The sequence below is a fragment of the Oncorhynchus clarkii genome, chromosome 12 (assembly GCF_045791955.1).
Source record: "Oncorhynchus clarkii lewisi isolate Uvic-CL-2024 chromosome 12, UVic_Ocla_1.0, whole genome shotgun sequence".
Taxonomy (NCBI): Eukaryota; Metazoa; Chordata; class Actinopteri; order Salmoniformes; family Salmonidae; genus Oncorhynchus; species Oncorhynchus clarkii.
In genome coordinates, this window is record NC_092158.1 from 20,046,324 (window position 1) to 20,190,502 (window position 144,179).

Genomic DNA, 144,179 nt, shown 5'->3' on the forward strand with positions numbered 1-144,179 from the left:
ATTGCAACTTAAACATATTGCGCATTTAAGCGTCATCCTGGGTCAATCCCAGAGATAAGCAAGATATAGCCTCAAGATTATATTGCTAAGCACTGCCGGTCAAAAAATAAACCATCCGCAACCGACAGTCAGCCGTACCTTTACATACTGTGGGTCAGGAGATCGGAACAAGCATTTGTTAAATTAAACGTTCCCCCCATTAAAAAAAAAAGTTTAATAAAAAATAAATACATATATATATATATAAATATACAGTGCCTTGCGAAAGTATTCGGCCCCCTTGAACTTTGCGACCTTTTGCCACGTTTCAGGCTTCAAACATAAAGATATAAAACTGTATTTTTTTGTGAAGAATCAACAACAAGTGGGACACAATCATGAAGTGGAACGACATTTATTGGATATTTCAAACTTTTTTAACAAATCAAAAACTGAAAAATTGGGCGTGCAAAATTATTCAGCCCCCTTAAGTTAATACTTTGTAGCGCCACCTTTTGCTGCGATTACAGCTGTAAGTCGCTTGGGGTATGTCTCTATCAGTTTTGCACATCGAGAGACTGAAATGTTTTCCCATTCCTCCTTGCAAAACAGCTCGAGCTCAGTGAGGTTGGATGGAGAGCATTTGTGAACAGCAGTTTTCAGTTCTTTCCACAGATTCTCGATTGGATTCAGGTCTGAACATTGACTTGGCCATTCTAACACCTGGATATGTTTATTTTTGAACCATTCCATTGTAGATTTTGCTTTATGTTTTGGATCATTGTCTTGTTGGAAGACAAATCTCCGTCCCAGTCTCAGGTCTTTTGCAGACTCCATCAGGTTTTCTTCCAGAATGGTCCTGTATTTGGCTCCATCCATCTTCCCATCAATTTTAACCATCTTCCCTGTCCCTGCTGAAGAAAAGCAGGCCCAAACCATGATGCTGCCACCACCATGTTTGACAGTGGGGATGGTGTGTTCAGCTGTGTTGCTTTTACGCCAAACATAACGTTTTGCATTGTTGCCAAAAAGTTCAATTTTGGTTTCATCTGACCAGAGCACCTTCTTCCACATGTTTGGTGTGTCTCCCAGGTGGCTTGTGGCAAACTTTAAACGACACTTTTATGGATATCTTTAAGAAATTGCTTTCTTCTTGCCACTCTTCCATAAAGGCCAGATTTGTGCAATATACGACTGATTGTTGTCCTATGGACAGAGTCTCCCACCTCAGCTGTATATCTCTGCAGTTCATCCAGAGTGATCATGGGCCTCTTGGCTGCATCTCTGATCAGTCTTCTCCTTGTATGAGCTGAAAGTTTAGAGGGACGGCCAGGTCTTGGTAGATTTGCAGTGGTCTGATACTCCTTCCATTTCAATATTATCGCTTGCACAGTGCTCCTTGGGATGTTTAAAGCTTGGGAAATCTTTTTGTATCCAAATACGGCTTTAAACTTCTTCACAACAGTATCTCGGACCTGCCTGATGTGTTCCTTGTTCTTCATGATGCTCTCTGCGCTTTTAACGGACCTCTGAGAGGTGCGGGTGCATTTATACGGAGACTTGATTACACACAGGTGGATTGTATTTATCATCATTAGTCATTTAGGTCAACATTGGATCATTCACTGAACTTGTGGAGAGAGTTTGCTGCACTGAAAGTAAAGGGGCTGAATAATTTTGCACGCCCAATTTGTCAGTTTTTGATTTGTTAAAAAAGTTTGAAATATCCAATAAATGTCGTTCCACTTCATGATTGTGTCCCACTTGTTGTTGATTCTTCACAAAAAAATACAGTTTTATATCTTTATGTTTGAAGCATGAAATGTGGCAAAAGGTCGCAAAGTTCAAGGGGGCCGAATACTTTCGCAAGGCACTGTATATATATACACACACACACACACACACACACACACACACACACACACACACACACACACATACCTATATATACATATATATACATACACATACACACACACATACACATATACATATATATATATATACATGGGTATGTATACCCACACAAAAAATCATATATAAAAATATATATTTAAAGAATATGTATATACATCCATATGCACATATACACAAACATTCATACCCCAGAATAACAATCTACACTGATTTAAAATATACACATACATAATACTAAAATGCTAAGAGAAAATAGTAATAAAGTACAAATAGTAATTATATGTACGCACACCTGCACAGACATAAGCACTACAGAGGGCTGGTGGGACTCTAGTCGGGAGAGAGGCCCACGGCTAGACAAAGGCAGAACGGCACAAAACATCAACTTGCTAACCAGGTGTCTGCCCCCTCCCAACCATCACCCCCAGTCCCCTGCAAGCAATAAATAAATGGTATGGTAGTAAGAATAATGTAAGGATTGTAAAATAAATAACGAAACAAAACAAAAGTGGGGGAAAATAAGTATATCCGTCCGAAGGTGTCAGTGATCAAACCTGGAAGTAAAAAATATGCATCGCTGAGCACAGCCGGGATGAAAGTGAATTTAACGTTAAATGAGAGCTCTGACCGCCATCCATTGGTCGGCTCAGCGTCTTACATGTTCGGTATCCCTTGTTGAGCCCATTTAATACGTTTTCACCCAATATGGTATAGTATGGATTCGAGTCCATGAGCAGACCCTAACACGGAATGACAAGGCACTCTAACCTGTACGGGGGATTGGTGTATATCCCCAGATAAACTTCTCTGCGTCCAAAACCGAGGAGAGCCAAATCTTCTCACCGGAAGGCGGGGTAATTCTTAGTCTTGCAGGGCTGGGCGAAGATGGAGTTTGTAGAGTTTGGTCATGACATCTCTGTAGTCGGCGCGATGCTTTGCCACATCGGGCGCATAATCCTCATATACACGGAATGGATGCCCTTTATGTGACAGGTTGCCCCTCATTCGAGCTTCACGCAGGATAAGATCCTTGGTCTTGAAACTGTGACAACAGATGATTACTGGGCGAGGACGTTGGCCCGGTCCAGGCACTGGGACAAGGGAGCGATGTGCGCAGTCCAGCTGGGGATCCGAATCCAAAACATCCGATCCCATTGCATCCTTCAATAGCTTGGCGAAGAAGTCGGTGGGGCGAGAGCCCGCCTCTACCCCCTCTGCCAGACCAACAACGCAAAGGTTATTAAGTCTGGATCGGCCCTCCAGGTCCACCACTTTCACAGAAAGCCTCTGCACACTATCCTGCAATGACGCGCATAGCTTCTCTAACTCGTCGATCCTACCAGCATTGAATTCAGAAGCTTTCTCAAGATCCACAATACTCTGGCCATGCGAAGCGACCGTTCGAATGATGCTCTCGATTTTGGTGTCCAGTTCAGCAATAGTGGCCTTAAGATCCTCAGCTATAGCAACACGTAGCTCCCCCAAAGCCTGGGTAAGTTCTGTAAGTGCCACGTTGTTGCATGTGCCTCCCGCCATGTCTGTCTCGTTGTTTAGTGGGGAGTAGGCCTCCGCTGTGGGTTTATTGTCCTTTGGTCGCTTATTACTCTGCATTTTCATATAAAAAGTTACAATATTGAATTAGAAAGAAACGTTTGTTGTAAAAAGTGCCATAAAGTAGGTTAAATTAGATTATTTCGCAAAAAAGTTGCAGGAGCCTCTCACGCACAGCCGTTCACTCCAACATGCTAGCTCCGCCCCCCAAGAACACCGTTTTCATGCCTTTCTTGTAGCATATCAGACATTTCAGACAATCCATGCTTTGTGTTTTCCTTCTACAATTCCATTGAAATGACGGGGGGGGAAACATTGATTCAACCAGTGTGTGCCCAGTGGGAAGATCCTATACTGCAGAGTGTTGCACTCAATATTACTGTTACGCCCTGGTCTTAGTATTTTGTGTTTTCTTTATTATTTTGGTCAGGCCAGGGTGTGACATGGGTTATTTATGTGGTGTGTTTTGTCTTGGTTTTTTTTGTGGGTTATGGGATTGTGGTATAGTATAGTAGTCTAGGAAAGTCTATGGTTGCTTGGAGTGGTTCTCAATCAGAGGCAGGTGTTTATCATTGTCTCTGATTGGGAACCATATTTAGGCAGCCATATTCTTTGAGTGTTTCGTGGGTGATTGTTCCTGTCTCTGTGTTTGTTTGCGTGCACCAGATAGGGCTGGTTTGGTTTTTCACGTTACGTTTATTGTTTTTGTATTGTTCGTTATTATCTTTATTAAAGATGTATCAAGATAACCACACTGCATTTTGGTCCACTTCTCTTTCACAGGAAGAAAACCTTAACAATTACGTAGTGTTTTATTTCAATGTTACATTTTGTAAAATGGTCGGTTCATTTGTGTTTCTTAATTACTGACCCTGAAGGCCTAATCCCCCTGAGTTCAATTTTGTTGCAATAATTTTAATATACCCAGCTAACACAATGGTCTGGGAACCATATGTTCCTTAAAGCTTGGTGAGAGCATGGTTGTCCTATGTTTTTTTTTGCATAGAACCTTCCAATAATGTTTCCTCATGGTTCATTTTAAAAGAATGTTCTCAAATTGTTCAGAGAACATTTAAAAAATAAATGTTCTGAAGGAATTTCTGAATTTCAGCATAACGTGCAGGGTTCCTCATAGTTCTATTTACAGTCATGTTCTCAGAACATTAAGGAAACTTTCCATAAAAAACATGAACGTTCAAACATTCTAGGAATGCTACACTGAATAAAAATATGTACTCAACATTAAACAATTTCAAAGATTTTACTGAGTTAGTTCAAAAGGTAATCAGTCAATGTAAATACATTATTTTGGCCCAATCTATGGATTTCACATGACTGACTACAGATATGCATCTGTTGATCGCAGATACCATAAAACATTTTTTTTTAAAGGTAGGGGAGTGGATTAGAAAACCAGTCAGTATCTGGCTCATGCCGCACAACACATCTTCTTCGCATAGAGTTGATCAGGCTGTTTGTTGACTGTGGCATGTTGTCCCACTCTTCAATGGCTGTGCGAAGTTGCTGGACATTGGCGGGAACTGGAGCATGTTGTACACGTTGATCCAGAGCATCCCAAACAGGCTCAATGGGTGACATGTCTGGTGAGTATGCAGGCCATGGAAGAACTGGGAAATGTCCAGCTTCCAGGAATTGTGTATAGATTCTTACAACATGGGGCTGTGCATTATCATGCTGAAACATGAGCTGATGGCAGTGGATGAATGGCACAACAATGGGCCTTAGGATCTCGTGACAGTATCTCTGTACATTCAAAACACCATCGATAAAATACAATTGTATTTGTTGTCCGTAGCTTCTGCCTGCCCATACCATAACCCCAGCATGCACACTTTGTTCACAACATTGACAGTCTGCCATCTGTCCGGTATACTTCAAACTGGGATTCATCTGTGAAGAGTAGACTTCTCCAGCATGCCAGTGGTCATCTAAAGTGAGCATTTGCCCACTCAAATGAGTTACAACGCTGAACTGCAGTCAGGTCAAGACCCTGGTGAGGACGACAAGCACACAGATGTGCTTCCCTGACATGGTTTGACAGTTGGTGCAAAATTATTCAGTTGTTCAAACCCACAGTTTCATCAGCTGTCAAGGTGGCTGGTCTAGTCGATTCCGCAAGTGAAGAAGCCTGATGTGGAGGTCCCGGGCTGGCGTGGTTACACGTGATATGCAGTTGAGGCTGGTTGGTCGTACTGCCAAAATCTCTAAAATGACGTTGGAGGCAGCTTATGGTAGACACATTAACATTAAATTATCTGGCAACAGCTCTGGTGATATTCCTGCAATCAGCATGCCGATTGCATGCTCCCTCAAAACTGGAGACATCTGTAGCATCGTGTTGCGTGAAAAAAATGGCATATTTTAGAATGGCCTTTTGTTGTCTCCAGCACAAGGTGCACCTGTGTAATGATCATGCTGTATAATCAGCTTCTTGACATGCCACACTTGTCAGCTGGATGGATTATCTTGGCAAAGGATAAATGCTCACTAACAGGGATGCAAACATTTGTGCACAGCATTTGAGAGAAATAAGCTTGTTGTGCATATGGAGCATATCTTATGTTTCAGCTCATGAAACATGGGAGCAACACTTTACATGTTGCGTTTATATTTCTGTTCAGTATATTTAAAAACATACATTCCATTCTCAGCATCAACAAATCTCTCTATCCTTTATCGTGTTAAGTGTGTTCAGGTGTGTGGGCCGCACCCACTAACTGGCCTCATCTGATCTTAATGATTGCTTGTTTCATTTGAAATAGGGTCCGTTTCAGTAGACTAAAATAAACAGCTTTGTTTGAGTTAAAACCATCTTTGCTAGCTCCAACCTGGTGGCGCAGTGGACTAATTCCATGGATAGAGAGCTCATTCTATAGATTCAAATCTAACTGAAGCCATGCCACAAAAGAGGTGTTTTTCATGATTAATGCCAAAACAAATTCATTTCCATGTATTCTGTCTGTGGTTGGATTTCAAAACAGTTAATTTAAGCTATCAGTGTTACTAAAAGTTTTACTGAAACATGTTCTCAGAACATCATTTAATTACCTTCAAATAACAATCATTTTGGTTCTCAGAACATTAATAATGCCTCCCAGGGAAACTTTCAGGGAACCATAGAAAAACATTCTCAGAAGCTTTGCAAACTTAAAAATGTACATTCCCAGAACAGGTGAAATTTTCACTTCCATTTTAACTGCCAGGAAACATATGGCTTTGTTCACAGAACCAATGGTCAACCAAAACGTAAATTCCCAAAACTTCTAAGGAGTCAAATGTGCTAGCTGGGTATTCAAACTATTTAATTAAGCTACATCAGAATATATTTCAAGATTGACCCAGTGTTATAAAAAATTGCAGACTTCAGTTTATTCCTATGTTGATGTTTTGTAGACTGCCATTCTTAATTGGGGTCAATGACTGAGGGATGCGTTTGAACAGATGAACAGAAACTCCTGGAACCGTCGCAAATTCACTTTTTGTCCTCCAACTCTCCCTTATGACAAACATATTCCCATCACAGGTTGGCACCTTAAGACTGGAATGGAATCAAATATGGTACATCAAACACATGGTTTCCAGGTGTTTGATGCCATTCTCTGTTTAATATATATGCACAGTCACTTTAACCATATGTACATACTACCTCAATCAGCCTGACTAACCGGTGTCTGTATGTAGCCTCGCTACTTTTATAGCCTCACTAGTGTATATAGCCTCACTACTGTTTTTCAGTGTCTTTTTACTGTTGTTTTTATTTGTTTACTTACCTATTGTTCACCTAATAACTTTTTTTACACTGTTGGTTAGAGCCTGTAAGTAAGCATTTCACTGTAAGGTCAACACCTGTTGTATTCGACGCACGTGACAAATAAACTTCGATTTGATTTGATTTCACTTGAGCCATTCCGGCCATTATTATGAGCCATTCTCCGCTCAGCAGCCTCCACTGATACCCATGTCACAAGGAGGAAACTGGTTCGCCATGACAACATATTATATTGTTATTAAGCAGACAATTTAAGGAAACTTGTGTTTTAATGTAGACATAATCTCTCCCTCGTGTTAAAACCTGAATTTAAAAACAAATTACATTTACATTTTGTGTTACCGGCCTAACCCCAATATCCCATAATAAGAAAGCGGCATTTTTACAAATGAATATAAAACTTAAATGTTTCAGGCAATCGGTATTAAACTCCTTTGTTATGGAAAGCCTAAATTAGTTTAGGAGTAAAAGTGCTTAACAAGTGCATGGACTCACTCTGTGCAATAGTCTTTAACATGATTTTTGAATGCCTACTTCATCTCTGTACCCCATACAATTACCTGTAAGGTCCCTCAGTCGAACAGTGTATTTCCAACAAAGACCAGGGAGGCTTTCCAATGCCACGCAAAGGGCACCTACAGTGGCTTGCGAAAGTATTCACCCCCTTGGCATTTTTCCTATTTTGTTGGGGGGGGGGGGGGGGGGTTTGTATCATTTGATTTACACAACATGCCTACCACTTTGAAGATGTAAAACAATTTTATGGTGAAACAAAACTAAAAAAGAGAACTTCAGCATGCATATCTATTCATCCCCTCCCCCAAGTCAATACTTTGTAGAGCCACCGTTGTCATCAATTACAGCTGTACGTCTCTTGGTGGTATGTCTCTATAAGCTAGGCACATCTAGCCACTGGGATTTTTGCACATTCTTCAAGGCAACACTGCTCCAGCTCCTTCAAGTTGAATGGGTTCTGCTGGTGTACAGCAATATTTAAGTCATACCACAGATTCTCAATTGAATTGAGGTCTGGGCTTTGACTAGGCCATCCCAAGACATTTAAATGTTTCCCCTTAAACCACTCGAGTGTTGCTTTAGCAGTATGCTTAGGGTTATTGTCCTGCTGGAAGGTGAGCCTCCATCCCAGTCTTAAATCTTTGGAAGACTGAAACAGGTTTACCTCAAGAATTTCCCTGTATTTAACGCCATCCATCATTCCTTAAATTCTGACCAGTTTCCTAGTCCATGCCAATGAAAAACATCCCCACAGCATGATGCTGCCACCACCATGCTTCACTGTGGGGATGGTGTTCGAGGTGATGAGAGGCATTGGGTTTGCGCCATACATAGCGAAGGTAATTAGTTGCACCAGATCTTATTCAGGGGCTTCATAGCAAATGGGGTGAAAACATATGCACGCACCACTTTTCCGTTTTTTTTTTAATTTTTAATTTTTAAACAATTTCACTTCACCAATTTGGACTATTTTGTGTATGTCCATTACATGAAATCCAAATAAAAATCTATTTAAATTACAGGTTGTAATGCAACAAAATAGGGAAAAAACAACAAGAGGGATGAATACTTTTGCAAGGCACTGTATAGGTAGTTACAGTTTATTTAACCAAGTAGGCTAGTTGAGAACAAGTTCTCATTTGCAACTGAGACCTGGCCAAGATAAAGCATAGCAATTCGACACATACAACAACACAGAGTTACACATGGAAAAAACAAAACATACAGTGAATAATACATTATATATATATTTTTTTAAGTATATATACAGTGAGTGCAAATGAGGTAAGATAGGGGAGTTTAAGCAATAAATAGGCAAAGTAATTACAATATAGCAATTGAACATTGAAATGGTAGATGTGCAGAAGATGAATGTGCAAGTAGAGATACTGGGGTGCAAAGGAGCAAGATAAATAAATAAATACAGTATGGGGATGAGGGAAGATATATGGGCTGTTTACAGATGGGCTATGTACAGGTGCAGTGATCTGTGACCTGCTCTGACAGCTGGTGATTCAAGTTAATGAGGGAGATATGAGTCTCCAGCTTCAGTGATTTTTGCAGAGAAGTGGAAGGAAAGGCGACCAAAGGTAGGAATTGGCTTTGGGGGTGACCAGTGAGATATAGACCTGCTGGAGCACGTGCTACGAGTGGGTGCGGCTACTGTGACCAGTGAGCTGAGATAAGGCGGGGCTTTACCTTGCAGAGACTTGTAGATAACCTGTAGCCAGTGGGTTTGGCGACGAGTATGAAGTGAGGGCCAACCAACGAGAGCATACAGGTCGCAGTGGTGGGTAGTGTATGGGGCTTTGGTGACAAAACGGACGGCACTGTGATAGACTGCATCCAATTTGTTGAGTAGAGTGCCGTAGGCTATTTTACAGATGACATCGCCGAAGTCGAGGATCGGTAGGATGGTCAGTTTTAGGAGGGTGTGTTTGGCAGCATGAGTGAAGGACGCTTTGTTGTGATATAGGGAGCTGATTCTAGATTTAATTTTGGATTGGAGATGCTTAATGTGAGTCTGGAAGGAGAGTTTACAGTCTAACCAGACACCTAGTTATTTGTAGTTGTCCACGTATTCTAAGTCAGAACCGTCCAGAGCAGTGATGCTGGACCGGCGGGCAGGTGAGGGCAGTGATCGATTGAATAGCTGTATTTAGTTTTACTTGGATTTAAGAGCAGTTGGAGGCCACGGAAGGAGAGTTGTATGGCATTGAAGCTTGTCTGGAGGTTAGTTAACACAATGTCCAAAGAGGGGCCAGAAGTATACAGAATGGTGTCGTCTGCGTAGAGGTGGATCAGAGAATCACCAGCATCAAGAGCGACATCATTGATGTATACAGAGAAGAGAGTCGGCCCGAGAATTGAACCCTGTGGCACCCCCATAGAGACTGCCAGATGTCCGGACAACAGGCCCTCCGATTTGACACACTGAACTCTATCAGAGAAGTAGTTGGTGAACCAGGCGAGGCAATCATTTGAGAAACCAAGGCTGTCGAGTCTGCCAATAAGAATGTGGTGATTCACAGAGTCGAAAGCCTTAGCCAGGTCAATGAATACGGCTGCACAGTAATGTCTCTTATCGATGGCGGTTATGATATTGTTTAGGACCTTGAGCGTGGCTGAGGTGCACCCATGACCAGCTCTGAAACCAGATTGCATAGCGGAGAAGGTACAGTGGGATTCGAAATGGTCGGTTATCTGTTTGTTAACTTGGCTTTCGAAGACCTTAGAAAGGCAGGGTAGGATAAATATAGGTCTGTAGCAGTTTGGGTCTAGAGTGTCACCCCCTTTGAAGAGGGGGATGACCGCGGCAGCTTTCCAATCTTTCGGAATCTCAGACGATATGATAGAGAGGTTGAACAGGTTAGTAATAGGGGTTGCAACAATTTCGGCAGATTATTTTTGAAAGAGAGGGTCCAGATTGTCTAGCCCAGCTGATTCATAGGGGTCCAGATTTTGCAGCTCTTTCAGAACATCAGCTATCTGGATTTGGGTGAAGGAGAAATGGTGGGGGCTTGGGCGGGTTGCTGTGGAGGGTGCCGGGCAGTTGACCGGGGTAGGGGTTAGCCAGGTGGAAAGCATGGCCAGCCGTAGAGAAATGCTTATTGAAATTCTCAATTGTAGTGGATTTATCGGTAGTAACAGTGTTTCCTAGCCTCAGAGCAGTGGACAGCTGGGAGGAGGTGCTCTTATTCTCCATGGACTTTACAGTGTCCCAGAACTTTTTTGAGTTTGTACTACAGGATACAAATTTCTGTTTGAAAAAGTTAGCCTTACACAGCTGCCTGTGTATATTGGTTCCTTACTTCCCTGAAAAGTTGTATATCACAGGGTTTATTTGATGCTAATGCAGAACACCACAGGATGTTTTTGTGCTGGTCAAGGGCAGACAGGTCTGGAGTGAACCAAGGACTATATCTATTCCTGGTTCTACATTTTTTGAATGGAGCATGCTTGTTTAAGATGGTGAGGAAGGCACTTTTAAAGAATAACCAGGCATCCTCTACTGACGGGATGAGGCCAATGTTATTCCAGGATACCCGGCCAGGTCGATTAGAAAGGCCTGTTCGCTGAAGTGTTTTAGGGAGCGTTTGACAGTGATGAGGGGTGGTCGTTTCATCGCAGACCCATTACGGATACAGGCAATGGGGCAGTGATCGCTGAGATCTTGATTGAAAACAGCAGAGGTTTATTTGGAGGGTGAGTTAGTTAGGATGATAACTATGAGGTTGCCTGGTTATTCTATATAGCAGACATTGAATATATCCCTTTGAGCAGGATGAAGTTATTAATTTCACTTTGGATGGTGTATCAATACACCCAGTAACTACAAATATACAGGCATCCTTCCTAACTCAGTTGCCAGAAAGGAAGGAAACCACTCAGGGATTTCACCAAGAGGCCAATATAACTTTAAAGCAGTTACAGTTTAATGGCTGAGAAAACTGAGAATGGATCAACAATATTGTAGTTAATACTTAAGTAAATTAGATATTTCTGTATTACATTTTTTTAAATACATTTACAAAAATGTCAAAAAACATGTTTTCAATTTGTCATTATGAGGTACAGTATTGTGTGCAAATGAGAAAAAAAATATATTGAATACATTTTTATTAAGCTGTAACACAATAAAATGTGCAATAAGTAAAGGAGTATGAATGCTTTCTGAAGGCACTGTATATTAAATGAAGTGCCCTTTAATATAGAACACAGGGAAAATTCAATAAATCAGATTTTAGCCCACTTAGCCCAAACATGTAATTTCACCATCGTTGTAAAGACCTAGTTACTTTGTTGCCTTCACAGTCATTTCTGAAAATTGTTATTTATTTCACAGTGGTTGAATAATTAAAGTGGTATGATTACTTTCTGAAGGCACTGTCAACAAACAGTTATTTATATAATAAACTGCTTTTGTGCATGTGCCCTGTAGTTTAGATACTCTGTAATTGTGAAGTTAAGCAGCATCAAACCTTCATATTATATTATGTTACATGTCAAGTGATTTGATGTTTTCCTCTGTGCTCTCACAGCAACAATGGGAAATCCAGTCAATCATTTAAAATAGTGTTCACCTCTGATCTCACTGTGCTTTACTGCCTGGATGAGATAAAATGCAATGAATAAACATGATGATTGATGTCATTTTGGTACTATTAGTGGTAATGAAGGGCTTTTAAAGCATCGCAGAGGCCTGGGTGAAAGTAGATTTAATTTCCAATTTTTTTTATACTACAAAAATGACAGTGTAGACTACTCTGCTGACACTGACAAACAGATCAATAAAAACAATGTTGCCTGATCCATATAATCGGCCTACGAAAAGGGGCAACAAATACAATATGACGTCAGTGGCGAATTCAGAATGTAAATCTTGGTGGGGCAAAAACAAAACAAGTGGGATGGATGCCAACTAAGCCACTACACAACACTAAACAATACATGAATTGCACTATAGCGGTGACAAACGATGCCCACCAACTGTTAGGGCCTACATAAAGCTGTCCCAAAATCTTACCACTGCTACACCTGGCTACACCTGGCTATCAGCTGAGCCTTGTCTGGCAGCGAAACAGTTCATTCAGACTAATTTACTGCATAAAAAAAAACATAGCTGGTATGGCTGACTTGCTTAACTTAAGTCTACCCCCTCCTTTTTCGAACATTCTGTTAAAAATCGCGCAACTTTTCAGCGTCCTGCTACTCATGCCAGGAATATAGTATATGCATATGATTAGTTTGTGTAGATAGAAAACACTCTGAAGTTTCTAAAACTGGTTAAATCACGGCTGTGACTATAACAGATTGTGTGTTTAATTGAAATTCCATGCGTCACTTTCATGGGTTGTTAAAAGGGCACAAAATTAATTATCGACCTGCATGCAATTCATACAGATTCCACACGATGTCGCCATTGTCGTCATTTTCAATTGAGTTTTTTCTTGGTAAATCCAACTAACTGGATTCCGTTTCTTCCGGTCTCCACCAGGATGTTTTGAATGTGCACATTGGCAGCCATTGATTTGCAGACGAGGAGCTATTGAATATACATCGCCCTGTAATCATTTTGATAGATTATAAACGTTTACTAATACCTAAAGTTGGATTACAAAAGTATTTCGAAGTGTTTTGTGAAAGTTTATCGTCGACTTTTTTAATTTTAAAAAATGACGCAGCGTTTAAAAACGATGTTTTTTTCTGAATGACACAGCTTCCATAGAAAGCTATTTTGGGTATATATGGACCGATTTAAACGAAAAAAAGACCCAATAGTGATGTTTATGGGGCATATAGGAGTGCCAAGAAAGAAGCTTGTCAAAGGTAATGAATGTTTTATATTTTATTTCTGCGTTTTGTGTAGCGCCGGATAAGCAAAGTCTTTGTTTACGTCGCATTCAGGCATTTTGAGGTGTTGCATGCTATCAGATAATAGCTTCTCATGCTTTCGCCGAAAAGCATTTTCAAAATCTGACTTGTTGGCTAGGTTCACAACGAGTGTAGCTTTATTTCAATACCATGCATGTGCATTTTGATGAACGTTTGAGTTTCAACGAGTACATTTAGCATTTAGCGTAGCGCATTTGCATTTCCAGGTGTCTACTTGAGACATCTGCGTCTCAAGTAGGAGCAAGAAGTTAAACGAATGTGGTTTCTACTGACAATTGAGATGTACAAACTATGGCATAATGTAATGTGTACGTCGGGACCCAAGTACAGGGAGTGAATCATTTAATTAATAAATTAACATAGACCAAAACAAGAAAAGCATACAGACATGAAACACGAACGAGGTCAATAACACCTGGGGAAAGAACCTAAGGGAGTGACAGATATAGAGAAGGTAATCAGGAAGGTGATGGAGTCCAGGTGAGTCTGATGAGGCGCTGGTGCGCGTAACGATGGTGACAGGTGTGCGTAGTAATCAGCAGACTGGCGACTTCGAGCGCTGGAGAGGGACGTTACGTGACACACAAGGTGACGACAAGCGGATTAGAGTCAAACCGTAATTTCGATTAAGACATTAATAAGTGAGCTAGGACGGACATAGTCAATATAACTATTTGATTAGCACTTTTGAAATGTACAGCGACAGAATTCAGAACATGGGCTGTTCTTACAGTGCTCTCCCTGTACACAAAGTTAGAACCGTAGGATAAATAAAGGGGGCATATAAGCAAACAGTGAAAGATCTTACAATATTCAATGATTACAATTCTCTAAAACAGGTTATAGGCTACATGTGCACCACCAAGTCAGAACAGTAGGCGAAATAAAGAGGGGTAAATAGACCAAATTATTAGGGTGAGGCACATGGGCTACTAACATCTTACACTTAGTATTACTTTCTTAGCTACAGTATATATATCTCCCTGGCATATTACATAATTTGTGCAGCAACATACAATACATTTTTGGACTCACCTTGTTGTGCTGAGCTCACTTGAACAGGAAGATGGCGTCGGTCCTTCATGGGAAAATTTTGTTAAAACAACTGAGAACTCTGGTCAAATCATGATGACGTCATTGATCTTCAGGTCATAGCTCTAGAAAGAGGCCAGATTTACAATTCCGAGTTGGATGACCATTCAAAACATATTTTCCCATTTATTCCCGTCTTCCCAGGTGTTTTGAACTTACTGAAGTCAAGTTTTTCGCAGTTCCCATTTAACAGTTGTTTTGAGCCTGGCACAAATCATGCTTCATTGACAGCATTGCCAATGTTGAATGTTTATAATTTTGGTTTCTGACGGTTTTACCACGGGGCAGGGGTTTCCAGTACCTGGTTGACTGGGAGGGTTATGGCCCAGAGGAGAGGTGCTGGGTCCCCGCTAGAGACATCCACCATTGGCACCCCGGTCAACCAGGTATGCGCCCAGGTAGGACGCCAGGTGGCGTGGGCAGGGGGGGGGGGGGGGGGGTACTATCACACCCTGATCTGTTTCACCTCTTTGTGACCCCCCTCCAAGTGTCGCCCATCAACCCCATTATCCCCTGTGTATTTATACCTGTGTTCTATGTTTGTATGTTGCCAGTTCATCTTGTTTGTTAAGCTAACCAGCATTTTTTGTGTCAGCTCCTGCTTTTCCCCAGTCTGTTTTTTCTCGTCCTCCTGGTTTTGACACTTGTCTGTCCTGACCCTGTACCCACCCGCCTGACCACTGTCTGCTCCTGACCCTAAGCCTGCCTGCCATCCTGTACCTTTGCTCCACCTCTGGATACCCAACCTCTGCCTGACCTGACCCTGAGCCTGCCTGCCATACTGTTCCTATGCCCCTGTTTCTGTAATAAACATTGTTACTTCGACGCGGTCTGCATCTGGGTCTTACCTTGATTCCTGATAGGATCCGCGCAGGAGGGAGTGAAACGGAACCTCAAGGTTTCTAAAGACATGCACTACTGCAGGGATGTAACTTAATTCAAAGACCAACCCAGTGTCATAACTTGAGAGTGAAATGTATACATGCTGTGGATACACGTGACAGCTTCCCAATTTGTTTCCATTTGTTATATAGATTATGTGCTTGTGTACATCAGTCATTTGTAACCCGTTTTCATCAAGAATCTCTCTGTAATTTGCTCCGTTCATCTTTCCCTCAACCCTGACTAGTCCTCTAGTCCCTGCCGTTGAAAAACATCCCCACAGCATGATACTGCCACCACCATGCTTCACCGTAGGAATGGTGCCAGGTTTCCTCCAGACGTGACGCTTGGCATTGAAGCCAAAGAGTAAAATCTTGGCTTCATCAGACCAGAGCTTGGAGATTTTGGCAAACTCCAAGCAGGCTGTCATGTGCCTTTTACTGAGGACTGGCTTCCGTTTGGCCACTACTATAAAGGCCTGCTTGGTGGAGTGCTGCAGAGATGGTTGTCCTTCTGGAAAGAATTCTGGAGCTCTGTTAGCGTCACCTCCCTGACCAAGGCCCTTCTCCCCGATTGCACAGTTTAGCTGGGTGGTAAGCTCAAGGAAGAGTCTTGGGGGTTCAAAACGTCTTCCATTTAAGATTGATGGAGGACACTGTGTTCTTGGGAGCCTTCAATGCTGCAGAAATTTGTTGGTATCCCTCCCCAGATCTGTGCCTCGACACAATCCTGTCTCGGAGCTCTATGTACAATTCATTCGACCTCCTGGTTTGGTTTTTGCTCTGACATGCACTGTCAACAGTGGGACCTTTATATAGAATGGTATGTGCCTTTTCAAATCATGTCCAATCAATTTAATTTACCACAGGTGGACTCCAATCAAGTTGTAGAAACATCTCAAGGATGATCAATGGATACAGAACGCACCTTAGCTCAATTTTGAGTCTCATAGCAAAGGTTCTGAATACTTATGTTAATATAATATTTCTGTTTTATGTTAATGCATTTGCAAACATTTTTAAAAAGCTTTTTTTGTTTTGTCATGATGGGGTATTGTGTGTGATGATGAGGATTTAGTTTTATTTAATCCATTTAAGAATAAAGCTGTAACACAACAAAATGTGGAAAAAGTCAATGGGTCTGAATGCCTTCGGAAAGTGTTCAGACCCCTTGAATTGTCTATATAAGGTCCCACAGTTGACAATGTATGTCAGAGCAAAAACCCATCCATGAGGTTGATTGAGGGAATAGTCTGTAGATCATTATGGGGTATTATGTGTAGATTGATGAGGGGAAAAACTATTTAATACATTTTTGAAAAAGGCTTTTAGGTAACAAAACATGGAAAGAGTCAAGAGGTCTGAATACTTTCCGAATGCACGGTACAATATACTGTATATACACATGTCAAATATATTTGCCCACTACATACTCACCTAATTATATCTTTACAATAGTGTTTATTTGAAGCACTGGGAATCGTTACATGATTTTTTTTTTATTCCTGAAAGGACAGCTCTGATTTTCTGTTCCACAATTTGAGTTGTCATTTCCCAAATAATCCATCTAAATCTTTCATAAAACCCCCTCTCTATCTATCACTGGTTTAAAAAATCGGACATTTCAGTCCATTGGTATATTTGCTCCAGAACTCGATAAGTCCAGGTTGTAGCCATAAGCATAAAGCAGCTGTCAAATGCTTTCATTGAGTCCTCAGGTCCCCTAACCATTACCCAAAGCAACAAAATAGAGTGGCTTAAAACAACAGGTGAATAAATCGGACTTGTTGTTGATACTAGACCATAATATAAAATAATATAACTTGAATTCAATCAAAATCAAGGTATTGGATTCAATCAAATGTGTGGAGCATGAAAAATCCTGAATTGTTGGATTTATAAAGGCAAACCTTTCACTTGCATTTATAGAATCATACAGTGACAGTCATTGCAGAGACAGACCTGCTGTGACAGACCTGCTGTTATTCAATCAAACTTACACTGAGTATACAAAACATTATGAACACCTGCTCTTTCCATGACATTGACTGACCAGGTGAATCCAGGTGAAAAGTTCAACATGGGACAGCATCCCAGTGGAAGACCTTTGTAGAGTCCATGCCCAGACGAATTGAGGCTGTTCTGAGGGCAAAAGGGGGTGTAACTGAATACTAGGTAGGTGTTCTTAATATTTTGTACACTCAATGTATATACAGTGCCTTGCAAAACTATTTACCCCCTTGGCGTTTTTCCTATTTTATTTGGACTTGTACAGTGCCTTGCGAAAGTATTCGGCCCCCTTGAACTTTGCGACCTTTTGCCACATTTCAGGCTTCAAACATAAAGATATAAAACTGTATTTTTTTGTGAAGAATCAACAACAAGTGGAACACAATCATGAAGTGGAACGACATTTATTGGATATTTCAAACTTTTTTAACAAATCAAAAACTGAAAAATTGGGCGTGCAAAATTATTCAGCCCCTTTACTTTCAGTGCAGCAAACTCTTTCCAGAAGTTCAGTGAGGATCTCTGAATGATCCAATGTTGACCTAAATGACTAATGATGATAAATACAATCCACCTGTGTGTAATCAAGTCTCCGTATAAATGCACCTGCACTGTGATAGTCTCAGAGGTCCGTTGAAAGCGCAGAGAGCATCATGAAGAACAAGGAACACACCAGGCAGGTCCGAGATACTGTTGTGAAGAAGTTTAAAGCCGGATTTGGATACAAAAAGATTTCCCAAGCTTTAAACATCCCAAGGAGCACTCTGCAAGCGATAATATTGAAATGGAAGGAGTATCAGACCACTGCAAATCTACCAAGACCTGGCCGTCCCTCTAAACTTTCAGCTCATACAAGGAGAAGACTGATCAGAGATGCAGCCAAGAGGCCCATGATCACTCTGGATGAACTGCAGAGATCTAGAGCTGAGGTGGGAGACTCTGTCCATAGGACAACAATCAGTCGTATATTGCACAAATCTGGCCTTTATGGAAGAGTGGCAAGAAGAAAGCCATTTCTTAAAGATATCCATAAAAAGTGTTGGTTAAAGTTTGCCACAAGCCACCTGGGAGACACACCAAACATGTGGAAGAAGGTGCTCTGGTCAGATGAAACCAAAATTGAACTTTTTGGCAACAATGCAAAACGTTATGTTTGGCGTAAAAGCAATACAGCTCATCACCCTGAACACACCATCCCCACTGTCAAACATGGTGGTGGCAGCATCATGGTTTGGGCCTGCTTTTCTTCAGCAGGGACAGGGAAGATGGTTAAAATTGATGGGAAGATGGATGGAGCCAAATACAGGACCATTCTGGAAGAAAACCTGATGGAGTCTGCAAAAGACCTGAGACTGGGACGGAGATTTGTCTTCCAACAAGACAATGATCCAAAACATAAAGCAAAATCTACAATGGAATGGTTCAAAAATAAACATATCCAGGTGTTAGAATGGCCAAGTCAAAGTCCAGACCTGAATCAAATCGAGAATCTGTGGAAATAACTGAAAACTGCTGTTCACAAATGCTCTCCATCCAACCTCACTGAGCTCGAGCTGTTTTGCAAGGAGGAATGGGAAAAAATGTCGGTCTCTCGATGTGCAAAAGTGATAGAGACATACCCCAAGCGACTTACAGCTGTAATCGCAGCAAAAGGTGGCGCTACAAAGTATTAACTTAAGGGGGCTGAATAATTTTGCACGCCCAATTTTTCAGTTTTTGATTTGTTAAAAAAGTTTGAAATATCCAATAAATGTCGTTCCACTTCATGATTGTGTCCCACTTGTTGTTGATTCTTTACAAAAAAATACAGTTTTATATCTTTATGTTTGAAGCCTGAAATGTGGCAAAAGGTCGCAAAGTTCAAGGGGGCCGAATACTTTCGCAAGGCACTGTAATAGACATACACTAAACAGTCCAAATTGGTGAAGTGAAATGAAAAAAATTACTTGTTTAATATATATATTTTTTAAATAACAGAAAAGTGGTGTGTGCACATGTATTCACCCCATTTGCTATGAAGCCCCTAAAAAAGGATCTCAGGAGCACATATAACTTGGTGCGTATCCAGGAGGGAGATGAGTGGAAGACAGCGTTTATTACCACATCCGGCCATTATGAGTACCTCGTCATGCCGTACGTCATGCCGTACGTCATGCCGTACGGGTTGAAGAATGCTCCAGCAGTCTTCCAATCTTTTGTAGATGAGATTCTCAGGGACCTGCACGGGCTGGGTGTGGTGGTTTATATCGATGATATTCTGGTCTATTCCGCTACACGCGCCGCGCATGTGTCTCTGGTGCGCAAGTTACTTGGGCGACTGTTGGAGTATGACCTGTACGTCAAGGCTGAGAAATGCTTGTTCTTCAAACAGGCCGTCTCCTTCCTTGGGTATGGCATTTCCACATCAAGGTTGGTGATGGAGTGTGACCGCATTGCAGCCGTGCGTAATTGGCCGACTCCAACCACGGTAAAGGGGGTGCAGTGTTTAGGGTTTGCCAATTACTACCGGAGTTTCGTCTGGGGTTTTGTTCAGGTGGCTGCTCCCATTACGTCACTGCTGAAGGGGGGGCCGGTGTGTCTGGGGTGGTCGGCTTAGGAGGACAGGGCTTTTGGTCGCCTGAAGGCTCTTTTCACCTCGGCTCCCGTGCTAGCGCATCCGAATCCCTCTTTGACATTTATGGTGGAGGTGGAGGCGTCCGAGGCTGGGATTGGAGCTGGGATTGGACCCGTGCTCTCATAGCGCTCGGGTACTCCACCAAAGTTCCGCCCCTGTGGTTTCTTTTTGCAGAAGTTCAGCCCGGCGGAGCAAAACTATGACGTGGGGGATTGGGATTTGCTGGCTGTCGTCAGGGCCCTGAAGGTGTGGAGACATTGGCTTGACACCCTTTTCTCATCTGGACTGACCACAGTAATCTAGAGTACATTCCGGCAGCGAGGAGACTGAACCCTCGGCAGGCAAGGTGGGCCATGTTTTTCACCCGATTTAGGTTCACCATCTCCTATAGACCAGGCTCCCAGAACACTAAGGCAGACGCTCTGTCCCGACGATATGATACGGAGGAGCGGGCTATCGATCCTACTCCCATCCTCCCGGCCTCTTGTCTGGTGGCACCGGTGAGGTGGGAGGTGGATGCAGACATTGAGTGAGCATCGCGTGTAGAGCCTACTCCACCACAGTGTCCAGCTGGACGGGTGTACGTTCCGCTGGAGGTTCGAGACAGGCTGATTTGGTGGGCTTTACACGTCCCTCTACTCTGGTCATCCGGGGATCAGTAGGATGGTGCGATGTCTTAGTGGGAAGTACTGGTGGTCCACTTTAGCCAAGGACGTGAGTGTTTATGTGTCCTCCTGCTTGGTGTGCACTCAGTACAAGGCTCCTAGGCACCTGCCCAGAGGCAGGCACAACCCCTTCCCGTTCCACAGGGGCCTTGGTCACACCTGTCGGTTGACTTCCTGACCGATCTGCCTCTGTCACAGGGCAACATCACGATCCTGGTCGTTGTGGATCGGTTTTCTAAGTCCTGTCGTCTCCTCCCTTTGCCCGGTCTCCCTACGGCCCTACAGACTGCGGAAGCCCTTTTTTTCTCACGTCTTCCGGCACTACGGGGTGCCTGAGGATATTGTTTCTGATCGAGTTCCCCAGTTCACGTCCAGGGTGTGGAAGGCGTTCGTGGAACGTTTGGGGGTCTCGGTCAGAGTGTATTGGCAAAGTGGAGAGAGTGAACCAGGATGTGGGTAGGTTTCTGCAGTCGTATTGCCAGGACCGGCCAGGGGAGTGGGAGAAGTATATCCCCTGGGCAGAGATGGCCCAGAACTCACTCCGCCACTCCTCTACAAATCTATCGCCCTTCCAGTGCGTGTTGGGCTATCAGCCAGTTCTGGTACCATGGCATCAGAGCCAGACCGAGGCTCCTGTGGTGGAAGATTGGGTGAGGCGCTCAAGGGTGACCTGAGAGGCCGCCCACGGGTACCTTAAACGGGCCGAGGGGCGGCAGAAGGCAGGTGCTGACCGCCACCACAGCGAGGACCCGGTGTTCTCACCGGGGGACCGGGTCTGGCTCTCGACCCGAAACGTGCCCCTCCGCCTGCCCTGCCGGAAGCTGGGTCCGCGGTTTGTGGGGGCGTTTAGAGTCCTGAGGAGAATAAACGAGGTGTGTTATAGGTTACATCTCCCCCTTATTCCCGTATTAACCCCTCGTTTCATGTGTCTCTCCTCAGGCCGGTGGTGGCTGGTCCGCTTCAAGAAGCTGAGGTGCGGGAGGTCCCTCCGCCCCCCCTGGACATCGAGGGGGCGCCGGCCAATGCAGTTCGGTCCATACTGGACTCGAGGCGTCGGGTGGGGGGCCTTCAGTACCTCGTGGATTGGGAGGGGTACGGTCCGGAGGAGAGAGGACGTATTGGAACCACCTATGCTGAGGGAGTTTCACCGCCTCCATCCGGATCGCCCTGTGCGGTCAAAAATTAAGTACAAACCATTTTCCATATTTTTGTAACTAAAGGGCTCCCTCCAGTCCCCATTCACAATATCACAATATTTAAGTTGACAGTTTCCAGCCCAGGAGAGGATTCTTTACCCTGAATTTCAAGGTTGTGTGTGGTGCTGCAGCTGGCTTATCTTTGCTGTAGAGGTCTTAGATAATGCTACAAAGTCCTGCGCTCTCCACAAGGAGAGCGCAGGACTTTGAAGAAATCACATGCTACTGTATATCAGAAGGGTTTTTAGCACCCTCAACAACTCATTTCCCACAAAGAATTGGGCCTGAAATAGTGTGCAGTGATGCATTCTGATTATGGTAAGCTTTTCAGATATTGCCATGGGCTGTCGAAAACGAGTGCTGATTTAGATTAATTTCTGTGGAAATCTGAGCCATACGGATACATAAACAGCATCCATAATTTGATTTTGTTTTTTTAGATGTACAGTGTAAACAAACTCCTCCAAAAAGCACTCAGCCCCATAGTGCAGGTTCTTCAATGTATGGAAAGGGGCATTACATGTGGGTGACATGAACAAAGAAAACCAACTATTTCTAGGCCATGGTCTGACGTACCTTTCTGTATTTTTGTATAATGGAGGTTGTTAACATTTAATTTTGGTTAAAGGTGGTTGGATCCACTTGTTGGATGGGGATGCCTTTTACTGACGACTGGCTTCGGTCTGGCCACTAACATAAAGGCTTGATTGGTGGAGTGCTGCAGAGATGGTTGTCATTCTGGAAGGTTCTCCCATCTCCACAGAGGAACTCTGGACCTCTGTCAGAGTGACCATCGGGTTCTTGGTCACATCCCTGACCAAGTCCCTTCTCCCCTGATTGCTCAGTTTTGCCAGGCGGTGAGCTCTAGGAAGAGTCTTGGTAGTTCCAAACTTCCATTGAAGAATAATGGAGGCCACTGCGTTCTTGGGAACCTTCAATGCTGCAGATATTTGTTGGTACACCTTCCCTAGATGTGTGCCTCGACACAATCTTGTCTCGGAGCTCTATGGACAATTCCTTCGACCTCTTGGTGTAGTTTTTGCTCTGACATGCACTCTCAACTGTGGGACCTTACATAGACAAGTGTGTGCCTTTTCAAATCATGTCCAATCAATTGAATTTACCACAAGTGGACTCTAATCAAGTTGTAGAAACTTCTCAAGGATGATCGATGGAAACAGGATGCACTCAAGATCATTTTTGAGTCTCATCGCAGTGTCTGTATACTTATGTAAATTCGTTGTTTGTTTTTTTTATCTAAGAAAGTTTTTTCACTTTGTCATTTTGGGGTGTAGATTGATGAGGAAAAGGTTTTATTTGATCAATTTTAGAATAAGGCTTTAATGTAACAAAATGTGGAAAAAGTCAAGGGGTTTATTATTGTTGTATTATTTATTTCTCTGCATTGTTTGTAATGGCCCTTAAGTAAGCATTTCACTGTTAGTCCACACCTGTTTACGAAGCATGTGACAAATAAAATGTTATTTGATTTAATAAATAAAAAAATCTCCCTCACGGGGATCATGTCTCAAAGAATAGTTTGACATTAGTCTGTGGTCACAATGGCTATACAGAGTAGATGGAAATATGTGGTTTTGTAGCTACCTGGCCACTAAACAAGATCAGTAAATGCAGGGCAAGCCCAACAAATATGCTGGATGATGTGTTATCAGTTATCAGTGAAGTTTCTTATCTGCTTCTTCAACAGACACCCATCATTGCCCAGAAAGTGTTCCACATTACGCAGCTGCATTTTCACAGAGCCCTTTGAACAATGCCGTAATTTTAGGAGATAAAGTTCATTATGGGTTCGTAACAACCAAACAATGGGAGAGGTGTTTTGTCCATTAAAGAAGAGTACTGTAGACCACTTAAGGCTTTTACATTTAATCAAATCAAATTTTATTGGTCACATACATGTGCTTCTAGCTCCGACAGTGCAGTAATATCTAACAAAATACACAACATATACCCAATACACACAAATCTAGGTTGGAATGAATTAAGACTATACACATATGGATGAGCGATGTCAGAGCAGAACGGACTAAGATACAGTAGAATAGTATAGAATACAGTATATACATATGAGATGAGTAATGCAAGATAAGTAAACATTATTAAGTGAATAAGATACTATAAAATAGTATAGAAAACAGTATATCCATATGAGATGAGTAATGCCAGATATGTAAACATTATTAAAGTGGCAGTGTTCCATTCCTTAAAATGGCCAGGGATTTCTAGTCTATGCCTATAGGCAGCAGCCTCTAATGTGCTAGTGATGGCTGTTAAATAGTCTGATAGCCTTGAGATATAATATGTTTTTCAGTCCCTTGGTTCCAGCTTTGATGCACCTGTACTGACCTCACCTTCTGGATGATAGTGGGTGGAACAGGCAGTGGCTCTGGTGGTTGATGTCCTTGATGATCTTTTTGGCCTTCCTGTGACATCGGGTGCTGTAGGTGTCCTGGAGGGCGGATAGTTTGCCCATGGTAATGCGTTGGGCAGACCACACCACCCTCTGGAGAGCCTTGCAGTTGCGGGCGGTGCAGTTGCCGTACGAGGCAGTGATACAGCCCGACAGGATGCTTTCAATTGTGCATCTGTAAAAGTTTGTGAGGGTTTTAGGTGACAAGCCAAAACCATTTATCCACAGTTTCTGGTTAGGGTAGGTATTAATAGTCACAGTGGGTACTACATCTCCTATACACTTCCTTATAAACTCAGTCACCGTATCCGTGTATGTGTCTAGATTATTTTTGTAAGCTACCCGGAACATATCCCAGTCCACATGATCAAAACAATCCTGATGTGTGGATTCCGATTGGTCAGTCCAAAGTTGAATAGTTCTTAGCACGGGTACTTCCTGTTTGAGTTTCTGCCTATAGGAAGGTAGGAGCAAGGTGGAGCCGTTGTCAGATTTGCTGAGAGGGCGGGGGAGGGCCTTGTTAGCATTCCAAAAGTTTGAATAGCGATTGTTGAGAGTCTTAGCAGCGTGAGTGGTACAGTCGATATGTTGATAATACTTCGGCAGCCTAGTCCTCAAATTTGCTTTGTTAAAATCCCCAGCTACAATCAATGCAGCTTCAGGATATGTGGTTTCCAGTTTGCATAAAGTCCAGTGAAGTTCTTTCAGGGCCGTCGTGGTATCGGCTTGAGGTGGGATGTAAACAGCCGTGGCAATGACAGGAGAATTCTCTTGAAAGATAATATGGTCGGCATTTGATCGTGAGGTGTTCTAGGTCGGGTGAACAAAAGACTTGAGTTCCTGTGTGTTCCTAGAATTACACCATGAGTTGTTAATCATGAAACACACCCCTCCGCCCTTCTGCTTCACGTAGAGATATTTATTCCTGTCTGTGCGATGTCCTGAGAATCCTGCTGGCTTCACCAACACCGACAGATTATCCCGAGAGAGCCATGTTTCCGTCAAACAAAGTATGTTGCAGGCCCCGATGTTTCGCTGGAAAGAAATCCTTGCCTTAAGCTTATCAACTTCGTTATCCAAAGACTGAACATTAGCGAGTAATATACTCGGAAATGGTAGATGGTGTGAGCGCCTCCTAAGTCGAACCAAAAGGTCACCTCGAGTGCCTCTCCTCCGCAGACAATGTTTTGGGTCAGCCTCTGGAATGAGTTGCTCTGGGGAGAGTGAACAAAGGATCTGCTCCAGGGAAGTCACATTCCTGGTCGTAATGCTGGTAGTTCTGGTGAGTTACCGCCGCTCTAATATCCAATAGTTCTTCCCGGCTTTATGTAATGACACACAACATTTCCTGAGAAAATTATGTAAAAAATAGAACATAAAAAAACAAAATACTGAAAAGTTTCCTAAGAGCTAGTCACGATGCTGCCATCGCCATCGGCGCCATCTTACATTAGAACACGGCTGGCAGCACTAGATTATAACTTCGTCAGGCAGAATGCAGATGGCACCAAGATGTAAATCCCCACTCTATTTGAAGTCAATAGGTTAGAGAAGGACGTTTTGAACAATAGAACTTCTCAAGTCTGCTCCACACACCTGTTCACACTCACACAAGGCCAGCATCCCAGAGTCGCCTCTTCACTGTTGACTTTGAGACTGGTGTTTTGCGGGTACAATTTAATGAAGCTGCCAGGTGAGGACTTGTGAGGCATCTGTTTCTCAAACTAGACACTAATGCACTTGTCCTCTTGCTCAGTTGTACACCGGGGCCTCTCACTCCTATTTCTCTTCTGGTTAGAGCCAGTTTGCTCTGTTCTGTGAGGGGAGTAGTACACAGCGTTGTACGAGATCTTCAGTTTCTTGGCAATTTCTTGCATGGAATAGCCTTCATTTCTCAGAACAAGAATAGACCGATGAGTTTCAGAAGAAAGGTCTTTGTTTCTGGCCTTTTTGAGCCTGTAATCGAACCCACAAATGCTGATGCTCCAGATACTCAACTAGTCTAAAGAAGGCCAGTTTTATTGCTTCTTTAATCAGAACAACCGTTTTCAGCTGTGCTAACGTAATTGCAAAAGGGTTTTCTAATGATCAATTAGCCTTTTAAAATGATAAACTTGGATTAGCTAACACAACATGCCATTGGAACACAGGAGTGATGGTTGCTGATCAATGGCCTCTGTACGCCTATGTACATATTCCAGTAAAAATCAGCCGTTTCCAACTACAATAGTCATTTACAACATTAACAATGTCTAAAATGTATTTCTGATCAATTTTATGTTATTTTAATGGACACATTTTTTTGCTTTTCTTTCAAAAACAAGGACATTTCAAAGTGACCGCAAACGTTTGAACAGTAGTGTAGGTAGGGGTAAAGTGAGTATACATAGATAATAAACAGCGAGTAGCAGCAGAGTTTAAAAAAAAGGGGGGGGGGGGGGGGCGTCAGTGCATTTGATTAGCTGTTCAGCAGTTTTATGGCTCGGGGGTAGAAGCTGTTAAGAAGCCTTTTGGACCTAGACTTGGTGCTCAGGTACCTCTTGCCACAGTCTTTGACTTGGGTGACTGGAGTCTGACAATTTTTTGGGCCTTCCTCTGACACTGCCTGGTATAGAGCAGTGGTGTGAAGTACTTAAGTAAAATTACTTTAAAGTACTACTTAAGTAGTTTTTGGGGGTTTACTTTACTTTATTCATATTTTTTAACAAAGTTTACTTTTACTTCACTACATTACAAAATAAAATATTGTACCTTTTACATTTTCCCTGACACTGAAAAGTACTTAGAATGCTTAGCAGCACAGGAAAATGGTCCAATTCACACACTTATCAACAGAATATGGTTTTTCATCCCTACTGCCTCTGATCTGGCGGACTCATTAAACACACATGCTTTGTTTGTAAATTATGTCTAAATGTTGGAGTTTGCCGTGGCTATCAGTAAACTTAAAAAACAAGAAAATGGTGCCATCTGGTTTGCTTAATAAGGAATTTGAAATGATTTATACTTTTACTTTTGATACTTAAATACATTTTAGCGATTACATTTACTTTTGATACTAAAGTATATTTAAAACCAAATACTTTTAGAATTTTACTCAAGTAGTATTTTACTGGGTGTCTTTCACTTTTACTTGAGTCATTTTCTATTAAAGTATCTTTACTTTCGCTCAAGTATGATAATTGGGTACTTTTTCCACCGCTGGTTGTGATGCACAAAAGACGCTGCTGAATGTGGTAGCAAGGTGGCCTGGCGGAAAGCACAACCTGTTCATTCTGCAGAACAGAAATGTTGTCCTGTAAGCCTCCAGGCTGTTGAGGATGAATGGCTTATTGGTGAGTGTTGCTTACTCATTTTAAGTATATTTGCCATTGCTAAAGGACAGATCGAAATTGACTGAGTGGTTCAAAATAGGGGAGGGTGGTGAAACTTTTTTTTATTTGCTTTGGGGAGGGTTGTGTGGATTTTTGGGGGGCACAGGGGATGGTAGTGCATTTTCTCCCTTGTTTGCATTTGCTCTTCTGCTTGTATTTTCACTATAAACAATGGCTTACTTATGATCTTGATCAAGGCACAAGGCGAGACCCAGATGCAGACACAGGAGGCAGATGGTTGGAGTCTTACTGTCACGACTTCCGCCGAATTTGGTCCCTCTCCTTGTTCGGCCGGCGTTCGGCGGTCGAAGTCGCCGACCTTCTAGCCATCGCTGATCCTCTTTTCATTTTCCTTTGGTCTTGTCTTGTATCACACCTGGTTTCAATCGCATTCATTATATGTTGTGTATTTAACCCTCTGTTCCCCCTCATTGTCCTTGTCAGTGATTGTTTTGTTTGTAAGCATTGTGCAAGATATGTTCTGGTGTGCGACGGGTTTTGTATCCACTTGTTTTATTTTGTATATTTTGGTTGTCAGAGTTTTTGAGCACTTATTAAACTGCTCCGTTTATACCAAGTTCGATCTCCTGCGCCTGAGTTCACACACCCTTACAGAATCACCGACCCAACAATGGAGTCAGCAGGAGCAGGTACCCCGGTTATAGGGGTGGAGGAGCGCGTCCGGGAGCATGCAGCAATGCTTCACCATCTTGGCACCACCATGGACCACGTTGTCTGGACAATGGTCCGCTGGGAGAGACAGGGAGTTCTTCCAGCTCCTCCACCAGCACAACCGGGGTCTTCTCTGAGCGCCCCTTTTCCACCTGGTTCCAGTGGGATTCGTCTCTCCCTGCCCCAGGAGTATGACGGAGAGGCTGCAAGCTGCCGGAGGTTCCTGCTTCAACTGGAGCTCCACCTGGCCACCTTCCACCCGGCTCCATCGGGCAGTGAGAGGGTGTCCGCCCTCGTCTCGTGCCTCACCGGGAAAGCCCTGGAGTGGGCCAACGCCGTGTGGAAAGAGGGAGATGCGGCGTTGGACCAGTTTGAGGAGTTCACCCGCCGTTTCCGGGCAGTCTTCGACCACCCGCCCGAGGGTAGAGCGGCGGGTGAGCGCCTCTTCCATCTGGGGCAGGGGACGAGGAGCGCCCAGGAGTTTGCCCTGGAATTTTGGACCTGCTGGCTACTCACGGACGTCACGCACCCCCTCTCTGATGCCAATGGAGCTGGGTGGGGCAGTGCGCAGGGAGACCGGAGGGGGTTCCAGCTTGTGCACCATCTGTGGCCGCAGAGGTCACACTGCCAGTCGGTGTCGGGTTGGTTCCTCTAGGTATCGAGGCAGCAGGCAGGGCGCTCTGGTGTCACCCCAGGTGAGCCGGCATCATTCTCTCCCAGAGTTCTCTGTTGCACATATGTTTGTGTCTGTCACTTTCCCTGAGTTTTCCCCACATTCCCAGCATAAGGCGCTCGTCGATTCAGGCGCGGATGTGAATTTTATTGATGGAGCTTTAGCCCATAGTTTAGGGATCCCCATCGTTCCTGTGGATGTGCCTTTCCCCGTTCACAGAGAGAATTAGTCTCTCTCTCTCCTTATTGACTATCCTGCGTTTCCCGTGGTGCTGGGCCTACCCTGGTTAGCTTGTCATAACCCCACTGTTTCTTGGCCACAGAGGGCTCTCACGGGGTGGTTGGGAGAGTGCTCACGTAGGTGTTTAGGGGTTTCCGTTGGTGCTACTACGGTGGAGAGTCCAGACCAAGTCTCCACCGTGCGTATTCCCCCTGAATATGCTGATTTGGCTCTCGCCTTCTCCAAAAAGAAGGCGACTCAATTACCACCTCATCGACGGGGCGATTACCGCTGGGTCACTGCGTATTTGGTCATGCCAAAGCCCCTGCTGTTTTCCAGAACCTAGTCAATGATGTGCTGAGGGATGTGATGGGACACTTCATTTTTGTCTATTTAGATGACATCCTGATTTTTTTTCCAAGGACTCTTGAAAAGTCTCACCAGCAACATGTCTCACCAGCAACATGTTCTTCTGGCTGTTGGAGAATATTGGTTTTTGTTAAAGCTGAAAAATGTGAGTTCCATGCTGCCTCAATGTCTTTCCTGGGTTATATTATTTCACAGGGACAGTTACGTATGGACCCCGCCAAGGTCATGACAGTCAGTGGCCTGAAGCAACTATAGCGTTTCCTGGGGCTTGCACATTTTTTACAGACTCCGCAACTACAGCCATCTGACTGCACCTCTCACCACCGCCTCCACTCTGTTCCACTGGATTCCTAAGGCAGAGGCAGCATTCCTGGAACTCAAGCGTCGCTTCACCTCCGCTCCAGTCCTTACTCAGCCCGACCCAGGACTCAAATCAAATCAATTTTTTTTGTCACATTTGTCACATACACATGGTTAGCAGATGTTAATGCGAGTGTAGCGAAATGCTTGTGCTTCTAGTTCCGACAATGCAGTAATAACCAACAAGTAATCTAACTAACAATTCCAAAACTACTGTCTTGTACACAGTGTAAGGGGATAAAGAATATGTACATAAGGATATATGAATGAGTGATGGTACAGAGCAGCATAGGCAAGATACAGTAGATGGTATCGAGTACAGTATATAAATATGAGATGAGTATGTAAACAAAGTGGCATAGTTAAAGTGGCTAGTGATACATGTATTACATAAGGAAGGATACAGTCGATGATATAGAGTACAGTATATACGTATGCATATGAGATGAATAATGTAGGGTAAGTAACATTATATAAGGTTGCATTGTTTAAAGTGGCTAGTGATATATTTACATCATTTCCCATCAATTCCCATTATTAAAGTGGCTGGAGTTGAGTCAGTGTCAGTGTGTTGGCAGCAGCTAGTGGTGTTAGTGGTGGCTGTTTAACAGTCTGATGGCCTTGAGATAGAAGCTGTTTTTCAGTCTCTCGGTCCCAGCTTTGATGCACCTGTACTGACCTCGCCTTCTGGATGATAGCGGGGTGAACAGGCAGTGGCTCGGGTGGTTGATGTCCTTGATGATCTTTATGGCCTTCCTGTGACATCGGGTGGTGTAGGTGGGACTCCAGTTCATCGTGGAGGTGGACACCTCTGACACCGGGGTAGATGCTGTTCTGTCTCAACATTTTTCCCATCTGATCAGAAGGTCCACCCGTGTGCATTATTTTCTCGTCAGCTCTCACTTGCAGAGGAATTTTGACATCGGGAACTCCTGGCAGTTAAGCTAGATCTTGAGGAATGGCGTCACTGGCTGGAGGGCTTTGTCCCCCCTTCATCGTGTGGACTGACCATAAAAACCTGTCCTACATCCAGATCGCCAAACTTCTGAACTCTGAATATGCCCACAAAATCCTCACCCTCAGGTATGTCACCTTTCAAGGTTGCTCCCCCCCCCCCCCCCCTTTATTCCCCGCCCAAGAGGTTGAGGTTGCGCCGTTGTCTTCTTACCTGGAGGAAGGCTCAGGCTGCCCTTCTTTGTGCCTCCAACAGGACCCAGTCCCAAGCCAACCGTCGCCGGGTCTCAGCCCAAGTCTACACCCAAGGTCAAAAGATATGGCTCTCATCAAAAGACCTGCCATTGAAGGTGGCATCGAATAAACTTTCCCCCTGATTCATTGGTCCCCTTGAAATTGACCCTGTCATTAACCCCTCTGCTGTGCACTTTAAACTCCCTGCCTCTCTCAGGATCCATCCTACCTTCCATGTATCCCTGATTAAACCTGTCTGTTCCGGTCCCCTGTCTCCTCCTGCAGCAGCTCCTCCACCCCCTTGGCTGGCAGTACCTAGTGGACTGGGAAGGATACTGGGAAGGGGGGTGTGCTGTTACATCTGCTCCTGCCTCGCCCTCTACTGCTCATCCTGTTTCTCCTTGACCTGCCGCCACTTCCCCAGTGCTCTCTCCCTTTCCCTCTCTCTCGCTCTTTCTGTGGTTGTGTGGGCAGAGACAGGTGTGCTGGAGTCAGAGCAGATCCCCACCAGCTGCAACCTGTTCCATATCAAGACCTCTACAAATACTCAGTCCTGCCACTTCCACACTGCCAGATCGTAATCTCTGCTCAGTCAGTCTACCTTTCTAACCGTTTGTTACTACCTAGATCCTGTTGTGCCTGTTTTCCTTGCCTAACAAGGTTTTCCTCTCCGCTACAGTTCTGCCTGCTCTGACTCTGGTCCCTGTCTCCAGTCCCACGTCTCCTCATCATGCTACTCTGCCCTGGATTCCTCACTCTACTGATCCCTTTGATTCCCCTCCGGACCGGCTTACCCTGTCCCAACCCCTCTCGCTCCAGCCTCAGCCTCCGCACCTGCTTTCCTGCAACCCGCCAGAGCTTCCCCTGGCCTGCACTCCATCTTCCCCCTGTTTCAATAAATACATTGGGTTCTTCATCCCAGTCTCCTCTTCTGATTCTGCTCTTGGGTTTCCCTGTTCCACTCCGCGTAACAGCCACAACTTTGGTTGTACTCAATCTCTGAAACTAGCACCTCTAATTCAGTCTTGGAAAAAAACATGTTTTTGGTTGCACTGTTGTATATCATTACTGCGTTGTATATTCCCCACAGGTTTTAAAGAGCTGATTTTGACCATATGGTTAATTAGGGGTGTTTCGAAATGCAAATAGCCAAGGTTATGCACAAGCACTGAGGATTAGAACAATTGGTATTTATCAATGGTTAACTCCTACCGGTGTGCGTATGACGCTGGTAGGATTGTTTGATAAATCACACCTTTTCAAGTGTACGAACAGTATGTTATATCATTTACCAGTATTAGACCTAGTATAATCTGTCCCACATAGCGGCCTACATGGCATGAGTCCTCATTATGACACGTATCACATCCAGGAGTAAACATACCTGGACTTTTAGCTTGAATACATGTTAATCATTTAATCCATGCCCAAATAAGAGTAGGTTACATTACACAACAGTTCATAAAAAGGCCTACTCCTTCAGAGCCCATCAAACTATCTTCTAAATTATGGTTTTTACTGTTATTGTGATTTGATGACCTTGTATATTTTGCTTACACAAATGAGTCTGAGAAAAACTATCACATTTTCCAAATGCACAGAGTTGTTGCTGTTCTATTGATCCATCTACATGGTGACCATAAAGGTTGTATGAGTTCCAAAGGAGCTGGTCCAGTCTTGTGTTCTCCTACATTTCTGCACAGCACAGTCCATACTGTAGACTGTGGTTGGCAGTGAGAAGCAGCTGAAGAGTATATATCCAGTGTTGTTAGAGCGCACTCTCTCTTCCCAACAGGCACTTACAACCAAGGCCCGCATCCCGTCCGGCAGGAGAATACCATTTATAGTCCCCGTCGCTGGAAGATAGAAGCAACGGCTGTTACTATACAAATGAAATTTGTTTTTACCACACAATTAGAGCAGCTTTTGAATAGCCACCAAATAAGCAGTGAAAGGGAGATAGCCCATGTTTAAAATGATCGCACATCCCCGGTCATATCCAGCCTCTGAACACTACCTTAACAGTGCCACATCCATCATAATGCCTTGAGTCTTGTTAGGTCTGTCTGTTTTCGTGATCCCTTTTTTTAGAGAAAGCCAGGCAGGCTGAGGGACCTGCTGCACCTCTGCTTTGATCTGACGGTTACAGTCAAATTCAGACAGTAAGACACCATGCAACCAGCCTGGCCAACACAGAAAATGGGCTATGTAGGCTGTCTGATATATATATCAATGTGTTCAAAGATTGGCTTAGGCAGTGCCAAGCACTAGGTTTTACTCCCATTCAGGGCCTTTCTTCAGATGTGCAGAAATATAATGGGATGCTTGGCTTGATCCAACTGGGGAATATCACCTTCCAGCAGCAACAAAAGAGGACTAGTCTGTTTTTCCATTGTATTTTACAATACCACTGTAGTTAGAACAGGCTGTGTGTATTGACACAATGGCAAAGGTCATAAGTCAGAAAAATGTCAAATACCTCTGTACATACATATAGTACATACCTAGTCATACTGCATTGGTGTCTGAGGTTTCTATGTGAATCTGATGAAGCAACATGCATTCCATTTGTGTTCATCATCATAATCATATTGAGCTTCTCTGTTCCATTCTTCGTCTCCTCTTTCCTTCTCTTCCGTCTGCAAAGTTTATGTTGACTGAGACAGAAAAATAACATTAGAAAGTAGATTTGTGATTTTAAAATGCATCGTTAGAATAAATATCATTCATGTGAGTATGGTATCATCGGTGTTGAATCTCACTTGAGTTATTCACCAATACATTCTCCCAGTATCACAGAGGTTAAGCATCTAATGTATTTTTGAGCACAGAAGACTCTTTTGTTAAACTGACGCTTAGCACTCTTGTCTCACTTTTGGGTAAAAATGAGAAGGGAGAGCAGGGCAGATACAGTACATACAACCCGATGAAAACCAAAGATAACGTGGCCACAAGCGTTACATTTATTTTCCATTCACGGGACACACATAGATTCCTTACATCCCATCCCAGGGTTAGTATGACACTCTCACAAACACACAAACACACAAAAATTCAAACACACACACACACACATGGAAGGTTACAACATAAAGTAAATCTGGCTGTTTGATGCTTTAAGAATGTGTATTTTACTCACTGTACACAGATGCAGATGGATGAGATGAGCAGTATGAGGAAGACCAATACTGCTATCACACAGACTACGATGATCTGCCTCTTGTCACCTAGACGCGAGGCCAGATCAACATACTCACACCTGGACCCAATGTACCCTCTCTCGCATCTAAAACAGAGCAAATATACCATACACCCACTGTGATAAAAAATATGCACAACAAGTTTGTTTATTGGTTCTATCTCTTGTTGCCAAAAGAAAAACAAAGAAGTAACTTGAAGTGCATGGGCTATGAGTTAACAAGCAGATGCTGAGCTATCAGATCTGCTATTCTAGCTGTTCCAAAACTAGCTGTCCCAAATGAGCTTGTCTTGCTGATTGTGATTCTATGATGCTTGTGAGGCTTGATGAAATGCAGTAAGACCATGTTAAACCAATCATTTATCTGCCTTGTTGTTTTGATTTAAGTATAATCCGGGGGTCACAGTGAACAAGGTTAGTACAATCATTAGGATCAACAAGTGATTTGTCTTAAAGTGTTTTTTAAAAGTGTTTTACTTTTATTAGGAACTTGAACTTCATACTTGTAATAATGATGTGTAATAATTCTGCTACAATTATCAAAATAGACACACAAAGATGTTTTTTAATACATTTTTACGGCAGAGATTGTTGAGTATGTAGCATGTCCTTGGCTTGAGACCTTCTGCCATGGATATATACAGATAAAGTATTGGGGCCCACAGTAAAGATCGGGTTGGGTGAGATGATTTACCTGCATGAAGGAGTATTCTGTTCCTTTACAAAGCGGCACGACCCATGGATACAGTATTGCCTTAACTCCTTTGGACATTTGGTGAAATGGCCGCTCTTTTTGGCTTGAGTTGCAGTTTCTATTGAGTCTATGGAGAGTGTAAATAGAAAAATATGGGGGAAAGGGGGATTATAGAGTAACTATTTTGCCATAGTTGCAAAGGTGATGTAGAATAAGATATGAGTTTGAAGTGAGAAGCTCCGGTTTTCCCTTAGTAATCCGACTCAGGGTGGCCAGTATCACCTGTCATATAAATAAGCTCCTGGCAATATGATCTGAGGAAGGACTAGAAACTGAACTGTCACCACGAGGACAGGACTGGTGTGGGATAATAATGTGTCAATTATATGTAATGAAATACTGTCAGAGTAAAAGAAAAGTGAGTAAAAAAAACAACCTTCTCAGCCAAATTTGGTTGTTGTGTAGAAATACACAAACATAACATTCAAACATAAATGATTTGGCCACTGTTAGTAAAGAGAAGGGATACCTAGAGTTGTATTAGATACTCCTCTTTTCCCATCCAGTGAGTCATGGCGAACTTGGGCCGGTAAAATAATAATGAGGCTTCGTTCCCATCACAGAGAGGGAGAAAGCCCCAATTGTAGTGTGAAACATTAGAGCACGCCTTTAAAATTAAAATGACCCATATTGAATAGTAGCCAAACTGGTTACAAACTAGCATCAGGTGTAAATTGATCGAGGTATTTAGTTAAATAGCTGTATGTGCAGCCAGTGATCCCACTATACTTCACCGGGATAAGTGAGCAGCTGGGAAATGCTGCTGCTGTTTGATCAACAGAACATAAGAGGTATATGGCAGAGGGAACCAGGAACTACTTCACCGTAATAAAATGCACATCACTGCATCACTCTTCTACTCCATGTGGGTAAATACAATAGTATGATCAGTAGTTGATTAGCCCTTTTAGGTGTGAGGGTTGTCACCAAACAGCAACTGACAACTCCTGAACAGTGGAGGCCTCAACTAAGGTGGCTTCAACTGACACATGATGTCAGACTGACGTCCATAAAAGGCACGTCTAAATTGCATCAGAGGAACCTAACCCAGGGCACATAACAAGCTGGTGGTACACTTCACAATAACACTCACAGGGGAGGTAATGACTGCATGGTCACTGGTGGCAAGAAGGCTTTAATGTGCACTACGGTCTCTTTTGGGGCTGGTAGGTGACACCACCTCCTGTTACTTCAGGGCCGGGTGGAGATTGAGAAGCATTTGATATTCCAACTGTTTGAATGAATGACTGTGAATGACGTACTCCTGACGCATGGCCTTCAAATTAACAACAGAGCACGAATACATATAAGAATAGTATAAGAATGTTTTTGAAGGACTTTTTACAAACGTCACAAACACATTACTTTTCTAATCCAACAGGTTTCTTCTAAACCTGGCTAATTCTAAAGTCAAAATGACACAAATGTTAACACGTGCATGTCAGATGATTAAAAAATCTTAAAACAAACTTTTATGACATGAGTATCCCTCCATAAATTTATGTTTCTCTGGGGGGAAAAAATCTACCTTTGAAGTTGTTTGTGTTGCCTTGGTGATGGAGGGACACAGTGTTGTTCACCAGCTGCTCAGTTGTATTCCATTCAGCCAGAGAGTATTTACACAGGGCCAAAGCTATGACCAGAAAACAAACAGAGCTGGTCACACAATGCACAAACATCAAGTCAAATCCTTACAATTCCACCAACATTGGTTTTAGAATCTGAAAGGAAAAGCACAGAGCAGTGCAATAGATTATGGAGCTAAATGTGATTGACGATTTGACAGTAATACCTCCTAGCTCAGGCTTTGGATGTCTGGGATTTCGAACACCATGATAACCTTTCTAAAGATAGTCTTTGCATTCAATCCAACAACACTGTCAGTTTTTCATAATATTCAAAACAACACCCAGCCATGATACAAATGTGGTGAATGGGATAAGTGATCTATAAAAACAACAGATGTGGTTATTAATAGTCTATTCTATTGGTTTGGGTGATCTTGGCATGTGTTTGGGGAACTCTATTTGTAAATAGAGAGAGGGTTATGGGGTGGTGGATCATTTGCTGATCATCTGACACCAGCATGCATGCTAATTGTTGCTATCAATCACAGTATAGGCAGGTACATAGGAGTATTAAGTTAACAGTACACTACACTCCAGCATCTAAAGTCAGTGTTGCAGACTCCTTTAAAGCACAGATAGATTAATCAAAGTAGCTAGACAGGGGAAATCATTTCAAAATTGGGCAGTCCTGTAAGGTTCTGCTTTTCTTTTCTTTGTCAACCTTGTGATCTTTTTCTTTGTGTTCTGGAACGTAGCCCTGTCTTTGTGTTCTGGAACGTAGCCCTGTTTCTTTGTGTTCTGGAACGTAGCCCTGTCTTTCATTTTTGTTCATTGATTTCACCTGTGTTCATTTCTCACCTGGTCTCATCAGCTCCCTATTTAGTTCAGTTCTTTCTGTTTGTATGATTGTGAGGTATTGTTTGCTTTTTGACTGCCTACCTGTCTTTGACCATTGCCTGCCTGTAACCACGATTCCTGCCGCGCGTGAATCTACACATTTTTTCCCTGAGTATTCATTACAAGTCCATTCATTTTTGTTGGCATATATTTTGTTATAAAAACCATACAACTTTCTACTTCACTGAGTTGCACAAATAAATATAATATAAATGGTTTGTATTGTCTCTTCTGGTGAAAAGAGGCCAACAGAGACCTGAGCCATGTACCCAATTGCAATGAAACTGTAAGCCCACACAGGCCTCCTATCCAATTTTAACATTACAGTAGGCCTATTATACGTACAGAATATTTTGAATAAAGGAAAACTAGTAAAGTTAAGAAAGAACATGTTAATAATACCTGAAATATATTCATATAAAATTAAATACAATGTTATTTGTTAATCAAACAGTACTAATTCAGTTAATAACCAGTCTATATGCAATTCTATTTAGATACAGTGAGTAAATCAGCGTTTCCCAAACTAGGTTCCCGGGACCCCAAGGGGTACACGTTTGAGTTTTTTGCCTGAGCACTACACAGCTGATTCAAATAATCAACTATCATCAAGCTTTGATTATTTGAATCAGTTGTGTAGTACTAGGGCAAATACCAAAATGTGCACCCATTGGGGTCCCCGGGACCAAGTTTGGGAAATGCTGGAGTAAATAAAGTGAGGCTGAAGAGTTCAACTTAATCATAGAACGGTGTCTCTTACCTGTTACCATTCCTACATACAGACTGTATGCCTTTGCCATGTCCGTGGGCAAGTTATGTACTTTTCCAGGTGGATAAATATAGTTTTAAGCGCACATTGAGTTCATTTTATCCAATCCTCTTAAAAGTTCACCAAAATATCTTCTTAGTAGGACACTCTGCGTCCCAACTAATGTAGTCCAGCAAAATCGCGCACTTGTGAACTACAGTAGGCTAGAGATTGCGCAGTCTAGAGGTTTGAATGGGTGAAATGGAATCTGAACCCATTGCTGCCACACCCATCTATGTATGTGTGAGTGCACTTGACCATTGCAGTTTATTATGGCATGCAGCTTAAACTGGAAAATGGCTACTAGGCTATTAAATGTGTAATCCATAGATGTGCACATAGCCTAATGCAATAAGTTCTTAATATTATTCTAACATATGACAGAAGATTAATCTCCTTCAGAACATCATTTGAACATCATTCACATTGTTACAGAGTTGGCCTGTAAACAAAAATTTAAACAATTAAAGAATATTTCAAGGATCATCCCATGATATTTGCATATACAAATATAGCAAATATGGATTTCACTAAAATATACATAGTTTTACCTGCATCAGCACATTTTAGTGACCTCTACTCTGAACTGTTGGTAAACGGCAGACGGTGCAGGCTAATGAGACCATGGGCCAGTCTAGAGCTGTGACCAGAGAGTTGGTTTGTGTTCATTGGCAAGCATGCCTCACTATTCCCCAGGAGGAAGAGGTGATGCGAGTCTGGCCAGGTCTACCTGTGTGCTCTTTCATTTCTCACCTTCAGACTACTCTCTATTGAGGCCTACTCAGTGCACAATGAGCCCTCTGCTAAAATATTAACTCAAGTATAGGTAGTCTATGGACATCAATGCTGCAAGGCCAGGCAATAATTGGAAATCATATGCAGGGGTAGAGTCATCCCTCGAAGGTACAATTCCAGGTGGTTCCTTGATATATGTTTGATATATGTAACCCTGCCAATATGTCCGTAAACATGTGCAGACCAGCTGGCTGAAGTGTTTACGGACAAATTCAATCTCTCCATATCCCAGTCTGTTGTCCCCACTTGCTTCAAGATATACACAATTGTTTCTCTACCCAGGAAAGCGAAGGTAACTGAAGTAAATGACTATCGCTCTCAAAGCACTGCATCATGAAGAGCTTTGAGAGGCTAGTTAAGGACCATATCACCTCCACCTTACCTGACACCCAAGAGATCCACGGACGCAATAGCCATTGCACTGCCCTATCCCACCTGGACAAGAGAAATACCTATGTAAAAATGCTGTTCATCGACTACAACTCAGCCTTCATCACTATAGTGTCCTCCAAGCTCATCACTAAGCTCAGGGCCCTGGGTCTGAACACCGCCCTATGCAACTGTGTCCTGGACATCCTGTCAGGCCGACCCCAAGTTGTGAAGGTAGGCAACAACACCTCCACCACACTGATCCTCATCACGGGGGCATGCTCAGCCCCTCCTGTACTCTCTGATATGATTGCTTGGCCATGCACCTTTTATTTGTATTTTTTTTAATTGTGACGGCGCCGGAGGGGAAGGCTGCCGTCTTATCGGCTCTTAACCAACCAGGATATTTTTTTTTTTTTGCTTTGTTCGTAACTTGTTTTGTACATAATGTGGCTGCTACAGTCACTTACGACCGAAAATAGCTTCTGGACATCAGAACTGCGATTGCTCACCTCAAACTGGATGAAGAGTTCTTCTTTAATGAGTCGGATGGGAGGGATATAATACAGACACCCGACCAGACCCAGATCCCTGTTCATTCTACCCCCTCCTTTTTCGAACATTCTGTTAAAAATCGCGCAACATTTCAGTGTCCTGCTACTCATGCCAGGAATATAGTATATGCATATGATTAGTATGTGTGGATAGAAAACACTCTGAAGTTTCTAAAACTGGTTAAATCACGGCTGTGACTATAACAGAGCGTGTGTTTCATCGAAAAGCGCAAGAAAAACTGGTCACTGAAAGCTGAAAAAAGTATCCATGCGCCACTTTCATGTATTGTTTAAAGGACACCAAATTAAATATGGACACGGATGCAATTCCTACAGCTTCCACACGATGTCGCCAAAAACATTTTCATTGACAAAAATCCTTTGAGACATGACCAATAGATCCGTCATTCCATCCAGCCTACAACAATCGATTTTGGAAGATTGAAAAATGGACATTGTTTTCTTGAGTAGCTGCTATTGAATACAGATCGCCCAGTGATCAATTTGATCGCTTATTAACGTTTACAAATACCTAAAGTTGGGTTACAAAAGTAGGTTGAAGTGTTTTGTCAAAGAATATAGGCAACTTATATAATTTTTTAAAATTACGTTGCGTGTTGGAAGAGAGCTTTTTTCCTGAACCAGACAGGCTATACAAATGGATATTTTGGGCATACATGGACGGATTTAATCGGGAAAAATACAAATTTGTGATGTTTATGGAACATATAGGAGTGCCAACAAAGAATATCATCAAAGGTAATGAATGTTTTATATTTTATTTCTGCGTTTTTGTGTAGCGCCGGCTACGCTAATTCTTTTGTTTACGTCCCCTTCAGGTATATTGGGGTGTTGCATGCTATCAGATAATAGCTTCTCATGCTTTTGCCGAAAAGCATTTTAAAAATCTGACTTGTTGGCTAGATTCACAACGAGCGTAGCTTTAATTCAATACCCTGCATGTGTATTTTAATGAACGTTTGAGTTTTAATGAGTACATTTAGCATGTAGCGTAGCGCATTTGCATTTCCAGGTGCCTAGTTGAGACGTCTGCGTCTCAAGTAGGATCAAGATTAACAACGACATTAAAAACATACAGCTGGCGGGTTATACACTCTATCGGCAGGACAGAACAGCAGCCTCTTTATTGCAATAATTATTCAATATTAAATAAAGATAATTGTTTGAAGAAAATGACCAAATCTCTCTCAGTACTGAATTTCCACGACAACATACCACCACAGACTGATGCTGGCGTTAAAAAAAACACACTCAATGAGCTGCATACCGCCATAAGCAAACAGGAAATTGCTCATCCAGAGGCGGCGCTCCTAGTGCCTGGGGACTTTAATGCAGGGAAACGTTAATCAGTTTTACTTCATTTCTATCAGCATGTCAAATATGCAACCAGAGGGACAAAAATTCTAGACCACCTGTACTCCACACACAGAGACACGTACAAAGCTCTCCCTCACTCCCCATTTGACAAATCTGACCATAATTATATCCTCCTGATTCCTGCTTACAAGCAAAAATTAAGGCAGGAAGCACCAGTGACTTGGTCTGTAAAAAAGTGGTCAGATGAAGCAGATGCTAAGTTACAGGACTGTTTTGCTGGCACAGACTGGAATATGTTCCGGGATTCTTCTGATGGCATTGAGGAGTGCACGGAGGACGTTGTCCCCACAGTGACTGTACGTACATACCCCAACCAGAAGCCATGGTTTACAGGCAACACTCGCACTGAGCTAAATTGTAGAGCTGCTGCTTTCAAGGAGCAGGACTCTAACCTGGAAGCTTATAAGAAATCCTGCTATTCCCTCCGACGAACCATCAAACAGGCAAAGCGTCAATACAGAACTAAGATTAAATCCTATTAAACCGTCTCTGACACTCGTCGGATGTGGCAAAGCCTGCAAACTATTACAGACTACAAAGGGAAGCACAGCCGAGAGCTGCCCAGTGACACGAACTTACCAGACGAGCGAAATAACTTCTATGCTAGTGTAGCCGATGCGAAATGGCTAGCTAGTTAGCGATGGTGCGCGCAGGTAGCGTTTCAATCGGTGACGTCACTCGCTCTAAGACCTTGAAGTAGTGGATCCCCTTGCTCTGCAAGGGCTGCATATTTTGTGGAGCGATGGGTAACGATGCTTTGAGGGTGACTGTTGTCTGTGTGCAGAGCGTCCCTGGTTCGTGCCCAGGTCGGGGCGAAGGGACGGACGTCAAGTCTATACTGTTACACTCGCTTCGAGGCAAGTAAGCTGATGTGAATAAGACCTTTAAACTGTCTTGGTGTGCTTGGACCATGTTAGTTTGTTGGTGATGTGGACGCCAAGGAACTTGAAGCTCTCAACCTGCTCCACTGCAGCCCTACCAATGAGAATGGGGGCGTGCTCTTGTCCTCCTTTTCCTGTAGTCCATAGTCATCTCCTTTGTCACAAGGCCGCAGGGCCAGACGGATTACCAGGAGGTCTAGTCCAAACATGTGCTGACTGACAAGTGTCTTCACTGACATTTTCAACCTCTCCCTGTCTGAGTCTGTAATACCAACATGTTTCAAGCATACCACCATAGTCCCTGTGCCCAAGAACACTAAGGTAACCTGCCTAAATGACTACCGACCTGTAGCACTCACGTCTGTAGCCATGAAATGCATTGAAAGGCTAGTCATGGCTCAAATCAACACAATTATCCCATAAACCCTAGACCCACTCCAATTTGCATACCGCACCAACAGATCCACAGATGATGCAATCTCTATTGCACTCCACACTGCCCTTTCACACTTGGACAAAAGGAACACCTATGTGAGAATACAATTAATTGACTACAGCTCAGCGTTCAACACCATAGTGCCCTCAAAGCTCATCGCTAAGTTAAGGGCCTGGGACAAAACACCTCCCTCTGCAACTGCATCCTGGACTTCATGACGGGCCGCCCACAGGTGGTAAGGGTAGGTAACAACACATCCGCCACGCTGATCATCAACACGTGGGCCCCCAGTGGTGTGTGCTCAGTCCCCTCCTGTACTCCCTGTTCACTCATGACTGCATGGCCAGGCACAACTCCAACACCATCATTCAGTTTGCTGATGACACAACAGTGGTAGGTAGACCTGATCACCGACAATGATGAGACAGCCTATAGAGAGGTCAGAGACCTGACCGTGTGGTGCAAGACAACATCCTCTCCCACAAACATCATCAAGACAAAGGAGATGATTATGAACTACAGGAAAAGGAGGACTGAGCACGCTCCCATCGGTAGGGCTGTAGTGGAGCAGGTTGAGAGCTCCAAGTTCCTTGGCGTCCACATCACCAATAAACTAACATGGTCCATGCACACCAAGACAGTCATGAAGAGGGCACGACAAAACCTATTCCCCCTCAGGAGACTGAAAAGATTTGGAATGGGTCCTCAAAAGGTCTTACAGCTGCACCATTGAGAGCATCCTGAAGGGTCACTGACTGGTATGGCAACTGCTCGGCCTCCAACTGCAAGGCAGCAGGTAGCCTAGTGGTTAGAGTGTTGGACTAGTAACCGAAAGGTTGCAAGGTCAAATCCTTGAGCTGATTAGGTAAAAATCTGTCGTTCTGCCCCTGAACAAGGCAGTTAACCCACTGTTCCTAGGCCGTCATTGAAAATAAGAATTGTTCTTAACTGACTTGCCTAGTTAAATAAATGTTTTAAAAAAGGCACTGCAGAGGGTAGTGCGTACGGCACAGTACATCACCGGGGCCAAGCTTCCTGACATCCAGGACCTATATACCAGGCGGTGTCAGGCCCTAAAAATGTTCAAAGACTCCAGCCACCCTAGTCCTAGACTGTTCTCTCTGCTACCGCACAGCAAGCGGTACCGGAGCACCACGTCTAGGTCCAAGAGGCTCCTATATAGCCTCTAAGACTCCTGAACAGCTAATCAAATGACTACCCAGACTAATAAAATGGCTACCCCCCGGGAACGCTATTGCTGCTCTCTGTTATTATCTATGCATAGCCACTTTAATAACTCTACCTACATGTACATATTTCCTCAATTACCTCAACACCGGTGCCCCGGTACACCGGTACTCCCTGTATATAGTCCCACTTTTGTAATGTACTGCTGCTCTTTAATAATTTGTTATCTCTTACTTTTTTTGAGGTATTTTCTTAAAACTGCATCGTAAGTTAAGGGTTGTAAGTAAGCATTTCACTGTTGTATTTGGCGCATGTGACAAATAGAATTTGATTTGAAATCATTACTTTTGCTGACGACACAACAGTAGTAGGCCTGATTACCAACAACAATGAGACTACAGGGAGCAAGTGAGAGCCCCGGTGGAGTGGTGCCAGGAAAATAACCTCTCCCTCAACGTCAACAAAACAAAGGAGCTGATCGTGGACTACAGGAGACAGCAGAGAGAGAACGTCCCCATCCACATCGACAAGTTCCTTGGCGTGCACATCACTGACAACCTGAAATGGTCCCTTCACACAGACAGCATGGTGAAGAAGGCGCAATAGCGCTTCTTCAACCTCAGGATAATAAATTTGGCATAGGCCCTCTGAGACCATCACAAACTTCTACAGATGCACCACTGAGAGCCTCCTGTCGGGCTGTATCACCACCTGGAACATAAATTAAGAGAGACTGAGAAACAGCTTCTATCTCCAGGCCAACAGACTGTTAAATAGTCACCACTAGCCAGCCTTCGCCCAGTACCCTGCCCTGAAACTTAGTCACCATTCTAGCCGGCTGCCACCCAGTACTTTGCCCTGCAACTTGAGACTGCTGCCCTATGTACATAGAGTCATTAAACACTGGTCACTTTAAATACTGTTTACATACTGTATTCTAGTCATGGCTCATCCTCATATATAACTTTGTATTTTATTCTTCTGGATTATGTGTGTAATGTTTTTTATTGCTAGGTATTACTGCACTGAGCTAGAAATACAAGTATTTCGCAGGCCTGCAATAACATCTGCAAACCTGTGTATGCGACCAATAAACTTTGATTTGATAACTACACAGAGGTGGCACCACAGGTCCCAGAGTGGTCAGGACATTTTTGTCTCCTGATGGCAACTAGGTATAACTCTGGAACACAAAAACCATATAACACATAAATACCCCTAGCCTACCAACCATGCTTCTCTCAATCCCTAACACTAAAACTGAAACTAAATCATATATACATATTTTAAATGTAACCTTTATTTAACTAGGCAAGTCAGTTAAGAACAAATTCTTATTTACAATGATGGTCTACCGCGGCCAAACCAGGATGACGCTGGGCCAATTCTGTATCCAGGCTGTATCACATCTGGCCGTGATTTGGAGTCCCATAGGGTGGGACATACAGTGCCTTGCTAAAGTATTCGGCCCCCTTGAACTTTGTGACCTTTTGCCACATTTCAGGCTTCAGACATAAAGATATAAAACTGTATTTTTTTGTGAAGAATCAACAACAAGTGGGACACAATCATGAAGTGGAACGACATTTATTGGATATTTCAAACTTTTTTAACAAATCAAAAACTGAAAAATTGGGCGTGCAAAATTATTCAGCCCCCTTAAGTTAATACTTTGTAGCGCCACCTTTTGCTGCGATTACAGCTGTAAGTCGCTTGGGATATGTCTCTATCAGTTTTGCACATCGAGAGACTGACATTTTTTCCCATTCCTCCTTGCAAAACAGCTCAAGCTCAGTGAGGTTGGATGGAGAGCATTTGTGAACAGCAGTTTTCAGTTCTTTCCACAGATTCTCGATTGGATTCAGGTCTGGACTTTGACTTGGCCCTTCTAACACCTGGATATGTTTATTTTTGAACCATTCCATTGTAGATTTTGCTTTATGTTTTGGATCATTGTCTTGTTGGAAGACAAATCTCCGTCCCAGTCTCAGGTCTTTTGCAGACTCCATCAGGTTTTCTTCCAGAATGGTCCTGTATTTGGCTCCATCCATCTTCCCATCAAATAAACCATCTTCCCTGTCCCTGCTGAAGAAAATCAGGCCCAAACCATGATGCTGCCACCACCATGTTTGACAGTGGGGATGGTGTGTTCAGCTGTGTTGCTTTTACGCCAAACATAACGTTTTGCATTGTTGCCAAAAAGTTACATTTTGGTTTCATCTGACCAGAGCACCTTCTTCCACATGTTTGGTGTGTCTCCCAGGTGGCTTGTGGAAAACTTTAACCGACACTTTTTATGGATATCTTTAAGAAATGGCTTTCTTCTTGCCACTCTTCCATAAAGGCCAGATTTGTGCAATATACGACTGATTGTTGTCCTATGGACAGAGTCTCCCACCTCAGCTGTAGATCTCTGCAGTTCATCCAGAGTGATCATGGGCCTCTTGGCTGCATCTCTGATCAGTCTTCTCCTTGTCTGAGCTGAAAGTTTAGAGGGACGGCCAGGTCTTGGTAGATTTGCAGTGGTCTGATACTCCTTCCATTTCAATATTATCGCTTGCACAGTGCTCCTTGGGATGTTCAAAGCTTGGGAAATCTTTTTGTATCCAAATACGGCTTTAAACTTCTTCACAACAGTATCTCGGACCTGCCTGGTGTGTTCCTTGTTCTTCATGATGCTCTCTGCGCTTTTAACGGACCTCTGAGACTATCACAGTGCAGGTGCATTTATACGGAGACTTGATTACACACAGGTAGATTGTATTTATCATCATTAGTCATTTAGGTCAACATTGGATCATTCAGAGATCCTCACTGAACTTCTGGAGAGAGTTTGCTGCACTGAAAGTAAAGGGGCTGAATAATTTTGCACGCCCAATTTTTCAGTTTTTGATTTGTTAAAAAAGTTTGAAATATCCAATAAATGTCGTTCCACTTCATGATTGTGTCCAACATGTTGTTGATTCTTCACAAAAAAATACAGTTTTATATCTTTATGTTTGAAGCCTGAAATGTGGTAAAAGGTCGCAAAGTTCAAGGGGGCCGAATACTTTCGCAAGGCACTGTATTTATTAAAGTGAACCTTCAAAAAACAACAAAGAATAAACAAACGTGCAGTTCGTAGTGAACATAGCACTAAACCAGCGGCTCCAGTGCGGGACGTAGCCCACGCTCAGACCAGGTATCTGTCCCTGAAGCCGGGCTGAACGCCATGCCCGGACTGAGCATCGGAGCAGAGGAAGGCTCCGGCCATGGAGCAGGACTGGACGCCGTGCCTGGACTGGGCACCGGCGCAGAGGAAGGCTCCGTCCATGGAGCAGGACTGGACGCCATGCCTGGACTGAGCGCCGGCGCAGAGGAAGGCTCCGGCCATGGAGCGGGACTGGACGGCGTGCATCGACTGGGCACCGGCACAGAGGAAGGCTCCGGCCATAGAGCGGGACTGGACGCCGTGCCTGGACTGGGCACCGGCACAGAGGAAGGCTCCGGCCATAGAGCGGGACTGGACGCCGTGCCTGGACTGGGCACCGGAGCAGAGGAAGGCTCCGGCCATGGAGCGGGACTGGACGCCGTGCCTGGTCTGGGCACCGGCGCAGGGGAAATCTGGACCGTCACTGGAGGCTCCGGGCCGTGGACCGTCACTGGAAGCTCCAGACCGTTGACGGTAACTGGAGGCTCCCGGACCGTTGACCATCACTGGAGGCTCCAAGCCGTTGACCGTCACTTGAAGCTCCAGACCGTTGACCGTCACTGAAAGCTCCGGACCGTTGACCGTCACTTGAAGCTCCAGACCATTGACCGTCACTGAAAGCTCCAGACCGTTGACCGTCACTGAAAGCTCCAGACCGTTGACCGTCACTTGAAGCTCCGGACCATTGACCGTCACTTGAAACTCCGGACCATTGACCATCGCTGGAAGCTCTGGACTGTGAACCGTTGCTGGAATCTCTGGACTGTGAACCATCGCTGGAGGTTCCGAGCTGTAGACCGTCACTGGAGTCTCCGGACCGTGGACCTTCACTGGAGGCTCTGGACTGTGAACTGTCGCTGGAGGTTCTGGGCTGTAGACCATCGTTGGAGACTCCGGACTGTACACGCACTGGTGGACGAGTGCGGGGAGCCGGCACAGGACGTACCGGGCTGGGGAGGCGTACTGGAGGCCTGGTGCGTGGAGCTGGCACAGGTTGCACCGGACTGATAACACGCTCTTCAGGGCGAGTGCTAGGATCCGGCACAGGATGTACCGGACTGGGTAGGCGCACTGGAGGCCTGGTGCGTGGAGCTGGCACAGGTTGCACCGGACTGATAACACGCTCTTCAGGGCGAGTGCGGGGAGCCGGCACAGGACGTACCGGGCTGGGGAAGCGCACTGGAGGCCTGGTGCGTGGAGCTGGCACAGGTTTCACCGGACTGATGACACGCTCTTCAGGGCGAGTGCGGGGAGCCGGCACAGGACATACCAGGCTGAGGAAGCACACTGAAGGCCTGGTGCGTGGAGCCAGCACAGGTTTCACCGGACTGATGACACGCTCTTCAGGGCGAGTGCGGGGAGCCGGCACAGGACATACCAGGCTGAGGAAGCACACTGAAGGCCTGGTGCGTGGAGCCAGCACAGGTTTCACCGGACTGATGACACACTTTTCAGGGCGAGTACGGGGAGCCGACACAGGACGTACCGGGCTGGGGAAGCCTGCGCTGCAGCATACTCCTAGCCAACACCTCTCTCCGATATCCTTCCCTAAACTGCTCCACCGACTCCCAGACGGTCTCTGGCTCTCTCCTCAGCTCAGCCGACAGCTCCTTGTGCCACCCGACAAATAACTGCGTCGTCGCTGTCCTCCTATACTCCTTGGCGACTACCGCCAAGGAAGGGTCTCGCATCCACCCATTATTTCCTCCCATGTCCAGCTCTCCTTTACCTCCATGGTACGATGCTTGGTCCTGTAGTGGTGGGATATTCTGTCACATTCGTCGTATACATAATGAGCGGACCAAGGCGAGTAGAGTTCCACATATTTATTAAAGTGAACCTTCAATAAACAACAAAGAATAAACGAACGTGCAGTTTGTAGCGCACATAGCACTAAACCAAAACAAAACAACATAGAAATTCTTGACTAGAACACCCCCTAGTCACACTCTGACCTATTGCACCATAGAGAACCCCAAGGACAAAAAAATGAGCAAATCAGATCTGAAAACTTACTGAAACTGTGCCGAATTTCAAACAAAAATCTTAAAACTAATAGAAATAAAAACTAATATAAAAACATCAAATTATTTTGGCCTTGGATAAGACTGATACAGCATGTCAGTTCACTAATGTTTATTAGTATTCTGCTACAACATTTCTGTAGAGTTTTTTTCTTGTGTCTGTCGAGAGTTATTTTCCCATTTGATAAAATAATACCAGAAGAAAGTGGAGAGCACGCTGCTTTCAGTTGATGCCAGAGATACAATCACGACATGGTCTTGTCTCCTGCCTAACAATGGGAGTCGTTGTCCATTTGGAAGACCCATTTGCGACCAAGCTTTAACTTCCTGACTGATGTCTTGAGATGTTGCCTCAATATATCCACATAATTTTGCTTTCTCACGATGCCATCTATTTTGTGAAGTGCACCAGTCCCTCCTGCAGCAAAGCACCCCCACAATATGATGCTGCCACCCCCGTGCTTCATGGTTTCTGAGGTCTTGGCTGATTTCTTTTGATTTTCCCATGATGTCAAGCAAAGAGGCACTGAGTTTGAAGGTAGGCCTTGAAATACATCCACAGGCACACCTCCGATTGACTCAAATTATGTTAATTAGCCTATCAGACTAAGCCATGACATAATTTTCTGGAATTTTCCAAGCTGTTTAAAGGCACAGTCAACTTAGTGTATGTATGTAAACTTTTGACCCCACTGGAATTGTGATACAGTGAATTATAAGTGAAATAACCTGTCTGTAAACAATTGTTGGAAAAATCACTTGTGTCATTCACAAAGTAGATGTCCTAACCGACTTGCCAAAACTATAGTTTGTTAACAAGACATTTGTGGAGTGGTTGAAAAACGAGTGTATGTAAACTTCCGACTTCAACTGTATGCAAGAGGTTAATAAAATGAGTGTCAATTCACATCTACCTGTTTTTACTCATAATAATGGTATGTTGTTAACTAGATCATCTGAAATGGCTGTAGGCAAAAGGATCAGCACTGCAGCAGTCACACAATGCAGTGACTGTCAGACTCCTGACAGTTGGCCTGCTTTGGAGTAGCAGCCTATTCCCAGAAAGGGTTATAGCACCACAAGGTGGCCACATTGTGCTGTTGCTGCTTCTTTTCACGAGGAAAGTATTTTTGGCAATTTTTTTTGTAAAGGGGCAAGATAATTTTTTTTATCTCTGTGCTAATACAGAAGTAGTAATGGCCCAGTGCATTACTCTTGTGAAAAGAAAAAAAGTCCAGTGCTGCAGACGGCTATATTGTTCCACTAATACAGAAGTTGTAAAGGCCCAGTGCACTATTTTTGTCAAATAAAAATATATACAGTACCAGTCAAAAGTTTGGACACACCTACTCATTCCAAGCTTTTTCTTTATTTTCTACATTGTATAATAATAGGGAAGGCAGCAAAACTATATGGAATCATGTAGTAACCAAGAAAGTGTTAAACAAATCTAAATATATTATATATATATATATGAGATTCTTTAAAGTAGCCACTCTTTGTCTTGATTACAGCTTGATTGATTAAAGCTTTGCACACTCTTGGCATTCTCTCAACAAGCTATATATATATATATATATATATATATACACACACACACAAACAATATTGAAAAATCATATCCTATTTACTTTTCATACGTTCTTTGAGTGGGGCAGAAGCGATTGATGCATGCACCTGGCAACAGTCAGTTTAACTTTCTTTTCTCACCTAGCATACAGTGATGGATCAAATGTCACGTGTTGCTGTTTTGACTTTGACACACAAACACTGAACAAACACAGGGTTAGTTTATTAGTGTAGTGGTAAGGTTGGGCACGTGGGCTTGTCACAAGGGGAAAAAGGAACTGTTTGTAAAGGCTTGCACTAACCAGACTTCACATGAGTCTGTCAGATGAGGGATGTACTTTTCAGTCTGAACACCGTAGAATATGTCAATTTGTTTTATTTTCATTCTTCAATCACAAACATTTTAATAATACATACACTACCGGTCAAAAGTTTAAGTACACCTACTCATTCAAGGGTTTTTCTTTATTTGTACTATTTTCCGCACATTGGCTAACCGGGCTATCTGCATTGTGTCCCGCCACCCACCACCCGTCAACCCTTCCTTTACGCTACTGCTGCTCTCTGTTCATCATATATGCAGTCATTTTAACCATATCTACATGTACATACTACCTCAATCAGCCCGACTAACCGGTGTCTGTACGTAGCCTCGCTACTTTTAGAGCCTCACTACTGTATATACCCTCGCTACTGTTATTTTTCACTGTCATTTTTATTTCTTTACTTACCTATTGTTCAACTAATACCTTTTTTGCACAATTGATTAGAGCCTGTAAGTAAGCATTTCACTGTTGTATTCGGCGCACGTGAAAAATAAACTTTGATTTGATATCTACATTGTAGAATAATAGTGAAGATATTAAAACTATGAAATAACACATATGGAATCATGTAGTAACCAAATAAGTGTTCAAAAATATCAAAATATCTTTTATATTTGAGATTCTTCAAATATCCACCCTTTGCCTTGATGACAGCTTTGCGCACTCTAGGCATTCTCTCAACCAGTTTCATGAGGTAATCACCTGGAATGCATTTCAATTAATAGAAATACCTTATTTACATAAGTATTCAGACCTTTTGCTAGGAGACCCAACTCGAATTTGAGCTCAGGTGCATCCTGTTTCTATTGATCATCCTTGAGATGTTTCTACAACTTGGAGTCCACCTGTGGTAAATTCAATTGATTGGACATGATTTGGAAAGGCACACACCTGTCTATATACAGTTCACAGTGCATGACAGAACAAAAACCAAGCCATGAGGTCGAAAGAATTGTCCGTAGAGGTCTGAGACATGATTGTGTCAAGGCACAGATCTGGGGAAGGGTACCAAAAGATCTCTGCAGCATTGAAGGTCACCAAGAACACAGTGTCATCCATCATTCTTAAATGGAAGAAGTTTGGAACCACCAAGACTCTTTCAAGAGTTCGACGCCTGGCCAAACTGAGCAATTGGGTGAGAAGAGCCTTGGACAGGGAGGTGACCAAGAACCCAATGGTCACTCTGAAAGAGCATTAGAGTTCCTCTGTGGATTTGGGAGAAACTTCCAGAAGGACAACCATATCTGCAGCACTCCACCAATCAGGCCTTTACGGTAGATTGGCCAGACAGAAGCTACTCCTCAGTAAAAGGCAAGTGACAGCCCGCTTGGAGTTTGCCAAAGGCACCAAAATAATCAGATCATGAGAAACAAGATTCTCTGGTCTGAAACCAAGATTGAAATTTCTGGCCTGAATGCCAAGCGTCATGTCTGGAGGTAACCTGGCACCATCTCTGCGGTGTAGCATGGTGGTGGCAGCATCATGCGTTGGGGATGTTTTCAGCTGCAGGGACTGGGAGACTAGTCAGGATCGAAGCGAAGATGAACAGAGCAAAGTACATAGAGCATGAAGACATTCTCCAGAGCACTTTGGACCTCAAATTGGAGCGAAGGTTCACCTTCCAGCAGGAGAACAACCCTAAGCTCACAGCCAAGACAACACAGAGGTGGCTTTGTAAGTATCTGAATGTCTTTGAGTGGCCCAGCAAGGGCCCAGACTTGAACCCGATCGAACATCTCAGGAGAGACCTGAAAATAGCTGTGCAGCAACGCTCCCCATCCAACCCTACTGAGCTTGAGAGGATCTGCAGAGAAGAATGGGAGAAACTCCCCAAATACAGGTTTGCCAAGCACGTAGAGTCATACCCAAGAGGACTCAATGTTATAATCGCTGCCAAATGTGCTTCAACAAAGTACTGATTAACTTGTTGAGTGTAGGAGGCAGTATTTTCGTTTTTGGCAACAAAAAAAACGTACCCATTTGAAGCGGCCTATTTCTCAGGCCCAGAAACTAGAATATACATATAATTGTCAGATTAGGATAGAAAACACTATAGTTTCCTAAATTGTCAAAATATTGTCTGTGAGTATAACAGAACTGATATTGCAGGCAAAAACCTGAGGAAAATCCAAAAAGGAAGTGCTGTTTTTCCTGAAAGCTCTCTGTTCCATTGGATGCCTTGCCTCCATTTAAAGGGATATCAACCAAATCCTTTTCCTATGGGTTCGTCAAGGTGTAAACAGTCTTTAGACATAGTTTCAGGCTTTTATTTTGAAAAATGAGCGAGAAAGAACCCATCACGTCAGTGGATGGCTGGGTGCCAGCAGAGTTTTTCATGCGCAACAGCCATTTTCTCTCTCTCTCCTATGGAAGAAGCTACATTCCGGTTGACATATTATCGATTATATATTGTAAAAACAACCTGAGGATTGATTATAAAAAACGTTTGACATGTTTGTAAGACCATTACGGATACTATTTGGAATTTTCATCTGCGATGTCGTGACCGCTCGAGCCTGTGGATTTCTGAACATAACGCGCCAAACAAATGGAGGTATTTTGGATATAAAAATAATCTTTATGGAACAAAAGGAAGATTTATTGTGTAACTGGGAGTCTCGTGAGTGCAAACATCCGAAGATCATCAAATGTATTGCTTTTCTGACTTTCGTGACCAATCTACTTGGCTGCTAGCTGTTTGTAATATTTTGTCTACTGAGAGAGATGTTCTTACATAAACGCTTGGTATGCTTTCGCCGAAAAGCTTTATTGAAATCTGACACGCCAGGTGGATTAACAACAAGCTAGGCTGTGTTCTGCTATATTGCACTTGTGATTTCATGAAAAATAAATATTCCTAGTAATTTAATTTGAATTTGGCGCGCTGCAATTCAGCAGATGTTGATGAAAATGATCCCGCTAACGGGTCTGAATACTTATGTAAATGTAATTTTTTTAACTGACAAACATTTATAAAAACCTGTTTTTGTTTTGTCATTATGGGGTATTTTCTGTAGATTTGAGGGACAAAAAAACATTTAATCAAGTTCAGAATAAGTTTGTAAAATAACAAAATGTGGAAAAAGTCAAGGTGTCTGAGTACTTTCCGAAGGCAATGTAGCTACTATAACTAATGCGTTAGTAAACCCGCTATATTCAGTGTACAGTCAGCAGCAAGTAGTTTAGCAGGATTGTCCCGGTGGCAATAAATTAATAAAACCAAAAGCATACCTTGACTTGGAAGAGTTCCAGTGTTGGACAGCCATAGCCAGCTAGGTAACATAGCATCCCTTTCTGTTTTAGCTGGGTGTTTGAATAGGCTAAACTACCTAGCAGCATTTCCTAGTTAAGTATGTTTAAGTGAAAAACAATACAACATCTATGTCTCTTGATTATCCTTCATTTTTGAATAAATTCATTTGTTAAACTATTGTCTTTTCTCTCTTCGAGACAACTATCCATCCTGCCATGCCTTTCTAAAATCTTTGAAAGCCAAGTTAATAAACAGATCATCAACCAGTTCGAATCCCACCGTACCCTCTCCACTATGCAATCTGGTTTCCGCGCTGGTCATGAGTGCACCTCAGCCATGCTCAAGGTCCTAAACGATATCATAACCGCCATCGATAAAATACAGTACTGTGCAGCTGTCTTCATCGATCTGGCCAAGGCTTTCGACTTGTCAATCACCTCATTCTTATCGGCAGACTCAATAGCCTTGGCTTCTCAATTGACTGCCTCATCTGGTTCACCAAATACTTTTCAGATAGAGTTCAGTGTGTTAAATCGGAGCGCCTGTTGTCCGGACCTCTGGCAGTCTCTATGGGGGTGCCACAGGGTTCAATTGTTGGACCGACTCTTTTCTCTGTACATATCAATGATGTCGCTCTTGCTGCTGGTGATTCTCTGATCCACCTCTACGCAGACGACACCATTCTGTATACTTCTGGCCCTTCTTTGGACACTGTGTTAGCAAACCTCCAGACGAGTTTCATTGCCATATAACTGTCCTTCCGTGGCCTCCAACTGCTTTTAAATGCAAGTAAAACTAAATGCATGCTCTTCAACCGATCACTGCCCGCACCTGCCCGCCTGTCTAGCATCACTTCCCTGGATGGTTCTGACTTAGAATATGTGGACAACTACAAATACCTAGTTGTCTTGTTAGACTGTAAACTCTCCTTCCAGACTCATATTAAGCATCTCCAATCCAAAATTAAATCTAGAATCATCTTCCTATTTCGCAACAAAGCATCCTTCACTCATGCTGTCAAACACACCCTCGTGAAACTGACTATCCTACCGATCCTTGACTTCGGTGATATCATTTACAAAATAGCCTACAACACTCTACTCAGCAGACTGGATGCAGTCTATCACAGTGCCATCCGTTTTGTCACCAAAGCACCATTTACTACCCACAACTGCGACCTGTATGCTCTCGTTGGCTGGCCCTCGCTTCATATTCGTCGCCAAACCCACTGGCTCCAGGTCATCTATAAGTCTTTGCTAGGTAAAGCCCCGCCTTATCTTAGCTCACTGGTCACCATAGCAGCACCCACCCATAGCATGCGCTCCAGCAGGTACATTTCATTGGTCACCCGCAAAGCCAATTCCTCCTATGGCCACCTTTCCTTCCAGTTCTCTGCTGCCAATGACTAGAATGAATTGCAAAAATCACTGAAGCTGGAGACTCATATCTCCCTCACTAACTTTAAGCATCAGCTGTCAGAGCAGCTTACAGATCATTGCACCTGTACATAGCCCACTTGTAAATAGGCCATCCAACTACCTCATCCCCATATCGTTATGCATTTCTATTTTGCTTCTTTGCACCCCAGTGTCTCTACTTGCACATTCATGTTCTGCACATCTTTCATTCCATTGTTTAATTGCTAAATTGTAATTACTTCGCCACTACGGCCTATTTATTGCCTTAACTCCCTAATCTTACCTCATTTGCACACACTGTATATAGACTTTTCTATTGTGTTATTAACTGTACGTTTGTTTATTCCATGTGTAACTCTGTGTTGTTGTTTGTGTCGCACTGCTTTGCTTAATCTTGGCCAGGTCGCAGTTGTAAATGAGAACTTGTTCTCAACTGGCCTACCTGGTTAAATAAAGGTGAAATAATAAAATAAAACTACTCGCCACATTTTATGCACTAGAGTGCTAGCTATCTGTAGATTCATGCTCTGATCCTTTGATTGGGTGGACATGCTGCAAGTACTCCGATAGGTTGGAGGACGTCCTCCGGAAGTTGTCATAATTACTGTGTAAGTCTATGGAAGGGAGTGAGAACCACGCGCCTCCTTGGTTATGTAATGAAGTCAATGTAACCAGAGGATGACAGAAACTAGCTGTCCTCTGTCTACACCATGGTGCTACCCTACAGAGTGCTGTTGAGGCTACTGTAGACCTTCATTGCAAAACGTTGTGTTTAAATAAATTATTTGGTGACATGAATATATTTTGTATAGTTTTATGTGAAAAGGTTAACTTTAATGCTTTACTATTTTTATGAAAATCACTGACGATGGTCCTCCTCTTGCTTCTCTGAGGAACCTCCACTGCTACAAGCGCGTACTGATGACACAAGCAAACAAGTTTACAGCCGAGGTGGTAAGAGGCAGATAACTTTTAATACTGTAAACCTTTTTAAATGTACGATATAAAGATGACTTTTGTGGACAATTTGGAGCATCCGCAGGTCAGGTGTACAGCAGGCTAGATAAACCCAGTACCACACTTACAGGCTGTGTGCTACCCTCTGTTTATTGTTTGACAATAAGTAACGTGAATACCCCTAATACTTAATGTCTGTGATTCATTTTAGGTGAAATAGATGTTGCAGTCATCTCCCCTTGACTCAGCAGGATACATGGACTATAAAATACCTGTTACATTATCACACACACAAGGAGGAACAGGAGGAGTAAAGGATCTGTCAGCGACATATCAACGTCCATGTTAGTGTTGTCAGACAGGAGCTGGTGGTTCTACTGCCTGTTCTGTGTATAAAGTCTGCATTAATGACACTCACTAATTCAAATTAAGTTCAATAATGGTATTAAGAGAATATTAAACAAAGAATATGAACTTTATAGCATGACACGCTTTGAATTCATTAATGCATTTATTTTCTCTTCAAAAATAATTTTGTACAAAGATATTAAAAACAAAACGTTTATAATAGAGTTGTATCCCAGTGTACCAAAATAGAAAATTGCAACAAAAAAATTCAACTATTAAGTGTAAACAGAATGTAAACAAGTTGTGTTTAGTATCAGGGTTTTGGGATCAAATATGAAACATAATTGTACATTAATTAAGTATTGCCTAAACAACATTGGAATATATATGTCACGTTCTGACCATCGTTCGTGTGTGTTTTCCTTGTTTTAGTGTTGGTCAGGACGTGAGCTGGGTGGGCATTCTATGTTGTGTGTCTGGTTTGTCTATTTCTATGTTTGGCCTGATATGGTTCTCAATCAGAGGCAGGTGTTAGTCATTGTCTATGATTGGGAACCATATTTAGGTAGCCTGTTTGGTGTTGGGTTTTGTGGGTGATTGTTCCTGTCTCTGTGTTTGCACCAGATAGGACTGTTTAGGTTTTCACATTTCATTATTTTGTAGTTTATTCATGTATAGTTTTTCCTTCATTAAAAAACCATGAATAACAACCACGCTGCACTTTGGTCCGACACTCCTTCACCGCAAGAAAACCGTAACAATATATATACAGTTGAAGTCAGAAGTTTACATACATTTAAACTCAGTTTTTCACAATTCCTGACATATAATCCTAGTAAAGATTCCCGGTTTTAGGTCAGTTAGGATCACCACTTTAGTTTAAGAATGTGAAATGTAAGAATAATAGTAGAGTGACTGATTTATTTCAGCTTTTATTTCTTTCATCACATTCCCAGTGGGTCAGAAGTTTACATACACTCAATCAGTACTTGGTAGCATTGCCTTTAAATTGTTGAACTTGGGTCAAACGTTTCAGGTAGCCTTCCACAAGCTTCCCACAATAAGTTGGGTGAATGTTTGTCCATTCCTCCTGACAGAGCTGGTGTAACTGAGTCAGGTTTGTAGGCCTCCTTGCTCACACATGCTTTTTCAGTTCTGTCCACAATTTTTCTATGGGATTGAGGTCAGGGCTTTGTGATGGCCACTCCAATACCTTGACTTTGTTGTTCGTAAGCCATTTTGCCACAACTTTGGAAGTATGCTTGGGGTCATTGTCCATTTGGAAGACCCATTTTCGAACAAACTTTAACTTCCTGACTGTCTTGAGCTGTTGCTTCAATATATCCACATCATTTTCCTTCCTTCAATGCCATCTAGTTTGAAGTGCACCAGTCCCTCCTGCAGCAAAGCACCCCCACAACATGCTGCTGCCACCCCCGTGCTTCACGGTTGTGATGGTGTTATTCGGCTTGCGAGCCTCCCCCTTTTTTGACCAAACAGTTCTATTTTTGTTTCATCAGACCAGAGGACAGTTTTCCAAAAAGTACGATCTTTGTCCTCATGTGCAGTTACAAACTGTAGTCTGGCTTTTTTATGGCAGGTTTTGTAGCAGTTGCTTCTTCCTTATTGATTGGCCTTTAAGGTTATGTCGATATGGGACTTGTTTTACAGTGGATAGAGATACTTTTACCCTTTTACTCCAGCATCTTCACAAGGTCCTTTGCTGTTGTTCTGGGATTGATTTGCACTTTTTGCACAAAAATACATGAATGTCTAGGAGACAGAACGTGTCTCCTTCCTGAGCGGTATGACGGCTGCGTGGTCCCATGGTGTTTATACTTGCATACTATTGTTTGTACAGATGAACGTGGTACCTTCAGGTGTTTCAGGAATAACCAGGGAGTCTGAGATGTTCTCCTGCAGCAAGAGGAGTTCCCTGGAGTGATGGAAGAGTTCGATCATCCACCATCTTCAACACCTCTCCGTTGAGTTTCACAGAACTGGAGATCACAGCACACGGTCTCCTTTATAGTTTTTTAGCACGGTATTGTTTACACTGACAATGTTACAAGGCAAAACAAAAGCAGAAACAGGTAACACTTCCTTGTACAGGGTTTCTGAGTGTCGCAGTGGTCTAAGGCACTGCATCTCAGTGCAAGAGGCATTGCTAAAGTCCCTGGTTCGATTCCAGACTATCACATCCGGCCATGATTGGCAGTCCCATAGGGCGGCACATAATTGGCCCAGCATTGTCCGGGTTTGGCCAGGGTGGGCCGTCATTGTAAATAAGAATTTGTTCTTAACTGACTTGCCTAAATAAATAAAGGTAAAATAAAAATAAAAATTACAATAATAATAATAAAAAGACAGCAAAAAGGTTCAAGCAACAAACTTAAGGTTAGTGGCCCCATTGATGGGAATAAAGATGAATGGTAGCCTACTTCGAGTAGAGTCCCTCCTCGCCAGGCTGTTCAGACTGAAGAACGAAGGCCTCTACAGTGATGTTAGAGACCATGGCAGGCACAGCGATCCTCGCAGGGCTCTTACTCAGGTTCAGAGCAAACAATGTGACTGCTCCACTTTTGTAGCTTGTACTGGAGAAGAGAGGAAGAGAAAATTGAGGGACAGGCAGGATGGTTGTCTCACAAACACAAGTTGTTGTCTCGCATCTTAAAGCTGGAATGCATAATTGGTGAAACTCCCACGTCCGTTTGAGATACTACAACAAGGAAGTTACTGCAAACAGCGAACACTTTCTGTCACATTGCACGCGTTATAGAACAGCAGAATGTGCTGGAATTTTTTTTAACATGCTGCCTGAGGTTCTTCACCTGTTTCGTCTAATGCGGATTCCATCTTTAATACAGATAGATTGTGAAATACCTTATCTTGTTAGTGCAGTGTAGGTAGACCCGTACTCTTTTCTTCTTTCCCAAAGTGGAAAAGGCTTCTATACTCAGCACCTCTGGTCCAACAAGCCTCTTGTACAGAACTGATAGCCAGTAATCCTGCCAAAGTGATACAAATATAAACCAGATAATAACTATATATAGAAAAATTGAATATTCCTAGAATAGACAAACTCTTTTTTTCAATTTAAAAAAGACTTAATTGGATCATTGGCGTTTTTCAGGAATTCAAAAGACACGAGGAGAATAAACAAGAATTTATCTTACAGGAAGTGGATCGAGGTTATCATCTACCAGGTGGTAAGTCCCAGATCCAATCAAAACCTGCCTGATTACAACATCTAAACCAAGCTTTGCACCAAGGCCCAGTTTATCCAGCCACCTGTAATCATTAAAGAGTTATTTTACACCACAAATACAGTACTGCAGGGGTAGGCCACCCTGGTCCTGGAGTGCCGCAGGCACTTCATGTTTTTGATTTAACCAACCAGGAGGACCAGGTGTGTTGAATTTAGAAAATCACTGAACTGATCAATTAGCTCAGTTGGTCAGGTGTGGTGCCTAGTTGAAACAAAATCCTGCAGTACCTGCAGCATTCCAGGAACAGGGTTGCCTACCCCTGCAGTACTGTTTCAAGACACTATAACATTTGGGACAATAATGAGATTCAGCCACATATCATCTGATCTAGAAACAATCAACCGTATTCATGCTCAATGAGAATTACATTAGATGTAATCCCTTGTAAGAAAATACTTCCCTCACACTGGATTAAGTCTATGTTGGATACATCATGGGACATGCATTTTTGTGGCATTCCTTTAAAATATTTTGGCACGCGAGACTACTATTGTAAGTCTTCCTGGAACAGGGCATGGTTGAAAGATTGATCATGAGATGCAGGCTGACAGGTGACCTGTAAATTCAATGAAATCAACATTCCCAAATAGCAGAGATTCCCTTCCATGAGAGTAGACTAAAAACATAATTGACTCAACTGCTGCTAGTGCACTGAGCGTGCAAAGCTAGGCTGTCTATAGTCTCTCTTCCCACAGTGGAGCGCGATGAGTCTGGCCAGCATGAGTAGGCTGCCTGTTACAACATCCAGACTAAGTCAGACTAAAATTATCACTCCGGCTCACGTGGTATCAGGGTATGATTCTGAATGGGTCTATCTTTCTGTCCTCACAGACACACACACTCACATGAATCCAGCGACAAATGTGTCAGACAGCCCCTTAGCCCCGCCTCCATAGGCAGAACTAGTCTCTCCAAGCCACACCTTCTTCCCAGGGGATGCCAGATCAACTATCTGAGGATACAAGACACCGGACAACCAGTTAATTGCCTTTACTGAAATGTAAAACATACACATTTTTATTTCCTGTGAAATTGCTGTGCACTGGCACTCATCTATAAAATGAAAAATATCTTATATACTATGATTAGACACGTACTTCCACATCTTTTCATTACCTCCATGACTTCATGTGTTTTCAGGGCTAAAGTGTTTAGCACCTCAGGGTCTAGGAAATCTTTTAAAGATGTGTATCTTCTGTTGACATAGTAACTAATAAAAATACAGAGTAGTCGATTAAAGATCAGTTCTTCAAATTTGGGGCGGCAGGGTAGCCTAGTGGTTAGAGCATTGGATTGGAAAGTTGCAAGTTCAAACCCCCGAGCTGACAAGGTACAAAACTGTCGTTCTGCCCCTGAACAAGCAGTTAACCCACTATTCCTAGGCAGTCATTGAAAATAAGAATTTGTTCTTAACTGACTTGCCTAGTTAAATAAACAATCAAAGTGACATGACAGAAACATACAGTACCAGTCCAAAATTTGGACACACGTACATTCAAGGGTTTTTCTTTATTTTTTATACATTGTAGAATAATAGTGAAGACATCAAAACTATTAAATAACACACATGGAATCAAGTAGCAACCAAAAAAAAAGTGTAAAACCAATCAAAATACATTTTATATTTGAGATTCTTCATAGCAGCCAACCTTTGCCTTGACAGCTTTGCACACTCTTGGTATTCTCTCAACCAGCTTTATGAGGTAGTCACCTGGAATGCATTTCAATGAACGTGTGCCTTGTTAACATTTACTTTGTGGAATTCCTTTCCTTCTTAATGCGTTTGAGCCGATCTTTTGTGTTGTGACAAGGTAGGGGTGGTATACCGAAGATAGCCCTATTTGGTAAAAGACCAAGTCCATATTATGGCAAAAACAGCTCAAAGGAGCAAAGAGAAATTACAGTCAAATCAAATCAAATTTTATTTGTCACTTACACATGGTTAGCAGATGTTAATGCGAGTGTAGTAAGTAATCTAATCTAGTAAGTAATCTAATCTAACAATTTCACAACAACTACCTTATACACACAAGTGTAAAGGAAGGAATAAGAATATATACACAAAAATATATGAATGAGCGATGGCCGAAAGGCATAGGCAAGATGCAGTAGATGGTATAGAGTACAGTATATACAGTGCCTTGCGAAAGTATTCGGCCCCCTTGAACTTTGCGACCTTTTGCCACATTTCAGGCTTCAAACATAAAGATATAAAACTGTATTTTTTTGTGAAGAATCAACAACAAGTGGGACACAATCATGAAGTGGAACGACATTTATTGGATATTTCAAACTTTTTAAACAAATCAAAAACTGAAAAATTGGGCGTGCAAAATTATTCTAAAAATAGTAAAAAATTAAGAAAAACCCTTGAATATGAAGGTGTGTTCAGACTTTTGACTGGTGCTGTATATGTATCATTAAAATGTCTGGAATTAAACAATGGAAGAAAAAAAAAGTTACATATTCTATGGTGTTCCGACTGAAAAGTACACCCCTCATCTGACAGACTCATGTGAAGTCTGGTTAGTGCAAGCCTTTACAAACAGTTCCTCTTTCCCCTTGTGACAAGCCCACGTGCCCAACCTTACCACTACACTAATAAACTAACCCTGTGTTTGTTCAGTGTCTGTGTCAAAGTGAAAAGCAGCAACATGTGACATCTGATCCATCACTGTGTGCCAGGTGAGGACAGACAGTTCAATTTACTGGTGCCAGGTGCATGCGTCAATTGCTTCTGCCCCACTTTCCAAGAACCTATGAAAAGTAAATAGGATATGATTGTTCAATATTTTTTATATACAGCTCTGGAAAAAATTAAGAGGCCACTGCAAAAGTATCAGTTTCTCTGGTTTTATTATTTATAGGTATGTGTTTGGGTAAAATTAACATAATTTTTTATTCTATAAACTAGTGACATCATTTGTCCCAAATAAAAATGGTCATTTAGAGCATTGCTGTTATTTTGACCAGTTGCCATTTTCTGCAAATAAATGCTCTAAATGACAATATTTTTATTCGGAATTTGGGTGAAATGTTGTCAGTAGTTTATAGAAAAAAACAAAAAATAATAATTTTACCCAAACAAATACCTATAAATAGTAAAACCAGAGAAACTGATAATTTTGATATATCAGTCAAATTTTTGAACACACCTACTTATTCAAGGGTTTTCTTATTTGTTTACTAGTTTCTACATTGTAGAATAATAGTGAAGCCATAAAAACTATGAAATAACACATATGGAAACATGTAGAAACCAAAAAAGTGTTAAACAAATCAAAATATATTTCTAGCCACCCTTTGTTTTGATTACACCTTTGCACACTCTTGGCATTATCTCAACCAGATTCCCCTGGAATGCTATTTCAACAGTCTTGAAGGAGTCCCCAAATATGCTGAGCACTTGTTGGCTGCTTTTCCTTGACTGCAGTACAACTCATCCCAAACCATCTCAATTAGGTTGAGGTCGGTTGATTGTGGAGGCCAGGTCATCTGATGCAGCATTCCATCACTCTCCTTCTTGGTCAAATAGCCTTTGCAAAGCCTGGAGGTGTGTTGTCAGAGATCATCCGTTCACATACTCTGCGTCACAAAGACACGGCGGTTGGAACCAAAAATATCAAATTTGGACTCATCAGACCAAAGGACAGATTGCCACCGGTCTAATGTTCATTGCTCATGATTCTTGGCCCAAGCAAGTCTTCTTCTTATTGGGGTCCTTTAGTTGTGGTTTCTTTGCAGCAATTTTACATTGAGGCCTGATTCACGCAGTCTCCTCTGAACAGTTGATGTTGAGATCTGTCTGTTACTTGAACTCTGTGAAGCATTTATTTGGGCTGCAATCTGAGGTGCAGTTAACTCTACTGAACTTGTCCTCTGCAGCAGAGGTAACTCTGGGTCTTCCTTTCCTGTGGTGGTCTTTATGAGAGCCAGTTTCATCATAGCACTTCATGGTATTTGCGACTGCACTTGAAGAAACTTTCAAAGTTCTTGAAATTGTCTGTATTGACTGACCTTCATTTCTTAAAGTAATGATGGACTGTTGTTTCTCTTTGCTTATTTGAGCTGTTCTTGCCATAATATGGACTTGATCTTTTACCAACAAAGTCTATCTTCTGTATGCTCAAAACAACTGATTGGCACAAACACAATAAGAAAGAAAGAAATTCCACAAATCAAATTTTAACAACGGCATTCCAGGTGACTACCTCATGAAACTGGTTGAGAGAATGCCAAGAGTGTGCAAAGCTGTCATCAAGGCAAAGGGTGGCTACTTTGAAGAATCTCAAATATAAAATATATTCTGATTTGTTTAACACTTTTTAGGTTACTACATGATTCTATGTTATTTCATAGTTTTGATGTCTTCACTATTATTCTACAATGTAGAAAAAAGTAAAAATAAAGAAAAAGCTTGGAATGAGTAGGTGTGTTCAAACTTTTTACTGGTACTGTATATATAAATAAATAAATAAAATCCCACATGATTTGTGGTTGTGTGAGAATAATCTAATGACCCAACATTAACCAGCCCTGAGACCACTGGAGAAACAGTGGAGGGGTAATATTTTTTTTATACAATGTATGGGACAAACTATTTATATAAACTGGACAAACCAGTCTAAATCAAGTGGCCTATTATTCAGGGATTAGTCTCCTACTGCATTGGCAGTGATATTCAGTCATGAATATAGACAGGTATGCACGTCATGTCATAATTCAATTGTAGAATATCCTTTTAATTAATAATAATTCATACTTTCTTTGTCTTAGTCGTTTTCCAGTTAGCAACGACATTTCATGTTTGGGAAAATATGTTTCTTACTTTGACCAAGGAGACTTCCAATACTATTGCCTTAGCTAGTACACCAGCATGTCAAATATTACTATATTGGGGCTACTTATGTATAGGCTACATAAAAGGGACAAACTCTCACCCCTCCAGTAAGTCTCTCCGGTGGTCTCGGGGTTGGCTAATGTCTGGTCCATAGAGTCCAGTGTCATGGTAAAGTTTGGATTCCCGCAGAATCCCCCTTGAATGAAGTCTTGGCCCAGCTGGTATCCGTTCACCCGGATCCCTGCCTTCTTCTCATAACTGTTGGGCTCTGATATGAATGGAGACAGGATTTTTAGAGGACCAGAATGGACATAAGTCAGACTTTTTGATGTTATCCTTGAGGAGTTGTAATATGTGTTGCCATTGCATTGGTGTGAAGCTCAGCAAAAAAAGAAACATCCCTTTTTCAGGACCCTGTCTTTCAAAGATAATTTGTAAAAATCCAAATAACTTCACAGATCCTCATTGTAAAGGGTTTAAACACTGCTTCCCATGCTTGCTCAATGAACCATAAACAATTTATGAACATGCACCTGCGGAACGGTCATTAAGACACTAACAGCTTACAGACGGTATGCAATTAAGGTCACAGGTATGAAAACTTAGGACACTAAAGAGGCCTTTCTACTGAATCTGAAAAACACCAAAAGAAAAATGCCCAGGGTCCCTGTTTATCTGCGTGAACGTGCCTTAAGCATGCTGCAAGGAGGCATGAGGACTGCAGATGTGGCCAGGGCAATAAATTGTAATGTCTGTACTGTGAGACGCCTAAGACAGCACTACAGGTAGACAGGACGGACAGCTGATCGTCCTCGCAGTGGCAGACCACGTGTAACAACACCTGCACAGGATCGGTACATCCAAACATCACACCTGCGGGACAGGTACATGATGGCAACAACTGCCCGAGTTACACCAGGAACGCACAATCCCTCCATCAGTGCTAAGACTGTCCTCAATAGGCTGAGAGAGGCTGGACTCGGGGCTTGTAGGCCTGTTGTAAGGCAGGTCCTCACCAGACATCACTGGCAACAACGTCGCCTATGGGTACAAACTCACAGTCGCTGGACCAGACAGGACTGGCAAAAAGTGCTCTTCACTGATGAGTCACGTTTTTTTCTCACCAGGGGTGATGGTCGGATTCGCGTTTATCGAAGGAATGAGCGTTACACCAAGGCCTGTACTCTGGAGTGGGATTGATTTGGAGGTGGAGGGTTTGTCATGGTCTGGGGCGGTGTGTCACAGCATCATCGGACTGAGCTTGTTGTCATTTTAGGCAATCTCAACAATGTGTGTTACATCCCCCTCCCTCATGTGGTACCCTCCTGCAGGCTCATCCTGACAATGCCACCAGCCATACTGCTCGTTCTGCACATGATTTCCTGCAAGACAGGAATGTCACTGTCCAGCCATGGCCAGTGAAGAGCCCGGATCTCAATCCCATTGAGTACGTCTGGGACCTGTTGGATCGGAAGATGAGGGCTAGGGCCATTCCCCCCAGTGTCTGGGAACTTGCAGGTGCCTTGGTGGAAGAGTGGGGTAACATCTCACAGCAAGAACTGGCAAATCTGGTGCAGTCCATGAAGAGGAGATGCACTGCAGTACTTAATGCTGCTGGTGGCCACACCAAATACTGAGTGTTACTTTTGACTTTGACCCGCCTTTGTTCAGGGACACAATAATCAATTTCTGTTAGTAACGTCTGTGGAACTTGTTCAGTTTATGTCTCAGTTGTTGAATCTTATGTTCATACAAATATTTACTTGAAAATAAAAGAGAACAGCACACTCTAGGAGCTCAGATGCAAAAATGTAATTACCAACGTTTCGACAGCCAAGCTGTCTTCATCAGGGTATAATCACAAACACTGTGGGATGACTCACTGTGGGACACTGTGGGATGTAGTGTCAAAAGACACAGGTGTCTGTAATCATGGCCAAGAGTGGCCTAATATCATTGGTTAATTATCAAATATTAAAATGTCATACAAAGAACAGCATACAAACAACAAATGGATAGCATACGATCATAGATTAATTTTACTACACAAGCTTACAAACAATTACAATTAATGGCAAAGTCACAATAATCACAAGACTGGCTTCAGATCAAAGTCGGCGCAGGGGTCTTTAAGTTAAAGATCCAGGCAGCCTCTCGTTTTAACAAATTATCAAGGTTACCCCCTCTCCTAGGGAGGGTGACATGTTCGATGCCAATATAACGCAGAGACGAAATCGAGTGGCCTGCCTCCAAGAAGTGGGCCGCAACTGGATAAGTACAAATATACAAATATTTACACATTAAGTTTGCTGAAAATAAAACGCAGTTGACAGTGAGAGGACGTTAATGTTTTTGCTTAGTTTATTTAATTGTTTAGTCAATTCAATCAATGAACCAAACTGCAATTGTTACCATTGCCCAGCTCCCAGGCCATGCTGTACTGTTTGGATTCACAGTACTGTATGAGGGTCCTGGCATTGCTGCTGTCCCAGGAGTTGCCAGTGGTCCTGAGCAGCTCGTTGAGCCCAAAGATGAGGTCTAATGCAGAGCAGTTTGTAAAAGAGTACAGTAGATCCACTGCATACTCTGCCAGGGAAAAAACGAATATTTTAAATGTTGTTTTCTTCTTCTTTCAGACTATTTGCTCAAGGGAAAATGGGTGGTTAGCTAAACAAGAGTCTATTGTGAGCTAGACTGATGCTCCCTGCATGACAACCATCGCTCAAACAGTACCTGTGAACTTTACACTCCGGTACTTCCTCTGCAAGTCCTCTTTCTGGAGAAGTACTTCCTGTAGAGCCCATTCCTGCTTCAGCCTCTCCTCCAGTATTTGGGGCAGCTCCAGCCTTTCACAGAGATCATCTGACAGCAGAATAGAAAGCAGGAATCAGAAACCAAGCGGCTGTGAGTCACTCAGAAGCTGATGACCTAAGATTTACCTCAAACGCATGATATTGTTTGAGATCTGCCTGGTCTACTGTGTGCATTCAAGCTGACTCTGTGTGAATCAACATACTGTTCCTTCTCAGTGTCATTAATGCAAAACAGGAATTGTGCTGCGGAAGTGAGTGACCACAATCAAACCACACACACATCATAAGAGCTGCTGGTGAAATATATGAAACGACTCTTTGTGGTAATATGACTAGTAAGCAGTTGAAATGTGTGACAATGTGTGCCATATTTACCTGCATCAAAAACATGATACTCATTTGAATGTAAAAATGCAGGGTTGAAGGTCATGAAATCTTGTCTTGTCCCTCCAAATCTTAGAAATGCTGGGGATAAAGCTTGAGCCAATGTCCTCCGTTTTGGAGACCTGGTGGATTTAGTTCAGAATTTATGCAGTTTTGGAAGATTAAGTTGAGCTGGGGTGTATTCATTAGTCAGATTTCAATGCAAAATGGTATCCATTGAAAAACGTTTACTTCAAATGGAAACTTCAAAAGTTTCTCTTGGACACATTCAGCTCGTTCTGTTTGGTGGTTCCTAGAGTAAACTGTTTTGTGTGTTGCGAAACGTTTTAGAACGGAATCTAATGAATACACCCTCGGGGTGTAATCATTAGTCCAAACAGTTGTTTCGCAACTAAAACAAGTTTCTGTTGGAAATTCAGGTAGGTCTCTCCCCATTTCGTTCTGTTTAAAAAACGTTTTACATCATTATAGGCGTAATGAATACGCCAGACGTCTCTCTGAACTGTTTGTTTGTTTCTCCAGAGAGAAATATTTATATAACCTGACTGAGTCTAATCTAGTGGTAGTCTGCTGATTTAAAAAAAAATAGACTGAAGGCAATCGTTTTATAAAACAAATACATGTAAATTGTGCTAAAAGTAGTAATACTCACGTTAAAAGGTACATGAACTTCTCTTCAGCGACGAGACTCGCATCTATGGCCACAGACAAAAAACGTTCGTTCACTCTTTTGAGTACTCGAGAGAGGTCTACATTCAGATTTACAGACTCAAAATTCACCTCATCCCTCGCAGATCTGACACTTGCTCCAACATAATATCTATGAGATAGAATAGATATCACAAATGCCAAGATTAATATGCCTGACATGATAAGGCTAGACGGACACAGTTCAAATATTACATTACCGCAGTGTATTCACTATAAGACAATTGTAACCCAAATCTACTGATGCTCTCTATATTCCCTCACTATCCCAATAAATGCGTCTGTGTAAATCCATCAAAATCGATATGAGTAAATCCATCATCGTCATTAGTGAATTCGTATGCAGTTATGCTTAGACTCAATTGTTGAGAGAAAACTGAGTTTCCTGGTTCACAAAAGAACTTGGTCTATGGAGGGTGATCAGTGTCAGTTTGAAAATGCGATGCTAAATAAGAATGTGAAAATGATAAATGCATTTGTTTTTCTTAACAGTGCGCATGACTCATGCCACAATGAAATTGCAATGTTAAAATAAAAATCTAAAATGCCTTATTGAAAATTCTATATTAGAATAGTAAACAGAAAATGAATGGCAAATTGTTATCGGTGCTCTACACAGACATCACTGCGCCATTTCCTGTATGCAAAAATTAAAATTTTCAGTGTGACAAAACAAGTAAGTATAATGTAGAGAATCCTTGTACCATCTAAACCTCTGTGAACTATATCTAACAATTTCACAACATATACCCAATATGCACAAATGTAAAGTAAAGGAATGGAATTAAGAATATATAAATATTTGGACAAACAATGTCAGAGCGGCATAGACTAAGATACAGTAGAAACATATAGAATGCAGTATATCCATATGAGATGAGTAATGCACGATATGTAAACATTATTTCCATTTATTAAAGTGGCCAATGATTTCAAGTCTCTGTATATAGGCAGCAGCCTCTAGTGATGGCTATTTAAACAGTCTGATGGCCTTGAGATAGAAGCTGTTTTTCAGTCTCTTGGTCCCCGCTTTGATGCACCTGTACTGACCTCGCCTTCTGGATGATAGCGGGGTGAACAGGCAGTGGCTCGGTGGTTGTTGTCCTGATGATCTTTTTGGCCTTCCTGTGACATCGGGTGCTGTAGGTGTTCTGGAGGGCAGGTAGTTTGCCCCCGGTGATGCGTTGTGCAGACCGCACCACCCTCTGGAGAGCCTTGCGGTTGTGGGTGGTGCAATTGCCATACCAGGTGGTGATACAGCCCAGAAGGATGCTCTCAATTGTGCATCTGTAAAAGTTTGTGAGGGTTTTAGCTGACAAGCCACATTTCTTCAGCCTCCGGAGGTTGAAGAGGCACTGTTGCTCCTTCTTCACCACACTGTCTGTGTGGGTGGACCATTTCAGTTTGTCAGTGATGTGTACGCCGATGAACTTAACTTTCCACCTTCTCCACTGCTGTCCCATTGATGTGGATAGGGGGGTGCTCCCTCTGCCGTTTCCTGAAGTCCACGATCATCTCCTTTGTTTTGTTGACGTTGAGTGAGAGGTTGTTTTTCTGGCACCACACTCCCAGAGCCCTCACCTCCTCCGTGTAGGCTGTCTCGTCGTTGTTGGTAATCAAGCCTACTACTGCTGTGTCGTCTGCAAACTTAATAGAACATATCTACCGCTTTTTAGACTTGCTTTCAATGAGAATGACAGATCTATAACTCACATTTCTATGTGAATTTGGTCAGGTCTCCCAAAAAGTTACATACTGCCGCTTTAACCTCTTTCAGCTAGGGGGCACTATTTTTATATTTGGAAAAATAACGTTCCCAATGTAAACGGCCTATTTCTCAGGCCCATATGTAGAATATGCATATAATTGACAGATTAGGATAGAAAACACTCTAAAGTTTCCAAAACTGTCAAAATATTGTCTGTGAGTATAACATAACTGATATTGCAGGCAAAACCTGAGGAAAATCAAACCAGGAAGTGACTTCCATATTCCATAGCCTGCCTTCGTTCCATTTAAAGGGATTTAAACCAGATTCCTTTTCCTATCGCTTCCTTAAGGTGTCAACAGTCTTTAGACATTGTTTCAGGCTTTTATTTTGAAAAATGAGCGAGAAAGATAACATCGCATCAGGTGTTCGCATAAGTTTTGCTTGCGCAACAGAGCTTGGGCAGCCATCGTCTCTCCCTCTCCTACTGAAAAGGACAGTGCCGGTTGATATATTATCGATTATATATTTTAAAAACAACCTGAGGATTGATTATAAAAAACCTTTGACATGTTTCTGTGGACATTACGGATACTATTTGGAATTTGTATGCGTTGTCGTGACCGCTCGAGCCTTTGGATTTCTGAACATAACGCACCAAACAAACGGAGGTATTTTGGATATAAAAATAATCTTTATGGAACAAAAGGAACATTTGTGTAACTGGGAGTCTCGTGAGTGAAAACATCCAAAGATCATCAAAGGTAAGCGCTTAATTTTTATTGCTTTTCTGATTTTCGTGACCAAGCTACTTTAGCGCTAGGTGTTCATAATGTGTTGTCTAGTGATCGATAAACTTACACACACGCTTGGATAGCTTTCGCTGTAAAGCATATTTTCAAAATCTGACACGACAGGTGGATTAACAAAATGCTAAACTGTGTTTTGCTATATTGCACTTGTGATTTTATGAATATAAATATTTTTTGTAATATTATTTGAATGTGGCGCTCTGCAATTAAGCGGTTGTTGATGACAACAGGTAAACTGTGATATAACTAAAGAGTTAATCAGGGTGATTTTTCCACAAATAGACAGGTAAAACACATTATGTTTTAATACACTCTGATAAACAATATGTTACACCAAACAATATTAAAACACAAGGACAAATAAAAGTAATGTTTACTAAATAAATCCACCCCAGCAACATATTTACAAATAGATCAAGAGGCAGCATTAACAAGTCATCCACCTCCTCCTGAAGTGCATCAGCTTTCTCATTCAACAGCATCTGAAACAAAGGAAGACCTCAAAAAAGGACAATGATCATAGAGTAAATGCTCGTCAGGTCTCATCACAATCCCTTTTTCTACGATATTCAATGTTTTTATTTATTCTATATGGATTTAGGATGTAAACAGCGCAATTGTGTGTGTGTGTGTGTGTGTAAGCATTTGACAACAGTCATACTTTTGCAGAAGCAACAATCTGATTGGCTTGTTTCTTGAAGAGGTTCTCCAAAGTCTTGACAAGAACGTTTGGGTCAGCGTTGGCCAGGTCAGCCAGTGTCTTATATCCAGCGTTGTACAGTTGCTTGGCTCTTCCCTGTCAAAAGCAGATAAAGGGTTACAGCATGCAAAAATACTTCTGGAACAATGCCTGCATACCTTGACTAGGACAATTGCTCTTATAACTGGATACCTAAGATGTGGATATGTTTTTTGGGGCGTTTTGTTGACAGGTAAGTAGGACATTGTCACCATTTTGAGGATGATATAATGGCAATAAAATGAATAGAGATTTTTTTAACGTCTGACCTCCATGACTCCCGCTACCTCCATGAAAGGGATGAGCTCGGCCTGGACACAGTAGGTCAGCCTGCGAGCCAGCTCAGTCAGGAGAGCGTTGCAGGGCCAGAACTCCTCCAGCTCCTGATAACAGAGAGAGGACACAGTGAGATCAGTGGGGTCAAAATGGAAGACAAAGAGCTATTCTTAGTACTGAGAAGTGTTTGCAGTAACCCCAAGCCCTGTTACACTGAGGTGAAATCTCAATGTTCTTATGATAATCATGCATATGATATGGATCCATTTTCAGAGTGCCTCTATGAAACACTGACATGAGGGACAAAGATACAGTGCCTTGCGAAAGTATTCGGCCCCCTTGAACTTTGCGACCATTTGCCACATTTCAGGCTTCAAACATAAAGATATAAAACTGTATTTTTTTGTGAAGAATCAACAACAAGTGGGACACAATCATGAAGTGGAACGACATTTATTGGATATTTCCAATTTTTTTAACAAATCAAAAACGGAAAAATTGGGCGTGCAAAATTATTCAGCCCCTTTACTTTCAGTGCAGCAAACTCTCTCCAGAAGTTCAGTGAGGATCTCTGAATGATCCAATGTTGACCTAAATGACTAATGATGATAAATACAATCCACCTGTGTGTAATCAAGTCTCCGTATAAATGCACCTGCACTGTGATAGTCTCAGAGGTCCGTTAAAAGCGCAAAGAGCATCATGAAGAACAAGGAACACACCAGGCAGGTCCGAGATACTGTTGTGAAGAAGTTTAAAGCCGGATTTGGATACAAAAATATTTCCCAAGCTTTAAATATCCCAAGGAGCACTGTGCAAGCGATAATATTGAAATGGAAGGAGTATCAGACCACTGCAAATCTACCAAGACCTGGCCGTCCCTCTAAACTTTCAGCTCATACAAGGAGAAGACTGATCAGAGATGCAGCCAAGAGGCCCATGATCACTCTGGATGAACTGCAGAGATCTACAGCTGAGGTGGGAGACTCTGTCCATAGGACAACAATCAGTCGTATATTGCACAAATCTGGCCTTTATGGAAGAGTGGCAAGAAAGCCGTTTCTTAAAGATATCCATAAAAAGTGTTGTTTAAAGTTTGCCACAAGCCACCTGGGAGACACACCAAACATGTGGAAGAAGGTGCTCTGGTCAGATGAAACCAAAATGTAACTTTTTGGCAACAATGCAAAACGTTATGTTTGGCGTAAAAGCAACACAGCTGAACACACCATCCCCACTGTCAAATATGGTGGTGGCAGCATCATGGTTTGGGCCTGCTTTTCTTCAGCAGGGACAGGGAAGATGGTTAAAATTGATGGGAAGATGGATGGAGCCAAATACAGGACCATTCTGGAAGAAAACCTGATGGAGTCTGCAAAAGACCTGAGACTGGGACGGAGATTTGTCTTCCAACAAGACAATGATCCAAAACATAAAGCAAAATCTACAATGGAATGGTTCAAAAATAAACATATCCAGGTGTTAGAATGGCCAAGTCAAAGTCCAGACCTGAATCCAATCGAGAATCTGTGGAAAGACCTGAAAACTGCTGTTCACAAATGCTCTCCATCCAACCTCACTGAGCTCGAGCTGTTTTGCAAGGAGGAATGGGAAAAAATGTCAGTCTCTCGATGTGCAAAACTGATAGAGACATATCCCAAGCGACTTACAGCTGTAATCGCAGCAAAAGGTGGCGCTACAAAGTATTAACTTAAGGGGGCTGAATAATTTTGCACGCCCAATTTTTCAGTTTTTGATTTGTTAAAAAACTTTGAAATATCCAATAAATGTCGTTCCACTTCATGATTGTGTCCCACTTGTTGTTGATTCTTCACAAAAAAATACAGTTTTATATCTTTATGTTTGAAGCCTGAAATGTGGCAAAAGGTCGCAAAGTTCAAGGGGGCCGAATACTTTCGCAAGGCACTGTAGTTATATTTAGCTTGCCTGGTCCCCAATGACATACTCACTGAGTATACCAAACATCAGAATGGCGCCGGAGGGCATGGCTGCCGTTTTACAGGCTCCTAACCAATTGTGCCATTTTGCCTGTTTTTTCGTGTTTGTTTGTAACTTATTTTGTACATAAATGTTTCTGCCACCGTCTCTTATGAACAATTCTTATGACCAAAAAGATCTACTCGCATCGAACTGGAGAAAGATTTTTTCTTTAATAAGTCAGAAGCGAAGGATTTACTGCTGATACCAGACCAGGCCCAAATTTGTTGTTCGCAAGAAGAAGAGACGCCGATACAGGGGAGACAGATCCGGGTGCCTTGTGAGAATTTGGCGGCAAGTGGGTAACCCGCCTCTACCACCCGTCCTATTTGCCACCGTGCAAATACTGGAGAATAAACTGGACCGTTCAAGACTATCCTGCCAACAGGACATTAAAAATGAATATCTTATGTTTCACCGAGTTGTGGCTGAATGACGACATGGATAATATACAGTTGGATGGGTTTTCTGTGCATCGGCAAGACAAAACAGCTACTTCCGGTAAGACAAGGGGTGGTGGTCTGTCTATTTGTCAATAACAGCTGGTGCGCAAAATCTTATATTAAAAGAAGTCTCAAAGTTTTGCTTGCCTGAGGTAAGAGTATCTCATGATAAGCTGTAGACCACACTAAATACCAAGAGAGTTTTCATCTATATTTTTTCATAGCTGTCCATTTACCATCACAAACCAATGCTGGCACTAAGACCGCACTCAACAAGATGCAAGCACTCCGACGAACCATCAAATAGGCAAAGCGTCAATACAGGACTAAGATTGAATCCTACAACACAGAGTCATACGCTCATCGGATGTGGCATTCAAATGATGTCAATTACCCTATCGGAAGCTTCTAACGCCATGACATACTTTTCTGGAATTTATCAAGTTGTTTAAAGGCATAGTCAACATAGTGTATGTAAACTTCTGACCACTGGAATTGTGATAGTGTGATACGTGAAATAATCTGTCTGTTAACAATTGTTGGAAAAACCACCCCCAGGTGGTAAGGGTAAGCAACAACACATATGCCACGCTGATCCTCAACGGTGCGTGCTTAGTTCTCTCCTGTAATCCCTGATCACCCACGACTGCATGGCAAGGCATGATACCAACACCATCATTAAGTTTACAGTGGTAGGCCTGATCACCACTACGATGACACCGCCTATAGGGAGGAGGTCAGAGACCTGGGAGTGTGGTGCCAGGACAACAACCTCTCCCTCAACGTGATCAAGACAAAGGAGATGATCGTGGACTACAGGAAAAAGAGGCCAAAGCACGCCCCCATTTCATTGACGAGGATGTAGTGGAGCAGATCAAGAGCTTCAAGTTCCAAGTTGTCCACATCAACAAACTATCATGGTCCAAAACACACCAAGACAGTCGTGAAGAGGGCACAACAACACCTATTCCCTGTCAGGAAACTGAAAAGATTTGGCATGGGTCCTCAGATTCTCAAACATTTCTACAGCTGCACCATCGAGTGGTTGCATCACTGCCTGGTATGGCAACTGCTTGGCATCTGACTGAACGGCGCTACAGAGGGTAGTGCGTATTGCCCAGTACATCACTGGGGCCAAGCTTCCTGCCATCCAGGACCTCTATACCAGGCGGTGTCAGAGAAAGGCCCTAAAAATGTCAAAGACTCCAGCCGTTCTAGTCATAGACTGTTCTCTCTGCTACAGCACGGCACCGGTGCCGGAGCACCAAGTCTAGGTCTAAAAGGCTCCTTAACAGCTTCTACCCCCAAGACATAAGACTGCTGAACAGCTAATCAAATGGCTACCCGGACAATTTGCATTGACCCCTTTTTTAACACTGCTGCTACTCACTGTTTATTATCTATGCATAGTCACTTTACCCCTACATACATGTACATATTACATCGACTAACCTGTACCCTCACACATTGACTCAGTACCGGTACACCCTGTATATACAGTGGCTTGCGAAAGTATTCACCCTCCTTGGCATTTTTCCTATTTTGTTGCCTTACAACCTGGTATTAAAATAGATTTTTTTTGGGGGGGGGGGTTGTATCATTTGATTTACACAACATGCCTACCACTTTGAAGATGCAAAATATTTTGTGAAGCAAACAAGAAATAAGACAACAAAAAATAATTTGAGCGTGTATAACTATTCACCCCCCAAAGTCAATACTTTGTAGAGCCCCCTTTTGCAGCAATTACAGCTGCATGTCTCTATAAGCTTGGCACATCTAGCCACTGGGATTTTTGCACATTCTTCAAGGCAAAAGTGCTCCAGCTCCTTCAAGTTGGATGGGTTCCGCTAGTGGACAGCAATCTTTAAGTCCTACCACAGATTCTCAACTGGATTGAGGTCTGGGCTTTGACTAGGCCATTCCAAGCCATTTAAATGTTTCCCCTTAATGTAATCCAAGAAACTGAAGACCTCGTACAACGCTGTGTACTACTCCCTTCACAGAACAACGCACACTGGCTATAACCAGAATAGAAAGAGCAGTGGGAGGCCCCGGTGCACAACTGAGCAAGAGGACAAGTACATTAGAGTGTCTAGTTTGAGAAACAGACGCCTCAAGTCCTCAACTGGCAGCTTCATTAAATAGTACCTGCAAAACACCCGTCTCAACATCAACAGTGAAGAGGCGACTCCGGGATGCTTTTTTTATGTTGTGCAACGTGGCCTCCCACTCCTCTTTCTATTCTGGTTAGAGCCAGTTTGCTCTGCTCTGTGAAGGGAGTAGTACACAGCGTTGTACAAGATCAAAAGTTTCTTGCCAATTTCTCACATGGAATAGCCTTCATTTCTAAGAAGAAGAATAGACTGACGAGTTTCAGAAGAAAGTCCTTTGTTTCTGGCCATTTTGAGCTTGTAATCGAACCCACAAATGCTGACTCTCCAGATACTCAACTAGTCTAAACAAGGCCAGTTTTATTTCTTCTTTAAATCAGAACAACAGTTTTCAGCTGTGCTCATAATTGCAAAAGGGTTTTCTAATGATCAATTAGCCTTTTTAAATGATAAACTTGGATTAGCTAACACAATGTGCCATTGGAACACAGGAGTGATGGTTGCTGATAAATGGTCTCTGTACGCCTATGTAGATATTCCATTTAAAACAAATATACAGTATATATACAGTGGGGCAAAAAAGTATTTAGTCAGCCACCAATTGTGCAAGTTCTCCCACTTAAAAAGATGAGGCCTGTAATTTTCATCATAGGTACACTTCAACTATGACAGACAAAATTAGAAAAAAAATCCAGAAAATCACATTGTAGGATTTTTAATGAATTTATTTGCAAATTATTAAAAGGATTGAAGGATTTCTAAGCATGAAACACACCGAGAATCTCACTGTCAAAAGACTGGGGATAGGAACTTATCACACTGGGAGGCTGTTCCTTCTCTTGCTAAAACAAAAGCGGTACCTGCTGCTTGCCGAGTTAAGAAAATATAATTTCTACTTGTAGAATCGCAATGCTCGTCAGTGGCCAACAACCTAACTTTGAGCAAAAACAAGAGCATGAATCCCCACATGGGGGAGCAAATAGCAGTGACAACAAAAAGGAAAAAGAGGGCATTTTCTCCATACATCCATGGATGAGCCAGTCACACTTCATATGTGATGTAGGCTATGGGATGGTAGCTAGCTAAATGCACACTAAATACTTACTCCAAGCTAGCTAACCAATGTAGCTAGTATTGATATTATAATGATTTAAAAACAGCTGTGGCCATCTGGCTAGTATCAACAAGGGCTTTCTACAAAATAGCAAGATTAGCACAGAAAGCTAGCTAGCTAACTAACAATGGTATGGGAATAGAAATGGAATTAACACCAGCTCTGGAGTGTTTGAGAGTAGTTCACCTTTGTAAGTAGCTCTCCCTAGCTTGGTGACCTGCAGAGTCCTATCATGTGGCTCTGTGGACACAGTGACAAGGCCTTTCTCTGTCAACAGCTCAACACACTCCTGTGCCACCTCCCACAGGCTCCTCTCCAAGCACACCTGTTTCTTCTGGACAGACAACAACGTGCCATCCATGAAGTTCATGACCTGCTCTAAGCTGTTCGTGATCTGAAGGGAGACAAACACAAAAACCATATCATTAATTAATTAATAAAGACCAAGTTCTTTGCTAAAAAGACACATTAAAAAGGGAAACTGGATTTTTCTGGAATTCACTTATGGAAGTTCTTCAAGAAGTGCTCACATTTAATCCAATGACTGATAGGATGAGACTCAGGACACCCTTTCTGTTATCATGCATTAAGTTGCTTTTACAGATCTCCATTGGCGCAGACACAATCTTTTTGACCTGAAAATACAAAAAGGTGGACAGGAACAATGCATTAGATGAGTCTGTCAGAACGTGCAAACATAAGGACCCAATGTCATTACATAGTACTACATGCACATGTTTACGGTTGTTGCTCTTTACCATGACTTTGACTTTGTCCTGTAGGATGAGGATGCTCTCTCCATGAGTGTCTATCCCGGCCCTTCCAGCCCTCCCCACCATCTGCTTGTACTGGCTCCTCTTCAGGAAGTCTACTGCCATGTACGGAGAATGCATAATCACCCTGGTTCAAACACACAATGATGGATCCAATTAAGTCTATAAGAACTGCCATTATCTAACATAGAGATGCAACTTATGTTATGACATGTCGCATGTGAGAACAGCTGTTCCTAGTAGCCTTAGTAGCAGTGAAGTAGTCTGAGACAGGTTAGCTTCTTTGCTTTGGCTTACCTCCGAACAGGTAGGTTGATCCCTGCAGCCAGTGTGGAGGTGCAGGTGAGGAGACAGAGAACCCCAGCAGAGTAAGCCTCTTCCACCAGCTTCCTCTCCTCTCTGGTCATCCCACTGTGGTGATAGGCCAGGCCATACGGCACTGTCTTCTTGAGCACCGGACACAGGGAGCCGTTCCCACTGCTCCTTAGCACCCCCAGCAACACAGCCTTCTCTGCCTGCTTGCACTGGATAAAGTCCCTGGAGAATTCAAGAAGAAGTGGCATGTTGGATCAATCACAATCCACACAATCACAGCCACTGGGCAGGCTTACCATGATTTGGAATACAGAGAGGAGGGATACAAAGATATCTCTTACTTTTTCAGGTATTTGCAGATCATCTCAGCCAAGTTCTCACAATTTTTCTTGGTGGGACAGAAAACAAGGCACGACTGGCTGGCTTGGAATGACCTCAGTTACCAAGGCAACAATATGATCCTGATCAATCTTCTGCATTGCACTGGAGTACTGGAAAACAGAAGGATTAGTCAGGTGTTAAGACTTCAAATACAATGTGTCAGCCTTCAACAGCTGACTGCCTGGTACTGAAGACAAGTATATATTTCATTATAAACCGGGTAGTTAGAGCCCTAAATGATGATTGGCTGAAACCGTGGTATATCAGACCGTAATCAACGGGTAAGACAAAGCATTTATTTTTACTGCTCTAATTATTTTGGTAACCCGTTTATAATAGAGATAAGGAACCTCTGTGTTTGTGGTATATTACCAACATACCACGGCTAAGGGCTGTATCCAGGCACTCCGCGTCATAAGAACAGCCCTTAGCCGTAGTATATTGGCGACATACCACACCCCCCTCGGGCCATATAAAATATGATGACTCTTCAAAATAAAATGGATGAACATGCCTTAAAGTTTAGGAGCCAAGAAAACCTGAAACACTCATCCTCTTCTCCTCTGCTGAACTGAGCCCAGGTTTAGACAGTTCTTCTGCCATTCTGAAATAGAAGAGAGCATTGATTATGATCCTCTGTAATATGAAGCAGGGCAATGAATCCAATTACTCAAGACAACCACACACTTTTAAAAAGTGGTAAAACATGGTAAAATTGACACAGAACTATAGAGGACATGCAATTAGACAGGGAAAAGGGGCAGAAAGCTATTCACCATATACAGTGGGGCAAAAAAAGTATTTAGTCAGCCACCAATTGCGCAAGTTCTCCCACTTAAAAATATGAGAGGCTTGTAATTTTCATCATAGGTACACTTCAACTATGACAGACAAAATGAGAAAAAAAAATCCAGAAAATCACATTGTAGGATTTTTAATGAATTGTATGTTAGCAACACATACCTATTGTAATGAATTCGAGTTGGATCCGTTTAGATTTGTCTAATGCTTTACTAGTAAACATGCGTTTATTTAACGGATTAGCCCATCAGAGACGAGTAAATATATAAATCTAACTTCAAATTGAGTCCAGTGGAGTAAATAGACTGTATTTATTCCGACCTATTGACAGTGATACAATTAGTTTAGTTGCAGTACCATATTTTTATATTTTATATTCATTATCTTTCTTATAAGGAAATATTAAGATGTGTTATATGGAAATTTAACAAACTATCACTTTGAAATCCATTAATTTTGGGAGGAACTACTGATCAGGATGTGACGTCAATGTTATTTTTAACACAGCAGGTTAAAAATGCTCGCTGTCCGATCTTTATAATGAAACATTTCACGGCTTGAAGGCAAATATAAGAATGCAGTTTTATTATTGTGTATACAATTCATTGATAGGGGCAAAAGCACAATCATACTGACGTTTGTAATGATTAAGATAACCTAGTATTAGCTAGCCAAATGGCTAACCTCTAACTGTAGCTATGCCATCCATTGCTAGCTAACGTTAACTAGCCACATGTGTCCTATAAACTAGCTAACTATCTAGCATCCGACCTGTTTACTTACAGCTGCATTGGGTTCGGACATCATTCCTGTGTAGATTAAGAAACCACAGAGCCAGTGCTGTAATATTTGGGATAATGAGACATTTCGGAGTACAAAGCATTTGTCATCCCTGGATTGATGTACATTTCCCAAACCATATATTTTGCCAGTTCCGCGGTGTCTTAATCTACACAGGAATGCCGTCTGACCCTATGTAAGCAAACGGGTCGGATCTGCTGGCTAATATACTAGCTAGCTGGCCAGAGTAAACTCTATTTGATGTAAGCTAATGTCTTCTTTACTCTTATCGCAGAACAATGTCTCAGAAGTATCCCAGGCTCGTCTAATGTAGTCCAGAAGAACGATGAAATTGTAAACGATTTCATCTGCATATGTAACGTTACTATTAGCTAGCTATCCATCTAGGAAGAGTGCACAAAGAAAAACTATATGGATGGAATCATTGGGTTTCGGATGACATTTGAAAATGCAAATTTAATTAGATTCTTATGTACTCTTAGTGCTCAAGGTGTGACATTCCACATGACGAACATTACTAAAGTTTTAAACAGGATTTGAAGCGGTCTCATTTGTTTACAACGTCTATGGCAACTACATTGTTGGATGGATTCACATAACTTTATGTACATTTTTATCTCCCCAACCATTATGGATGGAGAATCCATATGAACAACCACAGAAGGGCTACATTCTGTGATATCACAGTGGACTTCAAGAATGTTCATGTCTGTCAGACTACAGTACATAATACCATACTGATGAGCAGAGATGCAATTGAGCAATGTTTCATTACAAAATGCATATAATCCAAACTTCTTTCCAATAGCTGCTGTCCCTGTATATAAACCCCCACACAGGAAGAATTTACAGTAGGCATGTAACATGTGAGAACTTGGCCAGATAAAGCTAAACATGTTCATATCACATCACCAGAGGCTGTCATGTCATTTTAACAAGGTGTTATTCCTTTCCAGGACTGTGGTAAGAAACAGAGGGAGATTTCCAAAGCCATAAAGAAAGCTATGGGTAAGTCATCAAATCACTCACTTTATTATTGACTCATTGACTGGTCTTGGGACAGAATATCATATGATCCAATACTCTTGGGTCAGCAGCATTAAGCCTTGAGGTTGCTCTGTGATAGTTTCTCTTTGCAAATGCACCAGCACTACTTACCAGAGGGTACTGATGACATTGTGCGCTACAGACCTATAGCTCAAAATGACCATGTTTTGATCGTTTAGGCCTTTCTATAATAAATACTCATAATATTTTCCTCCGCAGGATTCATGTCTGGACCCACATTATGAAAGATACAAACACCTTCGACAACCAGCACTTGGAGTAACTGTGTCAGCCTGTATTGGGGAACTAGTGTAGCATATATACTGTAATAATTGTATTAAAATAATTCTTAATGTGGAATATTGCTTGTTAATCTAGTCTGAGCTGCTATGCTTGGGTTGAGCCATGAGACCAATAATCGTAACTCACTACACGTGAAAATAATTTTATGTAATTATGTACAAGTTCAATAACAGCTTGAATATTAAAAAAATGTTGATAAACTAAAGTTATTATAATCAATAACTTGGACAGTCACTTCTAAATAAAACATGTTGCCTCTAAAAATAAACTAATTGAAGGCATCCCTGCAAACATCAAGTTTCAGTTATTGATGGAGGACTGTTACAGGGGAATGTCACATAATTTCCTATAATCCATACACAGTGACATTTAATGCAAAGTGACTATTCTTGAGCGGTCCATATGGTCCTCAGAAGACGGGGGAATTGGACACATCTAAATCATTTCCGTTCTGATTGGCTGGGATCAAATCCTCCTCGGTCTCGGACCCACTGACTGACAAAGACTCCTCAGTCTCCTCCAGCATGCCTTTCCTCCTCTTGGGCACCTCAGATGATTCACGAAGGGGACGTTTTCTCCAGGATGTACCTCCACCTCTCCCAAGCCTCCCCTTCCTGGCTTTAGGGAGTGTATGACTCAGGATCAAAGGCAGTGTTGTAGCAATGTCTATGCCATGGTCAGTGCTGCAGCAGAACTCAGGCAATGGAAACCCCTGGAAGTTTAGAGCCTGCGTTTGGAGTAGAGATGCCCCAGGAAATAGTGTTTTGATGACCTCACAGAGCAGCACATTCTCCTGGGGCTGTGCTGGGGTGGAGGCTCCATCTGCTGAGACTGGAAACACAAACGTAAATAAAATGTTTAATACACACAAGAGAATAAATCAAGACTGATTCATCAATAGAAACAAAGGTTATACTTTCTCCCAGCTCTTGTTTCCTATCATTGACCATCCTTCTTAGATCAGAAACGTCTGCAAGCAGCTTCTCGACCAATCGTTCACTCTCCTCCACTTTCTTACATGCCATCTGTGAAAAGAAAAACAAATCCCAGGTGACACCATGTTTACCAAAGGTTGTACTGTACAGTATTTTGTACATGTTTTTACATTTCTCTTGCCATCAATTCAACTTACCTTCAGTTCACCCTGCAAGGAGTTGTTCATGTCATTAATCTCATCCACCTCATGCAGAGATCCATCGGAGGAGAAGAATTTAGATCTACACAGGGCAAAAAGTGTAAGACTAGTCATACAGGTACCAGACAAACACACATATTACATTTTTCAAAGTCAATAGTGCCCAGTGCTGAGGCCCAGTAGTAGTACCTGTGTTTCCTAACAGCATGGTTGTAGTTGACTGATGAACAAGATGCAGAGAGTCTCCAGTAGTCCTGCTCTTCCAACAAACCCAGGTTGCTGACCAGGACAGGTACACTGCAATACTGACTAATAATAATAAATACAAAAAATGGGATTTCTTGAAAGGTGCTTTAAATCCAAGGACTGTACAGCAAGAGTAAAAAACAAAACAAGGATAAAACTACAGTATACAAGACATTAGGAATACCTGATGATTCCATTTTATTTAACTAGGCAAGTAATTTAAGAACAAATTCTTATTTACAAGGAAGGACAAAACCTCCCCAAACCCGGACAATGCTGGGCCAATTGTGTGCAGCCCTATGTAACTCCCTATCACGGACGGTTGTGACACAGCCAGGGTCTGTAGTGATGCCTCTAGCACTGTCTTAGACCGCTGTGCCACCCGGGAGGCCAGGTGAAGGCCATGATCCCTTATTGATGTCACTTGTTAAATCCACTTCTATCAGTGTAGATGAAGGGGAGGAGACGTGTTAGATGGATTTTTTTTTGCCTTGATACAACTGAGAAATGGATTGTGTATGTGTGCCATTCAGAGGGTGAATGGGCAAGACAAAAGATTGAAGTGCCTTTGAACAGGGTATGGTAGTTGGTGCCAGTCACACCAGTTTGAGTGTCAAGAACTGCAACACTGCTGGGTTTTCCACATAACAGTTTCCTGTGTGTATTAAGAATATTCCACCACCTAAAGGACATCCAGCCAACTATATGAAGCATTGGAATCAACATGGGCCAGCATCCCTGTGGAACGCTTGACACCTTGTAGAGTCCATGCCCCAACTAATTGAGGTTGTTCCGAGAGCAAAGGGGGTGCAACTCAATATTTGGAAGGTGTTCCAAATGTTTTGTACTCGGTGTAGAATATATACACACACACACATTTTTTTAACCGCTTAAGCTAGAGCTGACTAAGGGTTGAGCTAAGCAGAAAGCCATACTGAACAGATCTGTTTTTAGTGAAGGCAGTGATAGACTACTCACAGTGCAACACAGTTTGATTCAAAACAGTGTGAAGGCCATTAAAATGTGAATGTACTGACCTGCCATGTGATCTGAAGACTGCATACTCCAGTTTGTGAGTGGAGCCTGATGTTGTGATCTCACTGGGTGTCAGTAGCAGAAAGATCAGCTCGTGATTGGAGAGTGCTCTCTTCAGGTTCTCGTGGACTACTTGCTCTCTGAAGGTAATTTGTTGATCTGTGTTTCTCCGCTGTTTATACCAACCAATCACATTCTCCTGGATAGGAAAGTCAAATAGAAGAAAGAGGGTGAATAAAAGTGTGCTTTGTTGGCTATCAAACAAGATAGGAAAGAAATGAAAACAATTTGCCTAATGGCACAGGTTCCTTTACTCCCTGGACTTAGTTGCAATACCACCATCTGTGACATCAATATTACCACGCTATCTTCTTCCACTTACCTCCTTATAGTTGGATAAAATGTGCCTTATTTCATCCTGGTTCACCTCCCCTATTCTATTATAGAAGCTAAGGGAGGTGGAGAGAAACATAGATTTGTTTAAGTGACATGCTTCCAGAAATAATCTATGATAGTAAGTGATATACTGTTGAAATAGTTACACACACAGCTGAATCACAATTTTAAGAAACCTTTAGTCTCTGCAGTTTACCTATTGAGCTTGCGACATGATATGTGTTTCTGAATGTCTGGAACAGAAAGCAGGGTGAGACAACAGTCAGTACACACCAAGATTATATTATAAAATGTAAGTACACAGCTGATGACTCACTTATTGTATGCTCAAACTGTATGTTGTCGATTTGAGAGTCAGTGATGTTGCTTCGCTCTTCAGCTTTGGTCTCCCCGAGAATGAGACCTTCCTGCAAAATGTTATGAGGTAACGTTACATACATGTATACGGTCAGTTTAATAAAATAACTAGTATTTGAATGAGTAAGCTATTTGGTCAGACCTATCTGTTGTGGTGTTAGCCAACTGGCTAACGTAGCTAGTTAGCTAGCGATCTAGCTAACTACTTACCACATCAGAATCACTGTTCAAGTGCTGAAACATCAATGAACCTAGAACAAATCCGGAGACGCGAATATAAGAGTTTGAGTCCTCCATGCTTATTTTTGTCAGAAAGACAACATCAAAAGTGTTACCACACAAACATAAGGAGTAACCCAGACACGTCACAGGGGCTATAAAGCTGAAGCATCCGTTTAGAACGTTTTCTCACCACCAAATATGGTAGTGAGAGGAAGTTCAGTCGCGGGTAGTGGGAGAGGATGTGACTAGGTGAAACTGGACTGACATTCTGCTAATTTTATCATAGATGAAACATCTGATCTACAATACATTGTTCTGTTCCCAAAACTACAATCTGTTACGAACACAGTGCACTAAGTTGAATACACTTGACGCTTTGCCAAAGTTGTAAAAAATGGCGTTGTTTAGAAGGAGTGCATTTGTCGAATTGCGTTAATGCACACGCCCTTTTCATTGCGAATACGCTCCCTAACTTAAATATATGCCAATAGGATCTCGCTAGCTCGTGCTTGGCTTTGCCCACCTCCTTGCTTGTTCTGCCCACTAATGCTTCATGTCCTCCCACTGTAAACGTCACAGATAAACTATCTCGGGTTAGTTATAAATATATTTGGTGTTACGATTGTGTAAAAACAGCGCTACCTGCAATTGCTTTTTCTGCGCAGCTGAATATGCACGAAAGCTGAACTTTTTTCGAGAAACTCGCCAGTGGGGGGAGTGGTTTTATTATTTCCACTAGTTGCCACAGCCATAAAGTCAAAATGGCTATATTGTAAAAACTCATATAAACAAAAAATAGCTTTTGGTCTTAATTTATGGTTAGGGTTAGGTCTAAGGTTAGCTGTTTGGTTAATGTTAGAGTTCGGTTTAAAATCACTTTTTAGGGAGATACAGTGGTGTACATTACTAAAGTAAAAACACTTGAAAGTACTACCTAAGTAGGTTTTTTTTGTGTATCTGTACTTAAGTTTACTATTTATATTTTTGACAACTTTTACTTTACTACATTCCTAAATACAAGTATGCACTTTTTACTCCATACATGTTCCATGACACCCAAAAGTAAATTTAGAATGCTTAGCAGAACAGGACAATAATTCACACACGAATCAACAACCCTGTTCACTGCCTCTGATCTGGCGGACTCACTAACACAAATGCTTAGTTTGTAAATTATGTTTAGGAGAGTGCCCCTGGCTATCCGTAAATAAATAACATTTAAAAAAATAAAAGTATGCCATCTGGTTTGCTTTATATCAGGAATTTGAAATGTATTTATACTTTTCCCTAAGTATATTTTAGCAATGACATTTACTTTTAATACTTAAGTATTGTAACGACCCTGGGTTTATAAGCGCCGAAATCGACCCTGCCGCATCTGCTCCCTGCTGTTTCATTACAGTATATTTAAAACCAAATACTTTTAGACTTTTACTCGAGTATTATTTTACTGGGTGACTTTCACTGTTACTTGAGTTATTTTCTATTAAGATATCTTTACTTTTACTCAATTATGAAAATGGGGTACTTTTTTCACCACTGAGAAGATGCATTGTATTGTAGAAATAGGCGCGGTTTCTGACTTTGTGAATTTGGTAACTAGTGACGTCCTGGTTTTATTTTTACAGCAGATCTTGCGCACTGTCCTGTGGCTGACTACACTGTTGGGTTGCAACCTGCAACCACTACCGCTACAGCGAGGTACAGAAGAATGGAAAACTCGTTAAGACAACGAAGAGGTCTTCAGGTTACTATTTCTCTTTAATACATTTGGAAACATTTCATGTTCTGCAGTCTTCCTCGGATATGGTATGCCCAATAATGTAAGCTATTTCTAGTGCTTCTCTTCTCGGCTTGGCTGTATATTAGTTAGCTAGGCTATTTCGGTGTTCATATCCCGTTTCAGATCCTGTTTACCTAGCTAACTTTACATAGCTAACTACCTAGCTAGGCCTAAGTCAAACATATGAATTCAGCCTCCTCTATTATAAAAACAAAATATAATGCTTATTTGGAATGAATAGCTAATAAACGTTATGTCTCTCTTCTGTAGATAACTTGAACCCTATGTGCCATACCAGTGGATGACAGATCTCTGTGAGGGAGGGATGGATGACCTGTGGAGTATAACGACTTTGTTGCTGCAGGTGTGGTTCTCCGTGATGATTGGGCTCATCATGATACCTGCTATGTTTGGCCTCTCCCTGGGGGTCACTTCGGTCTATATTCAGATTCTGGTCAAGATATTGGAGGTAACTGCTGGAAGTTCTGAAAGAACTCAAATTCAGAAATTTCGGGAATAGCTCACTATTTCTTATTTTATTCTGAAACATTTTATTGAAGCATAACCTCATATAGCATCTAATATAGCATCTGTTATTCTTTTTGTGAACAGATGATTTATGAAAAGATAAATAGTTTTAATATTAATCGGATATTAATTGATTTATATTCACTACTCTATGTGGGATATTGTGCTCTGTATACTGTATTCATGTTTCCTCCTGACCCCTTAGAACAGACTGACATAGTTAATGTTCAATGCGGGGAACGCGGGGCAGTTGGGCAAGATGCAGTATGTAGAAAGCATTGTGTGTGAGGTCAGCTGAAAATAACTCTGTTCTATGGGCAGTGGGCCACCCTGCGGATCCAGAGAGGACACAGGGATCGACCCACTCTGCCAGTGCCTGCTCCGCTACCCAATGGTGAGTGACATTACACTCACTACCCATCGATGAATGAGTTCATGCTGAGGTCTGGAGGGACCCTGTCTGTGTAACTTATTGTGGATGACTGTGGATGACTATCGAACTGTAGCCTAATCTTTATTTTCTTCATTAACTTTTGTGCTAAGCGATTATTTTCTATGGTTCCTATGCTGAATGATACCATTTGAATCAATACTCTTTAGTTTGTATTTGCCCTTAACTGAAATATGAATAGCCCTGTGATAATTATTAGGCTAATTACACAATAATAAGGATACATTCAGTAAGTTGAGTTGAGTTCTGATGGTCTATAGGAGAAATATTTGAATTCAGCAGAACTGCATTTCAAACATCCCATTGGCATGTAGAGTCCTTGGTTCTGTTCTTAGAGCATATTGTTCTGTAGTATGAGGAGTTGAATTCAGCTCTATCTGGAAGGAGTAGAGTAGACCCTGTACATGTGACTGTGTGTCAGTGTGGTGGCTTATGATTGGTCAGCTTATGATTGGTCAGCTCAGCTGATGTGGGGTTGCGGAGTGGTCATCACGAGCTTCTATACCCACAATATCATTAATAAAGTCTGCCCATTTCTATAATTTATCTTCTTAAAAGTATATTTTAAAAGTAACCTTAACCCTAACCTTAACCACACCGCTAACCTTAAATGAAGACCAAAAAGCACATTTTTGTAGCCAAGTTTTACTTTGTGGCTATGGAATCTGACTTTGGGGATATGGAAGCTAGTGGAAACCGTGCGGAGTGGAGCAGCTGTGTCCCACTATGATGATGCAATAGAGGATTGCATAACTTCAGGCAGAAAACGGACTCTCTATGTGTAGCTTAACCCTCAACCCATGCTGTGAAATACTGTATGCCCCCTTCATCTTCTCTTCCTGGAAATATACTGTACAACGTTTGAAAGACGTCACGTCACCGTCTTCAGTGGAGCTATGTTGAGTTAAATTTGATCCTTATTAGACATGTATATCATATTCTTTTTTGAACTGCCTTGAATATTCCAGAAGATTGGATTTATACTGGGGACTTTTTGTGGTGTCTCTAAGTTGTCTATCTGCAATCCTACCCTATGTTGTTGAATTAACACTCAATCATGTTTTTATCACAGAAACATTGGTATTCTAAATCAGGGTTGACAGGAAACTTAAAAAATGATTTTTTTTGTATGCAAGGACAAAAAGGTCAAGTCAATGCAATGTTATTATGCAATAAGATTTAGCAAACCATTCAGCAGCAGAGATGACAAAACCCACCATGCTTTTGTCTAAAACTCTTCTTCTGTGAATATAATACTAAATCATATATAACTGTATAATCATGACACAAGCAAATTGTTAACCAGTAAGTTATTAGAAAAGTATTCATGTTTTACTGGAACTGGGTAAAATACAGTACATCAATGCTGAGTACAGAGAAAGGAATGCAAGCTCAGTGCTCTCACTGGTACCTGGTACTGATAGGCTATGCCACAACAGTCTTCCCATCGCATTCCTCATCGGCATTTCCTTCTCTGGGATCTCTTTATACCAATAGAGGAAAAGCACAGATACAGGTAGATACAGTGCCTCAATTAGTAGGTGTATATTTTACTTTATACATACAATCCTTCTTATACATCCCCCATTCTACAGGCTTTTCCATCATATTTAATGTCCTACATCTGAAAATCTCTGACTATGCTACCCACTCAGTGATTTATCTGTGCTGTTCCTCTCTTCTCTTCCCAGGACTCATCCAGAGGGAGGGTGGCTCTATGGAACAGGAGATGGGGGAGCTGCGTCGGTATCGTACCCAGTCCATATCGAGGGGAGAGTTTGCGATGAGCGACTCATTCTACTTCTACAGAAAGGGCCTGGAGAGCATCGTGGATGACCAGGTCACTCAGCGCTTCTCCTCTGAGGAGCTGGTCTCCTGGAACCTCCTGACCCGCACCAACCACAACTTTCACTACATCAGCCTGCGCCTCACCATCATCTGGGGCCTGGGCGTGATCATACGTTACTGTGTCCTTTTCCCTCTCAGGTGGGTCTGACCACACCTCCCCTTAACTCTATCCATCTCAGACCAATCAATAGCCCATTTGTTCACTTCAGTTTCTGTCAACTGATGTGGATTTATTGGATAGAGTGCAATTATTACTACTAATATTATTATTATTAAACACGATTTGAATGTTATTTTATTTTTTACATTTGTTTTGTTCGTACTTTCAGGATAACCCTGGCAATCATAGGGATTAGCTGGCTGGTGATCGGGACAACTTTGGTGGGGTTTCTACCTAACAGGAGGTAACAATGTACACAACGAAGGTTTTAAAGAATGTTTTACAACGTTTATAAACTGTGGTGATAGGAACATTGATAGGAACATCAATGTTCCTATCTCTTATAACAGCTAGGTAGCTCGAGAGTTGATATAAGGCTTGAGAGAATAGAATTTCCCTGGCTGTTACTGTACTTTGCTCTTGTGTTCTAGAGTGAAGAACTGGCTCAGTGAGTTAGTCCATCTGATGTGCTATAGGATCTGTGCCAGAGGCCTCTCTGCCACCATCCAATACCACAACAAGTTAGTATACAGCCCAACCTACCTAAAATAAACATTTAGGAAGTAATATTAGTATCAATGTTTTCAATGTCATGATGTCATTGAAATAAATACTTATTTGTTACAGAAATAATAAACCACAAAAAGGAGGAATATGTGTAGCAAACCACACCTCACCTATTGACATTGTCATTTTGGCCAATGATGGATGCTACGCTATGGTGGGTAACATGAACATGGCTGTGTCAACATATCACTGATTTTTTATATTGTATACATCACTTTTGGTTCTCAGCAGACTAGAGTTGTCATGCTCACTGTGTCCGGGTTTATTCACAGGTGGGTCAAAGTCACAGTGGGCTGATGGGGGTCATCCAGAGATCAATGGTGAGGTCCTGCCCCCATGTGTGGTTTGAGAGGTCGGAGATGAGAGACCGGCATGCTGTTACCAGTAGGTGAGACAGCAAGTAAATGGGAAAAGATGTCAGGAGATGCATTTAGTATGTCTTTTTCATCTATACATTTACTCAGTTGTCTTCTGTGAAGTGAATAAATTGCTTGCCAATGTCAATTTATTGCTTGTATAACGATATACATTACCATTACTGCCACTCAATCTCCTCATACATTGTATTGTTTTCATTGTGATTAGTTTTGTCCTGGTTATTGATCTCCCTCCCGCCATCCTCTTCTAGATTGAGGGCTCATGTTGCAGCGAAGCGCAATCTACCCATTTTGATTTTCCCAGAGGGTAAGTCTTTATACTTTATTATAGTCCTTATACTATGATTTTATTGTAGTCTTTATACTAGGACTTTATTGTAGTCTTTATATTAGGTGTCTCGTCCACCTTTATCTGCTGCCTGGAAGGTGTAGTTGGGGTCAATTCCATTTAATTTCAGTCAATCCATAAAGTCAACTCGTATACTATTTTTCTGATAAAATGTCAGTCTACTTCCTGAATTGACTTGAATTGAAATGCAATTGACTCCAATGCTCGTGGAAGTTTGTGGTTGTGGTGGTCTCGTGACCTTTTTATCTCCTGCAGGAACCTGCATCAACAACACATCAGTCATGATGTTCAAGAAGGGAAGCTTTGAGATTGGAGGGACAATATACCCAGTTGCAATCAAGGTACTCTCTGCAGTCTTCAGTAAATTGTCCATTGTCTGAAATGCCTCTCTTGTGTTCTAACCCTGGCTCTGTCATCAATCAGCAGTTACTGTATGACATTAAACATTGTTACATATCGACCTTCACTTGTTATGTGTTGACCTTGTCGGCTATTTTTTTATTTCATTTCCATGTAAAAGCCTTTTGATCAGTGGAGGCTGAGGGGAGAACAGCTCATAATATTGTCCGGAACGGAGCAAATGGAATGGCATCAAACACCTGGAAACCATTCCACTAATTCCGCTCCAGTCATTACCACGAGCCCGTTCTCCCCAATTAAGGTGCCACCAATCTCCTGTGCTTTTGATTAATATACGTTTGGATCTCCTTCCCTGTTAGTATGACCCACGCTTTGGAGATGCCTTCTGGAACAGTGCCAAGTACAACATGGTGAGCTACCTACTCAGAATGATGACCAGCTGGGCCATCGTGGTCAATGTGTGGTACCTGCCCCCAATGACCAGACAGGTAGGTTGTCACAGTCTATATACGGTATTACTGCTACTCCCTCCCATGACCAACTGGTCAGACCTTATGTTGTGTTTTATTCCCAAACCTTTATAGAGTGCACACTCCTGTTACCCCCAGGACCATAGACTCCTCTGTATATATATATATATTTTTAATGATATCCTTCTTCATTACCGCTTTGAATAGGAAGGGGAAGATGCTACCAAGTTTGCCAACCGAGTGAAGTCTGCTATTGCACATCAGGGAGGGCTGTTGGACATGGCGTGGTAAGGAAACCCTCAGCAAACTTTATTTTTCACTGCTTTATTCTCACTAAAGATCCTTTAAAACATGTCATTCTGACATAATAGAGTTCTGTGATCAAAAGAAAATGTGCTGGGAACCATACTGTTCTATAATAATGTGTTACTAGTTAGAAGCTGGAGACTCTTACCTCCCTCACTAGCTTTAAGCACCAGCTGTCAGAGCAGCTCCCAGATCACTGCACCTGTACATAGCTCATCTGTAAATAGCCCATCCAATCTACCTCATCCCCATACTATATTTATTTATTTATCTTGCTCCTTTGCACCCCAGTATCTCAACTTGCACATTCATCCTCTACACATCCTACCAATCCAGTGTTTAATTGCTATATTGTAATTACTTTGCCACCATGGCCTATTTATTGCCTTACCTCTCTTATCCTACCTCATTTGCACATGCTGTATATAGATTTTCCTAATGTATTATTAATTGTATGTTTGTTTATTCCATGTGTAACTCTGTGTTGTTGTATGTGTCGAGCTGCTTTGCTTTATCTTGTCCAGGTCACAGTTGTAAATGAGAACTTGTTCTCAACTGGCCTACCTGGTTAAATAAAGGTGAAATAAAAAATAAATGAACAAGTAGGCCGCAGCTAAAGTCTGAATTGCAGTACACAGCACATGGAAGTAAACATATCTCGAGGTGCTTAAAAAGCAAAACAAACATCAAGAAGAAAAATTGAATGACATGAGTATAGGTCTGGACTACAAAGTTCTGAGTAGGCTACTTCAATGTTCTGAGTAACTTACTTCAAGTTCTGAGTAGGCTACTTCAATGTTCTGGGTAAGCTACTTCAATGTTCTGAGTAGCGTACTTCAAGTTCTGGGTAGGCTACTTCAAACCTCCAACAGATGGAGTGACAGTCAATAGCACAAGGCTTGAACAGAGGGAGGTGCAGGTGGTCAACAGGGAGAGCTGAGCAGCCAAATCAGGTCGTCCGGGGGCAGGTACCTGAAGCTGGGTGTCTTGCCTTCTGCGTCTTCTCCGTGCTGTAGGACACTGCCGTTGGTTTTTTATCTTCCCATGCACTCACTCAGGATATAGTATACTCAACTTTGAAGGAATGCTCTTGAGCAATGAATTCCTCACTGCCAACTCAGCACTGCATTGTAGTCTTGGATCAAGGAGACCGTAGAAACATTCCAATGTAGGCCGATCGAATTCAAGTCAAAATAGCTGATTTTGAAAAGCTGTTTTGCTGTTCATTCTCGGGCAGGAAACAAGTAAGATGTAATCCAGACTAAATCTATACTCGTTTGGCTATTCAAAAACAAAAATTGAAAAAACATACATTTATGAAATATTTACTAAATATACAGGAGCTCTCTGCCAAGGCTGCCAAAAAGGCGCCATGGCAACTGTAGAACGTCTGACTCTCTCTCTACAGGGATGGGAGCTTGAAGAGAGACAAGGTGAAAGAAGAATTTAAAGAGCATCAACAGAAGATGTACAGCAGTATGGTTGTGGGAAAGAAAGCTAGAAACTCACAAGAGCCTCACACAGAGAGCACCAAGAGCTAATGACATTGGAATTAACACTGGACAATCTCTGACAGTGGGCGATAACTTCAAAGTATGTTACATACTACAATGCATACGGACTGAAGTAATTCCAAATCAATGGCCTTTGTTATTGAATACACAGATTCATTATAATTGTGTGGTATCAGACTCTGATACGCAACATATAGTTTATCCGTTTTTAATGCATGAAATGCCTTTTTTTTAAAGAATTGTTTTATAGAAACTTAAACATATCAAACTTAACTGCAAGTAGTACTAATCTGTATGATATTAAATTATCTCTGATAATGTTACAGTAATACTACGTTTTCAGATTGCACTAAACTTAACATTATTCAAGAATGTGTTTACGTTGACACAGAATTTGTACTGGTATTAGTATTCATTTGTGCAATTTTCTTTCTTATGTTACGTTATGCTCCTTACAATGGAACTCCTTACCCTAAACAGTTTCCCGTGTTTATTAAGAATGGTCCTCCACCAAAAGGATATCCAGCCAACTTGACATATCTGTGGGAAGCATTGGAGTCAACATGGGCCAGCATCCCTGTGGAACGCTTTTGACATCCTGTAGAGTCCATGCCCCGACAAATTGAGGCTGCTTTAAGGGCACAACTCAATATTAGGAAGGTACTCATAATGTTTGTTCACTCAGTGTATACTGTTCACCCATGGTCATGTTTGAAGGTGCTTTAATCAAAGTCCAAAACAAAGACTGGGGGTTTATTGTTAATTATTTACATCATTTAAATGTTATGAAATATACAACCACTTGCCCTGCTCTAACCCTTAGCCACTTATGCAGATCTGAGAGGGTAGATGTATAGGTATAAAGAATATGGAAATGCCTATTTGACATGTACATGTTAGTCATTTAGCAGATGCTCTTATCCAGAGCGACTTACAGGAGCAGTTAAGGTTAAGTGCCTTGCTCAAGGGCACATCGACAGATTTTGTTTGCTGATGTCACGTTGTGAACAGAGTGCCCCATGGTGGCTGTGGGGTTATGGTATGGGTAGGCATAAGCTACAGACAATGAACACAATTGCATTTTATCAATGACAATTTGAATGCACAGTGATACCGTGACAAGATCCTAAGGCCCATTGCTGTGCCATTCATCTGCCACCATCACCTCATGTTTCAGCGTTGTAATGCACAGTCCCATGTCACAAGGATCTGTACACAATTCCTAGAAGCTGAAACCTTCCCAGGTCTTTCATTGCCTGCATACTCACCAGACATGTCACCCATTGAGCATGTTTGTGATGCTCTGGATCGACGCGTACGACAGCGTGTTCCAGTTCCTGCCAATATCCAGCAACTTCGCACCGCCATTGAAGAGGAATGGGACAACATTCCACAGGCCACAATCAACAGCCTGATCAACTCAATGCAAGGAGATGTGTCGCGCTGCACTGACTGACTGGTTTTCTCTTCCACACCCCTACTTTTTTTTAAAGATATCTGTGACCAACAGATGCATATCTATATTTTCCAGTCATATGAAATCCATAGATTAGTGCCTAATGAATTTATTTAAATTGACTGATTTCATTATATGAATTGTAACTCAGTGAAATTGTTGAAATTGTTGCATGTTACATTTGTAATTTTGTTCAGTAGTTTTCAAATTCTGCTTGTACTGTCGTAAATGAAACACTAGGAGTCAGTGTTTGCAAACAAATAACAATCATGTCGCCAACTTACTCAGTCAACGATCAGAAGGATCCACTCACACAAAAAGATCTCACTACCTTGACTAAATATCAACACCTCATTTACAATCCAAAAGTTTCAATATAAGAAAGAAAGATATGCTATTAAGTTGAATAGTATGGGGTGTGGGGATAATGTTAGACGGTGGCTGATTAAAACTGTAGTTTACCATAAAGCTTTGGTTTTACTCATACAAAACAAACTAAATTTAATTTATTTAAATGTATTTAAATGTATACAAATGTTATATAATGATGACCTAAATATTTACTAAATAAGCTGAGGTCTTGGTGTGTAAAAGTAATACATTCCTGTTCTGTTACTTTGTGAAAGGATGATGGGAATGATGGTTGACCGCGTGATAATATTACTTATTTTACTAATAGCCTGATACATATAACAATATGACATCTATCATCTAACCAGGTTCACTCTTTTGGGACAAGGTTTCTTGTCTGTGAGAACCTGTATGTGCCCTGAGAGTGACACGGTGGGTTAGGGAGGGGGGAAGAGAGAGAGTGAGGGGGTTAGATGATCCCAAATAAAAAAGGCTGTACAGATAAACGTGGGTAAGACATGCTTACTGTGCCGGTGCTTTAATAAAGAAAGCAGATACTGTGAAATAGCATGGAGTTATTCTTCCACACACAGCGAGCTGGAGCAAGCTTAAATTTCACAGCCTCTCCTCCGTCGCAGACCCACACCGAGACCATCTCCCAGCACGGCTCAAGCACCCGGCTATAATAACAATCCCACAACTTAAATTGCTTGAACAGAAATGTTTGTTCTCTTCTAACAGGATTGTGAATTATTAATCGGTTCTAAAGCCGATTTTATAACCTGATTGTTGAGGTGGGACTCATGGCAAGTGATGCTGCACCACACCATTTACTGTGATGAATGTGTGTGCACATCTTTATAGCCAATTTAATGTGATTCGGATAGATTTTGAAGGGACATCATATAGAAAGCATGGGAGTGACCCATGCAGGACCTATATGACTGCAGACTCCATACAACTGCCCAGTATGTCTTAATATGTTGATTAGATTTTCTCCATTTCATTTTTACTTTGAAGTGATCTATACAAATGTAATGCAGGTACACTCAGTAAATATGAATACATTGTCAAATTTAATCATTTCCTCCAGAGAATATAGTTCATGGAGGACATCATTTTAAATCGAAGTTTGTCTGGAACTGAGCATCTTAACCAGTCAGGAGGTTAAATGACTCTAGCTCTGTCTAAGACCTGACATTAGTTAGAGCATAATGTCTTTAAAAACATTGTTCTGCCATCCCTTCTGTGCTTTGAGTGGAACTCCTACGCTAATGTAGGGCTATGTTATGTATGATGTGACTCACAGAGAGAAATCAATATAGAGGCATTTGTATTTGTATTTATTATGGATCTCCATTAGTTCCTGCCAAGGCAGCAACCTACTCTAACTGGGTTCCGGCAAAATGAAGGCACTTATACTGTACAATTTCAAAAACATTACAATACATTTATTACAGAATTCATAACACACCGAGAGTAATATCTGGAAAGTCTATTCATTCTAGACCCATGATGCACCTCAATGAAAATAGTCTTCTTCTTTTTTATCTCTGCCCACAGCCCACCCTAATGTTATTGCATTAAATTCATCACAAACTCCCCCTTCGTGCATTTTGGGTTTAGTCAAAAGACAAATGTCGGGTACATGGATGGGCAGAGTATTCTGATGAGCTGGAGTGTGGGTCCTTCCTCCAGCAGTCATCCGTCGCTTAAATCCCACTTCTTCAGACTGTGTTTCTGACTGAGCGAGATCAGTAATTATTCATCAAGACAATTTATTGTTTGCTTATTGTGTGATTTGACTTCATTCTTCATAAGAAAGAATAAGTAAATTACAATATATTCAGTAGCTGCTTTATTCCATCACATACTTAATCAGACTGATAGTTATCAAATATGATATGTTTTGGGGAAAAGTCATTGTTTTTATTATTTTTGTTGCACGGCACCAGTGAAAACCTGACTATAAACCTGACAATATTAAAACAAATAGATTCCTGCTACAATTGGAATGAAGGATGTCTGTCTGTCTGGCTGATAAATAATACAATGTGACAATCCTTCAGTGTTGTGGACAGTGTGTCTGCAGTTCCTAGGCATGGCCCGGACTGGACCCTAGCTCCAGTCACAGGGTGAGTGTGATGCTGTGACATGTCACATTATAGCCGGGACCAAATCAGGCTGAACACAGGTCAAAGCAAGCCTGTCACATACAGACAGACAGTATTTCCACGGTTTTTGGTTCTTAACAAACAGCACAAAACATAAAGTGAAAAAAAACATCTTCAACAAAGTTGTGCAAGTGTCAAGGATTTCCATCTCCAGTTGTTTTTAGTGTGTGAATGTGTGTGTTCATTCCCTCTATACAGTGACTTGGTGGCCAGGAGGGGGAATATATGATTTGCCTACACTAATGAAACAGGCTATAATTGGTCCACATTGATCTATTTGATTGAGCTGCAATGGAGTCTGAAGTTGTTCAAGTGGAAAGCTGATTGATTTGTGGTTAAATTCAAGATCATTTAGTTTGGAAATAATTATGTTCTTATCTAGTTATCTTCAGATGCTGAAAGGAATCTTTTTGACTAGATTGTATGGTTGACTTGAAGGAATGTTCTCTCCTTTTCCCTCCACTATTTGCAAATCTATTGGTGAAAATGGCATAAAGGAATATTATTTTGCATAAGATAACTTGTACAGTATAGTAATTTAGCAGATGCTCTTATTGCAAGTGCATACATTTTCATACTTTTTTCATACTGGTCCCCCGTGGGTATCGAGCCCACATCCCTGGCATTGCAAGAGTCATGCTCTACCAACTGAGCCACACAGGACCACAATGTAGCCATATTATATGAGGGAAAGGTGTTGCCTTATGACAATATCATAACCATGAATATAACATTTTAATATATCTAACAGTGAAGCAAAGTTTTGTTGTGCCCAGTAATTTTCATCACAATCCTTAAACACAGTTTAGAGAGTCCACAGATTTTTTTCCCTCATTTTGACAAAAAATAAATAAATGCATTGTGTTGGGGGGGAAACAGAAAATGGTGAGGTACATGACAAATGTCCTTTGGTGAGGTACATGAAGGTGTGTAATTGCAGACTACACTTTGCCCTCAGCCCTGTGCCTCAAAAGGTATTTCTTCTATTATTGACAGAGTTGGAGCTGGGCTGGCAGTGGCTCCCTGCGTCCACCCTCTCCCTCTGATTGCTTTTGTTTCCAGGTCACCTCCTATCTATTGCAGCAACTTTTCCAATTTCTTAGGACTTGTTATAGGAGGATAAAATACATGGCCAGTGGTTGCTGAAGGCAGACTGAGACCGCTCTCTGGAAATGTACATAAACCTATAACGAAACAATACCAAAAAGAACAGATTCGACACTCCTCACTTTCATGCTCACTGAGCAATGGAGATGATCTAATCTAAGAATGGGATTCAATGAAACTCACTGTAGTGCAAATTTATCAAATAAATAATGTTAAAAAAAATGTTGTCCATTAATATACAATTATCTTTAGCCTTGATGATTAATTGCATTAAACTTTTGAAAGTGTGTTTTGTACAAATCAAGGGAGGGGGGGGGGGGGGGGGGGGATGATGGATGAGGAGTAAGGGTATGATGAATGAAGAAAGCAACAGAACTAAATTGAAAGTGTACTCATCCATTCTCTCTTTCACAACTAATGATAAATTGAGCATGTCACATTGAACAATACATGTTCAGGTTTAAACATCGTCTCCTCCATAGAGCAGTAATGTGGACTGACGGCAAGGCAAGCAGGTAGCTCACTCTGACAGAACTCTTCACACTTCTCAGATGACTTTTCCATTGCAGGCAGGGTGTAGAGTAAGAGAAACGCTACTTTGATTTGCAGGGAATAATTGAGTGCCTTTGATGAACGACATATCCTTTGTGTACCTACAAGAGTCATGGCCTGTGGGAGACCAGTATTCAGAAGTAGATTTAGACCTGATTCAGGATCTGATCCTAAACTACATTTAATTAATCAACATGAACAATACGTATTCATATACAGGTAACTGCCAAAATGACAGAAACACTTGAGTAAATGAGGGAAACAAAGTATATTGAAAGCAGATGCTTCCACACAGGTGTGGTTCCTGAGTTAATTACATCACATCATGCTTATCATTTATAAAACTGCTGGGCAGAATTAGTTTGTCTACCATGGCTAGGATGACAATGCCCCCATCCACAGGGCATGAATGGTCACTGAATGGTTTGATGAGCATGAAAACGATGTCAACCATATGCCATGGCGGTCTCAGTCATCAGATCTCAACCCATTTGAGCACATGGGAGATTCTGGAGCAGCAAGTGAGACAGCGTTTTCCAACACCGTCAACAAAACACCAAATTATGGAATGGTGTCACATTCCCCCAATAGAGTTACAGACACCTGTAGAATCTATGCCAAGGTCCATTGAAGTGTTCTGGCTTGTGGTGGCCCAACACCCTATTAAAGACATGCTCTGGACTCGACTCCTCAGTATTTTTTCAACATCACGCTTTGGCCTGGATGTGTCAATGTGTAGTTCATACATGCACAATCTATGAGCAGAATTACCTTCTTACCTCAATTAGCCACGAAGTCCCTAGTTTGAAAGTAATTGTTTTTCTGGAAGCTGTGCTGCGCCATTTTCCGCAAATTTTCCCCAATGCGAGCCAGCCCCCTAGGAATTTGAGTTCAACCATTGAGCTTCAGCCCCTTGCAATTTGAGTGACAGCTAGCAAGATGCAAATCATGCACACACATCAGAGTGAGAGAGAGAGGGCAATGACGTGGTGCACATCTCCTCACATATGTGAAGTTGTACAAATTTACGGGGACCACTTTTGGCTCGTGAGCTCTTTCAGAACTACTGGCTAAAAAGTATGCAAAGGTACTGTAGAATCTCTTTAAGACACTTTATGTTGGTGTTTACTTTATTAAGGTAGACCACTGGATGGGCTGGTTCATTTTTTGCCTGTATCTCTAATGTAAACAAGTAGCATATACTGTGTACTTATTCACTTGATTTATGCAATTCCCGTTTCCTGTGGAGATTTTGTATTTGTGCGTGTAACCTTCTCTTGCACAGCCTTTTCACAGAAGTCTCAACCTTTCACGTTGTCTTCCCAGAAAAGTTTAAACAAGTCAAAAGAACTGGGTGCTGCCATATTGTTTGCTTTGCTTTGTTAAAAAACAAACTAATTGACACACAGCCAAAGTTACAGATGATCAAATTCCTATTAAGATTGCATCTGGCTTGGCTCCAGGCGACAGCCTATATTGTAAATAATATTGCCATCTGTGAGATGGCGACAGCTGGGAAATTAAGAAGACACGACGAGGATGGAATTAATAGGGAGAAAATAAGGATGGTTTCTTGGGATCTCTATAAACATGCAGTAATGCAACTTAAATTACACTACTCTTAGTTATTAATTTTCAAATAAACACAATTGAATAACCATTGCTAACCATACACATTGCTGCATAGTATGGATATCTCTGCTACAGATAACAAATGAACAAAAGATATGTCAAGGCTTAGTCCCCAAAAATGAAAATGTTAATCCTTCCATCCCAGCAATTGTGTGAATAACATTTCCCCCTGCTTTAAACTATTATTATAGTCACAGTAAATAAATATTTTATTGAGCATATGCAGTAGTAAAAACAGGAATGGACTGACATACCGGGGGGGGGGGGACAATTAGACAGGCCCATTGGGCAAAAAAATGGACCAGCCCATCCAGTGGCGTAAAGCAGTTTCATGGGGCCCCGCACAAGGATCGAGCAAGCAGCCAGCTCATGCTAGGGTTTGTACTATGCCAGTGAGCCCATCTGCCATTTATGGCCAGTCCGCCCCTGAGTAAAAGTCCAGACTAACATTTCCCATCATTCCTACAGAATGTGACCTAACATACTATATGTAGCCTTTCCTGATCATAAGGAATCTCTCATAATAGGTCTCTTAGGCATTTGGGGGATTCAGACCAATTTTTTTCTCCAGCAGCGCCATAATCCACAACTCCACTGCTGTAATTTCATTCTCTAAAGAAGCTCTGCAAATATCAGTTAATCGGAGCACTTTGCAACTTCTAAGCGAAATGTATACTTTTTAATTTATCTGCCTGGGATGGCCCGAGGCCCCGGGACAATGTTGATGGATGATTTTTTAATGCTGATGAATGTTATTTGTACTGAACATGGGAAACTATAAATGTTACTTCATTGGCAATGATCGTGCCCTATGCATAAAGTGTGGCGGGTGTGCGTTGCTCATGAATAATTGCCTTTAGCAGCAGATGTTACTTTGCAGAAACCAATTCCTCGGATAAGATTTGCAAAGATTAATTGTCTACAGCTGTTTCATGGCCCGGTGCAATCTTAATACATTTATGAGAAGTTTAAAAGCTCACTAGAGGCAATGGAGGCTCCCATGTGAGACTGCAGAGAGAAACGTCTGCTTTATTCCTGCATCTGGATTCATATCCTCTGTCATATTCATCATTAGCCTTTATGCAAGCCGATCCAAGACGCTGTGGATCATTATTGTGCAAGGTGCAACAGTGTCCTCCCCCTTCCCCCTCTTTTTTATTTCTTTATCCTTCCTCTCTTTCTCACTCATCATCCCATCATATTTCTTTTTTTTTGTGAGCGAATTATTCAAATTTGTGCAAATGAGTTGTTTCCATTTTTCTCCTCTCCGAGTGGAAATTGAAAGTGACCTGGAGTGACCCACATCTATTACTGGTTCTAAATTGCAGGGGATGTGCCGTCCGTATCACTCTAATGGCACAGGGCCGCGCCAGAGATTCGTTAACGACTGAGATATGACCCTGCCCATGAATAGCACCTGCAGTAGTTAGGAACAATCAGAGTGTTATGGCCCATACTCCAGGCTTTATAAAGCACTGTTTGAATATTCCACAGAGAACCCCGGCAATCATGTTCACTATGCCAATCGTGTGTCAGGGGTCGCACTCAACAGGACAGTCATTTAAAAAGGAGAGTTTTAAAGAATCATTTCATGTTTAAAAGTTCTTGACATAAGCAGCAGGAACACAGATTGTCTGTGGATTTCATTTGCTCTGTGTTTAACCCTGTGCAGCTAGTCCCTCTAAGTCATTGTGTGCTTTTCATTCCACATTAGCTCATATAATAGCATGGCAGGGTTTTCTCTCCCAGATGACACAGCTGCCGATAGATTGTCTGCATCCATTATTTATATGTGAATCCTCAAAACACTGTGACCTGTGAGTTACATTACTCTCCTGCACTGTGACCTGTGAGTCACATTACTCTACTGCACTGTGCCACTATCTACATGTTTATTTATGCTACAGATATAATTTTAGTCTCTTGATTTCCTCAAAAATATATAACCTCACCTGTACTATACTATATCTTACCTATAGTGTTATTGTATAATGTACACATTTTGTCACTGTCTGTAGATAATGTATCACAGTCGTGGTTCAGTTAAATCTAGGGCCTATTGTTGATGACCATTTTCAAATAAGAAATGTTTTTACAGGTGTACAACAGTTTGAAATGTAATTGAGGCCTATGTCTACAGCCCTTTTACCTAACCAAAGAGCCAGTGTGATTCCAACCTATCAACCCAATGCTGATATTTCAAGTGAGGACATTGTAATGACCCGGTTGTTGTCCATGCGAGTGTAATCCGTGTGTGTTAGAGGCTATGTGTAACCTGTAGCGTCTGTCTGTCTGATGATCTTTGTCAATGCCCTCACCTTCCCATATAGCACATTTAAGTGCAGTAAAAGCCAGCTTAGTATTAATTGACAGGTAAGCCATGAATAACGCTGGCTAACCTTGAGTATTGCTTCATTTCCACACCAGCTCCTACATCGAACATGACTTAATATACTGCAATAAAACTAAAACTTCAATTCATACATTTGCATGATTTATATGTAGGATATTAAATTAATTTAGCGTAATAAATATTCAACAGCATGAAAACGATGTAGCTGCATAATGTTAATTTATTATAATATGATGATGGCCATGGGACTTAATTAGTCATTAGCAGTGGTGGAAAGTAATGTCATACTTGAGTCAAAGTAAAGATACCTTAATAGAAAATGACTCAAGTAAAAGTGAGTCACCCAGTAAAATACTACTTGAGTAAAAGTCTAAAAGTATCTGTTCTTAAATATACTTAAGTATCAAAAGTAAAAGTATAATCATTTAAAATGTATCATATTAAGCAAAGCAGACGGCACAATTTTCTTGTTTTTAAAATGTCTCGATACCCAGGGGCACACTCCAACACTCAGACATCATTTACAAATGAAGCATTTCTGTTTAGTGAGTCTGCCAGATCAGAGGCGATAGGGATGACCAGGGTTGTTCTCTTGATTAGTATGTGAATGGACCATTTTCCTGTCCTGCTAAGCATTCAAAATGTAACAAGTACTTTTGGGTGTCAGGGAAAATGTATGGAGTAAAAAGTACATTATTTTCTTTAGAAATGTAGAGAAGTTAAAAGTTGTCAAAAATTGAAATAGTAAAGTACAGATACCTCAAAAAACGACATACAGTAAGTAGTACTTTAAAGTATATTTTTACTTAAGTACTTTACACCTCTGGGAATTGGTTCCTCTTTCTTTCTCCGCTTTCTGTTCATTATCTAAAATAATTAACTCAATGCATTTCATATTTGCCTCTACCTTTTATTATGTTTGCAAGTAAGTAGAACCTGGTGTATGTGCTGAGGATGGATGAAGGTGCTTTACAGTAACTGATGTGTAACATCACGGTAGATGGCATCATCACCATAATGTGTACACAACAAAGGGTGTGCCGACATGGCCATACTCGTATTCATAAATTGAAAAAACTGAAGTGGTTGCAGGCACCCTAGTGGTTAGAGTGTTGGACTTGTAACTGAAAGGTTGCTAGATCAAATCCCAGAACTGACCAGGTAAAAATCTGTTGTTCTGCCCCTGAACAGACAGTTAACCCACTGTTCCTAGGCCATCATTGAAAATAAGAATTTGTTCTTAACTGACTTTCCTAGGAAAATAAAGTTAAAATAAATAAATATAACTAAATAGATGTTAGCTAAACTCCTCCCTACACATACTCACTGTAAAAAAACAACAACTGCAGATCAGGAGCAGCGTGCAGAGGGATGTGTGTGTGTCCTGAATTTGTAGTGGGCAACCAAGTTTGCTGCCACTCAGTCAGAATGCTCATCAGTATTTCATAATTTTTTCTTACCCTTGCCCCGTATGTTAGATATTATACACATTGATAGCAAACGTCCTCGCCATGTGATTTATCATAATAGCAGGCAGCAGCAATCTAAATGATCTGACCGAAAACATGCGAGGAAAACTGATCGGGTGAAATGATTAAAGGAGTGGACGGAGAGATACAGATTCACTCTATCCATTCAGAACAGCAGGATCAAAGTACAGCCCACCAGACATTCAAACTACCCATTTGATTTATTTAGACCACGTAGAACCTCACACATGACTGACTGACTGACATGTGAAAGATGCGTGCTGGCACCTGAATATTTATTTTCCGATCATGAAAAAGAATACAAAAATACTTGGATTATAATCGTATCCAGAAAATTGTCCATATCCTGTTACGATACTCGTTTTGTCTAACTACTCGGCACATCCCTATGCACAAAATGTTTAACCATTTGGTTACCATTAAGCAAAGCAAGGATGACCAGGGACCTGGAGAATACTAACCATTTGGTAATCTACCAGTAATGCCTTGGATGGTTTAACCAGGGACATGGAGAATACAAACCCTTTGGTAATCTACCAGTAATGCCTTGGATGGTTTGACCAGGGACATGGAGAATACTAACCCTTTGGTAATCTACCAGTAATGCCTTGGATGGTTTGACCAGGGACCTGGAGAATACTAACCCGTTGGTAATCTACCAGTAATGCCTTGGATGGTTTGGCCAGGGACCTGGAGAATACTAACCCTTTGTTCCTCTACCAGTAATGCCTTGGATGGTTTGGCCAGGGACCTGGAGAATACTAACCCGTTGGTAATCTACCTACAGTATATGAATAGCAGTGAAAGAAGCCAGAGTAGATCTGGACATGAATGTGTATCCTCTTCCTCTCCCTGGAACAGTTAACATCATCATTCCCCTGTGCCTCCCTTCCTCCCCCGCCTGCTCACCTTCCCGGCGTATAAGAGGAATTGGATGCCTCCTTAACAATTGCCTCATTCTTTGCAGATTATTTACTTTTAATGGGTGCGAGGATGAGAAAAGCACTTAATATGTGCTCACACGAGGCGTGATGTATGGGGTCACCGTAACGCTGGTGGCATCGCCCCCACTTTGCTCTTTTCATATAAATCTATCAGAGGAGAGGAGAGGGGTTGAGTGGAAGGTAAACTGTATACTACAGGGACCTGAGAAAGCTGTGTTCTCTCAGGACAGAGAGGATAGTCAACACCTCAGAGGAATAATACATAGTTTCTTTATTCCCCCTTTTGGGTGCGCCCTAGCATGTGTTTCGTCAGTAGTGGTAACTTTTTTATTATGTCACATTCTTGAGAAGGGATTTTTGTGAGAACCAAATTATCTAAAAGGGGCCATTTATTTGCAATTTGCTAATAATATTAACGTTAAATAGCTGAATATTATCAACAAGACATCATAGAGGCATTAATAGTATCTTATTCATGACTAGGTTCACCTAACCCTTTATAACCACTTGCCCCACTGCTTCCATTCATTTATCTCTGAACTCTTAACGATCAAAAGTATTAATTCCCACAGTATTCTGTTATTAATATCCTGAACAGAGATAAAAGTCGTATTAACATAAAGACATAGTCATTACTTTATCCCTGTCACCATTTGTCTTATTTAAATATCAAAAGATAACACTTTATAACAATAAAAAAAAGACATTCAATTTATTGCATTTTTTGTGCCAAATAATCCAAATAATGTTTTGCAGAGCGCTAATCAAAACTTGTAAAGTTCTATTATAAATCATCTGAAAGATATGGATCATTTATACCATGTATGTTTTGAATTAATCTAATTTCTCTTTAGCCCTATCTGAGTGGGCAGAGAAAGCATCCTTAAAACAGTCATCACATTTTATACAATATGAATATGTACAGCAATAAAACATGTTTTTGCATGAAATCAACAATTTAATTTGTCAACATTTAAATGTTTTATCTGACACTTAATTTTGTCATATTTTACAACAAATTACATTTGTTGGAGCTTCTGATACATAAAGGTCAAATATTATAATGTCTTTGAGGTCCCACGGGTAGCCTCGTCAAATCAGAAAATAATACCATTTATTTTATCTTTCTGTTTTAGTTCAGATTCAATTGTGAAAATACTCTTGTTTCCTTAGCTGTGTTTGTGTGGAAAGACAACTAGTAACAATCCAATTTCTTCAAGACAATGCCATCTGAGAGGGAAAAAGCTACCAGTAACACACTCACTCTCAGACTTTGATCAGAGCCTTGGCAAAGACGTAAATCTTGTTCTGCTGTATTCTTCAGCTTTAATGTCTAACACACACACAGACTCTCTGTATTGTATGCGCTTTGCGGTTTCCTTATAAATTCTTCTCTAAACATTTTTGACAATGTATTTTGCTACACTCTCTGCCCTAATCTTGACTGGCTTTATTATAAATTGCAGGGTTGAGGTCAATTGACGCAATCATTTAATTAGGAACATCTGCGTAAAGAGTTAACTGTTGATTGCTGATTTTGGAATATTAATGTTTTTCCTTTTTATTCTCAAATTCCCCATTTTGAGTGTGAAATCGAAAAGGCATACAGACAGACTCCAGACTGTACTGTATGCTTTATGAGAAGTGTACTGTACTCTCACAGAGGGGACCTCAACTGGATTGAGATGCATTTTTGCTAGCTGGTTGGCTGACTGGTTCTCTAGCTGGCTGACTCGTTGTCTGTATGGCTGGCTGGTTTACTGGCTGACTGGTTGGTTGTCTGGCTGACTGGCGGGTTTTCTGGCTGGATGACTGGCTGGTTGTCTGGCTGGCTGGCGGGTTGTCTGGCTGACTGGTGGGTTGTCTGGCTGGTTGTCTGGTTTTTGTTGTGTGTAGAGTGAGCTGAACAGTGTTTCATCAGCAGGGGGACTAGGGGGTACTGGGGGGCTGCTACTCTTGCTGATGGGGAGAGTGAGGATGAAACACTAGATAAGGGATGGGCATCTTTAAAAAATCTGAACTCAATGTGAGGGGCCTCAGTGGCTCGCAATTCTGCGTACCCACACCCATGCCCACACATGCAGTCAGTTTGCTTCAGTTCTACGTATTTTGCCATGTTTAGAGAAGGTTTTGCAATTTCATAACAAATTTCATGCAATTCTACTCATTTTGCCATGGAGCATAGCGAAAATGTTGCAGTTTTAAAGCAAGTTTGCTTCAATTCTACATATTTTGGAATGGGGAACAGAGAAGATTTTTCAATTTTATAACTCAGTTCATGCAATTCTACTAATATCGCCATTGGGTGGAGAGATAAATGTGCAATTTTACAGCTAATTTCCTGCAATTATACAAATGTTGCCATAAGGTGCAGAGAAATATGTGCAGGTTTTAATATTATATCTGAGTGAGAGTGACTAACAAAATCAATGATGGCCCCCCGGTCGGAAATTCAACCATGATTACTACAAGTTTAGAAAGCTGGCTAGACAAATTTACCCATCAAACATTTTTTTACTGACATGGGCGAGTCACTGATGTAACAAGAGAAACTGCTGATGCACAAACAAATTTCAAAATTGCACCTTGTGTATTCTACTATTCCAACTGTCAACAATAAGTTGAAACCCTGAGTTCCAAAAATGATACACTTTTTTTTTTATTTTTTTTATCTGTCCGCTGGCCTACAAAAGGGCCGCCAGCTGCCCATCCCTGCACAAGATCATGCGCCGAGCCATGCACTCAGAAAATGAGAATAGAGGCCTCAGCCAACACCACCTTCCTATCATCCTTTTATAACCTGTAGTATTGTAGCAGGAGATTTCTGTCTCGCCCTGTCAGATTGATGGGCTTGCCAATGAAACATTACAAGTGCAGAGTAGACTGACCAAACATCTAAACATATATTTTTTTTAAACGGGATTACTCTCTGGACCCCAGGAGGAGGGCAGATAGTCTTTAGTTAAGATGATCCCATTTCCAACAGCAATTTATAGTCTATTGACTGGAGACAGTGTCTTTTCAGATGTACGGAAATTGTCTTACATTGCAGATGAGATGCTTTGCTTGACACCGGATTCTCGGGCCACGGCAGGAGCAAATACTGTTTCACATTAGATGTCTGGGAGAGGGAGAGATGATATCACAGTGAGATTCTGGTCTGGACAGACACAGGCTCATATCCGCCCATCTCCAAAACACAATTTGCACCCACCCTCCCTTGCACACACGCGCGCGTGCGCACACACATAAACACGACATACCACTTGAAGCCAGACAATCCCACTGATTGGTAGGAGAAACAATGCCTTTTGTGACACCTATCATATTGTTAAGGGCCGCTGAGACTTTATGCTCAAGTGGCGTTTCTCATTACCTCTCAGGCAGGGCTGTTTTGACAGGGGGATCCTTGACTGCCACTCAAGTCTATCAATGTCAGGAAAGGGCTTAGCGGCATACCCATATATTTGGATTAAATAGTCAGAGTCATTACGCCGAATGTTATTGACCTTTTAAGATACAACTTTAATAGCTTTTATTTCCCCTCTCTGTCTGTTTGCTTCTGAAACATGAGAGGCTACAGTGCTTATGAAGTCCCTCTCAGGGTTTTGTTGGAATTGGACTCAAATGCTGTAGATCCCCTCTTCCTTGTGGATCATTCCAAGGGCTTTGTTGCTGAAAAGGGAGAAATTAAACTGCACCACAATGGGAAAGAGGAACAGGCGATCAGGATTACACGACAGGCTACTCATTTTCCAGTAGTTAGCCAAGCTAGACAAAGCCTGGCTAGGACCACATCAATGGGATTTCAATATTGTGCAGTTGAGCCATCTATAAAATAAATATTCAAATGGGAAAGTTGTCAACCTCTTTGATCAGGAAAAATAGGATTTTAATTCGGTACAATTCTACACCATAAATTCATTGGATTCAAATGAACGTTTTACATTCCTAAAAGGGTGTGTGTGCGTGTGTGCATTTGTTTGCGTATGAGAGAGAATGGGTTCTGTGAGGTTAATATCCTGCCCTGTCAGAACTTACATTTTTCATTTCAGGTGTGTTTATCTTAAGTGGATGGTTCTGGAGGATGACTAATATGGGATGGTGATAGTCGCTGTGAACCAAAACACAGAGTGCACTATGTGATTTATCATGGCTAACATGAGCTATCTGCTATTTCATATAGCCTCTCACTACATCACAGTAAAAGATAGATAAACAAAAAACTTTCTCTGAAGTTATTCTGTTCTCAAACTACTCTTACTCCTACAGACTGTTGTTTGATATAATATTTCTCGACTGTTAGACTGTTTGAAACTATTCAGTCCCAACGACATGTATCCCTTTTTCACTATCATTTTACAATCACTTCACCTGTGCTCCATACATTCTCCATTTCACCATCTGTCCATCTGTCCATACCAGAGCAATAATATTCACTTGTCTCTGTCCCTTTTCCACCATTTTACCTGTCCTGACTTCTGTCAAAGCCTGTCCTGTTATTGACTGTCACCAGCCATCAGCTTTTTACGATATCAGGCCCAGGGAAGTCGCAGCTCTTTGTACAAGCACCTACAGTAATTGAATTTCCTGCAGAAATAGTGAGCTGGAAAATGTCATTTTCTTCCCCATCGTGGGTGTATGTGAGGGGAGGCAGGAGCAGGCGGGTCATATCCCCTCCTTCTTAACTTATCTATCCTCTCTTCCATGTTCCACTCTCTCTCCTTTCTCACATGTACCCATCCCACTCCATCCTACTCTCTCTCAAAATCTCCTCTGTTCTCTCACTCCATCCTACTCTCTCCCAAAACTTCCTCTGTCCTCCCACTCCATCCTACTCTCTCCCAAAACTTCCTCTGTCCTCCCACTCCATTCTACTCTCTCCCAAAACCTCCTCTGTCATCCGCAGGTAACCTAGTGGTTAGAGCTTTGGACCAGTAACTGGAAGGCTGCTGGATCAAATCCCCGAGCTGGCAAGGTAAAAATCTGTCGTTCTGCCCTTGAGCAAGGCAGTTAACCCACTGTTCCCTTGGTGCCGAAGACATGGATGTCGATTATGGCAGCCCCCCGCACCTCTCTGATTCAGAGGGGTTGGGTTTAATGTAGAAGACACATTTCAGTTGAATACATTCAGTTGGACAACTGACTAGGTCTCTCCCAAACTCCCTCTGTCCTCATCCTACTCTCTTCTAAAACCTTCTCTGCCATTCTACTCTCTCCCTAAACCCACTCCATCCTACTCTCCTTTCTTCTTCCAACCTCTCTGTCCTCTTGCCTGCCCCCTCTCTGCCTCTCCCATCCCTCTGAACCCCTCTTCCCTGATATAGAAACCTCTCTGGCAATTTTCACCCAAATACATTCAGCAAACAATAGTTTTCAGAATGAGCATTAACAGGGTTGATCACACGAAATAGCCCTTTTAATTTACAGCTGGATTCTATGGATCACAGGGGGGGCGTAGATTAAAGCGTTCAATGAAGCCAGTGATGAGGTATTAACCAGCTAGAGCCCCTCGGGTGCCTGGGGGAGCAAGACGCTGGCCAGAGCTCTGCCTGCTGTGTACAGTTATTCCCCTGTAATGAAGTGCCTCTATGCGCCGGCATGGAGCAGAGGCAGGAAAAATAGATTGAAGATGATGAGCTCTTCAAAGTCATTTCTCGCTCTCTCATTCCACCTCATGCCCGGCCTGCTCCTCTTGTCCCGAGCTCTCGTCTCCCCAAAATGCCTGGGATTTACTTAGCTAGCTGAACAGACTGATGCAATTTTTATGACCTTATTGCTTTTTTTACCCTGGTAATAGTTTTGAATCAATTTATCAATCTGCAGGAACCATCAGGCATGTTGCCCTCAAAGATCAAGTCCAGGTCATTCCATCAATGCACTCAGGTGCACTGAGATGGAAAGGGAAAGGGGGAAAAATGTGCCTCCCCCACAGACCCCCATCTCTGGTGTCACCCATATGAGAATGTGCTTCAAACGGCTTAGCAAACATGCTCTTACCAGTTTAACCCCTCATCCAAAAACCCCACAATCATGCTGTCTTTAAAATCAGTTGTAGGTGAGGTCGGGAGCACTGGGATTTCTTAATATCTATAGCAGCCTGGGACTGGAAAAGAGGACAGACAAAATAAGGGACCTTCCCACTCCTTCTACTCTATGACAAAGAGCATCTCTTTCAATTCTGTTTTTGTATAAATAAGGTTTACCGTGATACTACTATAATCGCACAAGATAATATTGATTTAAATTAATTCCCATAAATATAGAGAAATATGAGCACTTTCATTCGATTAGGATGAATTATCTGAGGGACTGGCTACTGTACACCAAATAGTGGTAGCTCAATAATGTGATAATTTCAAACTAGCTTTGTTTTGCATGACTCTAGATTCATACTCCCTCCCACTGCTTCCAAGATACACTGATATGTTACCTGTGACTATGATATCATGTCTACTATTTTGCTTAACAATATTTTAATGATATTTTAAGTTTTTTTTAAAAGTTAAAAATACAATCATTTTTTTGGCAATACATTTTGGTCAGATTTTTTGCTAATTCATTTGGTTGTCCACACATCTTATGTCAACTGCGTCTACGAACATTAACTAGCACATGATGGATATTTATATTTGAAATATTTGATAACTGCTGCAATATGTCCTGCATAAACAAAAACAGTGTGAGCATGTGTGTAACTGTAGCTATATCATGCATGTCTCTGTGCCCTCTACAAGTTCTAGTAGTGTGTTCATACATTGTTGCGCCTGTGGTATGTCTCCATGTGCGTACGTGTGTCCCTGTTTCTCTCTCAGAACCTGTGGAGAGGCTTCTCAGTCGGGGCGCTCTATATTTAGCCTATCCTGTGCCATCTGCCCTCCCTGTATCCCTGTCCTTTTGCCTCCCTCACAAAGGACCCATACATCTCAGACCTTCTAGGCAAATCACACACTAATGAGCCTCTTTAAGGCTCTTTGAATTTCTAATGAATAACACTGTGCAGGAAAATAAACACATTGCTATTGATCATGCCTCAAAGATTTAGACTCATTTAATAAGTGGACCAGAGCTTGGCTGGGGCTTTGGCTGGCATGTTGTCTGGGCACCCTGTTCCTCGCTCCTCAGCCACACCACGTGGTGCTGCTGTCTCTGTTGTTAATGTACTGATCTGATCATCAGGCTAGATGGTTAGAGACCCCAAACCCTACTGTTCAGGAAGACTCTCTTTGAGGGAATTGTGATGTATAGCTACAGTATACTATAATGTAAACAAAATAAACCTGCAAGATTAAATGTTTTCTGTGGCATCATTTCTGCTCTGTATTATCATGGGGTAGCGAGGGGTTGGTGTCCCACCCTCTTGAACTGATCTAATATCGATATACAGTGGGGCAAAAAAGTATTTAGTCAGCCACCAATTGTGCAAGTTCTCCCACTTAAAAAGATGAGAGAGGCCTGTAATTTTCATCATAGGTACACTTCAACTATGACAGACAAAATGAGAAAAAAAATCCAGAAAATCACATTGTAGGATTCTTTATGAATTTATTTGCAAATTATGGTGGAAATAAGTATTTGGTCAATAACAAAAGTTTATCTCAATACTTTGTTATATACCCTTTGTTGGCAACGACAGAGGTCAAACGTCTTCACAAGGTCTTCACATGGCCCCATTCATTCTTTCCTTTACACGGATCAGTCGTCCTGGTCCCTTTGCAGAAAAACAGCCCCAAAGCATGATGTTTCCACCCCCATGCTTCACAGTAGGTATGGTGTTCTTTGGATGCAACTCAGCATTCTTAGTCCTCCAAACACGCAGAGTTGAGTTTTTACCAAAAAGTTATATTTTGGTTTAATCTGACCATATGACATTCTCCCAATCTTCTTCTGGATCATCCAAATGCTCTCTAGCAAACTTCAGACGGGCCTGGACATGTACTGGCTTAAGCAGGGGGACACGTCTGGCACTGCAGGATTTGAGTCCTTGGTGGCGTAGTGTGTTACTGATGGTAGGCTTTGTTACTTTGGTCCCAGCTCTCTGCAGGTCATTCACTAGGTCCCCCCGTGTGGTTCTGGGATTTTTGCTCACCGTTCTTGTGATCATTTTGACCCCACGGGGTGAGATCTTGCGTGGAGCCCCAGATCGAGGGAGATTATCAGTGTTCTTGTATGTCTTCCATTTCCTAATAATTGCTCCCACAGTTGATTTCTTCAAACCAAGCTGCTTACCTATTGCAGATTTAGTCTTCCCAACCTGGTGCAGGTCTACAATTTTGTTTCTGGTGTCCTTTGACAGCTCTTTGGTCTTGGCCATAGTGGAGTTTGGATTGTGACTGTTTGAGGTTGTGGAGGTCTTTTATACTGATAACAAGTTCAAACAGGTGCCATTAATACAGGTAACGAGTGGAGGACAGAGGAGCCTCTTAAAGAAGAAGTTACAGATCTGTGAGAGCCAAAAATCTTGCTTGTTTGTAGGTGACCAAATACTTATTTTCCACCATAATTTGCAAATAAATTCATAAAAAAATCCTACAATGTCATTTTCTGGATTTTTTTTCTCGTTTTGTCTATCACAGTTGAAGTGTACCTATGAGGAAAATTACAGGCCTCTCTCATCTTTTTAAGTGGGAGAACTTTCACAATTGGTGGCTGACTAAATACTTTTTGCCCCACTTTATATGTATACGGTATCTTAGCTCCCGAGTGGCGCAGTGGTCTAAGGCACTGCATTTCAGTGCAAGAGGCATCACTACAGTTCCTGGTTTGAATCCAGGCTGTGTCACATCTGGCTGTGATTGGGAGTTCCATAGGGCGGCGCACAATTGGCCCAGTGTCATCTGGGTTTGTAAATAAGAATTTGTTCTTAACTGACTTGCCTAGTTAAATAAAGGTAAAATATATGATCTTGAATATAGTTACCTTTTTGTTTTATATTGACTGGTGGGCAGTTTGGTATCAAAGGTTGTAAGATACAGTATGTTCCTCATTAGCTAGGCCACTGAATTCATCTGGTACTGAGCTGCATTCTGTAAAACCAAAGGAGCCCAACCACCTTGTGGTCCCTATTAATTCTCTCCTAATATATTGAAATATTATGCAACATGTTTAAGTCATAGATGAGAAAGATCGAGGTGGAGGCAGGTGATTGATTATTTGATGACACTTGCTGGTAGTTTTTAACATCCTTTTAAGGCAGTGCTTCTGGGCCACTGGGGTATTGGACAGAGGACAGTGGTCATTCTGTAGGGCAAAGCCTGATGAATATTGAAAATGTATCTTACATGCAACTGTGCCAAGGGTGCTCATAGTAGACCCTGTAGTGGTGAATACTGAAGCTACCAGACATGTAGTTTATACTGTTTATATTGAAAAATTAAGTAAGCTAGATTTCCAACGGCAACAATCTATTGATAGCGATCAGTTATCAATATATATTTTTCTTGTTACTCCATAGTTACATTTAGACAATTGTATACCATCTCAATTGACTGATAAACATTCTGTATACCTCAGCATATTATCCACAGTCCATATGATGCAACACGTGAAGGAGTGGATTCACTTGTTCACTGAGGTGGTCATATAATTGAATGTCATCTAGTAAATATGGACCGGCCCTTTGAGGTCCAGTGGCTTTGTTGATGGGCTACAGTACATTACAGTATGTCTGATGAGGAGGCTAGTGATGAGTGGGTCGGCATCCAAAGCCCTCTTCCTGACCTACACCATTCCCAGAAAGAGGCCCTGTTCTCTGGCCAATATTAGACTAATCGCCCCTCTCTCTCTCCCTTCTTGGAGGTCAGCCTTAAAAAGAGCATTAAGCAAAGAGCTAATGGAATTCAGGGTATAATAATATAGGGATATAGTGAGACAATTCTATTAACAAGATATAAATCATGTTGAGTGTGAGGTAAGTGTTTTTTAATTGATTGATGGAAACGGATATCCATAGGTTTTCTGAAGACTAACAGTCATTTACCGTAACCTGCACAGTGAAAGAGGCAAAAGGGGAGCAATAAGGAAATTACAGTGGGCTGGGGATAAATGATTCAGAAAATATAATAATTTTGGGCTGACATTACTAATGTGAAGAAGCATTTCATCTCCCTCATGTGGAATGGGATGAGGACCGAGGTGAAGGTTTTCATAAAGATTAAAACTGCATCCTGAACACTGCTACATGATTATCCACAGAATTAGTACCTTTCTGCTGTAATCAACAGAGGTTGTAGGGATGGAGAAAAAGTGGATTCCACAAAACAAACACATACTGTAAGCCTACATACATATCCCTTCCATGTTCAGATAAATTGTTTTAATTAGTATCATTAGTACAGGCATTGAGAAGTGTACGTTTAGAGTTGACTGACAGGGAGACACATGTTAAGGCAGCAATAATGATAACATGCAAGTCAACAGAAAGAACAGATCTGCCTGAACATCGACACCAGCCATCTTGAATCTTGAATCAACAGATGTCCAATATATTCCATCACCGACACCTAGATACTTTCATTAGAATAACACGAGTCACACATACAACCACAATTGTGAACACAAAAATACCTCATAATCTGATATGTGGTGTCAGCCCAGACCCGTTGTTTCAGAGATAATGCACATTATTTACAAGTCTTCATGTTCCCCTCCTCTCTCTCCCCCTATATTTCACCATGCTCCTTTTCAGAGGGTGAATTAACAGAGGAACAACACTGGTTGCTCAGAATGACAAGAGAAAGCAGCCCCCTGATAACCATCAAGTGGAACAAATTATAAGTGTTACAAAATAAGAGGACAAAGGGGGGTGGGGGGGAGTTGTAGTGTAAGTTAGCAAGGTTGTGATCAATAGCAGACAGCAGGACCCTGTCTCTCTGTGCCTGCCTGCCTAGTGTTATCTCCTCTTCATGTTCATTACAGTCAGCCTCTTGTTCCCTCAGCCCAGACGCTGACATTGATCGACAGCTCCTATTAAGAGCCTTTCCCTTGCAGCTGGCAAGAGCAGATACATGAAATCAAACAGTTATTGCTTGTCATTGGGCCTGGCAAGTAAAATATGGCCACTAAATAGTTGTTGCCATCAGATGCGGATTGATACAAGGTTTTAATTTGGGAGACTGCTCCATTACACTGATGCAATTGACACCAGCCTTTTGTTTGGGGGCGATATGATTGTGTACATGATCCCTGGGTTTTGATAGGCTGTTTCCGCAGGGGCTTTGTTTTGCTTTTTATGTTTTTCTGCTTGTCAGAATACGCTCCCTGCCTAAACAGGGGATGTTATCACCCTCCTTCTCCTCCTCTTTTCTTCTCCTCCTCCCCTCCTCTTTCAGCCCTCTGTCCTTGTCCCCTTATCAGGAGGTGTCTCGGTGTAGCAACCCTAAGCTCTCGCCTGGCTACAAGATAAGACATTCCTTATGAGCAGTAGGTATGGTGACACAACAATAGCCGAGGTTGTCAGGCTCAAATTACAGCTCTCGTCTCTTCCTGTGCCAGGACGATATCTAACCTCCCCTTCTTTGAATTACAACCGTGAAATGGGCCCTAAACGCTCATCTAATAAGGATGTATTAGTAACACCCCCCTGCTGTCACACAGACACACACTCCCCCCTAAAACTCTATGCTGAACACGATCACCGTGGCGACGTCAGGCCAGGAACAGGACAGCTGTGAGATGACGGGCAGCGGGTGGTGGGGGTAGTGTCCTGTTCCCTGCTTTGTGTGCTGCATATTAAAAGTTTTATGGAGGCAATTAAATGTGTGCTTACTGACGAGGAGTTGGCGGAATGGATGTACAATTGAATTAGTAGTTATGATGGGCCACATTTCAAGGTTAAGTAAATGCAATTACCTCTGACGTTGTCTCCCTCCTCCCAAAAGGTTAGGCTGCACCATGTGACTTAATTACCCTCGTCACATACACTTTTCCACTGATGTCATTTCACAGCAGCTGGAAGGAAGTGAGAGGCTGGCCAGTCTCCTCGGTTCTAGGTGGAGAGTGAAGAGAGCCATTGATATTCTTCTCTGGGCCTGTTTTACAGCGTGAAGCATTGAAGCTGACTCATCCCAATAATAAGAGCTTTGCAAAGACACCTCGGCAGAGAGATTCCTGGGCTTGTCTCTGGCTTTGCAGGTTAACTAAATTGCATTATGGGGATAATGCTAAGTTATAGTATTGGATGTAAACTTTGACTGGACAGGGCAACATGACAGCTGGATGGTCTACACAGAGTCAGACTTCAAATCAATTCAAATTGTATTGGTCACATACACATGGTTAACAGATGTTAATGTGATTGTAGCGAAATGTTTGTGCTTCTAGTCCAACAGTGCAGTAACATCTAAAAAGTAATCTAACAAATTCACAACGACTACCTTATACACACAAATGTAATTGGATGGAATAAGAATATGTACATTTAAATATATGGATGCACGATGGCCGTGCGGCATTGGCAAGATGCAAAAGATTGTAAAAAATACAGTATTTACAGTTGAAGTCGGGAAGTTTACATACACTTAGGTTGGACTCATTAAAACACGTGTTTCAACCACTCCACAAATTTCTTGCCAACAAACTATAGTTTTGGCAAGTCGGTTAGGACATCTACTTCGTGCATGACACAAGTAATTTTTCCAACAATTGTTTACATACAGATTATTTCACTTATAATTCACTGTATCACAATTCCAGTGGGTCAGAAGTTTACATACACTAAGTTGACTGTGACTTCAAACAGCTTGGAAAATACCAGCAAATGATGTCATGGCTTTAGAAGCCTATGATAGGCTAATTGACATCATTTGAGTACCTGTGGACGTAGTTCAAGGCCTACCTTCAAACTCAGTGCCTCTGCTTGACATCATTGGCAAATCAAAAGATATCAGCCAAGACCTCAGAAAAAAAATGTAGACCTCCACAAGTCTGGTTCATCCTTGGGAGCAATTTCCAAATGCCTGTAGGTACCACGTTCACCTGTACAAACAATAGTACGCAAGTATAAACACCATGGGACCACCCAGCCGTCATACCACTCAGGAAGGAGACGCGTTCTGTCTCCTAGAGATGAACGTACTTTGGTACGAAAAGTGCAAATCAATCCCAGAACAACAGCAAAGGACCTTGTGAAGATGCTGGAGTAAACAGGTACAAAAGTATCTATATCCACAGTAAAACAAGTTATGTATCGACATAACCTGAAAGGCCACTCAGCAAGGAAGAAGTCACTGCTCCAAAACCGCCATAAAAAAGCCAGACTACGGTTTGCAATGACCCCAAGCATACTTCCAAAGTTGTGGCAAAATGGCTTAAGGACAACAAAGTCAATTTATTGGAGTGGCCATCACAAAGCCCTGACCTCAATCCTATAGAACATTTGTGGGCAGAACTGAAAAAGCCTGTGCGAGCAAGGAGGCCTACAAACCTGACTCAGTTACACCAGCTCTGTCAAGAGGAATGGGCCAACATTCACCCAACTTATTGTGGGAAGCTTGTGGAAGGCTACCTGAAACGTTTGACCCAAGTTAAACAATTTAAAGGCAATGCTACCAAGTACTGATTGAGTGCATGTAAACTTCTGACCCACTGGGAATGATGAAAGAAATCAAATCTGAAATAAATCATTCTCTCTACTATTATTCTTACATTTCACGTTCTTAAAATAAAGTGGTGATCCTAACTGACCTAAGACAGGGAATTTTTACTAGGATTAAATGTCAGGAATTGTGAAAAACTGAGTTTAAATGTATTTGGCTAAGGTGTATGTAAACTTCCGACTTCAACTGTACATATGAGATGAGTAATGTAGGATATGTAAACATTATTAAAGTGGCATTATTTAAAGTGACTTGTGATACCATTATTAAATCCATTTATTAAAGTGGCCAGTGAGTTGAGTCTGTATGTTGGCAGCAGCCTCTCTATGTTAGTGATGGCTGTTTAACAGTCTGATGGCCTTGAGATAGAAGCTGTTTTTCTTTCCCCAGCTTTGATGCACCTGTACTGACCTCACCTTCTGGGTGATAACGGGGTGAACAGGCAGTGGCTTGGTAGGTTGTTGTCCTTGATGATCTTTTTGGCCTTCCTGTGACATCGGGTGCAGTAGGTGTCCTGGAGGGCAGGTAGTTTGCCCCCGGTGATGCGTTATGCCGACCACACTACCCTTTGGAGAGCTTTGCGATTGAGGGGGGTGCAGTTGCCGTGCCAGGCGGTAGTTCAGCCTGACAGGATGCTCTCGATTGTGCATCTGTAGAAGTTTGTGAGGGTTTTCGGTGACAAGCCAAATTTCTTCAGCCTCCTGAGGTTTAAGAGGCTCTGTTGCACCTTTTTCACCACGCTGTCTTTTTGGGTGGACCATTTCAGTTTGTTCGTGATGTGTACGCCGAGTAACTTAAAACTTTCCACCTTCTCCACTACTGTCCCATCGATGTGGATAGGGGGGTGCTCCCTCTGCTGTCCACGATCATCTCCTGTGTTTTGGTGACGTTGAGTGAGAGGTTATTTTCCTTACACCGCACTCCGAGGGCCCTCACCTCCTCCCTGTAGGCTGTTTCGGCATTGTTGGTAATCAAGCCTACCACTGTAGAGTCGTCTGCAAACTTGATGATTGAGTTGGAGGCGTGCATGGCCATGCAGTCATGGGTGAACAGGAAGTACAGGAGATGGCTAAGAACGCACCCTTGTGGGGCAACACTGTTGAGGATCAGCAGGGTGGAGATGTTGTTTCTTACCTTCACTACCTGGGGGCGGCCTGTCAGAAAGTCCAGGACCAAGTTGCTTAGGGCAGGGTCGAGACCCAGGGTCCCAAACTTAATGATAAGTTTGGAGGGTACTATGGTGTTGAATGCTGAGCTGTAGTCAATGAACAGCATTCTTACATAGGTATTCCACTTGTCCAGATGGGATAGGGCAGTGTTCAGTGTGATGGCGATTGCATCGTCTGTGGACCTATTGGGGTGGTAAGCAAATTGGAGTGGGTCTAGGCTATCAGGTAGGGTGGAGGTGATATGATCCTTGACTAGTCTCTCAAAGCTCTTCATGATGACAGAAGTGAGTGCTACGGGGCGATAGTCATTTTGTTCAGTTACCTTATCTTTCTTGGGAACAGGAACAGTGGTGGCCATCTTGAAGAATGTGGGGACAGCAGACTGGGATAGGGATTGATTGAATATGTCCGTAAACACACCAGCCAACTGGTCTGCGCATGCCCCGAGGACGCGGCTAGGGATGCCGTCTGGGCAGGCAGCCTTGCGAGGGTTAACACGTTTAAATGTTTTACTCATGTTGGCCATGTTGAAGGAGAGCCCACAGTCTTTGGTAGCGCGCCATGTCGTTGTAACTGTATTGTCCTCAAAGCGCACAAAGAAGTTGTTTAATTTGTCTGGGAGCGAGACATCGATGTCCGCGACGGTGCTGGTTTTCTTCTTGTAATCCGTGATTGTCTGTAGATCCTGCCACATACGTCTCGTGTTTGAGCCGTTGAATTGCGACTCTACTTTGTCTCTATACTGACGCTTTGCTTGTTTGATTGCCTTGCGGAGGGAATAGCTAATAGCTGTTTGTATTTGGTCATGTTTCCAGTCACCTTGCCATGATTAAATGGAGTGGTTCGCGCTTTCAGTTTTGCGTGAATGCTGCCCTCAATCCACGGTTTCTGGTTTGGGAATGTTTTAATAGTCACAATGGGTACAACATCTCCAATGTACTTCCTAATAAACTCACTCACCGAGTCAGTGTATACGTCAATGTTATTGTCTGAGGCTACCCGGAACATATCCCAGTCCACGTGATTGGAGCAATCTTGAAGTGTGGAATCCAAATGGTCAGACTAGTGTTGGATAGACCTAAGCACGGGTACGACCTGTTTTAGTTTTTGCCTATAGGAGGGGAGCAACAAGATGGAGTCATGGTCAGATTTGCCGAATGGGGGCGGGGGAGGGCCTTGTATTCATCACGGAAGTTAGAATAGCAGTGGTCCAATGATTTGCTCGAGCGGGTGCAACAATCAATGTGCTGGTAGAATTTGGATAACCTTGTTCTCAAATTAGCTTTGTTAAAATCCCCAGCTACAATAAATGCGGCCTCAGGGTGGGTATATGGTTTCCAGATTACATAGAGTCTAGTGAAGTTATTTCAGGGCCGTCGAGGTATCTGCTTGGGGGGGGATATACACGGCTGTGACTATAATCGAAGAGAATTCTCTTGGAACATAATGCGGCCAGCATTTGATTGTAAGGAATTCTAGATCAGGTGAACAAAAGGACTTGAGTTCCTGTATGTTGTTATGATTACACCATGAGTTGTTAATCATGATGCATACACCACCGCCCTTCTTCTTACCAGAGAGATGTTTGATTATGTCGGCGCCACGCATGAAGAAACCCGGTGGGTGTATCGACTCTGACAACATATCCCGAGTGAGCCATATTTCTGTGAAACAGAGAATGTTACAATCTCTGATGTCTATCTGGAAGACAACTAGTGCCCTAATTTCATCACCTTGTTGTCTAGAGACTGGCCATTGGCGAGTAGTATGCTCGGAAGTGGTAGATGGTGTGCTCGACTTCTATGTCTGACCAGGAGGCCGCCTCGTTTGCCTCTCCTGTGGCGACGACGTTGTTTTGGGTCGGCCTCTGGGATTAGAACCCATGTCCAGGGTGGAGATCCGAACAAAGGATCCGCTTCGGGAAAGTCGTATTCCTGGTCGTAATGTTGGTAAGTTGACGTCGCTCTTATATCCAGTAGTACTTCCCGGCTCTATGTAATAACACTTAAGATTATCTGGGCAAACAATGTAAGGAATAATACATAAAAATAAAAATAATTACTACATAGCTTCCTAAGGACGTGAAGCGAGGCGACCATCTCTGTGGGCGCCATCTTGCAAGGAAACACCAAGGAAAATGGCCCGGATAAAATGTATATGGAACTTTTCATGGCTTACTTTGGCCTTGGTTATGGAGGGTAAAAATTATTCCAGATTGCATCTCTTTCCACAGAAGCCCACTGATCACTAGATCTATATGACTGTTTGACAGAGTGGGAAATATATAAGATGATGAACTTTGTGAGTAACAGTTTGTAATTTTCTCTCTGAGAGGTCTGAGGTCACTCTCCAGAGTACTGATGAACTTTGATAAGTACATTTTGTGAGTAACAGTTTGTAAGTTTCTCTCTGAGAGGTCTAAGGTCATTCTCCAGAGTACTGAAACAATACATCAAAGCAATTCTCTAACTGCCAGGCCGTTGACAGCGATAAGTGACCCTTGTATCAAGGGTCTGCCTCATATGATCTCTCTCTCAAAAGTATTTTTGTCTCCCTCACAGAGCAGTTTACATGGCCTCCCTCCCTCTCCCTCTCCCTTTCCCTCATCTCCACTCCCTCAGAAACAGTTGATTAGTACTGAGCTCTTAGGCATCGTCATTTGCCAGTGATAGAAGCTCAGCAGCCAGTGTGAATCTGGTGTCCTTGCAGATTTAGTGGTCACTTCCCTCAACTTTGGCCATTAACCTGAGTACAGCAGGCAGTTGGCCCCCCTCTGAGCACCATGGGTACATTTATTACCCAGGGACACTCTAATGGATCCCAGTTAAGGTGTGTTAACAATTTTTCTATTGATTAATAGGAGGAGAATGATAGCCAGACTAACATAGCCCAGACGATTTAGTGGCTTTTAAGGTAGTAGCGATGAATATAATGCTTTCGAAAGAGCTTCTGGACATTATATATATGACACCTGCTACATTAAGCTACATTAAGGTTTAATACATCTTCATTACTGGCACTTTGCCCAACCCCTTCAAGGTTGAAATAGAGATCCAGCTTTCATTAGACTACCCATCATCGCTCTATGGAGAGATATTAAATAATAATGTAATTGTTGAAACAGTTCTGCCTTAGTTTTTAATGTTAATCGATGTATTAAATATTAAACAATTCCATAACAGGAGTTTGAGCCGCTCCCACCAGGACAATGCAGGAAAATGCTGCAGCAGCATCAGGCTAATCTACGCTCTCTCTCTCTTCCTGTAATTAGGCAAAGTAGAGGATGATGACAAACCCTGACCCCTGACCCCTGGCCTGCTACTTCTGGCTGCTGCTGCCTGGGAGAACCAGAGAGGAAAGAGCTGTAAAGTAGCTGTTGAATCAGAGGTACTGGAACTCATGTGGAAGCACATTTCAATAGGTCATTTTAGTCTTTCCTTATAAGACTCAGCATGCCTGCTACTGTAGTTATAAGACTTAGCATCCCTGCTGCTGTAGTTATTTTGAATGGTCACTTGTTAGCCTCAGTTTGGAGTGCCTGAAAATGTACAGTGACTACAATTTATGGAATGGCTAGTAAATTAATTCACACATCCAGTCTACCTTTTGATAATGTGTTGAAGAGGCAATGAAAATCATGTAACATTTGTATCATGTCATCCCTAAAGCATGCAAGCATCATTATTTTACTCTGTGTTGACATTTGTACTCGTATTTCATATGAATTATAGATTTGCAAATATGTGTTCAACCTCAAACAAACACTCAATTCTATATGGACAGAGGGCAAGAAACTCTCGAAGGGAATAGCTAAAGAGAAAATCCATCCCCAGAACATTAAAAGTAGAAGACCAAACCATGTTGGATGAGAGAGTCGTTTTGGCTGCCGCACACGACGCAGCAAAAATAAACGACACAGTGAGCTTACGTCAGACTGGCTAGTGCGGGGAGCGTTCAGCGGTGCCCTGTGTGTAGAAAGAAAACAGCCTGACCTACAGGAGGCCCGGGACCGGCTCAGCCGCCCAGATATTCAACCCCAGAGCACTATTGCTTTTCCCTTCAAAGCACCAAAAAGTTTCATGTTTGGTTTGCAAATCTTTTGATGAGTGTCTCCTTCAATTATTTTTTGGGCTCACAAAGTCAGACCAATGAGTATTATTATGTGGTGGTAGATGTTTGATTAACTCACCTGTCTATTATTGGCCAGTTTATTTGGCTTTGGAGTATTTTTGTTGCGGTGAGGGGATGGGGGGAGAAAAGTAACAAACATGGCAAAAATGTGAAGAGAAAGTTTAAAAATGCCACTACTGACTATGATGGGTTGGAGCAATTATAGAAGGAATAGCATTTCATTCATTTATTGTTCAATGCCACATTAGCAATCTGCAACGTTTGGGAATTGCTGCCAATAGAGGCTGCTCTGGGCAGATGGGCAGGCCCGTAAGAAGGATCCATTGCCACATAAATTCCCTGTTGCCACCAAAAGAGAAAGGAGAAACAACACTAACAGTGGTTTATGGCTGGGCTAGGATGATGCCAAAAGCAACAGTTCATACTTTTTTCCCCCAATCAGACATGTGAGGGATCAATATAGATGTTCTCTCTTTCCCATTATTAAACAGAGGAAATAGATGGTGGTATGCATGACCATGATACAAAAAACACTGGTCAAAGGTATGTCTTAACAATTCAGATGATTACATTACTGAGGAACTAGGTGGGTAGGTATGTTGGATTGTCAATTTTGCTGTTGTATTGCTGTTGTCTCTCAAAACCATGAGCATCCAAAAATTTTTTTGTAGAGCTTTTTACTGACCCCCATTCTTACCCCTCACCTGTCAGAATAGTAGATTGCATTTTGATATCCAAAATAGCCTTTGTTTGAGTTTAAATGAGAATGTTTGTATTTCCACATAATTTGTGTATGTAAATGGTTGCTGGAGTCCTGGCAAACAGATGTTGAGGAGGCCACACTCAGATCTGCAGCACCTGCTTATTTAAACAGAGGCCTGTTGATGCCTGGGTCTCGCCTGTTTTCTTTCCAGAGGCACCTTGCTGCATCGCATAAGTTGTGGTCCTGTGTGTGGTAGGTCCAGCATGTCCCATTATCTATAGACCCCTGAGGACACTTTGAAGGTATGGCCAAGTTAGCGTTTGTTTTTGGGCAAGAAGTCCATCTATGAGAACCCTGTGATAGAGATGCAATGAGAAAAAAAAGAGAAATAGGATTTACTTTTATGGTGGTATGGTATGCTTTCTTATATCTCATAGCGTTGCTTGAACTACACTTGAATCATTTTGTTATTTTACAACTAGAAACTCATAATTCATACCCGTTTAAATTGAAGTATAATGTTTTGGGGGAAAATATATTCCTTAGCCACATAAACAAATGTACATTGATGTAATAATAATGTCACAGTGAATAGCTGACATGCACCACCTTAAAAAACAAACAATTTAAATAGTTTTGTTCCAAAACGCTATATATCCATTTTCATAAATATTGGTTAATTGACTTTATTGTTTAAAGAAATTATGAAAGTGATTGGTGTGTTTCTTCAGTATCTAATTATGGCATGGGGTTGTTCAATGACAGTATTTGTTTAAAATCAATTGATTGTTTCATTTCAGAGAGACAAATAGTCATGATTTTCTTTTTGCTAAATGTGGTATATATCCTCAGAGAAATACATATCACAGACAAATATACAGGATTCGATCATTCCATTACAGCCAAAACATTTATATACAGTGTTTTGTAAAAAAATTATTAAAAAAAAACATTTTCATGCATATCTAAAATCTGTGAAAAAAACATCTGAGAAAAGTAATATTTTACACACACATGAAGGTGCCCATAAGCAATCATTTCTGATGAAAAAACACAGATGTACATTTTTGTGTGGATATTGCGTTTTGGAAATAAACTCTTCAATTATAGGTTATCCTGATCCCTTTGTTTTCAACAGTGAGATGCTGTGAAAAGCAATCGTTCAACCACAAGTAGCATAATATTATCCAGACCGTTGTCAGACCCCAGCCCAGCGGCAGCAGCCAGGCACCATAACAAGTGTATCTATTGCAAGCAGACATTTACAGAGACTGCGCTTCATTCTCTGTCCTCAATCTTCACAATTGACTTGTCATGTATTTTCCAGCTAATTAGGTCTTTTAAAATGGGGGCTATGTAAAGCCTGCATTGATCAGAGCATGCTGCTAAATTGACCGTAAATGCTGCCATTCAATCTGGGACAATTACCTCCCTATAGCAAGAATTAGGATTCATTAATGATACTTATTGTAAACAGGAGAGTGACGGAAGGGTGACATGTATGTATTCATGTGAGATATCAGCAACCTGTTTCACAGTGGTAAGGTTGACCTTTTCTTCAGGCTCACAGGCTGAGTTAAATAGAGAGAGGTCAAGGGTGAGAGTGCAATGAGAGGGTGTGGGTGGGACAAAGGCTTCCATACATTTGTTTTTATTTCTCTGCCTTTTCCCCTATACTAGACACATCTGGTATTTAGAACATCCTCCACATTATTTAAGCAATCAGGCTCGTGGATTATCGTAAATAACACTTGCTTAAGTTCTTAGGCATGACACCAAGCTTAAGAATATCCTTCCAGCCTTAATTTGGAACCCTAGAACACTGGCTTACCCTTTGACTTTTGACTACCTCAGCTCTCCCATGTCTACCTCAGCTCTCCTCCGTCCTACCTCTCCTCTGTCCTACCTCAGCTCTCCTCTGTCCTACCCCTCCCCTGTTTAGCTCAGCTCTCCCTGTCCTACCCCTCCCCTGTTTAGCTCAGCTCTCCCTGTCCTACCTCAGCTCTCCGTCCTACCTCAGCTCTCCTCCATCCTACTGCAGCTCTCCTCCGTCCTACCTCAGCCCTCCTCCGTCCTACCTCAGCCCTCCTCTGTCCTACCTCAGCTCTCCTCTGACGTACCTCAGCTCTCCTCTGACGTACCTCAGCTCTCCTCTGACCTCCCTCAGCTTTTATGGTTTTGATTGAAGTAATTTTGATGAGGAGGTAGTGGTACCTTGTCTACATGGTGCAACTCATTTTCTAATTGAAAAATCAGGTCTCATGACTGGGAATCCCCATTGCCAATTCACAGTCCTATGTCTATGGAGAGATGTATTCTATCACACTGCCTCTCTATCTTACATCAGATATTTATAGACTTCAGTCACACATCGACTGAGAACAGAACAGAGCTCTTCAGAAGGAACCAAATCCTTCATCGTAATTCCCTCTGGGAGTCCCATCCTGTTGCTGAAATGTCTTCTGTCAGAGCCTCTAAAGGTGAGCAATAACAAATCTCCAGCCTAATGGCCAGTGAATTAAGCCTTCAGGCAGTATAGACAGCCAGGGGGAGAATGGAGGAGAATGTAGGCTCTAGCTGAACAGGTAACTCAGGTTAGTCCCAATCCCCCATTCTCTGTTCTCTGTCTCTCTCTCCATCACCAGACAGACCAATCCCCAATCAACAGAGACAAGCCCTGTGACAGCAGCAGGAGGAGGAGAAGGGTGCAGCAGCAAAGCCCCACGCTCTCCAGGGGGACTCCTCTGGAGCCTGTCTGATAGTTGTCACTAGTTACATAAGGGGGCTCTACTTGATTAAGGAGAGTGGATCTTAATTGCAAAAAAACTAGAGAAGCCACAAGTAATCAGGGACCCTATGCACAGAGGACAGAGGAGATCTAAGGTAGAACAGAGCAGATCTGAGGTAGGACTGGGGAGAGCTGAAATAGGACAGGGGTGAGCTGAGGTAGGACAGGGGAGAGCTGAGGTAGGACAGAGGAGAGCTAAGGTAGGATGGGGGAGAGCTAAGGTAGGATGGGGGAGAACTAAGGTAGGACGGGGAGAGCTAAGGTAGGACGGGGAGAGCTAAGGTAGGATGGTGGAGAGCTAAGGTAGGATGGGGAGAGCTAAGGTAGGACGGGGAGAGCTAAGGTAGGATGGAGGAGAGCTAAGGTAGGATGGAGGAGAGATAAGGTAGGACGGAGGAGAGCTAAGGTAGACGGGAGAGCTGAGGTAGGTCAGGTGAAAGCTGTGGTAGGACAGGGGAGAGGTAGGGCGGAGGAGAGCTGAGATAGACAGGTTAGAGGTAGGATGGAGGAGAGCTGAGGTAGACAGGTTAGAGGTAGGACAGAGGAGAGCTGAGGTAGACAGGTTAGAGGTAGGGCAGAGGAGAGCTGAGGTAGACAGGTTAGAGGTAGGGCAGAGGAGAGCTGAGGTAGACAGGTTAGAGGTAGGGCAGAGGAGAGCTGAGGTAGACCGGTTAGAGGTAGGGCGGAGGAGAGCTGAGGTAGACAGGTTAGAGGTAGGGCAGAGGAGAGCTGAGGTAAGAGGTAGGACAGAGGAGAGCTGTGGTAGGACAGGGGAGAGGTAGGACAGAGGAGAGCTGAGGTAGACAGGTTAGAGGTAGGGCGGAGGAGAGCTGAGGTAGACAGGTTAGAGGTAGGACAGAGGAGAGCTGAGAGCTGAGGTAGACAGGTTAGAGGTAGGACAGAGGAGAGCTGAGGTAGACAGGTTAGAGGTAGGGCGGAGGAGAGCTGAGGATTGACAGGTTAGAGGTAGGGCAGAGGAGAGCTGAGGTAGACAGGTTAGAGGTAGGGCGGAGGAGAGCTGAGGTAGACAGGTTAGAGGTAGGGCGGAGGAGAGCTGAGGTAGACAGGTTAGAGGTAGGGCGGAGGAGAGCTGAGGTAGACAGATTAGAGGTAGGGCAGAGGAGAGCTGAGGTAGACAGGTTAGAGGTAGGGCAGAGGAGAGCTGAGGTAGACAGGTTAGAAGTAGGGCGGAAGAGAGCTGAGGTAGACAGGTTAGAGGTAGGGCGGAGGAGAGCTGAGGTAGACAGGTTAGAGGTAGGGCAGAGGAGAGCTGAGGTAGACAGGTTAGAGGTAGGGCGGAGGAGAGCTGAGGTAGACAGGTTAGAGATAGGGCAGAGGAGAGCTGAGGTAGACAGGTTAGAGGTAGGGCAGAGGAGAGCTGAGGTAGACAGGTTAGAGGTAGGACAGAGGAGAGCTGAGGTAGACATGGGAGAGGTAGGGCAGAGGAGAGCTGAGGTAGACAGGTTAGAGGTAGGGCAGAGGAGAGCTGAGGTAGACAGGTTAGAGGTAGGGCGGAGGAGAGCTGAGGTAGACAGGTTAGAGGTAGGGCAGAGGAGAGCTGAGGTAGACAGGTTAGAGGTAGGGCAGAGGAGAGCTGAGGTAGACAGGTTAGAGGTAGGGCAGAGGAGAGCTGAGGTAAGAGGGGAGAGGTAGGACAGAGGAGAGCTGAGGTAGGTCAGGGGAGGGCTGAGGTAGGTCAGAGGAGGGCTGAGGTAGGTCAGGGGAGAGCAGGGGAGAGCTGAAGTAGGATGTAGGAGAGCTGAGGTAGGATGTAGGAGAGCTGAGGTAGACAGGGGACAAGTAGTCAGGGGAGAGCTGAGGCAGTACAGGGAGAGCTGAGGTAGTTCAGGGAAGAGCTGAGGTAGTACAGGGGAGATCTAAGGTAGGACAGAGGATATCTGAGGTAAGGGGAGAGCTGAGGTAGACAGGGAATAGCTGAGGTAGACATGGGGAGAGCTGAGGTAGACAAGGGAGAGCTGAGTACAACAGAAGAGAGGTAGGATATAGGAGATCTGAGGTAAGACAGTGGAGAGCTGAGGTAAGACAGGAGAGCTGAGGTAGGACAGAGGAGAGCAGAGCTAGCAGGAATTATCCACTTTTTGGTGTAGAGCAATTAAATTATTTTGAAATATAATATACTGTAGTTGCCATTATCCATCAAATGGTTTGATTTTATACCAGAACCACTCAAAGGCCAAAATACAGCATGATTAAGTAGGCTAAACCGCACCGGGCAGAGAGGAATGGATACCATACATTGATTGATACTCATTCCTGCAGCCTCAGAGGTACATTAAGACAACTAATTGCCTACCCCTGTCTACCTCAGCCTATATGGGTCATTCTACAGAAGCAGGACAGATTGGGCGTTGGAATTTTTAAAAATGTAATCCTATTTTTCCCAAACTTTCAGCGCACGTCTTCCAACAATGTCAGTTAGAGATACAGTTGAAGTCGGAAGTTTACATACACTCAGGTTGGAGTCACTAAAACTTGTTTTTCAACCACTCCACACGTTTCTTGCTAACAAACTATAGTTTTGGCAAGTCGGTTAAGACATTTACTTTGCGCATGACACAAGTCATTTTTCCAACAATTGTTTACAGACAAATTATTTCACTTATAATTCACTGTATCACAATTCCAGTGGGTCAGAAGTTTGTCTTCAAACAGCTTGGAAAATTCCAGAAGATGATGTCATGGCTTTAGAAGCTTCTGGTAGGCTAATTGACATCATTTGAGTCAATTGGAGGTGTACCTGTGGATGTAGTTCAAGGCCTACCTTCAAACTCAGTGCCTCTTTGCTTGGCAACATGGGAAAATCAAAAGAAATCAGCCAAGACCTCAGAATTAAAAATTGTAGACCTCCACAAGTCTGGTTCAACCTTGGGAGCAATTTCCAAACGCCTGTAGGTACCACATTCATCTGTATGAGCAATAGTACGCAAGTACAAACACCATGGGACCACGCAGCCGTCATACCGCTCAGGAAGGAGACACGTTCTGTCTCCTAGAGATGAACGTACTTTGGTGCGAAAAGTGCAAATCAATCCCAGAACAACAGCAAAGGACCTTATGAAGATGCTGGAGGAAACAGCTACAAAAGTATCCACAGTAAAACGATTCCTATACGGACATAACCTGAAAGGCCTCTCAGCAAGGAAGAAGCCACTGCTCCAAAACTGCCACAGAAAAGCCAGACTACGGTTTGCAACTGCACAGGGGGACAAAGATCATACTTTTTGGAGAAATGTCCTATGGTCTGATGAAACAAAAATAGAACTGTTTGGCCATAATGACCATTGTTGTGTTTGGAGGAAAAAAGGGGAGGCTTGCAAACCGAAGAACACCATCCCAACCATGAAGCACGGGGGTGGCAGCATCATGTTGTGGGGGTGCTTTGCTGCAGGAGGGACTGGTGCCCTTCACAAAATAGATGGCATTATGATAGATTAAAATTATGTGGATATATTGAAGCAACATCTCAGACATCAGTCAGGAAGTTAAAGCTTGGTCGCAAATGGGTCTTCCAATTGGACAATGACCCCAAGCATACTTCCAAAGTTGTGGCAAAATGGCTTAAGGACAACAAAGTCAAGGTATTGGAGTGGCCATCACAAAGCCCTGACCTCAATCCTATAGAAAATTTGTGGGCAGAACTGAAAAAGCTTGTGGGAGCAAGGAGCCCTAGAGACCTGACTCAGTTACACCAGCTCTGTCAGGAGGAATGGGCCAACATTCACCCAACTTATTGTGGGAAGCTTGTGGAAGACTACCCGAAACGTTTGACCCAAGTTAAACAATTTAAAGGCAATGCTACCAAATACTCATTGAGTGTATGTAAACTTCTGACCCACTAGGAATGTGATGAAATAAATAAAAGCTGAAATAAATAATTCTCTCTACTATTATGGTATTGCATGATTATCGGCAGGGTAGCCTAGTGGTTAGAGCGTTGGACTAGTAACTGGAATGTTGCAAGTTCAAATCCCTGAGCTGACAAGGTACAAATCTGTCAATCTGTCCCTGAACAGGCAGTTAACCCACTGTTCCTAGGTCGTCATTGAAAATAAGAATTAGTTCTTAACTGACTTGCCTAGTTAAATAAAGGTTAAAAAATTAAAATTATTCTGACATTTCATATTCTTAAAACGAAAGGGGTGATCCTAACTTCCTAAATGTCAGGAATTGGGAAAAACTGACTTTAAGGTGTTTGTAAATTTCCGACTTCAACTGTATATATACCACTCACACACTTTATTTGTATTGCATATTTGAAATATTTAAACGTTTGTGGTCATACGCACATCCTTAAAAACATAGGTACTGGGCTAATAAAGAATACTAGTATAGAACACGAAGGCCCACACACTGTTAAAGCTCCCAATTCACAGCTTTATTGACAACATTTCGATTCGAAACGGATCTTCGTCAGGTCTGAAATATATACCTGAATTCCTTACCACTCCACTAAATGTCACTTCATAAACAGTGAAACAGTTGCATGGTTCTCCCTTTATTGCACAGCAGGGATCATTTTGATTAGCGTATTTCAGATTAATTGTACAAATGTTATTTGCATACCAAATTAACAAAATAGTAAAAACATGATTTTTAACCTAAATTTAATTTAGAGAAATATAATTTATTGTTCTCTGTAAAATTTGCAATGTTGATTGTATGAATCTGAAACTTGTTGATTGATTGAATTACTTATGCATAGAATTAATTATGTTGTTCTATGTTTAAATGATCACTTTACTTATGTTTATTTTGGCAAAATAACAGGCGTTTCGATGTCATGTGTTAATCACAGAGACAAATAGAGGACTTTCGATGGATATAACTCGTTTTAATGTTGACATTGCCATTGATGGCTTCAACCATTTCAACTGGGTAGGGATTCCTATTGTTTGGGAGTGATCAGCCAATGATCAGAGAGCATTGTCTTCTTCAAATTGGGGTGCCTATGGTTTGTAAACCAAAGACTATAAAGACCAAGATTTATACCAGGACATTGGTCCAAAGATCCAGACCCAGACCAAGTGAGTTGAGACCATAACAAGTTTAAGACCAAATTTATGTGGTCTTGATCAAGAGTCCTGGGGTGTCATTTCAGCTAAACCTAGGGTATTGCTGTAGCTTCATTCACCTCAGTCTTTATGGGACTTCTACAAACACATGTCATACAAGAACTAGCTGCTATGCATTAGCTCCATCGGAACTAAAACTCTAGTTTAGTTTCATGTCAAGTCAAACAGCAGTTAACTAGCCAAAGCCATCTACTACAGCCATCTTTAAATCGACGAGGGGGCTACATTTTGGGGGTTCTTGCATTGGAACTATATTGAATTCTGCTTATATAATCACACTATACCACAATAAATATAAAGTTCAAATGCTGAGACCAGATCATTGAGTGCTTTTGAAATCTGTAGCCTATCTCTGCTGCACTGTATCAGCACAATAGACAGTGCCCCATTTTGGTTATGAATATACGCTACAAGATAGTTAGGGCAATTCACCTATTATAAACAGCTGTAAATGCAGCCGTACACGCAGCTGTTTTACCAAAATAATGTAAACTAAATGCCGAAAGTAGAAGCCTAGTTATTCAAGCATGCAAAGAAAAATACTGAATAGCAGTTTGATTTAGAATACCGACACAACTGCCTAGTAAAGAAGTAGACCTCGTAAACAAAATGTCAGATTAATAAAGGCATGACACAATCTATATTTAGGCTAGTTACAGTGGCTTGCGAAAGTATTCACCCCCCTTGGCATTTTTTCCTATTTTGTTGCCTTACAACCTGGAATTAAAATGGATTTGGGGGGGGGGTTGTATCATTTGATTTACACAACATGCCTACCACTTTGAAGATGCAAAATATTTTTATTGTGAAACAAACAAGAAATAAGACAAAAAACAGAAAACTTTAGCCTGCATAACTATTCACTCCCCCCAAAGTCAATACTTTGTAGAGCCACCTTTTGCAGCAATTACAGATGAAAGTCTCTTGGGGTATGTCTCTATAAGCTTGGCACATCTAGCCACTGGGATTTTTGCCCATTCTTCAAGACAAAACTGCCCCAGCTCCTTCAAGTTGGATGGGTTCCGCTTGTGTACAGCAAATGTTTTAGATTTTTTTTATTTTCTTAGGCAAGTCAGTTAAGAACAAATTTTTATTTTCAATGACGGCTTAGGGACAGTGGGTTAACTGCCTTGTTCAGGGGCAGAATGACAGATTTTTACATAGTCATCTCTGGGATTCAATCTTGCAACCTTTCAGTTACTAGTCCAACACTCTAACCACTAGGCTACCTGCCGCCCTAATATTTAAGTCATACCACTGATTCTCAATTGGATTGAGGTCTGGGCTTTGACTAGGCCATTCCAAGACATATAAATGTTTCCCCTTAAACCACTTGAGTGTTGCTTTGGCAGTATCCTTAGGGTCATTGTCCTGCTGGAAGGTGAACCTCAGTCCCAGTCTCAAATCTCTGGAAGACTGAATGCTATGCTAGGCTATCGATAAACTTACACAAACGCTTGTCTTGCTTTGGCTGTGAAGCATAATTTCAAAATCTGAGACGACAGGGTTATTAACAAAAGGCTAAGCTGTGTTTCGCTATATTTCACTTGTGATTTCATGAATATTAATATTTTCTAGTAAGATTATTTGGCCGTTGCGCTATGCTAATTTGTGGAGTTGATGACAATTCTCCCGGCTCCGGGATGGGTAGTTCAAGGAAGGAAGGTGGATCCTTTTGAATATGAAATTGGACGAAAAAGAGATTTGGCTCATTAATCTATATGGTCCAAATCAGGATGATCCACACTTCTTCGAAAACATTTACAGGCAACACATGATCTAATCATTATGTAAAGAGACTATAACACAGTGTTAAGTACCTCAATGGACCGTAAAGGTAATCACTCTACAAACTCTCATCACCGTGCCCTCAAGGAAATCACAAATATTATGGACACATTAGAAATAGTGAATATTTGGAGACTAAAAAACCCAGACCTCGTGAAATATACATGGAGGAGACTTAATCAAGCTAGTCGTTTTGACTACTTTCTTGTCTCTTTCTCTCTTGCATCAAAGGTAAAAAAAAAAAGTTTTAATAGGAGACAGAATGCGATCGGATCATCATCTAATTGGCATTCACATAACGCTTATAGATTTTCCACGTGGACAATGATATTGGAACTTTAATCAAAGTTTACTGGAGGAGAACTTATTTTTAACTAAGACAAAATAATTTATAACTGAATTTTTCCAGTGTAATATAGGTTCAGCAAATCCCCTTATTGTTTGGGATACCTTTAAATGTATCTTCAGGGGTCATTCAATTCAATATTCATCAATAATAAAAAGCAGTTTCTGGCTAAAGAGACAAGACTGACAAGGGAAATCCATGAACTAATAGTACAGGTAGATAGCAATAAAAACAATACTACAGAGATACAAAATCAGAGTAAAAACAAAAATAACTTGAGGAACTTATTCAAGAACGATCTAATGTAATCTATTACAAAAGTAAAGCAAACTGGATGGAATATGGATCAAAATTCACAAAATTCTTCCTGAATCTCCAATACAGGAACGCTAACAAAAATAATTTGCAGAAACTTGTTACTGAAGACGGAGTCATCTATGATTCTCGGAATGATATTTTAAGAGGAAGCAAATTATTTTAGGCAGATGTTCTCTTTTCCGTCTCATCTGAATGGAATGAATGGGAATCTGTTGGATGACTGGTATGATGTAGTTGTTGAGCGGCTTCACAGCAAGTATATTGTATGTTTCGAATATTCATAAATTCATAAATTATTTTTTTATTTAAAATATGTTACCTCTATATATCTCTATGGTCTCAATTGTTTTGGTTGTGACGGTTTCGTTTTGGACAATTTTGACTTATTTTGGACTTCAAAGAATCCCCATGGCTATCATACCCATATCAACATTGTCTGCACTGTCAAAGGTACTGGAGTCCTTAGTTAGTAGGCAGCTAAAGGCCTACTTCTAAGAAAACAACATTTTAAATGGAATGCAATCAGGTTTTAGGTCTGGCCACAGCACGGTTTCAGCAACATTGAAGGTTTTAAAATATATCCACTGTGCTCTTGATAAGAAGTTACATTGTGTGTCTGTCTTTATTGATTTGTCGAAGGCTTTTGACAACGTGGACCATGCTGTGTTAGTGCAAAAGTTAAAATGTTGTGGAATTACTGGTCATGCTCTAGATTGTTTTATAAATTATCTATCAAATCGTACACAATGTGTAATGGCGGATGTAAATCTGAGTCCATAGAGGTGTGCTCAGGTGTTCCGCAAGGTTCTCTTTTGGGCCCACCGTTGTTCATTTTGTATATCAGCAACATTGGGGATCTTATTGAAACAGCGGATGTTCATTTTTATGCAGATGATACTCTTCTTTATTGAAGTGGTAGTAGTTTATCTTTAGCTTTTGAAAATGCACAAAGAGCATTTAACATCATTACAACAGAATCTGTATGATTTAAAGCTGGTTCTAAATTCAGGTACAACAAAATGCATGGTATTTTCAAATGCCAGGCATGTTACTAATCATGTCATTGCTACATTGGCTGGACATACTATAGAGCAAGTTAAAGTGTTCAAATATTTGGGTGTGTGGGTTGGTGATAAGCTGAGCTTCACTGTGCATGTAGAGAACTTGATAAGGAAGCTTAAGCTGAGAATACGTTTTTATTACCTGCACAAGGCTTGTTTTTCTTTGGAGGCCAGGAAGGAGCTGGTACGATGTACATTACTGGCAGTTTTATATGTTATATATATGCAGGCCTCAACCACTACCCTGAGAGCACTTGATTCAGTGTATCATGCAGCCCTCAGGTTCATTACAAATCAAAAACATCATTGTGATGTTTTCCTTGAGTTGGATTTATTTCAATCCTGCCACATGCCCACCTGCCCACAGCTGGCAGCACTCAAGTAATCATCAATTTGGAGCGCAGCTGCACACAGTCCTATCATAATGCCCAACACGTGGGTGCGAAGGTAACCAAGGTCAATTTGATTTGACTTTGGGTAACCTTATGGGGTTAGTAAGGGACCATCATTAAATGACACAATGTACATGGGATAATATTTCTAAATCTCCAAATTTCAATGACTTAAAAACCTTAAACCAACTAACTATAAACTGTAGAAATTGATATACAACTATTGAAATTATTTAATGAGAGAACTAAAAGGTGTGCAACATGACAATATTGTCCGATTTACTTTTGAAGTCGGAAGTTTACATACAACTTCGCCAAATATATTTAAACTCAGTTTTTCACAATTCTTGACATTTAATCCTACTAAAAATTCCCTGTCTTAGGTCAGTTGGGATCACCACTTTATTTTAAGAATGTGAAATGTCAGAATAATAGTAGAGAGAATGATTTATTTCAGCTTTTATTTCTTTCATCACATTCCCAGTGGGTCAGAAGTTTACACACACTCAATTAGTATTCAGTAGCATTGCCTTTAAATTGTTTAACTTGGGTCAAACATTTCAGGTAGCCTTCCACAAGATTCCCACAATAAGTTGGGCGAATTTTGGCCCATTCCTCCTGACAGAGTTGGTGTAACTGAGTCACTTCCTGACTGATGACTTGAGATGTTGCTTCAATATATCCACATCATTTTCATCCCTCATGATGCCATCTATTTTGTGAAGTGCACCAGTCCCTCCTGCAGCAAAGCACCCCCACAACATGATGCTGCCAACCCCGTGCTTCACGGTTGGGATGGTGTTCTTCGGCTTGCAAGCCTACCCCTTTTTCCTCCAAACATAACAACGCTCATTATGGCCAAACACTTCGATTTTTGTTTCATCAGACCAGAGGACATTTCTCCAAAAAGTACGATCTTTGTCCCCATGTGCAGTTGCAAACCGTCGTCTGGCTTTTTTATGGTGTTTTTGGAGCATTGGCTTCTTCCTTGCTGAGTGGCCTTTCAGGCCTTTTTGTTTTTCTGTGGATGTAGATACTTTTGTACCTGTTTCCTCCAGCATCTTCACAAGGTCCTATGCTGTTGTTCTGGGATTGATTTGCACTTTTCGCACCAAAGTACATTCATCTCTAGGAGACAGGACGCGTCTCCTTCCTGAGCGGTATGACGGTTGCGTGGTCCCATGGTATTTATACTTGCGTACTATTGATTGTACAGATGAACGTGGTACCTTCAGGCATTTGGAAATTGCTCCAAAGGATGAACCAGACTTGTGGAGGTCTGCAACTTTTTTTCTGAGGTCTTGGCTGATTTCTTTAGATTTTCCCATAATGTCAAGAAAAGACACACTGGGTTTGAAGGTAGGCCTTGAAATACATCCACAGGTACACCTCCAATTGACTCAAATTATGTCAATTAGCCTATCAGAAGCTTCTAAAACCATTACATAATTTTCTGGAATTTTCCATGCTGTTTAAAGGCACAGTCAACTTAATGTATGTAAACTTCAGACCCGTTGGAATTGTGATACAGTGAATTATAAGTGAAATAATCTGTCTGTAAACAATTGTTGGAAAAATTACTTGTTACATGCACAAAGTAGATATCCTAACCGACTTCACAAAACTATAGTTTGTTAACAAGAAATGTGTGGAGTGGTTGAAAAATGAGTTTTAATGACTCCAACCTGAGTGTATGTAAACTTTCGACTTCAACTGTACATTGTGTAATTTCTTGACAGTCCCTCACTGGCCTCACAGGCTATCCAAAGTCAAGCCAACTTCGCCACGGTCGCACACCGGCCGACTGAATCTAATTGGCAAAATAATTTGGCTAGCTTGCTAGTCTAGCTAGTCTAGGCTACTTCCAGACACAAGACCTGGTTAGACTGTTTCAAGTTATCTCGAAGGGTGAGTGATTTTAAATGTGTACAGTTTTGGTAGTGTGAATGTTTGCAATGCCTCCCAAGTGTGAACACACACACACAAGAGACCCCCCACATCATAGCACACCTCAAAGACCCAAATCTCGTTCTCAGATGCATTTTCTAATGAGGAGTACTGAAACTGAGGCTAAATCAGTCAGTTCAGCCCCCCTTTAATATACATCTAAAATATTTGTATTTTCAGTCATTTGTTGTGGATGTCTTGTACACATACAGTAGGTATATACAGTACATTACTTATGCAACATCACTTGAAATATTTGTATATTCTTCATGCAACAATCAATTAGTCATTTCTCATTCCACCCTGATTAATGGTATGCCTCCTCATCTGCCTTGGCTGAAGTTTGATCCCATTTTCAGGTGAGAATGGCAAATTAAGTGATCCGTTTTTTTCCTCCTATGTCAGCAGGACACTCTCCCAGTGTGACAGCGGCCACTGAAGGATGTCCTGATTGGCTGACACTGCACTTCCGCCTGCCATTGCCAAGCCGATCGTTGCCAGGGTGTGAGAGGTCTGGTTGCCGTGTAGGCAGTTGATGAAGAAAAGTAATCAATAGAGTGAGGAATGATGAAGAAATGAGAGATGGAGACAGACAGGCTGCAAAAATGTGTGTGTCACTTTTGCAGTGACAAACTAAATACTAACAAAGTAATCAATAATTAAAATTACATCTTAAAGAGAAGAAATGTAACAGAACAAAATACATTTAATTTTGATAACTGTTTCCAATTAGAGATTGAAGACTCAATTTATATAGTAATTGTATTAATCGTATAAAAAGTTTACCAAAGGAAAATGCCTAAGCTAGAATGAGTTCTTTGAAAGTAAGCCTTACCAAATCTGTCCCAATCGTAACAAAATTATTTTGTTTTCATAAAAGTGGGTTTGAATGCCGCAATATTGATTAGGTAGCCTTGTTTTGCGGTTCGTTCAAGTACTACTATACAGAAGATAAAAAAGGCAATATATTATTATATCTTTCCTGAGACAATAATAACTGGGCTATGGAGGCAGGGCAATGATTGATGGATACATGGAATTCTAAACTGCTCTTTGGTTGGTTTCCAGGAGAACGTGGTTTATTTGTCTTCATATTGTGAGTCTCTGCTTATGTTCTGTCTCTGGAGAAACCACATGTCCTGAGAAATGACCCCAACCCACAGAAATACACCAAATATTAAGTTCTGAAGCACTTTCCATTTTATGAAAATGTTACTGTACTGGTCTGCCACTGTAGTTACTCAGTCTAACCCACTTTGAAAACCTGCCCATTAATCTTGAATTATTTATGTGATAGAACAGCGGAGCGTTCTTCTTCTCTGGTTTGTTCTGTCTAGTGTTGCAAAGCTACAGGTAATTTACCAAAGTTACTGTAATCTTTGGCAGTCTATAGATTTAAAAAATTTAAAAATATAAATATATAAAAAAATATATATATTAAAGTGTATTCCTTGTCCATATTGTCCATGAGTTTCTAGTGGATAGACCATATGGTTCAAAAGAAAATAGCCTAATTAATGAAAAAGCATCTAATCAACAATGGCATTATTTTCAATTATACGCAATTCTTGCAACTTCATTCTATTTCCACCAATTTGGCGCCAAAACATTGGCAACAAAGACATAGTAAAATAAATACAAGTGTGTAAAAAAAAATCATGTCAACACCAATGTTATTCACTAAGTTTATGGTTTATATTTTGGATAATGTTTTACAGCTGTGTGATTCTATTTTTCATGTTAAAGTAATCTTATTTGTCTGTAATTATCTCTGGCCACACAGAGGGCCAGAGATAATTACAAACACCTGTGATAATCTGAAGTACCCAAATGAGACACTTGTGATGTCTTGTGATAATTTACATAAAACCCTTGAATGTTACCAACATTCTGGTAGTTTACTGGGAAACGTAGAAAGTTTCCAGTAATATATCCTCCCTTTGCAACTCTAGGTCTGTCCATCTTATTCTCCCTGAAGGGGTGTGTTTGGACTGTGGATAGGTAACACAGAGGGCAATGCTATAGAACCAAAGGACAGGTTTCGAACATACCCTGTTGAAAATTATTTCATGTCACATTATTAAACTGTATAATATAATTTAATGTCCAGTTCTATTGTTTTGAATGTAGACTTCACATAGGCACATATCCTGAGGATCACTGATATGCATGTGGTGGTGAATGCAGGCAGAGGGCAGACATTCCGAAACGTGAAAACTGTGCAGAATATAAGAGGAATATAAAGCAATGGGTCAAGAGCACCATGCTGCAATTGAGACACCCTCACTGCAGTCTGCACCTTTTCCACTATTTCCAGGCCAATTGATTTATTTCACATTATTAATGAACTTTGCTGCAGCTCCACTTGTCAGGCTTGGCCTGTGGGGGTCAATAACGAGAGGAAACTTGATGCTAGTGGATCCGGCTTAAGTGATTCTGTCTCGCTAACGATTCAATATATCAGGACAAATGTCAGCCCCTTTTAATATGTTGATTCACCGTGCCTCATCTGCATAAGCGCTGGGCTTGGCGAGATCCCGAGCTCTCCTCAGCCTGGCCAGGAGATGTATAATGGCAGGCTGAGAATTCCTCCAGCTTTCGGTAAATATTTGATTGAACAGGTATAGACGGCTGAATGGGATAGACGGCTAGTACAGAATAAACAAACCTACTTCCTGATGGGTCTCTAAATGCCACTCTTTGAGATCTGTCTGGGATACTGAATTGGACCCCTTTGTTGAGAATTGGTTCAATGTCCCAGGTGATGTACATTGTTTATATATAAAGTGCATGTATAAAGTAACTTGAATAAATCGTATCAGATCTAATCACTGTATCCATATTATGCAGCGCTGAATAACTTGCAAGATATTGAAAACTCTTAGGAATGTGTTTACAACAAATGCACCCATTTAGATACATTTTAGAAGCCCAAGGCAGAATATCTTCGATACCCGTTGTTCATGATGTTAGAAAGTGAAATAGACCTCTTCCTGGGATCGTCATTGTGTGTAACTGTTATAAACCAAAGTGCTATGACCGAAGAGAAGTCATAAACTAGCTATAAATGTTTATTGATGTGTGTTTTCTCCAGTATGCACTTAAAATAAAGGTATCATCATGAGGTGAACATACCAAACTATAAGCTGTCTTGGTGACCCTGTCCTTTATAGATTTTATAACTAAATTAAATCTAATTTCTGCAGAAATTGACTGATGGGAGACTGATGACTAAGATAGGTAGTGTACTGGTATGTTGCAATTTTATATTTACATTTTAGTAATTTAGCAGGTGCTCTTATCCAGAGCAACTTACAGTTAGTGCATTCATCTTAAGATAGCTGGTGGGACAACCACATATCACAGGCTTAGTAATGACACTTTTCCTCAACAAAGTAGCTACATATCATCAAAGTCAGAGCTAGAAATTGGGTGAGGGGTAGGTAAAGTGCAAGGAAATGATTGGTTCAGGAAATTATTAAGTGGGTGTGGTGGGGGGTTAGAAGGGGGTGGGGGGTTAGAAGGTGAGGAGTGGGCTTATCTAAGATAGGGGTGGGAGGGCCAAGAGACCAGAAGTGGCAGAACGGAGTGCTCAGGTTGGGGTGTAGGGTTTGAGGATAGCCTGAAGGTAGGGAGGGGAAGTTCCTCTTGCTGCTCTGTAATGGGGAGGTATAGGGTTTGGATTCATGTGTGAGCAGCAGGCAGGGTGGGGGAGGCATGTA

General features: G+C 41.9%; 3 protein-coding genes, 1 long non-coding RNA gene and 2 pseudogenes across 5 annotated transcripts; 2 read left to right on the plus strand and 4 right to left on the minus strand.

Moving 5' to 3' along the window:
• Positions 1-33,900: 33,900 nt before the first annotated feature.
• LOC139422395 (probetacellulin-like) lies at positions 33,901-38,580 on the minus strand (annotated as a pseudogene).
• A 20,629-nt stretch (positions 38,581-59,209) lies between these two features.
• LOC139421908 (heparanase-like) lies at positions 59,210-69,500 on the minus strand. Its single transcript, XM_071173041.1, is given in 13 exon segments — positions 59,210-59,324; positions 59,766-59,918; positions 60,208-60,332; positions 60,501-60,615; positions 61,439-61,545; positions 61,710-61,803; positions 63,303-63,350; positions 65,534-65,633; positions 65,636-65,701; positions 67,846-68,019; positions 68,167-68,295; positions 68,622-68,752; positions 69,283-69,500. Coding segments are annotated over 13 exon segments (1,575 nt in total).
• A 460-nt stretch (positions 69,501-69,960) lies between these two features.
• On the minus strand, positions 69,961-81,521 carry LOC139422396 (helicase POLQ-like; annotated as a pseudogene).
• A 63-nt stretch (positions 81,522-81,584) lies between these two features.
• LOC139422856 (uncharacterized) lies at positions 81,585-83,249 on the plus strand. Its single transcript, XR_011635770.1, has 2 exons — positions 81,585-82,621; positions 82,880-83,249. It is a non-coding gene; the product is annotated as an uncharacterized lncRNA (long non-coding RNA).
• Positions 83,090-86,699, minus strand: LOC139422855 (BRCA1-A complex subunit Abraxas 1). Its single transcript, XM_071174273.1, has 9 exons — positions 86,343-86,699; positions 86,092-86,182; positions 85,972-86,008; positions 85,762-85,828; positions 85,382-85,578; positions 84,288-84,407; positions 84,096-84,180; positions 83,880-83,988; positions 83,090-83,794 (listed from the first exon to the last, which is right to left on the minus strand). The coding sequence occupies exons 1-9, from the start codon at positions 86,427-86,429 to the stop codon at positions 83,373-83,375; spliced, it is 1,215 nt and encodes a 404-aa protein (XP_071030374.1). The 5' UTR covers positions 86,430-86,699; the 3' UTR covers positions 83,090-83,372.
• Positions 86,090-95,457, plus strand: LOC139422854 (glycerol-3-phosphate acyltransferase 3-like). 2 transcript variants are annotated; one of them, XM_071174272.1, is made up of 14 exons: positions 86,090-86,199; positions 87,986-88,101; positions 88,408-88,606; positions 88,987-89,059; positions 90,808-91,102; positions 91,294-91,368; positions 91,556-91,645; positions 91,752-91,845; positions 91,964-92,079; positions 92,320-92,375; positions 92,673-92,758; positions 93,137-93,265; positions 93,455-93,534; positions 94,962-95,457. In XM_071174272.1, the coding sequence occupies exons 3-14, from the start codon at positions 88,439-88,441 to the stop codon at positions 95,092-95,094; spliced, it is 1,395 nt and encodes a 464-aa protein (XP_071030373.1). In that variant the 5' UTR covers positions 86,090-86,199; positions 87,986-88,101; positions 88,408-88,438; the 3' UTR covers positions 95,095-95,457. The 2 variants fall into 2 exon arrangements, with proteins under 2 accessions (XP_071030373.1, XP_071030372.1); XM_071174271.1 differs by lacking the exon at positions 86,090-86,199 and having other exon boundaries at positions 87,979-88,177.
• The last annotated feature ends 48,722 nt before the right edge of the window (positions 95,458-144,179 follow it).

Excerpts from the sequence above, each read along its gene's own strand:
- LOC139422855 (XM_071174273.1), bottom strand. The coding sequence starts at position 86,429 with ATGGAGGACTCAAACTCTTATATTCGCGTCTCCGGATTTGTTCTAGGT. Across the intron at positions 86,009-86,091 it reads ACAGTTTGAGCATACAATAA|ACATTCAGAAACACATATCA; the intron begins GTGAGTCATCAG and ends TTTCTGTTCCAG. Across the intron at positions 83,989-84,095 it reads CCTTGCAGGGTGAACTGAAG|ATGGCATGTAAGAAAGTGGA; the intron begins GTAAGTTGAATT and ends TTCTTTTCACAG.
- LOC139422854 (XM_071174272.1), top strand. The coding sequence starts at position 88,439 with ATGACAGATCTCTGTGAGGGAGGGATGGATGACCTGTGGAGTATAACG. Across the intron at positions 89,060-90,807 it reads GCCTGCTCCGCTACCCAATG|GACTCATCCAGAGGGAGGGT; the intron begins GTGAGTGACATT and ends TTCTCTTCCCAG. Across the intron at positions 93,535-94,961 it reads GGGCTGTTGGACATGGCGTG|GGATGGGAGCTTGAAGAGAG; the intron begins GTAAGGAAACCC and ends CTCTCTCTACAG.